The following is a 144,179-nucleotide window of genomic DNA, read 5'->3' on the forward strand; positions in this document are numbered from 1 at the left end:
CACTCATGGCTGCGCATGGCCTCTGCATCTCCGCCAGATTTTGCCTTACCTCTCTCTGCAGCTCCAGCATGCTCTGTGCTGTCAACACCAGAGGTTCGTCATCAGCCTGGGGCTCAGCCTGGGCCTGGCCACCCACAGTCCTCTGACTTTCAGAGGCCTCGGCTGACTCAGCCTCAGTCGGCTGCTTGGGCGTGTGTATGGTGCTCACACCAGCTTGTGACCCTGATTCCACAGTCGAGTGGAAACCCACCAAGGTGAAAGTATCTATGCTCGTGGAAGTTGCAGTAGAGTCATGGGACGGTGCATCCTCTGAGTACTCCTCCTCCTCAAAGATCCACATCTGGCCCCCTTCTGACACAGTCTCCTGTCGAGAGAATGCAAACATGTGTGGGTTAGGCTGTGCAGATCGTTTCATGCCAACCATTCATGTTGTAGGTCCAAGGAAGTGAACTGCATGTCAATGGATGCCAATCCTCACTCTTGCATGGAGCCTCCAATCTCAACATCTGATATGGTGCAGCACCTCTGGGTCCCTGCAAATTCTAACACTTCTTCCTCAGCTGTGGAGAGAGGCCAAAGATCTGGGATTCCTTTGCCAGTTTGGACTGCCTCCCTCCTGTTATGGGCCCTCTTGTCCTGCAAGTGGAAAGAATGAGATAGTCAATCCTCGCAGAGATATCGACATGACAGTTCTGCTAGTGTCAGCCCCTTGTCCCGTAGTGGAGTATCACATATATCTCATGCTGCCAACCGCTCTCATGGGAGTTAATGGGGCTGAGCTGTGAAAGAAGGTGACCTGTGGCTGAGATGCAGCCATGCATTTGTCAAGATGAGGTGATGCCTAACCCCCTCTACCAGCGCAGCTGCAGTGCCTCTCTCCCCAGGTCCCGCATCCCCCTGCATAGCGAATTGCAATCCCTAAAAAGGAGAGAGTTATGGAACAGTCACCTTGGCAGAATGAAGGAGGTCGTTGACCCTCTTGCAGCACTGGACCCAGCTGCTACCTCCTCAGCGATTTCCATCCAGGCTTGCTTTGTCAGGTGGGAGGACCCTTCTTGCCATCGCTAGGGAAGAGGATTTCCTGCCTTTCCCTTGAAGTCTGTAGGAGAATCTCTGGGATGCATCGCGGAGCCTTTGGGGCCACCCAGTGTCTTGCGCCTGACATGGACTCTCTTGGCTTCCGGAGGGCTCCTGGACTTCTGATACTTGGTCAGCACACAGCAGTTTAAGCTGGCAGCACTTTAAAGATGGCGCCAGCACCTGTGTTGTCTTCACTGACAATGTCATTGGCACCTTGCTTGCCCGCCCCAGCACATGATTGGCCGTGCCTCCTTTGTGATAATTGGCTGCCTGCCGCGTGATTACGGTGGGCCGGTGACACACGTGCTGAGATGACGGCGCCCACTCTTCCGGGTCCACTGCCAGAACATAAGAAATAGGAGCAGGAGTCGGCCATTCAGCCCCTCAAGCCTGCCCTGCCATTCAATAAGATCAAGGCTGATCTGCCCCAGACCTCAACTCCTCTTTTGTGCCAGCTCCTCATAGTCCTCAACTCCCTGATATTTCAATTACAGCCTTTTTAAATACTTTCAGTCATCTAGCCTCCACAACTCTCTGGGGTAGAGAATTCCAGACATTCACTACCCTCTAAGAGAAGAAATTCCTTCGCATCTCAGTTTTAAATGAATGTCTCCTTATTCTGTAACTATGTCCCCTAGTTCGAGATTCTCCCACTAGTGAAAACATCTTCTCAACATCTACCCTGTCAAACCCCCCTCAGAATCTTGTACGTTTCAATAAGATCACCCCCCATTCTTCTAAACTGTAATGAATAAAGGCCTAACCCGTTTAGCTGTTCTTGATAAGTCAACCCCTTCAACCCAGGAATCAGCTTAGTGAATCTCTTTTGAACTGCCTCCAATGCCAGTATATCCTTTCTTAGATACGGGGACCAAAACTGTGCTCAGTACTCCAGGTGCGGCCTCACCAACAGCCTGTACAGTTGTAACAAGACTTCCCAATTTTTAAACTCCAACCCCCTAGCAATAAAGGCCAATATTCCATTTGCCTTCTTAATTACTTGCTGCTCCTGCATGCTAACTTTTTGTGTTTCATGCACAAGAACACCCAGATCCCTCTGTGCTGCAGTTTTTTGGAGTCTCTCTCCATTTAAATAATAGTCTGCCTTTTGATTCTTCCTACCAAAGTGCATGACCTCATACTTTCCTACATTAAACTCCATCTGCCAAGTTTTTGCCCACTCACTCAACCTATCTATATCCCCTTGCATATTCCTTATGTCCTCATCATAACATGCCCTCACACCTATTTTTGTATCGTCAGCAAATTTAGATATATTACACTCTGCCCCCTCCTCCAAATCATTAATATAGATAGTAAATAACTGAGGCCCTAGGACTGATCCTTGTGGCACTCCACTAGTTACATCTTTCCAACCTGAAAAAGACCCATTAATCCTGGCTCTCTGTCTTCCGTGAGTTAGACAGGACCCACGACGGTTTAATTAAATTCTGTCTATTATGTGCACATGTTCGAACAAACAACCTCATTCATCACATTAATGATGCGTATTATTAAAGCATTTTTTAAGTTATGTGTTTTAAGTTATTTTGTACAATGCTTGGACATGAAAGGGGTTAAAATATCAAATCTGTATGCTGGTCGTGGTACACGGGCAGCTGGTAGGAGGTATGCAATAAGTAAAGTACTAGATGGTCCTGATCTCATTCGCTCAAAGGTCGCTGTAATCTGATGCAAAGTTAAAAATGTATCTTAAATGAACTCAGAGTCAGCAAGGAAAGAAATATGATTGCAACAGAGAAAATCTATAAAATGTGGTGCAATTTTAATAGAAAGGAAGAGGTTTACACGCCCTCTACTGCCATGGTCTAGTATTAACTTGTTGCTTGCTTGATATTGCCTTACAGCTATTTGTTTGTTGCCTGTCTGGTAGTGCCTTGTGGCACCCTGGAATTGTCCTGTTACTGCTCGCCTGGTATTGCTCTGATGAGTAATTGGTCCATGAGTGCACAGCTGGGTAGGCTGCACAGTGTGATGAAAGGAGTCAGGGACCAACCTCCAGAGACCTCAGGTCGCGATCAGACCAAAGTCAGGCTGAGATTTCACAATCTCGTCCCAGATATACTTGAGATTTCAAATCAGCAGAACTCAAAAATAATCTGAGTAAACCCAGAGACCCGGAAATGATTTAAAAGCTCAGGATCTCCGTATTGAATATAGTAAGTTTGTTTCTTTACTTCTGCCACACCCAGTTACTCCTTACTTGTGCTATGTATGTCACAGGTTCTATCTCCAGCACCTCTCCAGCCAAATCTGCTCAAGTGGACATACCTTTGCTGATGCTTACAAAAGATGAGGTGAGTGATGCTGGTTGCTCTGAAGTGCTGGGCTGGGTTTCATCTGAGGCTGGCATCTTATCCACAGAAATAGAAAAGGAACAGATCCCTTCTAACATAGTTAGCATGGCTATAGTGGAGCTGATAATGGGGTACCTCTAATGTAAAGGGCTGATCTCATGCTATAATGCAAGGTCAACCTATTTGTGTGAAATTATATTGGCACTCCCAATACACATGTGCAAGGTGCTCAGAGACCCCAGAATCAAGAAGCACATTATCCAATATCAGTAACTCTTAAAAAGGCTGCTGCTGACCCTGAAAGCAGAATTTCTCTTGAAAAAGGGAGAAATGGTTGTGACACACATATGTGGAAGAAAAACTCCATTTAATGAAACAGCTTTGAAGGTGCTGTCATAATTGAGTGGGGGGGGGGGGGGGTCCCATGGAAAATTGTAATTTTTGGGGGGAGTTGAGCTCTGCCTGCAGTGATGAGCAGAGTCAAAGCAACCTAGATAGAGGTGGCTGGAAGAGTGACTACTGGCTCACCTGTGCTCTGAAGTTGGGAGCAGGTGAGGTTGAAATCTGCCACTCTCACCACATAACTGAAGTCCCTCACCCTTGTTACCATTCTTGTAAATCTACTTTGCACCCTCTCCAAGCATTTGACATCCTTCCTAAAGCCAGAATTAGACACAATACACTAGCTAAGGCCTATCCGGTGATTTATAAAGAAGTACTGTAACTTCCTTGCTTTTGTACTCGATGCCTCTGTTTATAAAGCCAAGATTCCATATTCTTTTTTTAACTGCCATATTAACTTGTCCTGCCATCTTCAAAGATTTGTGTATGTGAAACTTCAGTCTCTCTGTTCCTTTGAAATTGTACCATTTAGTTTATATTTCCTCTCCTCATTTTTCCTTCCAAAATGTATCACTTTACGCATCTCTGCATTAAATTTCACCTGCCCATTTCACCAGTCTGTCTATGTCCTCCTGAAATCTGTTAGAATCCTCCTCACTGTTTACTAAATTTTTAAGCTTTGTGTTATCTGGAAAATTTGAAATTAAGCCCTTCTATACCCAAGTCCAAGTTATTAACATATATACCAAAAAGAGCAGTGATCCTAGTATCGACAGCTAGGAGACACCACTGGATACATCCCTCCATTCTGATAAACAACCATTCACTATTCCTCCCTGCTGACTGTCCCTTAGCCTATTTCATATTTGTGCTGCCACTGCCCTTTAATCCTTGTTTAACTGTAGGACTTTCTAATATACACATTTTATCCTAACCTGAATGATCATACAATCCTTCTGGGATTTCCCTCCTTTAAATTTACCTTGCTTTTCTGCTCTTCTTTCTGTGTTCTGTCCAAGATACACATTAATGCACAGGACTGAAAGAGATTCCCATGGCCCAATCACTCAGAACATATTACAAAATAAACCAACAATGCTGTTACGATCAGTTGAGGAGGGGTTAAAAGGCTCCCCTCTTGTCCCTCTCCTTGTTTGACCACAGCAGGGTTTATTTCTTTTAAAAAGTGGGTATGCTTACCAATTCAGTGTGTGTTTAACCCTTTATGTGCTATGATCATAAAAGAACCAATTGGACAAGTTTTCTTGCGTTTGAGGAAGAAGTTAGTTTCTTGTACTTAACACTAAAACCTGATTCCCGATCTAAGTAAAATAATAAGCTCGGCTCCAACTTTCACTCACGCACACATACACACACACACAAGAATCAAACACACACAAATAGGTTGCAGAGTGGAGAAGAATAGTTTGGTTAGATTAGAGACCGGAACAATAAAAAAATATATACAGTCAGTGGAGTCTGGTAACTCAGTGGTCCTGAAGTTTCTGGCTGGTGATGTGTCTGACTGGTTTAAGGTCTTCTTGGAGATGGTGATGCAGGTGGGTTTCTTCCTGGGCTCTCTGTCTGCTGCAATGGAAGGCTTAGATGTTTGCAGCCAGCAGGCAGGATAGCCTGGAGATAGAGCGAGATTGAGGGAGACCCCACTTGGGTCCTGTACTTGTCTCTCTGTAGAGGGAAAGAGCAGCAAGTTTCACACAGATGGAGAGCCTGTCACATGATGGCCCAGTGTATTCTGTTTTTTGCAACTTAACTAGATCAGGTCTCAGAATTTCAAACTCTCTCAGGTCCCATTGTTTCAGTTATTACCCTCTGAGTGGTCCGTTTCCACCAGTGTTAATGTTTCAAGATTGCTTTTAATGTCTTGTAAATGAAGGCAAGGCAAGCAGCCCATACAAAATTCTTGAGCCATTGTTCTGGGTGGAGATTTACCAGACCTATGTCTCCACCTCATTACTTTTGGAATGTCGGATATTTGGAAGCAAATTGCGGTGGCCATTTTAGCTGCTAGCAGTGGTCTTTTATCAGTATTTTTGTCTCCTGTTTCCTTTTAAAGATTAATTCAAGTTTCCAATCGATGGATTAAAAAAAATTATCATTTGACATAGCGCGTGTTCATGACAACGCAAAATTTAATCTGTGAGTAAAAGAAGACAGTATTAGTTTACAGGTTGTCTTTAGCAGAGCCTACAACCTGCATCTGTACATTTCTGCATGACCATCTGACTGCGCAGGAGAACTCCATGGAGAGCATGGCCAGGCCCTTTGCAGCAGAGTCCTCCTTGGCCAAGGCCTTAAGTTCAGGCATAGCTTCAACAACAACAGCTTGCAATAATATAGAGCCTTTAATGTTGTAAAATGTCCCACAGCACCTCATAGGTGTATTATCAAACAGAATTTGACACCAATTCACATACGAACATACGAATTAGGAGAAGGGGCAGGCCATATGGAGATAATAGGGCAAACGACTAAAAACTTAGTCAAAAAGGTAGGTTTTAAGAAGCCCTTCATAAAAGAGCAAGTGGAGTAGAGAGAGGGAGAGGTTCCAGGAGGGAATTCCAGCACTTAGGGCCTTGGCAGCTGAAGGCATGGCTGCCAATGGTGGAGCAATTAAAATTGGGGATGCTCAAGAGGCCAGAAACAAAGGAGCACAGATATCTCAGAGCGTTATAGGGCTGGAGCAGATTACAGAGGCGCGAGATCAAGGAGGGATTTGAAAACAACGATGAAAATTTTACAATCGAGGCATTACTTAACCAGGAACCAATAAAGGTTAGCAAGCACAGGGATAATTGGTGAACAAGACTTTGTCTGAGTCAAGACACTGGCAGCAGAGTTTTGGATGACCTCGAGTTTATTAAGGGTGGAACTTGGGAGGCCAGACAGAAATGTGTCGGAATATTCAAGTCTAGAGGTAACAAAGGTACAGATGACAATCTGTTTCAGCAGCAGATGAGCTGAAGCAAGGGCGGAGTTGGGCGAGATTACAGCAGTGGAAATAGGCAGTCTTATCAACGTCACGGATATGTGATTGGAAGCTCCTCTCAGGGTCAAATATGACAACAAGGTTCTGAATAGCCTGGTTCAGCCGCAGACAGTTGCCAGCAAGAGAGGTGGAGTTGGTGGCGAGGGATTGGAGTTTGTGGCGAGGACTGAAGTCAATGGTTTTGGACGTCCCAATATTTCGCTGGAGGAAATTTCTACTGACCCAATACTGGATGTTGGAAAAGATGTCTGCCAATTTAGAAACAATGGAAGTATTGAGAGAAGCGAAGATGAGATAGAGCTGGGTGTCGTCAGCGGATGTGTGGAAACTAATGCTGTGCTTTTGGGTGATGCAAGGGGCAGCATGTAGATGAGAAATAGAAGGGAGTCAAGGATGGATCTTTGACTCCAGAGGTAACAATGCAGGACGGGAAGAGAAGCCATTGTATTTGATTCTTTTGCTTTGATTCATTAGATAAGAAAGGAACCAAGAAAGGGCACTTCCACCTTGATGGAGGAGATGTGTTGTAATTGGATGGCATGGCCAACTGTGTCAAAAGCTGCAGATAGATTGAGAAGAAAGAGGAGGGATAGTTTATCACGGTCACAATCATAAATAATGTCTTAATTCCTTAATCAGTGCTGTGACTGGGACTCTAGAAACCATTGATTGCCACTCAACGAGTTACTTAGTTAGCAGCCTGGGATGCAAGATTGCATTCTGACAAAGGAACTAAATGGCGCAGATTTTCAATGCAGTTTTTCATTCTGAGTGGCATCAAAGTCTCTCCTTGTCTTTGCAAGCCTTATAAAAACCTTTCCCTTCAACTGATTCATTTGCCACTTTTCTCCCTTTGCACTCCCCCCCCCACCCCCGCCGCCTCACCTCCCACCTCAGCCCTGCCCCCTGTGAATTCATTCACTCCTCCTCCTCACCTCCGCTGTTTTTAAAGTAATATTATGTTACATGTTGGGTACTTTATTAGTTAAGTTTTTGCACAAACACAGCTGCTCACTTAAGGAGAGGGGAACTGCATCAGCTGTCAGATGCTTTGACCCTGAGTGTAGGAGGAAGAAATTTAACCTGCAATACATAATACCGTAACCATCTACACACACAGTGCTGTCCCAAAGATAGTATGATGATCTCTCTTGCCTAGCAACGAGGACTACTGTTGGCAAACTTCATGACGCACTAGTTTAGGTATCTGAAGGCCCAACGCCCGCTTTCAATTACCGTTTGCAAACTTCACAGGCTGAGGACATGACTCAGAGCTATGGGTTGCTGATTTACCATGTTACTTGAACTAACAACATTTATTTTAGCCAGACATGAAAGCCCAATTGTGCCTGTAGCAAGTGAAATAACTGAGAGTGAAAAATGCGCATGTTCTGTTTCGATATGGTGAATGTAAGTGTTTTTATTTATTTATTTTATTTTTCTTTATTTAGAGATACAGCACTGAAACAGGCCCTTCGGCCCACCGAGTCTGTGCCGACCAACAACCACCCATTTATACTAACCCTACAGTAATCCCATATTCCCTATCACCTCCCTACACTAGGGGCAATTTACAACAGCCAATTTACCTATCACCTGCAAGTCTTTGGATGTGGGAGGAAACCGGAGCACCCGGCGAAAACTCATGCAGACACAGGGAGAACTTGCAAACTCCGCACAGGCACTACCCAGAATCGAACCCGGGTCCCTGGAGCTGTGAGGTTGCGGTGCTAACCACTGCGCCGCTGTGCCGCCCATGGCCAGGAAAGGACATAGAAAAGCAAGAAACAAGAAAAGACGATTCAGCTTGCTTCGTCTGTTCCTTTCATGTACTGTTCTGTCACAGATTCAATCCAGCACATAAAGTTTCCTAAGAAAGTTTCTACAAAATTTTGACCCCTCACTTTCCTCACCCCGACAGCAACCAAAACTCAATTGCTTCCTAGAACAGAGAACCATAGCATCTAATAGCACTGAAGGAGACCATTCAGCCTATTGTGTCTGCGCCGTATCTTTGAAAGAGCTATCCAATTAGTCCTATCCCCTCACACTTTCCCCATAGGCCTGTAAATGTTTCCTTTTTAAGTTTATATTCAATCCCATTTTGAAAGTTACTATTGAATCTGCTTCCAGCACCCTTTCAGGCAGTGCATTCCAGACAAAAGCAACCAGTTGACCAGATATAAAAACAGAAAATGCTGGAAATACTCAGCAGGTCTGTCAGCACCTGTGGAGAGAGAAGCAGAGATAACGATTCAGATCTGTGATCTTCCATTAGTAGACCAGAGCCTTTCGTTATCAGTTCAAAGATCATTAAATGCCACAAACATTCAATTGTCACTATCTGCATTTATCACTATAACTGTAAACCCTATTCTTAACCAGATATTCAGAAAGCTCTTAAAATGATTAATTGCTTCAGCTGAAATTTGTTTTAGATAGCCATGCTTTTTTGCAGTAAAAACTCTCTTATTCTGAAGTGTTGCCTGAGGCATCTGAATTTTATGTTTGTGTCATGCTAGGCCCCCAGCTGCCAAGAATGAGGCACATTAATTTAGTCATGAACATTGATTTTAAGCTGTTACTGGAGTGAAGAAGACTTATTAAACAGATCATCCCTGGCTGGAAAAGACATTTGCATATTAGCAGACAGCGTTTGGAAGGGCAAAGCAACCATTCCCTGACATTCAACCCACTATGGACTTTTGATCACCATACATTGAAGGTGGGGGAGCTTGCATTCCAGACTGACTGCTAAGATGGCTGAATAGACAAACAGACATGGTCCAACCAGCTAGTCATATGACTAACCTGCTGGGCAACCTGAGTTTTTTGAATTTGTACAAACAGTTTGGGCAGAAAGCTGTTTCCTCCTGGAAGATCTCTCTCCTGTCTACTCCCATCTCTTTCTCACAAGCCTCTGAATCCACTGAAGACACATGAATCCCAAGAGAGAAAAGTCTCCTACAGCAAACAAGCTTTAAGAAGAATACAGGGCCCCAAAGAAAAGCAAGATCTACCTACAATCAAGGACTCTACAGTAAGCTCGAAGAACCGTAATAATAACTCTTCAGATATTGCCGCAAATCTTTCCACTTAATTTTTCTTCTGCTCTTTTCTGTCTCTATTTGCATGTGTGTATCGCGTATGCATGCTAACGTGGGGCGCAGCGTGTATCCGTAGGTGTTAACCGAATTAGAGTTTAAGTTTAAGTTAAATAAATTTCAACTTTTCTTCTTTAAACCTAAGAAAGCCTGTTTATGCGGTTTCTTTGCCTTATAATTGGAAAGCTGTGAACAAGGATTCACCAAGGGTGAACTAAAAACACAGTGTGTTTAAAATTAAACCCTATTGCAGTAAGACCAGAACCCTAGACCCCTTTCTCACCTGGTCGTATCAGTTTGTATAAACTGGTTCAGCAGGAAGCATGAATCGGCATTCCACATTCTCCATAACATGATGATAAGGACACCTTACTTCCTTCCCTGGTTCCCATTTAATTAGACTAGGGTTTACATCACCTTCAGTCATGAATCTAAACTGTTGTTACACTAAGTTACGAAGGAACTGTTCAGATTAATTCATCATGTAATTTGACTGAAGACAACTTGGAAAGGGATACACAAATAGGATGGAAATTTATTACTCTACTGTTTGACAACTGATCCTGTTCCTCTGGCTCTAAACTGAACCTGTAACTGTCTTCGCATTATGGCCAGGTGTAATGGCTCAGCGTGGGTTACCAGTAAATGGAACAACAGAGAAACAAGAGAAGGTATGATTCCCTCAATTATGGCTTAATTTCTTTTATTCCTATCAGTTATTCAGCTTTGAGATTCTTCAAAGATTTGTGACGTTATAAGATGAGTGTTGGAGGGTTGTTTCTGCGAGTGGGAGCCTGTGACCAGTGGTGTACTGCAGGGATTGGTGCTGGGACCCTTACTGTTTGTAGTGTACATTAATGATTTAGACGTGAATAGAGGAGGTATGATCAGTAAGTTCGTGGACGACACGAAAATTGGTGGTGTCATAAATAGTGTGGAGGAAAGCCTTAGACTAGAGATGATATAGATGGGCTGGTAAGATAGGCGGAGCAGTGGCAAATGGAGTTTAATCCTGAGACGTGTGAGGCGATGCACTTTGGGAGGTCTAACAAGGCAATGGAATATACAATGAATGGTAGGACCGTAGGGAGTACAGAGAGTCAGATGGACCCTGGGGTGGTTGTCCATAGATCAATGAAGGCAGCAGCACAGGTAGATGAGGTGGTTAGGAAGGCATATGGAATACTTGCCTTTATTAGCCAAGGCATAGCATATTAGAGCAGGGGGCTTATGATGGAGCTGTATAAAACGCTGGTTAGGCCACAGTTGGAGTACTGTGTACAGTTCTGGTCGCCACACTAGAGGGAGGATGTGATTGCAATGGAGAGGGTGCAGAGGAGATTCACCAGAATGTTGCCTGGGCTGGAGCAGTTCAGTTATGAAGAGAGACTAGATAGACTGGGGTTGTTTTCCTTGGAGCGGAGAAGGCTGAGGGGAGACCTGATTGAAGTATACAAAAGTTTAGTTACTAGTGGTGTACCGCAAGGTTCTGTTTTGGGGCCACTGCTGTTTGTCATTTTTATAAACGACCTGGATGAGGGTGTAGAAGGGTGGGTTAGTAAATTTGCGGATGACACGAAGGTCGGTGGAGTTGTGGATAGTGTCGAAGGGTGTTGTAGGGTACAGAGGGACATAGATAGGCTGCAGAGCTGGGCTGAGAGATGGCAAATGGAGTTTAATGTGGAGAAGTGTGAGGTGATTCACTTTGGAAGGAGTAACAGCAATGCAGAGTACTGGGCTAATGGGAAGATTCTTGGTAGTGTAGATGAGCAGAGAGATCTTGGTATCCAGGTACATAAATCCCTGAAAGTTGCTACCCAGGTTAATAGGGCTGTTAAGAAGGCATATGGTGTGTTAGCCTTTATTAGTAGGGGGATCGAGTTTCAGAGCCACGGGGTCATGATGCAGCTGTACAAAACTCTGGTGAGGCCGCACCTGGAGTATTGCGTGCAGTTCTGGTCACCGCATTATAGGAAGGATGTCGAAGCTTTGGAAAGGGTGCAGAGGAGATTTACTAGGATGTTGCCTGGTATGGAAGGAAGGTCTTACGAGGAAAGGCTGAGGGACTTGGGGTTGTTTTCGTTAGAGAGAAGGAGGAGGAGAGGTGACTTAATAGAGACATACAAGATAATCAGAGGGTTAGATAGGGTGGATAGTGAGAGTCTTTTTCCTCGGATGAGGATGGCAAACACGAGGGGACATAGCTTTAAGTTGAGGGGTGAAAGATATAGGACAGATGTCAGAGGTAGTTTCTTTACGCAGAGAGTAGTAGGGGCGTGGAACGCCCTGCCTGCAACAGTAGTAGACTCGCCAACTTTAAGGGCATTTAAGTGGTCATTGGATAGACATATGGATGTAAATGGAATAGTGTAGGTCAGATGATCGGCGCAACATCGAGGGCCAAAGGGCCTGTACTGCGCTGTAATATTCTCATTCTAATTCTAATTCTAATTCTAAAAAATTAGGAGGGGCATTGATAGGATAGATAGGAAGAAACTTTTCCCTTAGCGGAGAGGTCAATAACTAGGTGGCATAGATTTAAGGTAAGGGGCAGGAGGTTTAGAGGGGAGTTGAGGAGGAATTTTTTCACCCAGAGGGTGGTTGGAATCTGGAACACACTGCCTGAAGAGGTGGTAGAGGCAGGAATACTCATGACATTCAAGAAATATTTAGATAAACACTTGAAATGCCATAACATACAAGGCTACGGACCAAGTGCGGTGAAATGGGATTAGTTAGGACGAATGCTTGATGGTCGGTGCAGGCGTGTTGGGTCGAAGGGCCTGTTTCTGTGCTGTAAAACTATATGACTCTATGAGATGTGCATCCACCATGTTCTTCCCTCCATTGATGACCGTACCAGCTGCCATCTGAGTCCTAAGCGCTGGAATTCCCTCCGTCTGCTGCTCCAGCTTTCTCTACTCTGTAATAAGCTCCTTAAGACCTACCTCTTTGACCAAGCTTTTAGTCATCTGTCCTAAGATCCCATTCTTTGATTCAGTGTCACTTTTTGTCTGGTAATGCTTGTGTAAAGAGCCTTGGGATGTTTTACTATGTCAAAGGCACAATATAAATGTAAGTTGTTGATGTTGATAGTTTCCTCTTTGCAGCCATGCTATCTTGGACTTCATAGAATTTTAGCTTGGTGGTGCTTGTCAAGCTTTTCACTCCTGCCCATAGACTTATTCTAGGTGTGGCGACCAGCTTCCATGTGCTTTCACTGTTTGCCCTGGGTTTCCAGTCGTAGTAAATTTCTCCCTCCACTCGAATTAAAAAGTAAATGTGATATGGAAAAGGGAGGCTATTCTGAAGGCATTTTCGCGGGAAATGTGGTTGTAGGTACTGTTGCATTGTTTGGTTTGTATTAGCAGTGTTGTAAGACATTATAGAGAAAGTGTTAGACTCTGGTAAAGGTTTAACTTCTTCTTTGGTCTCCTTGTCTCGAGAGACAATGGGCAAGCGCATGGAGGAGGTAGGTGGTTTGTGAAGCAGCGGCTAGAGTGGCTATAAAGGCCAATTCTAGAGTGACAGACTCTTCCACAGGCGCTGCAGATAAAATTGGTTGTCAGGGGTGTTACACAGTTGGCTCTCCCCTTGCGCTTCTGTCTTTTTTCCTGCCAACAGCTAATTCTCCTTGACTCGCCACACTTTAACCCCGCCTTTATTGCTGCCCGCCAGCTCTGGCAATCGCTGGCAACTGACTCCCACGACTTGTGACCAATGTCACAGGACTTCATGTCACGTTTGCAGGCGTCTTTAAAGTGGAGACATGGACGGCCGGTAGGTCTGATACCAGTGACGGCCTTGCTGTACAATGTGTCCATGGGGATCCTGCCATCTTCCATGCAGCTCACATGGTCAAGCCAGCTCAAGCGCCGCTGGCTCAGTAGGGTGTATATGCTGGGGATGTTGGCCGCCTCGAGGACTTCTGTGTTGGAGATACGGTCCTGCCACCTGATGCCGAGGATTCTCCGGAGGCAGCGAAGATGGAATGAATTGAGACGTCGCTCTTGGCTGACATACGTTGTTCAGGCCTTGCTGCTATAGAGCAAGGTACTGAGGACACAGGATTGATACACTCGGACTTTTGTGTTCCGTGTCAGTGCGCCATTTTCCCACACTCTCTTGGCCAGTCTGGACATAGCAGTGGAAGCCTTTCCCATGCGCTTGTTGATTTCTGCATCGAGAGACAGGTTATTGGTGATAGTTGAGCCTAGGTAGGTGAACTCTTGAACCACTTCCAGAGCGTGGTCGCCAATATTGATGGATGGAGCATTTCTGACGTCCTGTCCCATGATGTTAGTTTTCTTGAGGCTGATGGTTAGGCCAAATTCATTGCAGGCAGCCGCAATCCTGTCGATGAGTCTTTGCAGACACTCTTCAGTGTGAGATGTTAATGCAGCATCGTCAGCAAAGAGGAGTTCCCTGTTGAGGACTTTCCGTACTTTGGTCTTCGCTCTTAGACGGGCAAGGTTGAACAACCTGCCACCAGATCTTGTGTGGAGGAAAATTCCTTCTTCTGAAGACTTGAACGCATGTGAGAGCAGCAGGGAGAAGAAGATCCCAAACAGCGTAGGTGCGAGAACACAGCCCTGTTTCACGCCACTCAGGATAGGAAAGGGGTCTGATGAGGCGCCGCTATGCAGAATTGTGTCTTTCATATTGTCATGGAATGAGGTGATGATACTTAGTAGCTTTGGTGGACATCCGATCGTTGCTGGTAGTCTGAAGAGACCACGTCTGCTGACGAGGTCAAAGGCTTTGGTGAGATCAATGAAAGCAACGTAGAGGGGCATCTGTTGTTCACGGCATTTCTCCTGTAGCTGGCGAAGGGAGAACAGCAGGTCAATGGTGGCTCTCTCTGCTCGAAAGCCACACTGTGCCTCAGGGTTAACAAACAACTCTTTATTATTTACAGTTACTATATACGTTCTCAGAAGCCACCTAAGCTAGCATCCTTTGTGCTGCTATAACTTTTTCTTCTCAAGCCTATCCCATATGACTGTTACATCTTTGCTTGTACAGTGGGAGGGGTTTCTTTCAATTTCTTTGCTATTAATCATTTACATCCTTATACCACAGATACCATATCAAGCAATTCGTCAGAAAGCAAATAACCATTAGAATAAGAGCAAGTTTCACTTATATAGCACCATCAACATGAAGAATGTCCCAAAGCACTTCACAGGTAGGTGCAAGGAGAATTGGTGTAAAGTCAGTAAGGGAGAGGTTAGGAGGGGTGACTGAAGGCTTAGCTCAAGAAATAGGTTTTGAGTAGGTTTTTACAGAAGGAAAGGGAGACAGAGAGGGAATTCCACAGAGTAAGAGCTAGGCACTGAAAGTTCTGTCACGAGTGATGCAACGTAGGGAGAGTGGAGGCAAAAAAGCCCAGAGGCAGAAGAATTGAAGGATCTGGTGGGAATATAGCGTGAGAGGAAATTGCAGAGATATGTGGAGTGAGGGATAGGAGTGGAAGCCATGGATGGATAGATCAATGAGTATGAGAATGTTAAGTTTATTACATTGGGGATAGGGAGCAAATGTTGGTCAACTAAGATAAGGGACAAGAGTACCCCGGCAAGCACGAACCTTGAGATTCTAGGGTACTCGCATCTTGGATTGATGACACCCCACACAACATCTAGTTGGCTCTCCTGGTGGGGAACTGTGAGTCAGGCTAACAACCTGTCCACGTAAACAGGGGCTTCATTACAGAAACAACCCAGAGCACAATCTGTTAGATGGAAAGCAGTGTACGAAATGGGTTGCATTATGTGCTGCCAGACACAGAAGAGCAAATGTAGACTGCATGGGTGGTGGGAAAGAACTATAGGGTACAGACAGTTGAGGTTTGTATTTGTTGGAGTTCATGGAAGGTGGAAGAATGGAGGCTGGCAAAGAGATTACTAGGGTAACTGAATTTTGAGATGATGAAGCGATGTATGAGGGTTTCAGTGGTGATGGGGCTGGAGTAGAGGCGGAGGTAGGAAATGTTGCAATGGTGAAAGTAAACAGTCTTTGTGGTGCAGAGGATTTTGGGGTTTGAATCTAAGCTGTAAGGTTGAATATGATATGAAGGTTTCCAGTGGTCTGTTTGAAGCAGTGGCCGAGGAGGAAGAAATCATTGGCAAGTGAATGGAGTTTGAGACAGGAGCCGAAGACAATAGCTTTGACCTTCCTGACATTGAATTGATAATTATGTCATCATAAAGTTGCTTCACAGATACAGGAATATTTATTTGAATCAAATTAATTTCATTGCTTACTTTAACAGCTAGGTTTTATGAAGCGTTAACTAGCTTCTGCATTTCTAGACAATAGACAAGTTCATAAATAATTCTGACCATCCTATTGTATCCAAGAATTTCATAGTCAGCATTAAGTCAGATAATAGTCTGCTGAAAGACAGGAGCTACATCATGTAATAGGCAGTGAATGATTTTGTTGCTATGATGTCAGAGACTTGAACATAAAATTTAGGCTAACGCTCCAGTAACCTTACTGAGGGAGTGCTGCACTGTCTGAGGTGCCGTTTTCCAGATGAGACATTAAACTGAAGCCCTGTCCGTCTTCGTAGGTGAATTTAAAAAAAATTGACGGCCACTATTTCAAAAAGCAGGGGACTTTTCCCTGTGTACTGACCAATATTTATTTCTCAACTAACACCTAAAACAGATGACCTGGTCATTACCTAGTTTCTGTTTGTGGGATCTTGCTGTGCACAAATGGATGATCATGTTTCCTATATTCCAACTGGTGTCTACATTTCGAAAGTAATGCATTGGCTGTAAAGTGCTTTGGAACCGTCTGAGGTCCCAGAAGGTGCTATCTAAATGCAAGTTCTTCAGTTTTGTTAAGGTTGAGTGCAGATAATGGGTCTTTGCGAAATCAATTACAATGCTGTTGCTGCCGGCAGAGGGAGCGAACAGAAAGGAAATTCACTTCAATCACAATCATTATTAAAACGCAAGCAACAAGAAACCAAATGCTATGTTATTGTCATAAATTGGTGTTCGTATGAAGAGAAACTCAGAAATCTTCATACAAGAGTGACATTTTGAAGTGTGTGTAGTGTGTAGTGTGTGTCACTGTTGGCTTTTGTGGGCTGATGCTGTGAGATGTATTTTTAGCCCCAATAAAAGGCTCAGTTTCAGTTTTGTATTGAGTAGGCTCGAAGCTGCTGCCGCGGGTGGAAGTGTCACTGATTCTTACCATTTGATTTGGGTCAAAAGAGAGGAAAAGTAGAGATCATCAGCTTGTCTGGGTCTCACCTTCTCCGGGATCCCAGGTGAGTGTAGGGATGGAGCCTTTGGTGGGAATGGTTATTTTATTATTGATTTGGGAAAGGGTCTTGTTTCATTTTTGGTGAGTTTGAAAGGATGTGATAGATAAAATGGCTGCTTTGGTTTAAAAAGAGGAAGTTTGTTTATCGGCATCGTGGACATTTTATGATATTTTTCTAATGGTCCAGGTCTCTTCATCTAGTTTTAGTGCAGTATCTAGTTTGGTTTCATGGTCAATGTTGGTACCAACATTTCCTACTTTCAGCAACCAGCTCAGTAGCATTGATGCATTCATTATTTTCTCAGACATTTGAAGAACTCTTTAGTTCCATAATTGAATCTTGCTAAATGTGCAACAATGCTTTAAATTGTCGTGTTTTAGCTAGGAATATCTGGAGAGTTTGAACCATAGGTTACTTACACCTGTTAAAGTAGATTACTAGAGGTAGTTGTAGTGGAAACCTCGGAATTGTTTTGCAACCAGCATTTGTTTATATATTTTGAATGGTTGCAGTCTAGTTTTGAAGTAGATTTCTCTTTTAGGGTGCCACTTGGAGTATACCCAACAGCTGTTTGCACCTACCCTCAGAATCTAGCACATGCGGTTGTGGGGTGGGGTGGTGCTGGCGGACGGATGGTGGCAGTTGGACAGTTGATTTGGCTGGGGAGCTGTTCTGCATATGTAGTTATATTTCAACTGCCATTTTATCGTATTCAGAAAAAATAATCAAAATGTATGCAACAAGCTCAATTTAGTGCAATAAAACTCCATGTAGGCCTAATAATAAGTGTATTAATGATCTATAACTTTAAACACAACAAAGTACCAACTATGGATGCGTACAACTATGGTGTGCAGTTATACAAATAATTGGTTTATTTGGTATATGTACAATTGTTCATATCAGGTGGATTTGTGCCACCACTTTTGCAATGATGCAAAGAAATTTTGGGTGCACAGTGGTACATAGCTTAGAAAACATCTGAGCATGCTGGTGCCTTGTGTGAGACTCCTGCAGGTGACCATATTTAGCTAGTTTAATTTCCCAGTTTGTTTGTGATGGAAATCCAGCCATAGAGATTGTAGAATTTAAAAACAATTCCTTGCTACACTTTGAGTAGGGTCCAATAAATAAGTTGAACGGATGATAAAGGCCCCTGGCCCAAAAATACCAGATGAATGCTCAAGCCTCCCTCAACCTCTCATTAGATAATTGTATCCTTGAGAATATGAGATTGGCATGACACTTGTCCCAAATATTGGCCAAATTAGTTCCTCCAATCAACTGTTTAAGCTTTCCAAGGAAATGCTTGAAGCTCTGTGGATTTATTACTCTGCGTTTGTCTTAGTAGACTTTATGGGTCAATGGCCTGAAGTTGCATACAGTCCTTTGACTGTAGTTTGAATGTTGCTTCATTGGATGGTCAAAACTTATTAGATCTGTGACTCCTGATCAGCCACTCATGGGAAGAAATTGTTGCAAGAATCTGATTGAATGTTTGAACTGCTAAGCTCATTATGGATTGGCAACTCAACATCCCCAGGTTGAATTAAGGTTCTTGGGTCAATACTCAAGATTTGCCCAGCCAAATTCTAAAGGCTTCCTTGACTGCTGGCTCAAGACATCCTCCCAATCATCACTCAAATTACTCCAAGCAACTGTGTGAGCCTTCCAGCATAACATTTAATGTTATCACATCATTACATATTATTCCTATTTGCAGCATAAATTTGTGAGGTTGCTCATGATTTCAATTCACAGGCCAATAAACTGCTTCTAAGGCTACTGCTCTTTTATAAGCCAGTCTGATTAAACAGTAGGAAAAGGAGTAGGCCATTCAGCCATTTAATTAGAGCATGGCTAATCTGTAGCTTAAATCCATTTACCCACCTTTGATCCATATTCCTTGACATCCTCACCAAATAAATATCTGTCAATCTCAGTCTTGAAAATTTCAATTGACCCAGCATCCACAGCCTTCTGGGGGGAGAGAATTCCACATTTCCACTATCCTTTGTGTGAAAAAGTCCTTCCTGATTGCACACCAAATGGCGAAGCTCTAGTTTCTGATTGTACCCCCTTATTCTGCACTTGCCCACCAGAAACAATAACTTCTCTGTATTCTATCAAATTCTTTTATAATTTTACACAACTGAATTAGATCACTGCTCAACCTTTGAAACTCAAAGGACTACAAGCAAGTTCAAATCTTTAAACCCTGGTATAATTTTAGTTAATTTGCACTATACCCCTTCCAAGACCAATGCTACATATCCTTCCTAGGTGTGGTGCCCAGATGAAGCCTAACCAAGGTTCTGTACAGTTGAAGCATAACTTCCTCTCCTTTGCATTCCAGCTCTCTTGAGGTAAAGGCCAACTCATCATCAGCCTTTTTGAATATTTTTTGTACCTGTACATCGGCTTATAATTTTTTTTTTACCTGAACACCCAAATCCCTTTCTGCTCCTCAATTTCTAGTCTCTTGCTGTTTAGAAAATACTCTGCATTGCCTTCTTAGATCCAAAGTAGATAACCTCACACTTTCCTACATTGAACTCCATCTCTCACAGTTTTGTCCAATGCCTTAATCTGTCGTAAGCCCTTTTGCAACTTGCTTTTTCCATTTAAACAGCATACTGTTCTTCCTAACTTAGTGTCATCTGCAAACATGGATGCAGAACTCTCTATTCCTTCATCCACGTCATTGATATAGAGAGTGAAAAACTGAGACCCTGATACAGATCCCTGAGGAATACCACTTGTTACGTTCTGCCAAACCAGCGGAATATGTATCGTTTTATTTCTGACTCTGGTTCTGCATTCAATTCTACAGCTTAATCCCACTCTATTTCAGTGGGTGTCATTATTTTGAGACAGTTATTTATGTAAAATAAACAGCAAAACTGAATTTGATAAAGAAATATTTTCAGTTGGTTTTCTCAGTCTGCTTCTCTGATTTCTCTTAAATATTCAAGAAGGTTAATGACCATAGAGAAACAATATTGGCTAAATTTATGTTGGGTTCTTATTCAAGTCCTAGATTATTCAGCCAGACTTTTGCTGTTCTTTTACCATTGTTAACATTTTAGAATTAGATCACAGTAAGGGTATAAGTTAGTTGTATGTTACACTGAGTTAAGCAGATCTTTTCCTTAACCTGCCGACACAGTGGCGCAGTGGTTAGCACCGTAGCCTCACAGCTCCAGCGACCCGGGTTCAATTCTGGGTACTGCCTGTGTGGAGTTTGCAAGTTCTCCCTGTGTCTGCGTGGGTTTCCTCCGGGTGCTCCGGTTTCCTCCCACATGCCAAAGACTTGCAGGTTGATAGGTAAATTGGCCATTATAAATTGCCCCTAGTATAGGTAGGTGGTAGGGAAATATAGGGACAGGTGGGGATGTGGTAGGAATATGGAATTAGTGTAGGATTAGTATAAATGGGTGGTTGATGGTCAGCACAGACTCGGTGGGCCGAAGGGCCTGTTTCAGTGCTGTATCTCTAAACTAAACTAAACCTCTGTGAAGTCCTCTGGGATGCTTTTTCCTGTATTAAAGGCACTATATAAATGCAAGGTGTTTGTTTACATCCATCGCCAATGTGTAGAATGGACCTTTGGGTACAACAGTGGAGGTGAAATCATGTGAAGTGGAGGCTGTGAGCTGTTTCTGGATGGATGGGTTAGACTGGGCAGAATGACCTTCCTCATCTGTATCTACACAGGCATTTTAAAAAGCAGACATTTATAAAGTTATAGCTTTTGAATCAAAAGATTCTAAGTTATCTTTAAGCGATGAAACCATTTTGGTTTTAGTGTTTTGATGGCAAATCTACATATTCTATGCACCATTTTACATTTTTGCTGGTGATATTTCACAATATAATTTTAAACATTGTTATGTGGTAAAAAATGTAGGCATTAATTTATTCATAAAATTCAAATTCAATGTACATTCAGAAGAGTATCTTTCTGAATATACTGAATTTTTTGGTTTGTGATTGTGCTTTTTTCTGACCAGTCTCTGACACAAGCCTGGGAATGGATCAGTCTGGGGGTGAAGGAGAGCAGAGCAATCACAGACCTAGTAGGGTTGCCAACTCTGTTTGGATGTATTTCTGGAGGTTTCATTGCACTTGCCCCACCCAGTCAAGCATCCTTTTTCCCCATCGCCAATAATTTTTTAACTCATAAACAAAGGTGATCAAAGAAAATGAAAAAAAGACAACTTAAAAAAAAACTGCCAATGATGTTTCTCCTGCGTGTTGCTCACAGCAGTATCCTGGAGATTAATCTTAACTTCCTGGGAACTCCAGAATAATCCTGGAGGGTTGGCAACCCAAAGTCCCAGTCTTCTCAGCCCCTCTGCTTTCAATATAGGGTCTTCGGTAGAGCCTTTCCACTTGCAGATAATTTAAAAAGATTTAATTCTAATTGACTGTTAATGAGGCAATCATTGATGACCGTACCACCAGTGAAGGCAGGCACCCTTTATTTGCATTAAAATCCCACAGCTGTGTGGTTAGGTACAAGATGGTTGTAAGAACTCTTAAGCTGCATTGACACGACAACTACAAAACCTGTGGCGTGATCTGGAATCAGGGCAGTCTCTGAATCCGGAATTACACTGTAACAAGTGTAAGTGCAGCTCAAATACAGTGTACATGTAGCGTTACAGGATGTTCAACTTCTGTTAGTCTGCAGTTCATAGGGATCTATAGTCATTTCAAAAGCAGCTGTTGCTTCAGTTGTTGCTTTAAAAGTTTGAATTTGAATCACACTTGGGAATTTTTAAAAGCAGTACAACTGTGTTGATAGGTTTAGATTTCAAGACAGAGATTTGATGAATTTAGCCTTCCTTTACCAAACACAGAAAAAAATGCCAAAGTGTTTATTCTGACTTGTTTACGAGTACACACAGCTAATTTCTTTACATTCTCAAAGTCAGGAGAAAACATTTTTTTTTAAGGATGTTTATTCTCGACTAAACATCTTTTCTCCCTGATATATTACAGCTTTGGCAAAGCAGAACACACTGGCCTTGGTCTGATGTGTGGCTAAGAGATATGACGGGCAGCATTATTTCACGGATGATACTAACAGCGCACTTCACCCTTCCTTGGAATATTGCTGGTTTATGGTGCCTGGTCTGATAGTTTTCCAATATCTGGTCAAAGTCAGCTTCTCAGGAAGTAACAGAATAAATTAATGACCAGTGTCTTATTATGGTAAATGTTTGGGGCCTGCGTACATCTGGTCATATATGTGGGTGTTCCGTACATTCCTGGAGGGCGGAAGGACTAAGATTACACCATGTAATCTTGCTAAGATGAGTAATTTTTTAAATGCACTCGGAAAGAGAATAGGAAGAGAGTAATTACAATAATCACATTGTGGGGTTCACATACAACCACAAGAGCCAAAGCTTGAGCAGTTTATCATCTAAATCCCAAGTTTCTGCTGAACTTTTAAGTGTGTTGAGGTGCCAGCATCAGCAACTAGACTGAACAGGGATTCAAGTCAACCCAAGAAAACTTCTTCAGCCAAGAAACTCAATGAGCTGAATTTTACCAGCCCTCCAATGGCGGGGATCGTGGCAGGGGGGCCAGGAGAATTCATCCAGGAGAGGCCCACCTCGATCCCTGATGCTGAGAAGGCCCCGCCGCATTTTAACAGCGGCGGTGAGGCCTTGGTGCGGCCCCACCCCACCACATGGTGGCGGAGCCTTCGCTTGCGTAATAAAATTAATGCAAATAAATGTTAAAGACTTAGCTGGAGCAGGGAGACGTCCCACACTGATATTCCAGCCTTGATGTCTCGCATCTTCGGTACCCTGTTTGGGGATCTGAGGTGAGACATTGGTGTGGAGGGAGAGAAGAGTGAAATTTTCAGGGTGGGGTGGGGGGTTGGAGTGGGGAAAACACTTTGTATTGGCCGAGGGGATGGTGGGAAGAACTTGAAGGGCAAAAGTAACAAGGTTGGGGGGGAAGGTTCGGGTTGGGAATAGAGTTTATTTTGGTTCGATAGGCCCAAAAACAAACATTGGTGGGGGGGTGGTGGTGGGGGGGGCGCGGTTGGGAAAGGGCCTCCAGCTTTTATTTCGTTTTTCTAAAGACCATGTGAAATACTGATCCTTTAAAAATTCAAATTTCTTCTAAGGGCTTGAAGCCCTTTAAAAATGGCACCGGCGCAGTGGCACCAGACGCCATTGCCGGGGACCGAGCAGCCGCCCCCAGTGACGTCAGTGGGGGGGGGGGGCCGTTCTGCTCCCTCCATTTCAACGAGCCCCTGCGTGAAATATCGCGGGGGCTCAGAGGCGGCCACTCCGCGCTGGTGGACCGTTGACTTCAAAGCGCCATTTGTGGCGCGCTACTAACATTCAGGCCAAAGAGACAGTTAGCAAAATAGTGGCTACATCAAGGCCTGCATGTAAAGATGAACGAAAAGATAAGCAGATTCTTGGCTGTTAACCAAGGTCCACTTCCCCCTGACCTCACAAAAGTAATGAAACTACTTACTGTAAATTTACAGTACACAAACATCCTGCCCCTGCAACATTTTGACGGGGTTGAGACGTTAGAGTGATAGTTGCATAGCGCTGATTGCTCATTTTGTATATGCTTGTGAACTATATGTAGGACACCAAAAAAGGAGCAGCCTCTCTATAAATGACTGATACCATTTTATATTACTGTCTATTCTGTGTCTGGAACTTGAGAATCATTGGTATCTCGGAGCGTGTTTAACTGTAATCTAAACTGGTTATTTCACAGAATCACACATTAGCTGTCCCAGTTTAACTGTTTAAGGACTGGCTCAGGCATTTCTACCAGATTAGAGTAGATTCTGTGTTTATTCTTAAAAGAAAAAGATGTAAAAACTATTGCATGGTCATTGCATCATGAATGTACTCAAAAAGAATGCATGGGGAATTGCAGGATAAACTGGTTTAGGCACTGGCCTTTCAACTCATAGCCATGTGTTGCAATCCAGCCCAGATTGATGTGGTGAAAGAGAGGTATCTATGTGAAATCAATTTGAGGAAGGTTCAAACCAGATCCTATTAGGCATGAAGCTACAACACAAAATTGGCCCTAAATCTGCAAGAATTGACAATATTACTTAGACAGTTTGTGTGGAGAAATATCATATTGATGGAAAGGTGTGCCTGAAGCAGATTGGTGTAAGGTAGAGGGAGCTTCATTCTCCATTTAGTTGTTCTCTGCCTGAACTGACCATGCTTTATGCATACTCTGGACACCTCAATGTGTCCCACCTCACTAACATCTCTCACCCTGATATGTATAGAAAGTAGCATGCTGCTGATTTTGCGACACATAGTGACCAAAACAGTCCTGCAATATGCTTTTATATCCTTCTGTAATACTATTTTATAATCAGAATTAGTTTTGTGCATTTGACAATGCCACATCTGAGGGATGGGAGAAGATCTTGAGGGATGGGAGAAGATCTATAGGGAGGGGAGGGACAAGTCAGTATGGTAATTGGGGTAAGACTGGGCAGAGTAATGATGGAGAAAGAAGTGGAAAGTATTAAAATATGGTGGGATGAGAGAGAGACTGGACCAAGCTAAAGTGAGTGGGAAATCAAAAGAGAAAATACACAGTTATAAAAGTGAAAGATAAGACTAACTTTTCTAATCAGTTTCAGATTTTGAGATGAGTTGCATTTTCCATCTTTGTTTCAGATTTATGGCACGTGCAGGTTTTTAAAAAAAATAATTTTATTTTTACAATGGATTGTATTGGAAAGGAGAATAGGGAGGAAAAGGAGACCAAAGAAACAGGAAAAGTAGATAAGGATTGGATTAGGACAAATAGCCCTCAGCATCAGTGGATTAGACTATTTTTTATGCTGAGTGAGGACATTTAAAAGTAGTTTTAAAGTGGCTTGTGACATAGATTTAAATTATTTTACTTGCAATGATTATGATATTCCAGTTACTGTACTAAACTTGGGGACCTCACACACATTGCTCATGGGCGGCACAGTGGCACAGTGGTTAGCACCGCAGCCTCACAGCTCCAGCGACCCGGGTTCAATTCTGGGTACTGCCTGTGTGGAGTTTGCAAGTTCTCCCTGTGTCTGCGTGGGTTTTCTCCGGGTGCTCCGGTTTCCTCCCACAAGCCAAAAGACTTGCAGGTTGGTAGGTAAATTGGCCATTATAAATTGCCCCTAGTATAAGTAGGTGATAGGGACAGGTGGGGATGTGGTAGGAATATGGGATTAGTGTAGGATTAGTATTAATGGGTGGTTGATGGTCGGCACAGACTCGGTGGGCCGAAGGGCCTGTTTCAGTGCTGTATCTCTAAACTAAAAAAAAAGGTTGAGGAGGAGATTGCACGGTGTGGCTGGGTTTGTCAAGTGTTTGAGAAGCCAGGATATAGTGATTGGTAGTAGCGTCAAGGCTTTAGGAGAGGGCGGCTGTCAGTTAATATTTGGTATGCACCAATGGCAGGGCTGGGCACGCAGGGCAGATTGATTTATAAAAGAAAGAAAATGAAGTAAGTTGAGCCTGGGAATTGAACACAGTTGGGAGTGGAGTGGAATGTAGGTTCTTTAAACTGAGGCCGCAGGTTACAGAAGCCCAGGAGCATCTTCATCACCGTGGTGTTACAAGTTTGTACAAAAGCTTTCTCTGCACTTTTACTTCTGAGAATATATCGTATTCATTGCTTGTCTCACAGTGTGAGTCAGGTTGTATGGGAGGGGAGCAGGGTGATGGGGGCAGTAATGCCAATGGGGGTGGGGGAGAAAAAATTGTTTGGAGGGAAAATTGAAATCAATAGAAATGTTTTGCATGATTGCTACAACAGAGGATGTGACCAGTTGGAAGCAGAACATGAACAAACAGGCTCAATAGTAGCGACTTAAACAAGAGAGTTTCTTATAAAATGAAGAAGTTTTATTACATCTAAAGATTTGAAGTTTAACTTGTTGCTTAATCAATGCAAATTAACCTACCTTTCAACAACGGCCATCCCACACCAATATCTCGGCCGGCTGCCAGAAGGCCCGCGGAACACTGTTGGGGAGGGGGGGAAGGAGTGAAGGGCGGAGGGGCTAGCAGGGAAAAGTGTTACGATTGGCTGAAGGGATGTTGGGAAGAGATTGAAGGGCAAAATAAAGTTTGGGGGTGAAAGGTCGGGAGCAGCAAAAAGGTTTTTTTTGGGGGGGGAGGGAAATATCTTGATTGGTCATTGGGGTGTGGTGAAAGAGGGGCTTCGATCTTTAATTCCAAGTGCAGTACTCTTTAAAAAATTTAAATTAGCTGTCAGGACTTGAAGCCCTTTAGAAATGGCAGTGGCGCCGGATGCCTTTGCCTCTATGTCATTGGTGGCGGGCGCTCTGACCCCTCTATGTTAATGAGCCACTGTGCGAAATATCATGGATGTGCTGCCTTCTGTTCAAGATTATTATTGCAATTTAATCTGCAGTGGATTAGTGGGAAACCACACTGCTTTGATAATTAACAGTCTTTAACAGCCAAATCACTATGTTAGTAATTTAATTTCAGCAAATGGAATACTGTCCCTTAAAGGGCATACCACCTCTTTAAAGAACACTGCCCTTTGTAAAAATACTGTCCCTTCAAATGCAATTATAAAATAACAGGGTACATTGTGCTTTTTGAAAACTCTATTCTTTCCAGTAATCTGATGTCTCCACATCAGAATATCAAGATTATATTCCTGTAAATTTGTCCCTGCATTGATGCTCATCCTATGCAGTTCTTTAACTCTGTGACATCACACGCCCACTGCTATGTGTTATGAGTTGCTTCCTAAGCTGTGTAGTCAGCTCATACTAATGTGATAATGGTCACCTTACACAAAAGGGCAAAAAAAGCTTCTTACAAAAAAAAGGGAAAATTAATTTACTCTACATAATCCCACATAGTCCAGCAACGCACCACGGATGTGTGTAGTTAGAGGAGGTGGAGAAACAGAGGGTCAACCCAGGGCTTGGTATATGTCACACTTGTGGCTCTAACAATATTGCCTTTACAGTACAGGCCATAGTGTTTGACTGCACATGTCTGGGTTTTCCTTGGCTGCTCATTTTTTTTCACACATATTTGATTTCACCTCTTAAAAACATCCCACGTTTGCAATAATTTTTTCAAAAATAACTTTTCTTTTCCATGCCTTACCTTAATTGCGACTGTTGAAAATGAAGCCATTTTCTGTGGTCAGACACATCCCTCTTACATTACTGTAAACCTAATCCTCCCTCTAATAAGGTGCAATCAGTTTGGAGACGACTCTTATTTTTGTCCTCGTACATGGTTATACACTCAAAAAGCTTTGGTCCTGTTTTATTCTTTGACTGAACTGCTCTGCAGTAAGTTGGTTTAAATACAAAGCACCTAGCTATCCCTAAATCTGTATCAACCTGTTACAAAAGCAAAATATTGCAGATGCTAGAAATCTGAAACACAAATTGAAATTGCTGGAAATACTCAGCAGGTCAAACAGCATCTGCGGACAGAAAAAAACAGAGCTCATGGCCAGAATTTTATGCCACCCCAGCGAGCCGGACGGGGGCAGGGAGGATGGCGTAAAATGAAGCGGGCAGCTCCAGGAGGCCTTCCCGACCCGCTCCCACTTCCGCCCCACTTTAAGTTGCCAATTCATGGCTACTTCAGGGCCTTCACCTGCCTATGTGAAGATTTTACCCATGACAAGAGGGTGTCCTGGAGCCGGGAAAGGCCGCCCAGTGAATGCTGGCGGCCTCTCAGCGTCCTGGGGGTGGGCCCTGACAAACGGGTACAGGATGCCTGATTGAGGGCCACCCTGCTTCCCAACCACTCCCAGGACCTAAGATGCCCCCCTTCTCCCCCCCTCCCCCCCACCCCAAATGACCACCCTTGCCTTGCTGGGCCCGACCGATTAACCCTGGCGAGGCAAACCAAACTTACCTACACTCCTAGCTCCATGTTCTCGGCTGGGCTGCAATCCCAGCAGTGGCCACCGCTCCCGTTGGCACTGCTAGGACTAAGAGCTGCTGGTCCAATGATTGGCCGGCAGCTCAATTAGGCGGGACTTCCTCCCTCCAGTGGGTGGAAGTCCCGCCTCGGATCACTTAAAGCCTGGGGATCCGTAAAATGGGGGACAGATCCCTCGGCTAGGCGGAAGCGGGTTCGCCACCAACTTTTACGTTGGTGGCCAGCTCCTGTCTACCCAACGTAAAATCCAACCTGACGGTTTAAATCTGTGACCTTTCATCAACCTGTTACGTTGCTTTTCATGTAAGTTCTTAATGCCTCCTTGCAAAGTCTTCCATTGACTCATCACAGAAAACAAAATGATAGAAAGACGCCTTTCACGACCTCAGGACATTCCACTGTGCTTTAATTAAGTACATTTGAAGTGCAGTAACTGTTGTAATGCAGAGAAAATGAGAGCCAATTTGGGTGCAGCAAGGTCCCACAAACAGTATGTGATAAATAACCAGAAAATTTGTTTTACTGATGTTGGCTGAGGGATAAATATTTACCATCCACTTTTACATCCACTTGAAAGGGCAGATGGGGCCTCGTTTAAGCTTTCATCTGAAAGATGGCACCGCTGAAAACAGATAAAAGCCCAGGTCAAATTGGAGAAAGAAATCTCAAATAGAAATGCCACTTCAAAAGATATCAGAAAGTGGGCCTTCCCGACTAGCTCAGTGGATGAGTGCACTTGCAGCGAGGGAGCACAATTTTCCAACTAGGCAAAAATAACCTACAGCTGGTCTGAAGACAGATGTGACCCTTCTGTTAAGTCTAATGTGTTAATTTTATGGGGTCAGGAAAAGCAGGAGTGCTCCTCCTGGCCTCAGAAGGAAAGTCACAGCCTTGTCTGTCCCCGACTCCCACACAACACCCTCTCTTCCCTGAAATCCTCCCAAAAACCACCTCTCTGCCATTTACCTAGAGTTGCATGAGCTTCACCTGCGAGCATCTGCTCTGTACCCCACTCCGACCAGTTCTGGGCAAGTGGACCGGTGGCACTTAAATAAAGCCCAGCCGTTAAAATTGGCGTGGCCTCCTGCTGACACTGCTGGTTGGGACATCATCTCACCGGAGCAGTTCCCCATCGTAAACTCACTCCATGTTAAAATCTGCCCCAAAGTGAATTTACCCTGAAGGGCATCAGTGATGCTGTCTGTGTAGATAAGGGTATCTAGTGATGAAGGTGTACAGCTGCCGGCAGTGACGTGCACAGAATGACGATAACCAAATAAGAAGTGCATGACATACATGACAAAGTTAATATTGTGTCAGTGGCAAATTTGCGGGTAACCCCATTTATTTTGTGTGCCAATAACCACCACTGAAAATCATATCTAACATTATTTCAGGAGTGACAATTCCCCAGTACCTCTGAAAAAAAAGCAGAATGACTGGCAGTGATTGCATTGCCTACTCACAACACAGCATTTCTGCTTTGATTATTTATGTAACCAGGTTCCTGTCCCAGTTTAGGGGCCCTTGTGGAACAGGAGGGAGCTGCAACTTTGAGGACTGTTTCTTGCAAGTCAAGCACCTGTCAAAAGCATGCAGGAGATTAGGACCAGTTCTGCCACCATGTGACAGTGACCATGCAAAGTGCAGTCACCTCAGGGCACACCAGCTAAGTGCTTTATAGCACCCATTTACTGTGCTTTTTATTTATTACTTTATTCTTTTATTATGTTTAGATAGATTAACCCTCCAGGAAGGTTTATAGCTCAGGGGGACAGTGAACAAAGCAGTGACAAACAATGGTTTGTTTATTTTATACATAGCACTCAACTTGAAAGAATTTTTCTCTAGTGATAATGAGAGAGATATACTCAGTAATGTTGTAGCTGCCAAATACATGAGAGCTGTGGTCATTGCTTTTCCTATTAGTAACTTTATTTTAAAGCAGAAATTTTAAATATCTTTCAATTAACCAAATAATGTTTGACAGTTTCATTTCTGTATCTTTACATTTAAGCTTTGTCTCTTGTCTAACTTTACAATTATCGAACCTGTGCATTTCCCCTCAGCCCCCCATATTGTTAGCCCTGGTGTCAGTTGTGGCTCACAGGTAGTTTACTTGCCTCTAAGTCAGAAGGTTGTTCACAAAATCTAGACTGATGCTGTCAGGGAAGCTGCCTTTTGGATAAGAGGTTAAACGGAGGTACTGGCTGTCCTTTCAGGTGGATTATTATTTTTGAAGAAGAGCAGGGGTGTTATCTCTGGTGATCTGGCCAGTGTTTATCCCTCAATCAAAGGCATAAAAAACAGATTACTGGTCATTATCACATTGCTGCTTGTGGGAGCTTGCTGTGCACAAATTGTCTTCCACGTTTCCTGCATTACAACAGTGATTATACATCATACATTCAACACACCATTAACATATTGTTTGCCTTTGCTCCGTGACCTTTTGGTCAGCTATGTGGCCTGGTCCAATCTGCACCTTCTCCTTTGTTATCTCTTGCCCAACCCCCACCTCACTTGTTTATAATCTGTGACTTTTCTAATATTTGTCAGTTCCGAAGTAGGGTCACTGACCCGAAACGTTAACTCTGCTTCTCTTTCCACAGATGCTGCCAGACCTGCTGAGTGAATCCAGCATTTCTTGTTTTTGTTTCAGATTTCCAGCATCCGCAGTATTTTGCTTTTATCATAAAGTACCTCATTGGCTATAAACTGTTTTGGACGTTCTGAGGTCATGAAAGGCACTATATAAATGCAAGTCTTTCTGTTGTGGCGTACGCTTAACCTCTGTGTTCATCATTTCCAGGATATGTTTGGAACCCTTCCAGGTTTGTTGGAGCAAACCCAACTTCCTTGATGTCTTAGATGCATACCTGCATTTCAGGTTAAGGTTGCTTAGAGTGATACTCGCCCATGTGTTTCATTTCCAGGCCAGGTCATTAACCTGTACACCCCTAGGATGGATGAGAATGCTTCTCCTCCTTGCAGTGTTGACTGGCTCAGTTACCAGAAAGAAAGAACTGGCATTTACTTAGTGCCATTTTTGACCTCCGGCTGTCCCAAAGAGCCATCTTAAAAGCGACAAGGTTTTTCATGAAGCTTTGTGCTGATGAAGAAGGGAAATGTTCACTGATGTTTCAGTATAATTGCATTGTATTTTATCAAATATATTACAGAAGGTCCTCTCATCTCTCAGCCTGACTTCCCTTCCTGTATGTTTGCTACAATGGGAAACCAGTGCAATTTGCATTGTTTTCAACACAGAGTCATCAATGCTAAGCTCTCCTACCAGTTAAACTGTATTGTGATACAGTCGAAATCTACACATACTGCAATGAGGCAGAAGCACTTCATGTTACAGAAATGATAGGCCCAACACCATCAACAAGACTGCTGAAGAGACTAAAATGGTAAGGATAGTAAGACCAAGCATAAAGGTAATGTATGCCAATAAAACAAGAGACAATTTCTCCGTCTCTGATGCATCTGCTCTGATGATACAACCTTCCACGACAGTGCTTCTGACATGTCTTCCTTTTTCCTCAACCGAGGATTCCCCTCCACTGTGGTTAACAGGACCCTCAACCATGTCCAGCCCATTTCCTGAACCTCTACCCTCACCTGTTCCCCTCCCTCCCAGAACTGAGACAGGGTTCCCCTTGTCCTCACTTTCCACCCCACCAGCCTCCACATGCAAAGGAAAATGGGATTAGAATAGTCCGGTGCTTGATGGCTGGCAAGCCAAAGGGCCTGTTTCTGTGCTGTAGAACTCTATAACTGTATGACTCTATGATCATCCTCCACCATTTTCGCCACGTCCGGTGTGATGCCACTACCAAACGCATCTTCCCCTCCCCTCCCCTGTCAGCATTCCAAAGGGATTGTTCCCTCCGCAACACCCTGGTTCACTCCTCCATTACCCCCGACACCTTGTTCCCTTCCCACAGCACCTTCCCCTGCAATCGCAGGAGGTGTAATACCTGCTGTTTTACCTCCTCTCTCCTCACTATCCAAGGCCCCAAACACTCCTTTCAGGTGAAGCAGCGATTTACTTGTACTTCTTTCAATTTAGTATACTGTTTTCGCTGCTCACAATGTGGTCTCCTCTACATTGGGGAAACCAAACGCAGATTGGGTGACTGCTTTGCAGAACACCTCCGCTCAGTCCGAAAGCATGTACCCGAGCTTCTGGTTGCTTGCCATTTCAACACCGCCCTCATGCTCTCATGCCCACATCTCTGTCCTGGGTTTGCTGCAGTGTTCCAGTGAACATCAACGCCAGCTCATTTACCAATTAGACACACTACAGCCTGCTGGACTGAACATTGAATTCAATAATTTCAGAACATGATGGGGTCCCCCTTTTTATTTTTAGTTCTTTTTTCCTTTTTCTTTGTTTTAGTTTGTTTCATCATTCTTTTTTTTTAACCACTTTTTTCATGTTTGTGTTTTGGGCCAGGGCTGTTCATTTTTCGGTTAATTAACACCCTCTCTGCACTAACGCTTTGTCTTTCAGCACACCATTAACATACCGTTTGCCTTTGCTCCATGACCTTCTGGTCAGTTATTGTCTGTGACCCTGTCCTATTAAAACCTTCCCTTTTGTGATCTCTTGCCTCAACCCCGCTTTATTCCTTAAAACCTATTACATTTCTAACCTTTGCCAGTTCTGATGAAAGGTCGCTGACCTGAATCGTTAACTCTGCTTCTCTATCCACTAATGCTGCCAGACCTGCTGAGTATTTCCAGCATTTCCTGTTTTTATTTCAGATTTCCAGCATCTGCAGTATTTAGCTTTTATTATATTATACAAGAGACAATTGTGAAGGTACTTGCTCAGGGTGAAAACATTAATTTCAGGACTGTACATTGAGTTTCTAGCTAGTTGGGTGGGGCAGGCAAATGCCATATGTTTTGCAGATTGAAAGTGAGCTTTGACTGTATTGGTTTACTAATGGAGATATAAACTGTATTTTGAATTGTAAACTTTTTATCAGTGGTGTGATTCTCCTTCAGTGCTGATGTGCCCCCTCTCTATAGAAGTTTCCAAAACATGCTGGAAATACTCAGTAGGTTTGGCAGCATCAGTGGAGAGAGAAACAGAGTTAACGTTTCAGGTTGATGACGTTTCATCAGAACATGTAGATGTTAGAGATGTAACAATTTATAGCAAGTAGATAGCAGGGAAAAGAGGTGGTCATGGAACAAGCAGAGAAACTAAAGATGGATCCAGACGCAGTGTAAAATCTGTAAATGGTTACAACTGATTAGCAGAGGGGGATAGAAGTTAACAGCTGCTTATTGTAACCACTGCTCTTGTAGTTGGTTCATGCCAACTCAGCACCCTTTAATAGTAGACTCCGAAAGTACCAGGAAGCAAAGTGCATATTGACTGTAAGAGCAGCTGTCACAGCAACTAGCTGGTAACTTCCTTTGATGCTGTGCAGTTGGGGGAGAAAGAGAGAGAGGGGCACAGAGAGAGGCAGGGTGTTGGAACTGATTCAAAGTGCCGGCGAGCAGATGATCCCTGTAACCACTCGCAATTTTTGCCATAGAAACAGAAATGCTGGAAATACTCAGCAGGTCTGGCAGCATCTGTGGAGAGAGACGTTTCAGCTCAGTGACCTTTCATCAGATTCTTTCATCAGTTCTGATGAAAGGTCACTGACCTGAAATGTTAACTCTGCTTCTCTCTCCACAGATGCTGCCTGACCTGCTGAGTATTTCCAGCACTTTCTGTTTTTATTTCAGATTTCCAGCATCCACAGTATTTTGCTTTTTATTTTGCAATTTTTGCCAGTTCCCTAGCAAGTGCCACTTAATTTTCACTGTGCTAAATCACTTGACCTCGTCATGCCTCCCTCCATTTTGTTTCCAGGTCAGGCCAATGTGCTGCATGGGAAATGTAACCATACTCCCAGTGGATGGGGAGCTATAATGGCAGCTTGCCCAGGCTGTTCACCTACAAACTAGTATCCTCAATTTTACAGTGGTATAAGTAATTCCATAACGTGGCTGGGGAAAGAGGCTTCTTGCGGCTGACGTCCCCTTTACCTGTGGCCCTCAGCATGCTGCAGTGTCAGTTGCTTTTAGCTTCTATCCTGCCCTTTGGGCGGGGTGGGGGGGGTGGTTGCGTAAAATGGAGTGGGAGGCTCAGGAGAACCTTCCTGACCCACTCCCGCCGCCATTATGCACGGGGCGGCAGTGGCGAGAAACAGCCTGCCCGCCCCAGGCCAATCAAGGCCCTTAAGTGGCCAGTTAACGCCCGCTGCCACGGGGATTTTACCCTCGGCCAGTCGGATGGTTCAGGCCTGAGAAAAGCCGCCCTCAATGCCCCAACCATCCCCAACGCACAGCACGCCCCCTGTCCCACCAGTTGATCCCCCACCTTGCCTCACCGGGGCCTGACCGATTGCCCCCGGCGAGGCCCCAAAAACCCACCTTCGAATCGGGGCCATCCTTCCTCTTCTTGTGGAAGCTGGGTTGCAGTCCCAGTAGAGGCCACCGATCCCATTGGCACTGCTGGGACTAAGAGCTGCCAGTTTGCTGATTGGCTGGCAGCTCCATTAGGCGGGACATCCTGCCTCACTGAGGCAGGAAGTCCTGCCTAAGCCCAATTAAGGGCCTGTGGACTGTAAAATCTGGACTGGATCCCAAGGCCCAGCAGGAGCAGGATCACCACCGACTTTTCAGTCAGCGGACGGCTCCCGTCCACCAAGGGAAAAATTCCAGTCATGGTTGCAATGGATTCCAGAAATAAAGAAAGAACAAAAACACATGCATTTGAAGCACATCTTTTGTACCTCCGGCATCCCCAAGTTCTTCATAGCCAATGAATTACTTTTGAAGTATAGCCACTGTTATAATGTAGTAAGTAAAGGAAACTCAGACAAGTAGCCTGTGTCTCAGTTAATAAAAAGAGAAAATGCTGGAAATACTCAGCAGGTCTGGCAGCATCTGTGGAGAGAGAAACAGGGACTGGCATTTTAACCAGGCAACGGAGGTCTCCACTTCCGTCAAAAGCGCGGCCAAGAACCCCGCGTTGCCTCTTCTGTGGAAGGCCCGCTGAAACAAGTGCCAATTAGGCACTTAATTGGACAGTGGCGGGCCTTCCATGGGACACCGGTGATGAAAGTCCCACCCTCTGAGAGCTGCCAGCCAATCAGAGGCGGGCAGCTGTTTAACTGTGCAGGCAGTGGCTGCTGCCAGTGGAACACCCAAAGCCTAGGAGCAGCGATGGACCCAGGCCACAGGTAGGTCAGAGTGGGAGGGGTCCTGTGGGGGAGGGGGGTGTAGTGGGGTTGGCAGCAAGGGCAGGAGTTGGCTCTCAGCGGGCCCCCCACTCTTCCCAATGCCAGGTCCCTCATTCAGGCACTAAGTGCCTTTTTACAAGCGACCCCTCCCTGCTCCCCCCCCCCCCCCCTCACCCCCCACCAGAGGTTGCAAGCAGCCCGCACAGTTTTTCTTGCCGGCTTCCTGTGCAGTGACAGGCCCGCCTACCGCTAGGCTAATTCTGTCGGCGGTAGCATGAGGCCCTTAATTGGGCACTAATTTCCCACTTAAGAGCCTCAATTGGCGGCAGGATGGGAAAGCCGTTTCCAGGCCTTCCCGCCCTGGATATAATTTTGGCGGCGGTGGGAAGGTGACGCGGTTCCTCCCACCACCATCCCAACCAATTTCGTGCTCTCCCCACCTCCAAACCCACCGCGGGGGTGAGCCTAAAATTCTCCCTGGGGTTAGTGTTCAGTAGCGTTGGCCAGTAAAGGCAGGACAATCTGAGATTCTTATATATGTGATATAAAGGCTGTGCATTATTGTCTGAACAGGATGGAGTTCAGGAAAAGGAGCTAAAAATCTGGTAACTGTGTTATTGCACAAGATATGGTTAGATAAAAGGACAGATTTGCTTCCCTTCCTATGGGGCACTGGGCAGGCTCAGCATGGTGGAGCATCCCATTTAACATGGCTCACCTAGGCCTGCCCTATGGGAAGGCCATGTATCGAAAAATGAGTCAAGCGGACAGATACAGGCCTGGCCACTGGCTTCTGCGCCTTTATACTGGTGTTGGAGAATATCAACCAGAAAGCTTTCAGGCTCCAAAGTTCACCCAATTCTGCAAAACAAGAAAATTGTCCACCTACCTTCTGGACTTGTTGCCTGTACTAGGCTGCTCTTTCTGGGCCTCTGAGCATCCATTAACTTCAATGGAAGTAAAAATCAGGAGAGATGTAAAACAACTGCGGGCCTATTATTACCTATTTTACACCATTGCACAAAGTCAGGATCTACTCCAGGGTTGTCTCTATATAATGTGCCAACATTTATTGCCCATCCTTAATTACCCTTGATAAGCTGGTGGTGACTGTACCACCTTAGTGACGATTGAATTGCTTACAAGGCCGTTTCAGAGGGCAGTTAAGAGTCAACTACATTGCTTTGAATCTGGAATCACAAGTAGGTCAGACCATGTAAGGACGGCAGATTTCCTTTACAAGAGGACATTAGTGAACCAGTTGGGTTCTTATGACAATCCAGAAGTTACATAGTCACCATTACTGAAGCTAGCTATTAATTCCAGATTTATTTAATTAACTCAATTTAAAATTCCCAGCTGATGTAGTGGGATATGAACTCACGTTTCTAATGTTTGTTTAGTGTGCGTAAAAGGATAGATGCTGATTCTGCCATCTGGAGTTGGAAAATAAAATTAGTGTCAAGCCCAAAACAGTAATGCTCTGTCTGCTCAGATGTAGTGTTGAATTTCTCTTTTTGCACTTTCTGAAGGGGTGCCTGTCGGGGAGAGTAAAGTACACAGGGGTGGAAATCATACTACAGTTATATAACACACTGGTTAGACCTTACTGGAGTACTGCATTCAGTCTGGGCACTGCACCTCGGGAAGGATATATTGACCTTGGAAGGAGTGCAGCACACATTCACCAGAATTATACCAGGGCAAAATAGGGTTAACTTATGAGGACAGCTACATAAACTAGGCTGATATTCCCTTGACTACAGAAGATTAAGGGCGATCGAACTGAGGTGTTTAAGATGATTATAGTAGTTGATTGGGTAGATGGAGAAAATTTATTTCCTCTGGTGGGCGAGTCTAGAATAAGGGACTATAACATTAAAATTACAGCGTTGGAGGGGGGGGTGGGTGGGGGGGGGGGTGGGTGGTGATGTCAGAAAGCACTTCTTCATGCAAATGAAATCTGGAACACTCTGTTTAAAAAAAAAACTGTTGAGGCTGGGTCCATTGAAAATTTCAAAACGAAGATTGATTGATTTTATTTCGATAAAGGATATGGAACTGAGGTGGGTAAACAGAGCAGCCATGATGTAATTGAATGAGGGAACAAGCTCGTGGGGCTGAATGGCCTCGTCCTGTTCCTATGTCTTGCTGACAGCCATCACTCCAACATGTCTTCCACATTAGAGGCTGGCTACCCGACCCGAACCCCACCTAAACTGACTACATATGTCGGGTTTGGGTCGGGTCTGTATTCTGCGTCGGGCTGGACTGTACTGTTTTGTTTCGTATTGTTTTCGTTTTAATCTTACGATAATTTTCTGTTTCAATAATATGTTTGTAATGGTCGGGTCGGGCATTTAAAAAAATTAAAGGACTCTGGTTCAGGTTGGCTGTTGTCGGGTAGGGCCTGGGTCGGGTTTTAATTTTATACCCGAGCCAGGCTTTATTCCACATTGCTGCTTTCTGAATGTACGTTTATACAATGTTAAGGAGGAACTGTATGATGAAAAATTCTACTGCAGACCCAGGGGAGCTCTGTGCTTTGGTATCTCGCAGTGGTAAATACCATATCAAAGTTGCTGTTCTTTTAACGAAAACAAACAGTTTTGGTTTCACTCTATATGGAATGGGTATAGGCTATCAACAAAAGTCACCCATGTGGAAATCTGGGTTCATGGTATAAAGGAAGACACTCCAGTGCAGCATTGAGGGAGTGCTGCACAGTTCGGCATGCCGTCTTACCGATGAGACGATAAATCGAGGCCCTGTCTGCCTTCTTAGCTGGATGTAAAAAATTCCCAAGGCGCTATTTTGAAGAAGAGCAGGGGAGTTCTGCCAGTGTCCTGGCCAATTTTAACCATCAGATTATCTGGTCATTGTCACATTTGCTATCTGTATATAAATTGTCAGCCACGTTTTCTGTACAGTGCAATGGGAACTACACTTCAAAAATACTTAAGTGGCTTTGGGATGCTCCGAGGTTGTGAAAAGTGCTGCATCAATGCAAGTCCACCACTTTCCTTTTTTCAGGGCAGAAGTTCAGTTTTAATTACGTCAGACATGGGTGATGATAACAAGCCTACCATAGCCCCTTGTAGTTTAGTCTCTTATTGGTGAAAAATTGCCTTTTATAATATGTCAGAATTGGACTGCCATTAAATCTGCTTTGGTTGAAATGTGTTCATAATGGTTGCCTGTCAGAGCCATCAAAGTCTTTCTCAAACCTCCAGTTTTTATTTTTGCTGCCAAAGAGGAAACTATATTTTCAGCAATTAGTAGACTAGACTAGCAAACATTCCTGGTGAGTTCTGTTTAAATAAACCCGATTTTCAGACAGTTACATATAAACATATTGTGCAGCATCCAGGTTTCGAATGGCTCTGATTTCCTGTCTCTGAGTGCCTAGGATTGCTTCCCCAACTTTGGCCTCTTAAGAATCATCTGTATTCTATCACCAGCAGCAGGACATGGATTGTACACTCCCATTGCTACACACATCAGGCTCAGGAGGCCTTGTAGCACTTTGCATGATGCAATCTCAGTCTGAAATAACTGCATTTAATTCAGCTACTGCTGTGTTGACTTTACCATGACCCTGTTTATTCAAGGTTGTGTAACAGATAACAGGCACTGTGTGCAGTATAATCACAGTGTATTTTAGCTAAAAAATTATAAAAATTAAACATTAACTATATTCTTTATGACATGAAACTTCTCACCCCCGCCCTGTGTGATTGCAATCCCATTGATAGATCAAACCTTCAAAATCTATGACTTGTTTGATTCAATTCTTATCCGTATTGCTGGTCAAATACAAATGAGATCATTTACTCCCAAACTGCACACATGAACAAACATATATGACCACCGCCCACCATCCGTCACACTGACCCCCTTCCCCACCTGCTCAAAGTGTCTCCTCCCCCACCCATTCACATTGACCCTCCTCCCATCTGCTCACACTGACGCTGCCCCCACCCACACATAAAGCCCCAGTTCAGAGACAGAAAAACATTAGGGGGAATTTTATGCTGTCCCCCGCGTCAGGTTCAGTGGCAGGGAAAGCATGTAGTCGGGCAGGATGGTGATGGGGAGGGATCTGCCACCTTCCTGCCCCCACCCAAATTAAGCCTGGGGTGGGAAGGCCAGTGAACACATAATGCCCAAATAAGGGCTTCATCCCGCTGCCACTGGAATTAACCCAGCAGCGGGCGGGAGTGTCGTCACATTGGGAGCACGCCGAGCAAACCTGTGTGGGTTGCTTGCCGGTTGCCGGCTCCAACGGTCGGGGAGGGGGGGGTGGGGTGGGGGGCGGGGTCCCTCATTAAAAGGCACTTTGTGCCTGAGCATGGGGTCCAGCATCGGGAAGGGGGGCCGGTTAGAGTGACCCCCCCCCCCACCCTGCACCCCTGCTCTTGCTGCCAACCCCCCCTACACCCTGTCCTGTAAAAGATCCCATGACACTATTTGATGAAGAGCAATGGAGTTCTCCGTGTCCTGGCCAATATTGATTCTTCAACCAACAAAACCAAAAACAGATTGTGTTAATTTATCTCATTGCTATTTGTGTTGTCGTGCTATGTACAAAATTGGTCGCCATGTTTCACTATAGCACAACAGTGACTACACTTCCACAGTACTTTGTTGCCTGTGGTTCTATGTTTCCTGATATGAGTAGATGTTGTTTGAGCTGCGTTCTGTACTGAGCTCTGTGTGTTTTGTGCGTTTTGGTTTCTGCTATGCTGCAGGCCACCACAGACAAGCTACTGTAGAAACTAGATATTACATTGCACGTGTGTACACAGCCTAATCCTGATGATTCAAAGCTGTTGTATGCCTCCCCAAAAATTGCATTAAAATGATACTTCTTAAAAAAAATTTCCAAAATATACTTTATTCATAAAAATTTGTAAAAAATACATGACAAAACAGTTCCAAACAGCACCAAGTCAAAAAATACAAAGAGTGCAAAGGAGATCAGTTTCCTTCAATACAGGAGTGAGTTGCCTCACAACCCTTCCATTTCATTTTACATGCCCTGTACATTTTATAGCAAACCAAATATTTTCTGGATACAGTTGAGGGGTTTCCCATGGATCCAGCCCCTCAGTTCACCTTGGTGGGGGGACCTTACACTGTGGTCTTTCCCCATTGAGCCTTTGCCGCGGCTGCCCCAAGCTTTAGTGAGTCCCTCAGCACGTAGTCGTGGACCTTGGAATGTGCCAGTCTGCAACATTTGGTCGTGAACAACTCTTTGCGCTGGAAGACCAGCAAGTTTCGGGCAGACCAAAGGGCGTCTTTCACCGAGTTGATAGTCCTCCAGCAGCAGTTGATGTTTATCTTGGTGTGCGTCCCTGGGAACAGCCCGTAGAGCACAGACTGCTGTGTTACAGAGCTGCTTGGGATGAACCTTGACCAAAACCACTGCATCTCTTTCCACACCTGCTTTGCAAAGACACGTTCCAGAAGGAGGTGGGCAACTGTCTCTTCCCCACCACAGCCACTTCGAGGGCATTGTGCAGAGGGTGTGAGATTCCGGGCGTGCAGGAAGGATCTGACAGGGAGGGCTCTTCTCACGACCAGCCAAGCTACATCTTGGTGCTTGTTTGAAAATTCTGGTGATGAGGCATTCCGCCAAATGACTTTGGCAGTCTGCTCAGGGAACCATCTGACCGGATCCACCATCTCTTTTTCCCGCAGGGCCTTGAGGACATTCCGTGCAGACCACTGCCTGATGGATTAGTGGTCAAAGGTGTTTTTCCGTAGAAACTTTTCCACGAAAGATAGGTGGTACGGCACGGACCAACTGCCAACTGGATGGCGCATTCTGCGGCAATGTGACCAGACCCATCCTTCGCAACACTGGGGACAGATAGAACCTCAGCACATAGACACTTGGAGTTTGCGTACTGGAGGTCTACACACAGCTTGATGCAGCCGCACACGAAGGTGGTCATCAGGATGAGGGCGACGTTGGGTACATTTTTCCCACCCTTATCAAGGGGTTTGAACATCGTGTCCCTCCGGACCCGGTCCATTTTAGATCCCCATCTGAAGCGGAAAATGGCTCTGGTGACCGCAACGGCGCAGGAGTGGGGTATGGGCCAGACCTGCGCCGCGTACAGCAGCAACGTGCGCGCCTCGCACCTGATGACCAGGTTCTTACCCACAATGGAAAGAGATCGCTGCTCCCACATGCTCGGCTTATGGTGTATCCTGGCTACTCACTCCTTCCATGTTTTGGTGCATGCCCCGGCCCCTCCAAACCATATCCCCAACACCTTCAGGTAATCTGACCTGACAGTGAAGGGGACAAAGGACTGGTCAGCCCAGTTCCCAAAGAACATGGCCTCGCTCTTGCCGTGGTTAACTTTGGCTCCCGAGACCAGTTCGAACAGGTCACAGATGCTCATCAGTCTGCGAACGGACCGCGGATCCGAGCAGAAGACGGCGACGTCATCCATGTACAGGGAGGTTTTAACCTGAGTGCCTTCACTGCCTGGGATTGTCACCCCTCTTATGCTCGCATCCTTCCTAATAGATTCAGCAAAGGGTTCAATACAGCAAACAAACAGACAGGGGAGAGAGGACAACCCTGTCTGACTCCAGATCGGATCGGGTTTGCCCTTTTAAGTGCAATACAAGTTAATCAGTAATTCAAATGAAACAGCTTTAGCAGGAATAAACTGTAACTTGCTGCTGTACAGTTACTGTTACCTTGCTGGGGGAAAGAAACACAACTCATTCACTTACAATTAGTCAGATCTGACAGTTGCAAAGTGTGATTTCTTTGCTGGTTTTAACGTGAAACAAACTTTATGCTGTTCACACATGAGAGGTTGACCATCGAAATTTCCATATTAGCATTTGAAAGTCAAAGGCATTATGCAAACTCATGTTGATTGAAGGTGCATAGTTTGATTGTACTTAAAATTTGCCTGAGGAAGACTGCTTCAAACTATTCTGTAGATATGAGGTATATCTTATCAGTTAGCACACTGAGCATGGTGCCTCGCTCAGTGAAAGGGAAGATTAGATAATCAAACACAGAGGTCAGTGTAACTGATTGGGTGAATTGAAGTTAATAGAGGGCGGAAAAGATGGAAGGCTAGCCAAGAACAGTCGAGTCTAAAGATAACCAGGTCTTAGGTGAGCTTTCATCAGCCAATGGGCAGAGGTAGGGGTGGAGATGCACTGTATTATGGAAGTAGATGGTCTTGGGATTAGAGTATTAGAGTAAAGGAGCAATGGTAAATTTGTACAACACATTGGTTAGGCTGCAATTAGAGTATTGTGTGCAGTTTTGGCATCGCATTACAAGGGATATCAAAGCCATTGAGAGCGTACAAGCAATTTGGTGAGGCAGCGAGAATCATTTTGGATTGGTCCAAGAGGTAGCACAGACATGATGGATTGAATACTCTCCTTCTGTGTTATGAACCTCTATATTGCTATGGTGCAGTTTTTAATTTAATGGTACCACAGAGTGCAGTGGGAACACCAGTTATCCAAAATTTTTGCTGACTGCACTTCTGAGTGTAGATAATTTCATCAATCTGTGCATCAATTTCTGTGTTTAATGTTTTATACAGTGTCGTGTAACAACCATTGCACTCTGAAGGTAATTCATTGTGTGAAGTATTTTTAGATGTTTCCAACAATGTGATTAGATGCATATATAACCGCAAGTCTTTTTTAAAAATACAGTTGCCTAGAAATTGGGCCGCTTCTGACTGGAGGCGCGCTGCCTTCCATATTGGGTAAGGACGAGCAAGAAGCATCCTTTACCCACACTGAGGGAGGTGTTGGGCCCTTCACATGCGCAAATAAGGGCCTAGCCACTGCTTGAGGTCTCCGCTCCAACACAGATTTGGCCTAAGGCAGCTAGCACCATCACGGGCTGCACTCTGGGAAATCAACCCAGGGAGTGCCTGTAACAATGAAGGTAAATAAATTACCTGAAGTGGAACCGGGAGGAGCAGGAAGCTCCACCCAACCCCACATCCGAGGAACCAATTATCAACCCCCCCTCACCTTTCATTATCATATCTCCCAGCCCCTGACTCTCCCCTATCTGCCCCGATCTTTGATTGGGAACTCCAGGCTCTGACCTGCAAACCAACTTATCCGAGGGCTGTTGCGACTCTAATCATGAGCTGATTTCTCTTTGGATTTCCTCCAGTCTTTTCATGTGGGCTGTTGCACCACACCACCCAAATGATAATGAGGTTCAAAGGTCAATATCGCGGCAACTCTTACCCTTTGCCCCCAGATGTGGGTTTTCACATAGTTGCTCTGCTGGGTACCTTGAGTTCATCCTCCCCTTCAGTTGCTTCCTTTCTCAATTGGGACATTCGATCTGGAGGGGTCTGAACTGGAGGCAGAGGAAACATAAAATGGTGATGGGTTAAAATTGAGAGCTCATCAGCCTGATATCAGAAAGAAAAATACTGCAGTAAGTGGGATGCACAACAGGATAGTCAGCGCCTAAAAGATTAAGAACAACATTTTGGCTTGTGTGCAGGCCCCTCAAAACTTTTAACCTGTCTACCTGTTCAGGTGTTGGGTGTCTTACTGTACATTTTGGCCTTAGGTTTTGGTTTCTTCTAATTATTGTTACTGTTTTGGTTTCTTCTAATTATTGTTATTGTAGTAATCTGTTTTCATCAAAGTCTTTATGACAAGTTTTTCACTCCTTAGCATTGTGCTTAGCTGAAAACAATGCACTAGTAAATCAGCCTGGGAATGTACCCACACCGGTGGCTGTTACGTGTGTGTTTCCAAACCGGATCTGCCACACAAACTGGGACATGCTCATACCAGCCAGGCCTGTTTTCAGTTAAGAAAGCTTCCTTGAATGAGGTAGTACTATTCCTGTAAATCAGGAACAACAGCAGCCAATGGCTGACAGAGGTTTTGACGATGAGGTCATTCAGTTTCTGTGTTATTGGTTTAGCTTTTGGCTGCTTTCCAGCAAGAGAGAGAGGGAGGAGAGAGAGAGAGAAATTGAGAAGTGAGCTGCTTTGAAGCTGTTTTTTTTCTTAGAAACTGCAGAAGTCATTTCTCAACATCAGGAGGAGAGACTAATGTAATTCTGTCCCTGCTGTTCCAGCCTTTGGGTATGTATGCTACAGGTTTACATAGTTTTTTTGTTAAAAACTGCAGCTGAGGGCGTATTTTAATGGGTAAAGGAGAAGCAGACTATGCAGAGCTAGAAACCAAACCAGGAAATTGCTCTGAATGTTTTTCACAAGGGCTAAACCATCTAAGCAGTCACTGAAATAATGTGAAAGTCAATTGTATCATTATTTCCAGATCATTAACACATGTTTCTTCCTTTCCCTCTGGGAAAAAAAACTGAAAATTGTTTGAAGGTGATTTGGTTGTCAGATGTTTACAAGCTGTTTGAACTTCATGGGCTCTACCTCACAGTAGATACAATTTGGTATTGTTACATATGCCAGGCTGAAATGCTCTGCGTGCTTTCCGTCTTTGTGGGCGTTTTGGTGAAGTGTTATGTTGGTTAACAGTGAGCTTGCTTTGGATAAACACTCAAACCTTGTAACCTTCTTCATTCTGCTTTCCTTAAAAAGCTAGGTGTTGTTTTAGAATACACTTATTATGGTTTAGAAATAGAGGGGCGCACAATGACGGAATTACTGCTGACAGTTTCATTGTGTCGTCTGCTCCCAATTTTTTCCATTTTTAATTTTGATTGACACTTTTTCAGTAAAAATTGTACCATGGTAGATTTGCTGGAGTGCCACTTTGCACTAATGGTCAGTAATCCAATGTGACTGTTGGCTGTGGTGACTGTTTCAGCACTTGCGGCTGGCTGTCTTAAAGTTCTCCAGTATGTCCTTTTAAGAGCTTGGGTTGCATCCAGTGAAAACAGTCTTAAGTTCAGAGGATGCAGGCAGACTGCTGTAGAAATTATTTATTTCTAGGACCTGGTTTGTACCCAGCCCAGACATGATATAAAAGGCTCCTCTCTCTGCCACTCAAAGGCTCCTAAGTGGAATGTGTGCAGGTAGTCTCAGCCCATTTCCGAGTTGGCACAACCCCACAGCATGCAACTGCCAGAAACTTGAAGCAAATTGGTACTAAGATGCCAGTTTCACTAAGAGAAACCACAGAGCTGGCTTAAGGTGAGGGAAATGAAATAATTCACACTGTCCAAATAGGCTGCTCTTGTAGGGTTTTGGTTACAGCCTTTTTTTTTGGATAAATGGCTTCACTCAACATCTGGTCTATGGTCCACTAATCCTGGGAGTGACTGATGCCAACATTGGGTCTCAAAATATTCCATTTCCAGCGTGGACATTGCTTATGTTTACCAAAATAAAAATTGAAATTTAAACAAATTACAATTTTTCTGAGCAAATACATCTTGTAGGGAGCGAATGGTTTACTGATAAATTGAGACCTCTTTGGTGTGAAAGTAACAAATTAGGTTGTGGAAACAATGTTCAGTATGCTCAGCCTATTGGATGAGATGTGGAGCAGAAATGCTGGTATGAACCTGTTTGGACGAATGGCCGGTTGCTGTGCCATATAGACCCATTCATTTGTTGATTTTCTTTCCAATTTTCTACCTACCCCTCATCTGAAGGAAGTAGTGTCTCGCTAGAATTTAATTGCACAGTTCCAAGATTTTCAGCTGTGCATCACCCCCACAGTATGTTGCCCAAATGGCCATTATTCATGTGAGCCAGGACAGTGAGTGGCACCAAGCTATTTGACTACCACAGAGTGCATCACAACTAAGTCCAAACCCACCCCATTTTCCCCCTAAAATCTAGGTTGGATAGCAATCAGGTACAGGAACCATAGCTAATGTGTTCTCCTCTCCCTAACCAAGACTGCTGAAGCTAACTGTAGTGTCTCTACAGGTGCCCTGGCTGAGAACAGCAGACTCAGTATAGGCTGAGATTCTAGCCTGAGGCTTCCAAGTTCCTGGTCTGTATGGCTCAGCTAAACTCATTGAGTTATTGCTAAAACCATGTTACCCAGTGGAAATGAATCTTGGAGAAAACCTAATTCCTGCTGTGCCAAATTCGCCTGCCTGAACGACTGGCGGATTTGGCAGCACCAGAAGAACCGCACGTGCACAGGATTCGTGCATACACGATTCCTCAAAGGCCTGTAGGCAAAAGATTCATACTTTCAAACAATGTCAAAATTTCACTGCTGGACTGTATTGATGCACTGAGACTCCATGCCACTTGGGGCTAAAGTAAAATGGCAGAGCCAAAGGCAAGCATCAGCAAAACTATCTCCAGTGGTGGGTTGGCATCTCGACTCTACTGTCTCATTCATGTTGTAGACCTGCCTCCGAATGCTAACTTGTGGTCTACGTTTATCTGTCAGCCAACAACAAAACAGATGATCTGGTCTTTATTTAATTGCTGTTTGTAGGAGCTTGCTGTGCACAAATTGGCTGCCAGGTTTTCTACATTACAACAGTGACTTCATTGGTTGTAAAGTGCTTTGGGACATCCTGAGATTGTGAAAGACATGGTATAAATTCAAGTCTTTCTTCAGTGCCTAGAATAAGAAACAAATGGATGATCTATATTGTGAGGCAGCTTGTGTGTCCAACAGGTTGCCGTAGGTTGGCACTCTATGTACTGTTATCATTAGGGTGCTTCATTAGGAATGAATTTGCCTCAGCTTAACTTGTGACCATGTCACAAAACTCGCGTTCATATTTGAAGCCAACTCCAGATCTACTAATTTAAGGACTAGGCCTTGCAATGCTGGTTAAAATGGTTTAGCAGCAAGAGATTGAAAAGCAGCAAGTCTGCATCCCTCCGTGGACAGTGGAAACTGCTTCAAATATTATAAATGGGTTGATGAAACTCACCAAGTGTAGAGGGCGGGCCCAGTGTTTAGGCCCAGTCCCACTCTTAACCCCAGTTGTTGTATCCCTAACTGTAGAGATGTCTGAAAGTAGTTATAGCCTAGAAATTTCTTCTTCAAAGAATTCACAGCACAGTATTAGGCCCAACCGGTTTATATTGATGTTTATGCTCCATACAACCCTCCTTCCACTTATTTACTTCATCTCATCCAATCGACATATCTTCTATTCCTTTCTCCGTCGTTGCACTTATCTGGCATCTCCTTAAATGCAGCAATGTGGTGCCATACACTATTGGTAATACCGGTGGATGAGATCTTTGCACTGTCAAAATTCTGTTTGTAACTTTAAAGAAGGTGTTAAACTCCCACTCTAAAGACTTGAGCACAGCATCTAGACTGACATTCCAGTGCAGTGCTAAGGGAGCTCTATACTGTTGGAGGTGTTGTCTTTCAGATGAAACATTAAACTGAGTCTCAGTCTGCCCTCTCAAGTGGATGTAAAGAATCCAGTGGCACTACGTAGAAGAGCATGGGCATCCATGAAGTTGAGAGTTTTGTGGATAACACATTTCTGGATGTGGTCACCCCACACCTTACATTTATGCAGGCAGATAGGGAATGGGTGACCGCCAGGGAGTCAACGAGGACCAGGCAGGTAGTGCAGGTGTCCCGAGTGCATCTTGCTCTCCGACCGATACCCAGTTCTGAATACGAGAGTGATGATACCTCTGGGGAATGCAGCCAGAGCCAGGTCCATGGCATCAATGCCGACTTAGCTTTATGGGGGGTGGGTGGTAGCGGAGGCAGGAGGAGTGGAAATGCCTGCTGCTAGGGCCTCGCTTTGAAGTAGATGCCATGATGCCAACTGTTGCAATTAAATCAGATATGCAGAGAGCTCTCACATACTCCTCACAATATCTGCTCACAGTTTTGTATAATTATCTTACAATGCAGACTTCAGTTATCTGGAGAAGCTGGGATTGTTCTCCTTAGAGCAGAGAGGCTGAGGAGAGATTTAACAGAGGTGTTCAAAATTATGAGGGATTTAGATTAAATAAGGAGAAACACTTTCCATTGGCAGGAGGGTCGGTAATTAGAAGGAGCAGATTTATAGTAATTGGCAGAAGGTGAGATGCAAATTTTTTTTATGCAGAGACTTATTATGGTCTGGAATGCACAGCCTGAAAGGTTGGTGGAAGTGAATTCAAACGTAATCTTCAACAGACAGTTCAATGTGTGTTTGAAGGAGAAAAGTTTTCAGGGCCCTGGGACAAGAGCAGGGGAGTGGAATTGATTGGATAGCTCTTTCAAAGAGCTGGCACATGCATGATGGGCCAAATGGCCGCCTTCTGTGATGTATGATTCTATGTCTTGAGGCCACAAGCTGTTAACTGGCCGGTCAATCTGATTAGTTGCCAAGCCAAGAGGTCAGAGTGAACTTCACCTTGATTTATTTTTCCTTTCTGAAGTCCATTGTGTTGCCTGCATTCCAGCTCAGATAGAGGAAATGGCAGTCAAACGCTCATCCCGACACACAGCTGAATCAGACATCAGGGACCAACAAGAACTCCCAATCAGCCAGATGGAGAGCAAGCGGTCCGAAATCAGTGAACACAAGCGCTGTACAAAAATGTGCCTCCCGGAGAAAGTTTTAACCGAGGGAACGGCAAAGCAAGAAACGGATGAAAATGAAAGCAAATATTCATACATTGCACAGGCAACAGGTAAGCAAATGTATTAGTGTTGTATTGGGCTTAAATTACATCAGTCACTGAGCAGAGAGTTAGTGGAACTCTACTGAAGTCACTGATGGGGCAGATCAGCATTTTTCATGATGCTGCAATGATGCTCATGGGTGCCACACTCTAAAAACTGTTAAAATATGACTTTTTTTCTTCCCAAAAGATTAAAGACTATTTAACTGTAGCGGGTCTTCTGAAACAGAAATGGAAACTAATCCAAAGCTCTCATTAACATTGTGTCATTATGACAATAGCAGCAATTGATGAGTGGGCTGTTGATGTTAAAGGGCATCACCCACTGCTTCCCTTTATGACAGAAGCACTATAGTATAGAGGAAGCATTGGAATTCATTCCGTTTTGTGTGTTTGAATGGTTTGAATGCAAATCCAAAGTCATTTTGGAAAAATCCTGGACAATGAGAAAAAAAATCGACAGGGGAACTGGAAATACAGACCCATCAATTCATCAGGCAGTGAGAAATCACAGACTCCCCACCCCCTGGACCAACAGGTATTTGGTCACTGAGGACTTATCGTCCCCTAGATTGCCTTTCATACATCATTGGCTTAGTAATTGCTACCCCTTTTTCATCTAAAGAAATGAAAATGAAGTTGATGCCTGCACAGCATGATTGACATAACTTAGTTTGGGTAGCTTCTTCGGTTTGGACGAGTATGGCACTCCATAGCAGTACTAGCTGTGGGCTGCCTTTGTGCAGTGTTTAACAGGTTATTTGTCTTTTTGTAGGTGTGGGGAACCAGAAGCTCATTCCCAGTTGTGAGAAGCCGCAGTTTATAGCAACACCTAACAGTTACAGGTAAGGAGCTTTCAAACATTCTGCTACTAATCCAGGAACAGCTGTCTTGATGATGCACTTAAGGAAGGAGAAGGGCTGGCCAGGAACGGGACAAAAGCCATGTGCCATGGGATGGCTCAGTAATGTACGATTACTGAGGGATTCGCCTGGTGACGGTGAAAGAGTCAGAAAGTAACATGGGTTCGGAGACCAGCCTGGTGTTCAAGGGTAGAAGGCCATGCCAGTAGCACAAGTTGAAAAAAAGAACCTCGTAGCGGAAGCTGAGGAAGAACATGGGAACAAGAGTAGGCTTTTCAGTCTGTCGAGCTTGTACCGCAATTCAGTCAGATCATGTTAGATCAGTAACTCACATGCATTCACCTGCTTTTGATCTGTTGCCGAGAAAAAATATTTCAGTCTTAGTCATGGAAGCTCCAGTTGACCCCAGCATGCACAGCCTTTTGGGAGAGAGTGTTATCAAATTATTTTATCATTTCAAATACATCAATTAGATCACCCCTTAACCTTTTAATCTGAAGAGGATACAAGCCAAATCTATGAAACATGTACATTAAAAAAATTATGTTTAAAAACTTGTATGAAAACGTCAGCAGAATTAAATTGAAGAAGTTGTACCTTTTAAGTTTGTAGAGCAAATTAAAAATGAATTCTGTGAGAAAACCACAATCGTAATCACACCAATTGTTATTTCTTTGACCAGATCTTCTTGTTTTCTCAGTAACCGTGCAGAAAGGTTGAACTTAGAAAGTGTTCCAAACAATGTGGCAAAGGTGGCCGAAGGGCAACTGCCTCGGTTGCAACAGGACCGTGAACTCAATAAACATCCCAGAAGGAAGTGTGGGAAAAGGAAATCTAAACATAAGGTCAAAAGAAAGACCAAAGCTTCACAAAAGCGATCAAAGACTCCTGAGCAGGAGAGCTGCCCCCCAATACCTGTGCAAGTATGTGGCACCCTTTCTCTAATCCTCACTTTGCGTTCTAGTTTTCAACAGTTTCTCGATATCCTTCAGCAATGGTCTTTAGCTGTGATTACATATTTTTAAAATGAACCTGGATCCCAATTTGCCGTTTAACCAACACTGGAGTAATTCAGTAGCAAGCAAAATGCAGCCTTCTTACATTTATTACTAACTTCACATTTGTACTATGTTCAAAAAAACCTTCCTCCCTTATTCCAATCTCTTCCAATTGCCCTCTTCCTAAAGGTGGTGACATGTGTTTGTGACCCGTCCCCTGGCATTTCCGTCTTCCCCTGGTATTGCGCCAAACAAGCATATTTTGTGCATGTATCAGTGGCATTTTCAGTTCTAAGGGTCTTCGTAGTGGATCCTGGTTCCATAACACCCAGCAATCCTAGCAGGAGTCACTGGAGTGAGCATGTCTTTACTTCATCCTTAGCCTCAGGACACCAAGGCCAGTTTTAGTGCTCCCACCATTCCTCCTGCTGAAGCTGGTTTACCGGGCTCAGATGATGGATCAAACCTGTCAAATTCCTAGTAATTAACTACCCTTCACACTGGAACCCAATGTGCCAGGCTATTTCTGATAAAAACTGGAGAGCTAATTTTAGCTTTGGCCAGTAGTGTAAAACGGGCAATAATTGGCCCGCTACACATCTCTGCCTGATTTTCAAAATTAAATTACCCCCTTTCTGTTACAAAGCTTCGCTGATTTTTGGAATGTTTGCTCATCGACTTCATATGCTGGGGAAGTCCTGGGCTCACTGCCTGTAGTTAATGTCGAGACAATCCGGTATTTGTAATTCTTGGTGTACCAAGAAACCCTCTGCAGGGTCGCCAAGTGCACTTGATCATTTTCCTGGTGATTTAATCACGACCTCCAACCAATCCTCCTCCCACACTCCTGCCATTGTTTGCTCAATATGTCTATCCAAGCAACAACATCCCTTTCCGCTCCAGGAAAGCAGACAGTCTCTCTTACCCAATTAAATGATCCTTGACCATTAAATAAAATAGCCTATTTTCCACCCCATCTCCAATATTTTTATAATAAAAGCAAAATACTGCGGATGCTGGAAATCTGAAATAAAGACAAGAAATGCTGGAATCACTCAGCAGGTCTGGCAACATCTGTGGAAAGAGAAGCAGAGTTAACGTTTCGGATCAGTGACCCTTCTTCGGAACTCCAATATTTTTATAACTAATTAGCCAAAGTGTTGAAAGAATATGGGAAAAAAGTAAATGTCCCTATGAATTCTCTTCAGGATTGCTTGTTGCAGTATCTGGGAGATTAATTTTTAATTTCTGGAGACTCCAGGACAACCCTTGAGGGTTGGCAACTCTAACCCCCTGTCAGTATATATGACAGGCCTGTGCCAATACCACTCTCGGGTCTGTAACGCTACTGCAGATTTATAATGGGTCTCGATCCCTCCGTTAATGAAGTTGAATATTTTCATTTGCAGGAAGATGATGCTGAAAACAGCACCTCCGATTTTTGCAGCAGCAGTGGCAGCAGCCATTGTGAACTCGAACAGGCTCACCTCAATGCAGCTGAGAGAGATTCTCATGGGTTCTGTGGATTGGGCCTGCAGAACCGATTCTGGGAAGATGAAAAGATTGAGAGTATCTACTTCAATATTGAACACTTCAATAACAGAGTGAAGAAGTCTAATGTCAGACCCATACCCTCGTCGTCCATGAAAAATGGAGGTCTTGTGCATAATATGGCCTATCCAAAAATTGCAAAGAATTTAGCGTGGAAGTTAAATGTGGGCACAGTGTCACAGCCTGAACTGAACCAGGTTGACCCAGATGAGACATTCACCTGCCTCAAAAAACAGGATCTTTTTTTGAAAAATAATGCAGCCATGCTCTACATCAATGATGAGGGAGGGGACACTGGAATACGTATTCCCGATTCGATAAGTGCAGAAGAGACCTCCCCACCACAGTTCTCTGCCTTCCATGTTGATGCTAGGAAGGGCTATGTTATCTCTGAAGGTTTAAAGTTCTTGACAATTCATTCACTACAGTGGGCAAAATACTCAGAGGGATGGAAACAAAAGGAAAAGCTTCCAGAAACCAATGAGGGCGTCCTTCAACATGAGGTATGGAATACAATACATACAAAGTGCTGAATTACACTACATCTTGCTATAATACTGGTACTCCTGTCTGACTTGTTGCTGCCATTTAAGATGTTAGAGTATAGGGAATGCCAAATCTTCTCCCATTCTGCACAGGTTCCGCCCCTGATTCTTAACTACCTCCAGCTAAACAGGTATCAAGCTCTTAATTGGGGTGAGGAAAGGGAGATGGGAGCAATTTGATGGATCAAAAGACTCCCTTTGAAAGTTCCTGCGTTCTCTCAACCAAGCCATTTGAGGAAGCAGCCAAATAAACTTGTCAACCTGAGCATCTACTTGCCTCCTAATCATTGGTTACTAAATGGCTTTAGCTGTGATGCAGAAGCAAGCTATTTACTCGTCCTCTTGGGTTCTGACTAAACCATGATGGACTTGTATACCGAACCTTTCACATCCCCAGGATGCCCCAAACTACTGTACAGCCAACGTCTTTTGAAATGTAGTTAAATGTAATCGTCAATTTTCACACTGGTCTTGACAACCAGATATCAAATGAATGACCATTTAATTTATTTTGGGAGCATTGGTTGAGAGATGAATATTGGCTAGGACACCCAGTGAACTCTCTATTCCTGTTCAGTGAAGTCCCATGGGATTTTTTTTATATTTAACGGAACAGATGGGGCTTCAGTTAAATGTCTCATCCTAAAGATGGCACCCCTGACGATTCCTCAGCACTGCGCCAAAATGTTAGGCTAGGTTATGTGCTTAAATTCCAGAGTCGAGATTCAGTAAACAAACTTCTGACTCAAAGACATAAACTGACCAACTCAACCAAGCTGGCATTTGACTCAGCTGGTAAGCTCTTGCTTCTGAGAAGAAAGTAGCTTGCAGAAATTGAGAGGGGCAATGATCGCTAGCAGTAAACATAGTCAACATTCTAGGCATATAGTCTTGAAACATGGAGGCTTTCTGTGGCTAATATTGTATTTTCATAAATCAGACCTGCACTGAAATGGACTTCTCTTTTACTATCTAGAAACTTAAGCCTGTGGATCATGAGTACAAAGAGAACTTGCAATGGTCACTCATCCCCACTCGTCTGGGTGTTGGAACCTTTGGAGAAGTGTATATGGCAAAGGATCACTCAACTGATTTCACCTGTGCTGCTAAAAGGGTAGGTTTGTACAACTGGAAGCATTATATTTGGGACAGTATCTAGGCAGTAGTTGAGTCAATAGCACTAGCTGTAATATCTGTTTTTCCTATGCTGTTTGATTAGAGTTCAATGTGGAAAGAAAACATTTGTTCAATTCTTATTATAGCTCATTCAGTTTACACAGTGTGCAGTTTAGTCATGTAGACCAAGCGGGCTGCAGATCTGGTCCCAGTCTGTGCTATGTGAAACTTAGCCAGGGTGCCTCTGCTAAATGCCCATAGGCTAAGGAAGAGATCATTTGCCTGGGTTCCTGCTGCTCATCATGATGCAGCAACACCTTGTAGAAATGTGCAAGTTGGGTGAAGACAGGATTGAGTTCACTTGTGATACCTTTCACAATTAAATAGCCTACCAGTACTCACTGTCAAGGCTTACAAATGAAAAATGGCTAATTGGACGAGGTACTAGGAGCCCAGCAAGGTGTCACTCAATTTACAGTGGAAGGAAGGAAATGTCTACTGTCCAGTTGGCAATACAGTATCTGCAGGAGCCTTGGACAAGGTTGTGTGGCTGAATCCTTTGACCTTAAAAGATTTTGTGGCAGAGTGGAGGAACTTTGAGAAAATTTAAAACGCATGGAATTTAGAAAAATAACTGATATCTAGCAAACCTAGACTGGTCTTGTGTGCAGTAATGGCAGTGTAATTCTCCACCAACTCTTCCAATTTACAGTATTTCATCTATCTGTAACCCTAGTCTACATGAGTAGAGTTGCTTGTTTGATTCATCATAAAGCTAGCAACCAAACACTGTTAATCCCTCATCAGCTCTTACCTTGCGGAACAGTACTCATAGCACTAATTGCACTGAATTCTGGCTTAGATTTCAGGCTAATGATTCAGCCTTGATATAAACCTCACATATATGCAGATAATCATTCTGAGAATGCATTGTCCATTTAGTCCAGAGCATCTTTTAAGACTGGTCTTTTTTACTTTTTCAGATTCATGTGAGTAATTTCCAACCACAGGAGTTGTTGACCTGGAGCAAGTTGAACTCCCCGCGGATTGTTCCACTATATGGGGGAATACGGGAGGGGGAAATGATCACTCTCTTTATGCAACTGATTCAAGGTGAGATAACAAACCCTGGTATAAATACACCTCATCTCACATTATGAAAATACAGGTTCATCCAGTGTCCAATTTTAGCAAGCTCATTATTGGATTCAAATAGTCATAAAATATTGTTCTATCCTGAGTGACATGGGAGAATATTTTGAGATATGATGTGACATGAGAAGGTATTTACTAACTGGCATAATTTCAATATTACAACAACCATTATTTTAAAATTAGCTTTGTTTTATTGTGAAACCCTCCACCTCTCTCTCCTTCCTTAAGCAGCTCCACAAAACCTATCTCTTTGACCAAGCTTTTGGCCGTGTCCTAATGTCTCCTTCTTTGTCTCAGTATCAATTTTTTTTGTCTGAATACACTTCTATGAAGCTCCTTAGGACAGTTTAGTATGTTAAAGGTGCTATATAAATGCAGGTTGTTGTAGAAAGACCATAGTACAGGATGCCACCAAGGTCAAAAAGAGTGGAAGAGAAACTAAGATAAATCAGCATTTGGTTAGATTGTGTCACGCTTAAATTTTAAAAACCTGTAGATTATTATTCTGACTGCCTGGATTCATTATGTAATCAATCATATCCACAGTCCAGTACGTGTTTGTATAGCTACAACTGGTCTGGCTCTTGGGCTGTGTTCACATTTGAGCACAGTTTAGTCCAAAGTGGACTTAAGATGATGGGGAAAATCTCAGCAGGCTGGTAGAGTCCAACACCTGGATAAAACAGCAGCTGATAACATTAACTCATTCGATGTGTAAGACTCATTGCATCAGCACTGTGTAGCAAATTAATTTATAGGTATTTTCTTCATATCCTGGAATGGCATTTGTGAGATTTCTTGCTTGTTTTAGGTGGATCAGTCGCACAGTTAATAGTGAATAATGGGCCTCTTCCCGAAGCTCTGACTCTGCATTACACAGGACATGTACTGGAGGCACTGGAACATCTACACTCCCATGGAATTGTGCACGGAGATGTTAAAGGTAAGGTCACACGTGGTCTGTACTTCATATTCAGTTTCCCTTCACGATTATTAGTTCAGGTTTCCGTCAGGAGGCGTATTTTTGATGTGTCATTGGCCAGTGTGCGAATTCAAAATCCCTCCTCATTATAAAATTATCTTTACTCTAATCTCTTTGATGTAGTTGTACATTTTAATAGCTGAAACTGGGCTTTCTTTCTGAACTCGCCAATGCAAGCAATTTGCTGACCTTGAAAGGTTCTACCCTACGTTGACCATCTCTGTGTTATACTTTCCTCAGCGGACAATGTGCTGATATCACAGAGAGGCCTGGAGGTTTACCTCTGTGACTTTGGACATTCAACACAATTAACATCGGCAGGAAAGAGCGCATCACATGGTAAGAGTCAATTACACTGACATACTGAGTACACTGGGTTGGATCTTTACAAAAGATGAGCTTGGAGAGGACGTGAGGGGAGATAGGGAAGAAACTGGAGAAGAACAGGGTCAGGGCTGGGGTTAAACAAAGTCACTAACCTTTTACCATGGGCCACAATCCTGATAATCATGTGCCTATTTGTTAACTGGTTCCAGCAATCAGCTGGTGGGCTGCAGATGGGGAGGCCCTGAGAAGCGCAGAGCAGAATATCTTCAGAGAGGCAGGCATGAGGGGGAAGCAGTTCTGCAATGGGTCCATGTTTTGGATTATGAGTAACATGGCTGTATTATGTACAGGAGTTATTGCAAGATAGGCGCTCCTTCCGAACCTCATACCGCACCTCTCAGTAGGTCCAGTTGAGTGGAGGCTCCTTCCGAGGCTTAGCTGACAGTTGCCATAGACTCCATTAGCAAAGAGCTTGATTAAATCAGCAGGAATTTGTATTTATTTTATCCCAAGCTGACGTAGGCAGCCAATAAATCCTTCTGTACTGACTTGGACACTGCCCATTTGTATGTATTTTCAGAATGATTCAAATGGAATTGTGAGCAAATAAAATGTCTTTCTCCCTACCCCCTCTTATAGGTAGTCAGTGCCTGGGTACGGTGACACACATGGCCCCAGAAGTAGTTGCAGGCCGTGAATTTGGTGTTACTGCGGATAGCTGGAGTGTTGCTTGTATGATGCTGCACATGTTAACTGGCCACCATCCCTGGAAAAATATATCCACGAATCAACTGCTCCTTAAGGTGAGTTTAAGTCGAAAATCATGCAGTAGCCAAGTTATACCTTTGCAGTAACTGAGTACAAAGGAAAAAGTTCTCATGTTGAGGGTGTACTGTGCCACATTATTTGGAGCATCTATACATGACCCTTTCGAAGGCTAGATCTTCTGACTGGGTTGAGATCCGGGTGCAGAAATGCGATGTAAAGGCCAAACGTTTCAACACAATGGAGACAAGGTTCAAGTCAAGCTGAGACATCGTTCTTTGTGCTGCAGCAGCCAGCTGAAGGAATAGCATAGCACCACTGAACTCCCAAAGCTCTTCCCTTCTCTTTCCCCCTCTCCAACACAAAAACTGGATTCATTCCATGTAGCCATGGAAAGCAGGGAACCATGCCTTTGGGTTATTCCCGTCACATCAAAGAATAGTCACAATAAACCTTGAGAACTTCACTCAGCCCTCTGAGGGGCCTAACTTTTGTTACTGCATGTTTTCTCAATTCATCTTTGTTCTTTGTGATTAAACAATTGCTTTTGAAGTCATTGCCCCACAGATAAAAGTGTGATTACACATTGCAACTGACTTCCTGGTCTCCCAACAGATCGTGACACAAGATCCTCCAGTGGATGAAATCCCGCTCACATGCAGTGCACACACAGCTAATGTGATAAAGGCTGGTTTGGTGAAAGACCCAAAATACAGAGCTACTGTATCGGAACTTCGTGCAGAGGTGAACAGAGCATTAGCAGTACTGCGACAACGTAAGTAGAGGTTGAGACTTAATGAAATGCCTCTCACTTATTGAAGCTGAATACATTGATGTCCAAATAGTGCTTTGTTAAGGCAGAAGAAACTGTAAAATCCTCAATTGTTGCCAAGAATGCACAGCACTTTCTCCCAGCGGCTGTCTGTCTTCCAACTGCCTGGGCTTGAGCTCTGTCCTGACTAACGGGATGAAAATCTCCTCTTCATGCTGTCAGTATAGTGCCTAAGTGAGTGAGTTTGAGAACTCTCAACCTAGCTTCACTAAATTGGCACTCTCACTTGGAGAAACCGTGAGAAACATAGGTGTGAATGTTGCATGAATGTAGAAGGAAATGTCAATCTGAGGCTGGGATAAGCCACATTGTTGGTTAAGTGTAGAGGGAGTTTTACCCCTGCCTTGTACCCAATCACTAATATCTGTCACCTTGAGACTCAAAATACTGCAGACATTTCATTGTTCTTGATAAACCTTTTCTCCTTTAAAGTGAGGGCACTGCAAGACTCTTACCCTGTCTTGATAGTGCAATAATTCATGTCCATTCTGCAGGCTGCAGCAGATACAATACTTAAGCAGCTAGCTTTAATTTCTTTAGGCGTCTTGCGTCCAGTAACTTTCTGCCACCAGGTAACATAAGCATGAAAACAGCATCACTGGGGATCGGTCTCCTGGTGGCTATTGACCAGATGAAGTTCATCAACCAGATAACCTGAAGGAGTTTTTTTTTTGCTGTACAAACATGCAGCTCACCGCGATCGTATTTCCGGTTGAATGAGTTTTTAAATGAGGGAGTTTCTGTAAACCCGTCTGCTCAATACTTCCGCTCAAAGCTTCTTGCCATGTTGTAAAATGAAAATATGTGGCATTTTTTTAAATATTCATTCGTGGGATGTGGGCGTCACTGGCTAGGCCAGCATTTATTGCCCATCCCTAATTGCCCCTGAGAAGGTGGTGGTGAGCTGCTTTCGTGAGCTCATGAACCATGTGAGGTAGGTACACCTACAGTGCTGTTAGGAAGGGAGTTCCAGGATTTTGACCCAGCGACAGTGAAGGAACGGCGATATAGTTCCAAGTCAGGATGGTGTGTGGCTTGGAGGGGAATTTGCAGGTGGTGGTGTTCCCATGCATTTGCTGCCCTTGTCCTTCTAGTTGGTAGAGGTTGGGGTTTGGAAGGTGCTGTCTAAGGAGCCTTGGTGCGTTGCTGCAGTGCATGTTGTAGATGGTACACACTGCTGTCATGGTAGGCATAAAGGCCAGTGTATTCATAGATATTAAATAGCCACAGTGTAATGGCATTATGTGCCCAGACTTTGAGCTTTTGCTCTCTAATCTGGACCCAAACCATTGAGGATAGTTACTCTGTGAAGGTTAAACACATTTCCCTAGCAAGAGAGGGAAATCTAAGGGTGATTCAGCATCTCCTGGTCATAAAGTAACATGGACAGAGGGGACAGAGGTCCTCCTCATTGTGATGCCCAGAAAATGGTGTGCCAAACAGGATTAATCTAAAGGTGGTTGGAAGTTGTTGTGTCCCACTTAAGACAGGGCAGCATAATATTTGTTTGTTTTGCAAACTTTGATATTCAGTTTTCCTTTCGCTTGGTTTGCAGGAGCTGTGGGTGGTTCTCAGAGTAATCATGTTCAGAAAGTGACTTGTGCTGCTAATTCAGATGATGGCAACTGTAATGCTCCAGTGACGCCTCTGTCAGTGGATCAGAACACTGGATCCTGTGCCCCAAAAGGCCGGCCTCCTTCTGGATCAGACGCAGTGCCAGCTGCCGTGGAATCAAACAAGCACAGATTCTGCTTCCTAAAGGGAAGTCAACTCAACACGGGCAGAATGGGTTCAGTGGAAGCTCTGACCAAGAAAAGTTCATCACAAATCTACCAAAGAAGGCCACGACCAAAAAACTTATTTAGACTGGCTTGTAACTTTAGCCAGCTGCTTCTGCAAGATGAAGAGATTCAGTTCCCTGAAGAAGTGGCTGAGGCTTTCAGTGACGAGGAGGATCCATCCATTCCTTCACCGCTATTGTCATTGTCTTCACTCCAGAACAGTGAAGCAGAGAAGAGACTCTTGGAAGAATATGGGAAGCTGCAGAAAGGTAATACATACTGCTTCCTGCCTTCTGAAATAATGACGAGTAGATGTTTCTTTTCTCAAGATCACAAGTATTGAAATGTTTTTGGAATAACTAAAATGATAAATTCTTTGACTTTTTATGCTGTATGGTATAGGTTCTGTCATTTTAAGAGTACAGTACTATAATAATGAAGCCACCTTTGGAATATTTCTGCCAAATTTCACTACAAGAAAGTTTATTCCTAGTGGACAGTACCCAGAGTAAGATTGCTCACCTTGGTGAGCAGCTCATTGGCATTTCACTGGTAAAGCCTGTGAAGTGGGACACATAGGCTCCAGTCATGAATCCTCACAAGTTGAGTTCCTTGCCTCTGTCATCAGAGAAGATGCTGAACAAAGCCTAGAAAATTTGAGTGGGTGAATCGGAGAACTTACAGTGCACTTTCTGGTGCCAAGTTACAGAGTGACACAGGCAGAAGCCTGTGGGTTGATCACCTGCCAGCCTGGAGGAAAGGGTCTGAGAACAACAGTGACTTATATGCTTAGAGGCGCAGGGCAAGGCTATTATACTTAATGAGTACTTTGTATCAGTGTTCACTAAGGAAATGGAAGCTGACAAAATAACAGTAGAAACAGAGAGAGTAGAGGCAATGGATAGGATAAAAATTGAGAAGGGGAGGTTCTAAAAAGGCTGGCTATGTTTCGGGTAGATAAGTCACCTGGTCCGGATGACTTGCATCCCGGGTTGCTAAACGAAGTGGGGATGGAGATAACGGAAGGGCTTGCCATAATATTCCAATCTTCCCTGGATATGGGGGAGGTGCCAGAGGATTGGAGAGTGGCAAATGTGACACCTTTATTCAAGAAAGGGTGTAAGGACAGTCCTAGTAACTACAGGTCAGTTAGTTTAACATCAGTAGTGGGTAAGGTTTTAGAAACAATAATCAGGGAAAATATCATCGCACGTTTAGAGGTTCAAGTTAATCAGGGATTGCCAGCATGGATTTGTAAAAGGCAGATCATGCTTGACTAAATAAATTGAATTTTTTTGATGAAGTAACAGAGAAGGTTGATGAAGGGAATGCAGTGGATGTCATTTATATGGATTTTAAGAAAGCATTTGATAAGTTACCACGTAAAAGGCTGGTGAAGAAAATTGAGGTTCATGGAATAGGAGAGTCAGTGGGCAATTGGATAACAAGTTAGCTTAAGGACAGAAAACATTGAGTCGTAGTAATTAGTTGCTTTTCTGACTGGAGGATGGTATACAGTGGTGTTCCCCAAGGGACAGTGCTGGGACCACTTTTTTTTTTGTTGCCATCTATAAATGACTTGGATCTTGGAATACAGAGTAGAATCTCAAAATTTGCTGATGACACCGAACTTGGAAGACAGTGAGGATGATATGAACTGCCTGCCACAGGACATAGCAGAATGGGCAGAGAGGTGGCAGATGGAATTTAATACTGACAAGTGTGAGGTGATGCATTTTGGCAGAAGGAATAGGGAGAGATAATATATACTTAATGACACAGTTCTAAGTGTGTGGGATTAGAGAGACCTGGGCTACATGTGCACAGATCTTTGAAGGTAGTAGGACATATTGAGAGAATGGTTAGTGAAGTGTATGGGATCTTGGGCTTCATAAATAGTGGTATAGAATACAAAAGCAGGAAAGTTATGCTGAACCTTTATAAAGCTCTGGTTAGGTCCCAACTGGAGTATTGCATCCAGGTCTGGTCACCACACTTCAGGAAGGATGTGAGGGTTCTTGAGAGGGTGCAGAGGAGATTTACTAGAATGGTTCCAGGGATGTGAGATTTTAGATGCAAGGTTAGAGTGGAAAATCTGGGATTGTTCTCCTTGGAACAAAGGAAATTGAGGGGAGATTTAATAGAAGTGTACAAGATTCTGACAGGCATAGATGAGTTAGACAAGGTAAAACTGTTCCTACTAACAAGTAGTACGAAGACGAGGGGACACAGATTGAAAGTTTTGGGCAAATGATCGTGGGGGAATATGAGGAAGCACTTTTTTACACAGTGGCTAGTAATGACCTGAAACTCGCTGCCCACAAGAGTGGTGGAAGCAGAGATGATCAATGACTTCAAGAGGAAGTTGGATGGCCACCTGAGAGAAATAGACTCACAGGGCTATGGGGATTGAGCTGGGGAGTGTGACTGACTGCATAGCTCTGTGGAGAGCCAGCATGGATTTGATGGGTTGAATGCCCTCTTCCTGTGCTGTATATGACTCTATGGCTATCCTGCTTTGGATGTCCTGGTTTGGTGAAACACACTGTATAAATGCAAGTCTTTTTTTTTTTGAACAGGGAATAGAATATAGGAGATGGTTGAATTGAGATACCTGTTGCTACTTAATTGAGGACACATTATTTTCCGTCAGTATTTCTTATTTAGCAGCAAGTATTATCCAGATTTCTACCATGGTGATGTAATTGACCACTTGCAAACAAATGCTGTGATCTGTTTAGCCTGAATGACTCTGCGGCTCACAGTTGAAACTCTGGTTTGCTGTCTTGACCATTTTTTCCTCATGTTAATCTTTTGAATTGCTGTTTCAGAATTTCTACTTTCCAACCTATCTCAAGTGTTCCCAGAAAAGTTGGAGGACCACATATTGGATGTGTTAAGCAGCGACGCATACAGTATAATGGATGATTATGACAAGGTAAAACCAGCCTATTGCCACGCTGCACAGATCTATCACGTTATCACTCAGTAGATTTTTGATAAGGGCAACAAGCAGAGTAGTGGCAAAAATATGTAAATCAATGTATTCTTTTAAAACTGTTAATCTCACATGGAATTGCACAGGGGAGTCAAGACTAGGGGAGAAATTTTGGCCCAATTTTCCCAGTGGGAAATTGATGGGATCAGATTGGCCACTCAGTGGAAAGTGAATTAGGTGGGATGTAAAATGGGGAAGTATCCAAACCCACCAGTTTCCCATTGGGCGGATTAGTATCTGTCCTTAGTTTTATATATTTTGATTTTATGTTCCTTATAGTAAAATGAACAGCAGCAGTTTGGAAAGCAGTCAAGTAGGAGTTGGTTGGAACACAGGAATCTCTCTGTAGTACAGGCTGAGGAGCTGAGAGACACCAAACTGAAAGGCAACAGTGCCAGTACTGGTGGGAGGGGATAATTACAACACAGCAGGTTTATATCGGCATTTTCCATGATAAATGTAAACATAGGAAGTTATAATTGGAAACAATTGGCACAAAGGTATGACTGCAAAAAGTAAGTGCGAACAGACGTAAGATTTTTAATACTTTTTTTATTCTTTCATGGCAAGTGGGCCTCACTGGCAAGACCAGCATTTGTTGCCCATCGCTAATTGCTCTTGAGAAGGTTGTGGTGAGCCGCCTTCTTGAAACCACTGCAGTCCATCTGGTGCGGGTACTTCCATAGAACTGTTAGGAAGGGAGTTCCAGGATTTTGATCCAGCGACAGTGAAGGAATGGTGATATAGTTCTAAATCAAGATGGTGTCTGGCTTGGAGGGGAGCTTGCAGGTGGTGGTGTTCCTATGCGTTTGGTGCCCTTGTCCTTCTAGGTGATAGAAGTCGCAGGTTTGGAAGGTGCTGTCAAAGGAGGCATGGTGAGTTGCTGCAGTGCATCTTGTATATGATACACACTGCAGCCACTGTGCATCAGTGGATGAGGGAGTGAATGTTTAAGTTGGTGGATGGGCTGCCGATCAAACGGGCTGTTTTATTCTGGATGGTGTTGAGCTTCTTGAGTGTTGTTGAAGCCGCACCTATCCAGGCAAATGACGAGTATTTCATCACACTCCTGACTTGTGCCTCATAAGTGGTGGACAGGCTTTGGGGAATTAGGAGGTGAGTTATTTGCTGCAGAATTCCCAGCCTCTGACCTGCTCTTGTAGCCACAGTATTTCTATGGCTTTTCCAGTTCAGTTATTGGTCAATGGTAACCCAGGATGTTGAAAGTGGGGAATTCTGCGATGGTAATGGCATTGAATGTCAAGGGAAGATGCTTAGATTCTCTCTCGTTGGAGATGGTCATTGCCTGGCACTTGTGTGGCATGAATCTAACTTGCCACATAACAGCTCAAGCCTGAATGTTGTCCGGGTCTCGTTTGAGATGGATATTTGCGTGAATCTGTCATGGATAAGAATGTAACATTGGAATGGAACGTGCTACCAACAAACTCCCATCAGTACACAGGACTCTACCTGGCACTTCATTCCTAAGCAACTTTTTGGCATTACAGTTATCAATCCCAGCCTTTGTTCCTTATTGAGATGCAGAAGCAGAATCTTTGAAGGGTTGATACTAAAGAATGTAATTTTATTTTAATAACTATAGGTCATGTCTGAGCTATAGAGGGCTGGGTAGCCCACAACAAAGAAGTTTTTGTTAACTACAAAAGATACAGTGGTGTTTCACACTAAGAAATTCCAGTGCTGCATCTGACATTTAACCTGGAATATATGGTCTTTTTCCAGGATTCCCAGAAAGGAATGCCCAGCCTGAGTGGTAACTACAGTTCTGGAATTCACTCAATGTCATGGAACAGTCAGACTGATGGACACAGTGCTAGCTTTAGCCTCAGTCAACGACTAGATCACCAGCAGGACATGCCAAGCCTCTTCAATGGTAAGCTAAACACTTGGCCTAGTAAGAACTCCCATTTGAAAACTGTATAGACAATAACTGGAGGCCCACCAGAGTATCATCAAGCTGTAACACGAATGAGTGTTTAGGTGATATTGTAAATCATGGATGTGGGGTGACCAACATTATCTGAATCTTGAGGGAAGTAAAGTTGAGGAGAGATGGTCCTCATCAAGATACATAGAGGGTGAAATTTAGCTTGGGCAAAGCACTATGAGCCGCCTGCCTTACACCCTGCCTGATTTTCTTTTCTATAGGCTGCCATTGAAATAATAATTGTGCAAAGTATAAAATGGGCAGCCAGTTTGCTATCTCACAGTTTACGCTGCCGCCCAAGACTGATTTCACCTTTGTAAAGTATTAAATGGTGTAACTAGGTGAATCTAAGATATCACTTCAAGATACCTCAGGTCAATAGGATTAAAAAAAAGCAGAGGTTTAAATGAGTGAAAAGTATTTAAAACCTTTCTTCGGAAAATGTCTTTACTTAAAAAGTGATAAATATTTGGAATAATCTGGCAGGTACCATGATAGCGTTGAGTATCAAAAATATTTATGCTTCCTTATATTGGATATTAATATACAGAAATATTTAACATTCCCTGATATCAATCAATAAAGTAAACTCTGATGTGATTACTTACATGATTTGATTCTGGAAAGCTTGCTGAAATGATCCTTGTAATGATATCAAAATAGTAAAACATTAAATTTCTCTCGATTATGTACAATCACAAATTCTGAGTGATGTCCAAAGGCAGTGGCAGATTCTGGGTTCACGATCTTAATAAATTGTGTGATTTATGACATCAGGTTTAATAAAAAGTAAATTTAAAACAGGAACATTTCTTCATTCAATGGTTGATGAACATTTGGACTAATTCTGAGATATCATATATCGCAGACTGTGTGATGTGTCTCTTAACATGTCTGCAGGATGTTAAGATTAATACAATGCGTGATGTTCGTGCTAAAAAAATTAAAACTCAAATCATGTATTGGCCATAATTCTCCTTGAGTCCTTATGTTGTTTAATTGTACTGGCAGAAGGGGATTACATGAATTGTGATATTAACAAGTAATATCATGCCTATTTGCATGGCCTAGTCACATTCCCAAAGCAGACCTGCACTGGGAAGGAATGGAGACTCAGCTGTGGGACTGGCCCCTGGTCTCTGGGCATTGCAGCTTCTATGAGAAAACAGGGTCCACAAGCCTGAAGATTCATAGGGAGGCTGCAAAACAAAGTTAGGGCTTACCTTTTCAGGCCTCCCTTGCCTTCCGGCCTGGCCTCCGCAGAGCTTAGGGAGTCCCAGGGCACAGTTTATAGCTGACTTCTCAGGATGAGTGCCCCCATTCCATTGCTCCGAAAGGAAATTGAAGTGTTGGAGGGTCGGAAACCCCTCCTCCCTTGCTCTGCACCTGTCGTAAGCTCAGACTACAAGATTTGCAGGAGCCACTAGTGCAAAAGTGTTAAAATCTAACCCACTAACTGCACAAGGTTATTGATACGGCAGTGCAGCATTTAAATCTTTTTTGGAGTCTTGATTACAATTTATTGAGACAGCTGAAACTGAGTTCCAGTGTTCCTTGTGACTAAATGCAGTGATTTTCTATTTTAGGGGTTGAGGCTAGAATTCACACATTCAGTGGAGAGTGTCTGATTGTACATGATATGCGAAGGGCTACAGTTGGTCAGGTGGCCACAGGAATCAGTAATCTGGTAAGTGTTTTATTTTTGAAGGAGAGCTCATGCAGCTTACAACACATAACTGACACATTAGTGTTCCATGAAAATTAGATGCTTAAGCGGTGATTAGATCAAAGTTTTCAAGCTACTGGGGTAACTGATGGAATAGATAGAGAGAAACTATTTCTGCTGGTTTGGCAGTCTAGGATTAGGGGACGTAGTCTAAAAATTAAAACCAGATCTTTCAGGAGTGAATTTAAGAAACCTTAATATATGCAAAGGGTGGTAGAAGTTTCAAACTCTCTTCTGCAAATGAGAGTTGATGCTAGATCAATTGTTAATTTTAAATCTGCGGGTGTTAGATTTTTGTTAACTAGAGTTATTAAAGGATAAGGATAAAAGGCAGATATATGGAGTTTGGTCACAATCAGCCATGATCTCATTGAATGGTGGAACAGGCTTGAGGAACTAAATGGCCTCCTGCTTATCCTATGTCCCTAAAACTTACAATGACAGTTTAATAAAATCATTTCAATGTATATAGAGGAAAATATAACCCAGATCTGCAGAAGGAAGTTTAATTTATAAGATTTAAAAGTCTGTGGATTGTAGATTGCAAGCACTAATGTCTGACTTATTCCTCATTGGCAGATCCAGGTTCCTAGTTTTTCTCTGGTGAAGCAAAATGGACATCCTATTTCTCCTGACTTTGAAATCCCAGAGTCTGGAATTGACCTGAGATGCACTCCAGCTTCCAACTACAGCAATTCCTGGACCTGGAGGATTAAGGATGGAAACCTTAATTTCAAATCTTAAGTTTTTTCTGTAATCGATTCTGCGATTATAACTCAGATTTCTCATTTCAATCATTGAGACTCAGATTTCCTCAACCCATTTGGACACCAAAACCACATAGATAGTCCAACCACAAGTAGAGTCCACTGTTCTTAGTTCAAAGTTGCTTAAGTTAAATTATCTGGTTATTTTTCAGTGCGGAATTCCTAATTTGTTGTATCCTTTACATTGCCTACTTTGAAATTTTTAGTCCAAGAAAATAACTTCTAATTATCAGGAAACAGTAGAATTATCAAGAGACTCAGACCATCTATTTGTTTCCAAGCACAGTACCTCCCTGCTTATAACTGCAATATGCCAGCACTGGCAAATATTATGCAGCTAAATAACTCCAGTGAAATGAATGGAATCTCTCCCAAATTATTAGGGAAATAAAATGGCTGAGAGCCTACCATTGTTGGACAAACAAGCAAATAGTATTTCTGTGGGGAGTTCTCCTGTTATGACAGGTTTTGATAGGGTGCATAAGGAGGGCTGATAATTGGCAAAGGAACAAGAGGTGAGGAGATTTTTTTTTATGCAGCAAGTTGTTATAATCTGGAATGCACTGCCTGAAAGGGTGCTGGAAGCTGATTCAATAGTAACTTTTGAAGTGGAATTGGATAAATACTTGAAGGCGAAATTTTTTTTGCAGAGTTATGGGGAAAGAGCAGGGGAGTGGGACTAATTTCTAAGCTCTTTTAAAGAGTTGGCACAGGCATGATGGGCCAAATGGCCTCCTTCTGTGCCATATGATTCTATATTCATCTGCTGTAGCAACAGAAGATCTGCAGAAATATTGGAAAAGCTTCAGTAACATTTCACACCATTTCTCCAGAATTTCAGCATATCTTCTATAGTTTCTGGAGAATTCCCTTGGAAATCCAAGCCAGATGTATGTAATTAACAGTAAGTGGGAAATAAATTAAGCGGGTCTGTAACCGAGCATGACAAGCGCTCAAACATTAAGCAACAAGGAGCAGGGCAGTTACAATGGTGAAATCCTTTAATAAGCAACTGTAGAACGAACCTTCTGAAATGAGACTATGCAGTTGTGCCTGTGTGATGCTTGACATCAGTTACCTTTGTTTTGGATTTCACTTGTCAGTTACTTAAAGACCAACCATTGTGCTTGTGCACCCAAGCACAAGCTCTTCCGGAACAAATATCACCTCTAAAACAGGTTGTGCAAATGGGTTTTCAGAGGAGGTTTGAGCCGATGCTTTTTCTTGTAGCTGCTTCAATGATATACTTTTAATAACTTCCAGCTGTGTTTTAACATTATTTGCTTTGAATGTAATATTTGAACAATGCTTCTTTCTTTAGAGTGTCCTTTGGTGTCACAGAGAAACAAAATCACTTTCAATTGATTCAAAATTATAAGCAGACAGAAGGAAATATTACACCAAGGCTTTGAGATAAGCTGAGTATATTGGCTGCTAGCCACTTCAAGCTCTTCTTTTATTTGCCACTGATACCACCATTGACCTTGACATGTAATGAATCAGTTGCCAGTTGACCTTTTTCTCCCCCCACCCCGCCACATTAAGCTGCTCACGCGCAGTGTTCGGTGGGGATGTACCAGATAGTGCAGGCCGTGGAGGCTGAAGAGCAAAACTATTGTCCGCCACGTGGAGTCTGCCATCCCGTTGAATGTGGCAAGGTGAGATATTCCACCCCGTGTGGGGTCATGGTGATGCAATCTTTCCCTATCAGAAACGTTACTTTGTGTCAGCTGTGGTACGAGGTGATGGCGATGCCATAGGAAGCTGCATCCTGATCACCTGCCCTTCCAAGAGGCAGAACTTTGGGAAACATAAAGCTGCCATGGAAGAGGGAAGGATAAAGTAAAAGGTCTTTCCTTTTAGGGGAACAAACCAATAGGCAGCCATATTTTGTTTATTTGTGTTCTGTGAAAGAACTAATGGTTCGAGATTCTTATAACCTGTATAATGCTGACTGAATTCTAATGACAGTGGATCACAGAGGATTACTACTAAGGTGGATCTTTGGTAGATTGGGGGAGGGTTGTAAGGATCCTTCCCTTTTTCTCCAATCTGCTCTTGGTTACTGGCCAGTTCCAAAGTGATTTTGGTTGCTGGTCAGTTGTGAAGTGATTTGCCCAAATCCATTTTACTCTGAAAAGGTATCCTCAGATCTATCTAGATATACTTAATAAGAAATAATTTGCTCTGATGTACTTCCGCATGTTAATATTGAGTAAGATTTCTGTGTGTAGCAATATGAAACATTGCTATGAGTTCACAGTGACCTGTTTGAAGACTGTGCACGGTGTTTGCTATTTCCTGGGATTTATGTCAATCCTGAGATTTGTATGTAATTTTTCTTTCATTTGCTTCATTTTACAAAGTGGAATTGTTAAACCACACCAGGGCCGGGCACTGGGACTTGAAAGAAAATCTCCAGTTTTATCAGTCTGCTACCCATCTTCATTCTGACTGCTGAATGTTCTTATGTGCTTAAGTTTGCCATACCTGAGAGAGGGAAGCCTGAGTGTTGGGGTTACCTCACAGGTCTGGTCTAAGTCTCTGCGTTGTACTGAAATTGAAGTGTTGCTACTTAGTGTTTAAAGCTGGAACATTTAGTTTGTGGAGCTGTCTGACAGAATGGCTTCAGCGGATTAAAATCAGTGATGGCGGCTGGTGTGTATGGCTGAAACAAACTGTGCTGACACACAATTAAAGGGCGGGTAAACACTAGTCATCAGTACAACCTGCCATATATTCCATTAGCAGTGAAAAACAGTGCTGGTACCCTCAATTGAGTTTAAGCTGCCAATCGGATATATGGGATATTTTTTTATATAATTATATATATATATATATATATATATTTGAAGTTGTATTTCTTGAATAGAAAATACCACTGTAATGTTATAATAATATAGCTTTTAATCTGAAGCAGCGCCTTTGCTGTACGGAAGAAATTTAAGGAAACTTACACTAAATGATAATCTGGGCAAGAATGTATCTGTATTAACGGCGTCTGCTAATGTTGATGTTGAAGACAGTTTCCAACACACATCATCCTCACAAGTCAGTAAACCTTCTCTAGTCGAAGCTGTGACTGGTGATCAGGTGCCCCCACTTTCCAGCTCCTGAGAAGGTGATACACAGCTGATTATCATTCACTACTCCTCAATGTAATAAAACAGACCACAGACTTCTCCAGGTGCCAGTTTGATAGCCCAGTTTGTAAGGTTTTGATAAACTGGATATGCTGGTTGCTGAGACTCCACATCCCACGGTTTCTATTGCCTTGGGTTTGATTTGAATTTTTCCATATCGCCCAAGCTCTATTTCATCCAAGAACACCAAAAAACATTTTTATTTTGATTATCAAATGCATAAAGAATAATGTTTGAGCAAAAAAGGTGTTAAAATCTTTTATTTCTTATATTTCTTTTGCTCTCATAACAAAGTATATAGGAGTATAATCAATCCTGATCTAATCCTAAAGGTGGGTTTACTAGTCCGAACAGGCCGTGGAGGCTGGGATTAAGGCCTTTGACTGCTGCAGTGTGAGGCTTGCAATTTGTTCTGACAGGAATTCAGAAGAGAAACAGATAGTGGGATGTCACAAAATCTAAACACTTACTAACATTATATAATTCATTTCTGCATTCCCGGGATAATAAATTACAGAAGATTATCTGATTTTAGTCAATGCAGACTGTGATATTCACACACTTAAAGTAAAATCCTTAGTTTAAACAGGGGGTATCATTTATGTAGAAACATAGTTATATTAATTTCTTGAAGCCTTGTAAGCATTAAGGGAGATACATTTTCTGAATAATCAAACGTCCCATTACAAGTAAGTGTTGGAGAAAATTGTTTTTTATTATACAATGATCGATCTTGTTGATACATGATCAGATTAATCAAGCAGAAACTCCCCTTTCCAGTAAAACACAACCCCTTTTATCAAGCCAACCCCCATAAATTAACAGTACAGTAAACCAACAGGATAAAGGTTCAGAGCATTAGAAGCTTATTGAGTCGGTATTTGGATAATGAAGGTATAGTTAAGGATGGAATGATCGCTTTTTAAATGGTTTAGATGGGTCATAAAATAGTGTTGTGACATTCCTGATTATCAACAAGATCGATCATTGTATAATAAAAAACAATTTTCTCCAACATTTACTTGTAAGGGACGTTTGATTATTCAGAAAATGTATCTCCCTTAATGCTTACAAGGCTTCAAGAAATTAATCATTCCTGATTAACCTTGATAGGGTTAGTAGGGTCAAAGATTCTTGTGATTTTAAAAAATTGTTTATGACATTCTCACTCTCAGTCGAGTTTATAATTGAGTAACAACTGTTTATCCAGTCTTTTCTCTTTTATCTTTCAGTCACCTATTAATGCAGTAAAACAATATAATGCATTCCACATGTATGGTTTTGAAACATTAGCTGGATTTTAAGAGCCCGCCGCCAATCTCGGTGGTGAGCTCAAAAAATGACGGCCCGCATGTGCGGCAGACACGCCAAAGAGCTGCCGCAATCTTGAGCGGGCAACTCATTCAAATAGCCTGGGTGGCCCCCCTCTCCCCCCACCCCCCCCCCCCGGCCCATATCTGTTGGAGGGGGCGGGCTGTTCGTCCCTGGCAATGGCGTCAGCTGCCTGTGCGCGGGTACCGGCGCCATTTTTAAAGGGCAGCCAGCCCAGCCGCCTAATTTAAACTTTTAAGCACATACCCCCCAAAACTAAATAAATAAATTTCTTCTGCCCCTTTCCCACCCCTCAATAATGATTACATTAACCATTTGCCCCCCCCCCCACAAAACACTTACCTTTTACATCTGACCTTCCCCCACCCCCCCCCCCCCAACAAACTGCACAAAGTTTGAAGTTCATTCAACCCTTCCCACCATCCCTCCCATACATCCATTACATGCATTTGACCCTATCCACCCCTCAAGATTGGAGGCAAGTCTATGTGAATTTATTAATTTTATTCATTTGACTCTATTATTTGAGGTCTGGGCCCTCCCAGTGTCTACATCTGTGGCGGCCCTCATCCGGACCCATCTTCAGGCCTCCCCCCCACCCCCCCTCCCCCCCCCTAGCCACCCAACCCTGCCACAGATCTTGTTAAAATCCAGCTCAATATTAGTGCTGGTTTAGCAAAAAGCAGCCACTTCTGAGATTCTGTAAAGCTTTTTATCCCATACGGAGTTCATTCTGACTCCTGGGGTATGTATGCTGGGTAAATTTCAGAGAGCCATTTCGGGGCAGGCACGTGCTTGCAGGCGGCTGTTAAATCTGAGGTATTTTCTTGACTGCTGTATCGCTTGAGGTTGATGGTTACAAATACTAATTAACAAAAAGGTAGCAGCATTAAGCCTGCCTAATTCTCAGCTGATTGTTATGTTCACAGTCTATATTTCTTTCTTTTGCGAGTGTTAGGGAGTTGCTTCCAAACAGTTATTGTCACTGTTTGACTGGCACTTGATACTGTGTCACATCATCAGTAACTAAGAACTATTTTTCTGCAAGGCTTTCTCACCAAATTCACTTCAGAACAACTGTTGTAAATTCTAAATAGCACAGACCTTTAAATAAAATCCTTAAAAGATTGTATGATTCGAAGGCTGCTGCACTGTAATTTAGGGGTGTGAGAATATTGGTAGTGTAGGCTTGCAGGCGCGTATCCATTGTCTCTCGAGATAAGGAGGCCCAAAAGAAAGAAAGAAAGAAAGAGGATAGCTCGGTATGTGGCGAAGAATAGCTGAGTAGATCTGAGTAGCAGTTACCGTTCAAACAGAAATTGTCTGTTGTGTCTTGTTAGGATGGAAAAAGTAAGGTTAAGATAAGCTTAAGGGGAATTCAAACTTTTTGACTTGATGATAAAACTTTGCTGATTTTACTAACAATTAATGTACAAGTTAAAGAGTATGGGATACTATGTTACCAGTCATTTTCAGCATTTTAATTTATTTTTTTACGCAGCGCATTTCATGATCTGGAACACAATGCCAGAAAGGGTGGTGGAAGCAGATTTAATAACTTCCAAAAAAGAATTGAGTAAATACTTAAGGGATGAAAATTTACAGGGTTATGGGGAAAGAGCAGGGATGTGGATTAATTAGAAAGCTCTTTCAAAGAGCCAACACAGGCACGATGGGCCAAATGGCCTCCTTCAGTGAGTGGTGACATTTTATGATTCCATAATATGCGACAGAAAAAGATTGTATTTAACTAAGATACTTTACTGTGTGATGTTCTGAGTTCATCTCTTGATATTGCTTCCACCACTGTTTTTAGTCACCAGTATTTTTGCCTGTTGGCATACAGCTCAAAAGACTTACTTTTGAAACATGTATTTGGAAGGACAGTTTGTACTGTTAGGTCTTTTTCATTTTTAAAGTAGTTTTATCGTATCAGAGACTCCCACTCCCATGATTAGCCTTTCCTAAAGTGCCAGTGACCATGCTACTATGACTCTAGACTTTATAATCTGGCTGCACATACTGGTGCTGGTGCCACATTTCAAGTCCTGTGCCCTTCACTATGCTTTATTGAATGTCTTAAAATTAATATGCTACTGACTGGTGAATGTAACCTTTGTTTTAATGATTGTGGCCACAATAGCTAAGCGGCTTGTACTTTTATCCAAAATGTGAAATGCTTATTTCATTTACCTGAACAAATTATGTTTTGAAGTAAGTTTATTTTGAAATTTCATGCTTTTTTTCCTGAAATATTTCCTTGTATACAAGATAAAATAATAAAGCATTTCTGAAGCTGTACTTCTGTTTGTTTTTGGGCTTATTTCTCAACGACTGTTAATGAGAGAGGTTGAAACTTAAGCCATCCACCACTGAACAGCACTATGGACAGCTCTGTGTGCAATCACTTATAGTTGTAAGACTGTCTCCTTTAACTTCCAGTTCTATTGACTAAGAAATAACACAAGAAAATATAGAACAAGAGGAAAACAAGTGATTCAGTAAACCCATTCCTTCAAGAGCCTGTATTGCCCCTCTGTGTGATCCTGTGGAATGGTTCACTCTTGCCCATCCCCCCCACACCCAAATGAATATCTAACCACATATATTATTCATACTTGACCAGTCTCCTCTTCTTTGACAAGAAATCTTTATGGTCTAAGTGGCTTTGGAAGTATCCTGATCCATAATAACATTCAATCATCTTTGTATACAACTATCCTTGTTATCATTCATCATATCCCTAACTACATATTCAGCCAAAGTTTTAAGGTGTTATTGGGCACATTACCTGCTGTGCAACTCCAAATGGTTCTCATTTTCATTGCCTCTTGGGTCTTTTCAGTTGCCAGTGCTGGGAACGAGACTACAGAATCCTTTATTGCTCTGACACTCGCCTTGAAAAATCCTCATTTTCAAATCCCTCCATGGCCTCATTCGACCCTATCTCCACACTTTCCTCCTATCCCAGAAAGCACTTTCCACTCTTACAAGTCTGACTTAAGTCTGGTCCCTCTCATTATTGTCAGTCATTATGACCCATCACACTACAATTTTCTTGCTGACCTTCTCTCTACTCACCTTCAGTAGCCTCCCCAAACCTTACCTCTGGCCACTTCTTTGAGCACATATCCAAATTTTCTTCCCTACTTGTTTCTTGGTGCCCACCGCTCACCTTGTAAGGTGTATTGAACATTTCAATATATGAAAAAACCTTTATGATTTTAAGTTGTCTGCAGATTCCTTTAGATCTTACACAGATGCCAACATGTTACATTTCAGCTTCCTTTATATTGTTCAGATTTATATATTGATAAGTAGATCTGGAGAATTGGGAGAAGGTTTCTTTCCCAATTATCTTTCTGCTCTGAATTATACTGATCAAAATGGCCAAACATCCTTTATGGGGACCCACTATTTTAGCTGTTTGAGTGCTACAGTCACGTTCCTTTGCCCAGGCACTGTACTGTAGGTAGACTGTTCTTCTTGTGATAGTGAAAATGTTGCAAATGTTTTCCGACATACGCCATTTTAATCAGCTAGAAAATAACTTTTTGAAATGAAAACAGAAAATGCTGGAAATACTCAGCAGGGCAGGCAACATCTGTGGAAAGAGAAACAGAGTTAACATTTGAGGTTGATTACCTTTCATCAGAACTGATGATGAAAGGTCACTGACCTGAAATGTTAATTCTGTTTTTCTCTCTACAGATGCTGCCTGATCTGCTGAGTATTTCTGGCATTTTCTGTTTTTATTTCAGATTTCCAGCATCAGCTGTATTTTGCTTTTGGAAGGACTCTTTGGAGATTTTTTTAACTAATCACTTTGGAAATGTAGTCCCACCTCCAAAGTGCTTGGTGAATAGCTTCATTGTATGATGATATTCTTTTCACCTTCACAGTGTATGACATGAACACAAACAACAACACGCGGAGAAAAACAATTGGCCCAAGGAGACAGGTCTAGGGGTTCATAAAATCCTTTGATACTGAGATAACAGTCCTACATTTCTTCACCTCTTGGGTTCAGCATCACCTCCAGTCTGAAGAGTGCCTGACTGCCTAATATCTAGTAACCTCTTCCAGCCACACAACCTCTGAGATCTCTGTGCACCTCCAATTCTGGCCTCTTGTGCATGTCCAATTTTAATTGCTCCATGCTTTCAGCTGCCTAGGCCCTAATCTCAGGAACTCCTTCTCTGAAGCTCTCCACTTCTCTACTTCACTTTCCTCTTTAAGACACTCCTCAAAACCTACCAAGCTTTTGGCCATCTGTTCTAAGACCTATTTATGTGGTTTGGTGTCAAATTAAATTTGCTAATGCTCCTATGACATGCACTGGGGCATTTTATTATGTTAAAGGTGCTATATAAATGCAATTTATTGCTGTAAACAATAGCATGACCTAGGGATCAGCATAGGCCTTTGTGTGTACCAGACAGTTGTCAAGCTTCATATGATATTTGACCCCAAGATGAGCTTTTGATCACATTCAGACCGCCTATTTTCACCTCCATAATATTACCTGACCTTGCCCTATCTCATATCATCTGCTGCTGAAACCCTCATTCATGCCTTTGTTACCTCTAGACTTGACTATTCCAATGCACTCCTGGCTGATCTCCCAAATTCTGCTCTCCATAAACTTGAAGTCATCCAAAACTCTGCTGCCCATGTCCTAACTCTCACAAAGTTCTGTTCGCCTATCATCCCTGTGCTCACTGACCTACATTGCCTCCCAGTCAAGCAACATCTTGAATTAAAAATTCAGATCCTTGGCCATTCATCCATCCATGGCCTCATCCCTATTTCTGTAATCTCCTGATTACCACTGATTTTAATCGCTCACCATTGGTGGCCGTGCCTGTTAATTGTATATTAGTTGTGTTTAATTACATGCAGATGGAGGGCATCAATTGAGGTTTTACTGAGCCCTAATAAAGAGACACTTAATGAAACAGTGTGGGTTGAGTTAGGAGATATATACTTGTAATGTTTCACTCTGTAAATAAATATAAGACTGAGTACAGATTGGCTCCAGTATCATCCTTCATCAACTGGCTTTCTGGACCAAAATAATACCTTCAGTTGCCTGGGCCCTAAGCTCTGGAATTCCCTCCCTACACCTCTCTACCTCACTTTCCTCCATTAAGACATTCCTTAAAACCTATCTCTTTGACCAAGCTTTTGGTCATCTGACCTACTATTTCTTATGCCACTTGCTGTCATATTTTGTTTTATAATGCTCCTTTGAAGCACCTTGGGATGCTTTATTATGTTAAAGGCGCTATATAAATATAACTAAAAATTGTTGGATTCCACAATGCTGCCTGTGCCATCATGTGTGTTTTCAGAAGGTGGACTAGTGAACAACCTCTTAAGTCAAGTCTGATTGTTAATCAACAAACTGGTTTATTTTACAAAGAATATATGAATGAACAGAATACAGTTTTCCAATATGGTACATTTATTTACTACTGTTGGTTAATATAACAAACCATGCAGCTGTACACACATTAAAGATTAATTTGTGTAGTGTAATGGTCAAGATACTAAGCTAGACAAACCCAAGGTTGTAAGTTCAAGTCCAACCATAGCAAATTATCAAACTAAGCTCAATAGATCTGGTAACATGCATGCCAGCATCAGCAACATACAGCTGCTGGATTATTATTGTTAGGATCCGGTGAGAAAGAGGTCTCGGGTTCCCTTTCAGCCTTCACCTGGTCTTACTGTAACGGGGTTTAATTCTTAAACACACCGTGTTTGCTTCTCTCCCTTGGTGAATCCTTGTTCACCGCTTTCCAATTATATGGCAAAGAAACCAGCACAAACAGGCTTTCTTAGGTTTAAAGAAGAAAAGTTGAAGTTTATTTAAACTTAAACTAAAGTTGGTTGACGCCTACGGATACACGACGTGCCCATGCTAGCATGCACACGCGATACACACATGCAGATAAAGACAGAAAGAAAACAGAAGGTTAAAGTGGAAAGGTTTGTGGCAATATCTGAAGAGTTGTTGTTGCGGTTCTTCGAGCTCACTGTAGAGTCCTTGATTGTAGGTAGATCTTGCTTTTCGTTGGGGCCCAGTATTTTTCTTAAACCTTGTTTGCTGTAGGAGACTTTTCTGTCTTGGGGTTCATGTGTCTTCAGTGGATTCAGAGGCTTGACAGAAAGAGATGGGAGCAGACAGGAGAGAGATCTTCTCAGTCCCGGAGGAAACAGACTTTCTGCCCAAACTGTTTGTACAACTTCAAAAAACTCAGGTTGCCCAGCGGGTTAGTCATGTGACTAGCTGGTTTGACCATGTCTGTTTGTGTATTCAGCCATCTTAGCAGTCAACCTGGAATGTGAGCTCCCCCACCTTCAACATCTGGTGATCAAAAGTCCGTTGTGGGTTGAATGTGTCAGGGAATGGTTGCTTTGACCTTCCAAGCACTGTCTGTTAATATGCAAATATTTTTTCCAGCCACGACTGATCTGTTTAACAAGTCCTTTCTTCACTCTAGTAACAGTTTAAAATCAATGTTCATGACAAAATTAATGTGCCTCATTCATGGCAGGTGGGGGCCTAGCATGACATTATAAAAACCCAATTTATTCACTAATATCCTTCACGGAAGGAACCTGCCACCTCCACCTGTTCTGGCCAGCATATGACTTCATCCCCACAATGTGTGGTTGACTCTTAAAGTGGCCCTTACCACCATCTCAGGGTAACTAAAGATGACAATAAATGAGACCTTTTTCATTGTAGTTCACAAGAAGAATTTACTAAACTAGCTGATACTTAGTTTAGGTTGCAAGCACTGTGGGTTCGTTCTGCCATACCTAAGCCTGGGTGTGTTTCTTACTCACCCATAATCACCACCTAGAGAATGAGAGATCCAGACAAGGAGCTATCATCTGATCCTGTTCTCAACTCTGGCTGACTTGGATTGGTCTGCTGAGCTATCAAAATTGCATCCTTGAATGAAAACCCTTTGCTTGGTGTAAAAGCTCATGATCATGTAATGTCAGTTATGCTAAGGCCCTGCCAAGACATAATAAATGGAAATCATTTTATCATAAAGGTGCAAACTGCTGTAAGATGTGCCCAGTGACTTCCCGTTGTCTCAAACCTGACGTAACAGGCAGAGGAATGCAACTTGATAGCAGTTCCGTCTGGGATGCCACCTAATGATCCCTTTGTAAGCTAAACATGACCATATATAAATAACGTAACATATCTGATTACATGACATCTTCCTTGAACTGAGGCCCAGCAGTTCCCATCCACCAACACCCTTCTGTGCCTGGCTGACCTTATTCTCACATTGAACAACTTCTCCTTTGACTCTACTCAATTCCTCTAAATAAAAAATGTTATTAGGGGAGCCTGTATAGATCTTAGCATGGGACATATGGAACATTCTTTGTTCCAGTCCTACACAGGCCCCCTCCCTCACCTCTTTCCCCGTGCATTGATGACAGTATCGGCACCATTTCCTGCTCTTGCACTGAACTGGAAAATTTTATCAATTTTACTTTCAATTTTCATCCTTTCCTTGCCTTCAAATGGTCGATCTCCAACTCTTCCTTTTCTCGACTTCTCTGCCTCCTTTTCTAGGTATAGGCTATTGACCGATATCCATAAGTCCACTGGCTCCCACAGCTATCTTGACTACACTGCCTCCCACCTCGCTTCTTGTAAGGACTTTAATCGTTCTCCACTGCATTTGTTCTGACAATGCAAACTTCCCTACCAGTGCTTCCAATACGTCTTGCTTTTTCTTCAACTGAGGATTCACCTCCACTGTGGCGAACAGGACCCTTGACCATGTCTTTTCCATTTCCCGCACTCTGCTCTCACCCCTTCCCCCACAGTACCTTTCAGCAGAAGCACAGGAAATGCAACATCTGCCTTTATATTTCTTCCCTTCCCACCATCCAAGGCCCCAAACAGTCCTTCAGTTGAAACAGCAATTTACTTATACCTCTTTCAATTTAGTATGCTGTATGTAGTCTTCTCCACACTGAGGAAACTAAACATAGATTTGGTGACCACTTTGTGGAACACCTCCATTCAGTCCGCAACCTAGTTCGAAAGTTTCAGATCATAACACCTGCTGTTGGGGATGATTCTGCTATTCCTATTTACATTATGCCTGCCTTCTACCCTTTTACAGACCTTCCCTTTTATTCCTCCATGCTCGCCCTCCTCCGCCATTTCCCTGCCTCTGTACTTGCTTAAAACCTGCTACATCTCTAATTTTTTCCAATTTTGATGAAAGGACATTGACCCAAAATGCTAACTCTGTTTCTCACTCCATAAATTCTTCCTGACTTGCTGAGTGTTTCTAGCATTTTTTGAACTTACTAAATTCAGTAGGAATACATACTTGTGTAGTGCGAAATCTGGGATAGTAATAAAAATGCTTTGTCCGCCATAAATATAAGATTATGAGTGCCAGGTGACAATTTAGTCAATTATAGCTGCTGCATATTTTTTAAAGTTGTCAACATGATCACATCTTTTTGCCCTACAGGAAGCCCTATCTGCTGCTGCAAGCTGGTTTCCTCAAAAATAGATAGGATGCATTCCAGCACACAATACATTCTGGATAGCACAGTCATCATTAAGTTCCAGAATCATAGAATGGATCCTCTTAAAATCAGAGTTTGTGTTTGTAGCAGGGAATCAATAAATAGAATTCATTATTAACGTGAGGTCCCTGGCTGCACAAGTGAAAGTTCATTTCTCCAAGATTGCCAGGTCCAAGAGGCCAATTTTCCAACCCAGGTAACTCCAGGTCAATTCAGGAGGATTGGCAATCCCATGGGCCTGTTTCAATGGCTAAAAATTGACTCCACCCAATATCCGATCAGATGTCTTTCATATATACTTGGAATGCAACACATTGGTTCTTGAAATTGGTGCTCATTGCACCCATTTTATGCTGGCGGATGTCCAATTTCTATCTTATAGCGTATATAATGCGATGAGTGAGATAAATGTGGCATTGCCATTATTCCAGCTGCATTGGTAAAACATTGTGTGATAATCTGCAATTATGTTTCTTTCCTCCAATTTTCTATCCTATTTATCCCCTTATCTTTCTTCTCCTGAAGCTGGCCCTTCATCCTGGAGTATGGAACTATGGGTGCTGGTGACCCTCCGTCCTTCAGCAAAGGCAACAATTTCCACTTAGCGCATTAAACAGAACAACATCCGAAGGAACTTCACAGAGTTGTGAGGAAAAAGGGTGTTGAACAGTGAAGGTCATACAGTCATAGAGTTTTACAGCATAGAAACAGGCCCTTCGGCCCAACGTGCCTGCGCCGACCATCAAGCACCCGTCCTAAGCAATCCCATTTCCCCACACTTGGCCCGTAGCCTTGTATGTTATGCATTTCAAGTGCTCATCTAAATACTTCTTAAATGTTGTGAGGGTTCCTGCCTCTACCACCCCTCCAGGCAGTGTGTTCCAGATTCCAACCACCCTCTGGGTGAAAAAATCCTCAACTCCCTCTAAACCTCCTGCCCCTTACCTTAAATCTATGCCCCCTAGTTATTGACCTCTCCACTAAGGGAAAAAATTTCTTCCTATCTATCCTGTCAATGCCCCTCATAATTTTGTATACCTCAATCAGGTCCCCCCTCAGTCTTCTCCGCTCCAAGGTAAACAACCGCAGCCTATCCAGTCTCTCTTCTTAATTGAAATGCTCCAGCCCAGGCAACATCCTGGTGAATCTCCTCTGCACCCTCTTCAGTGCAATCACATCCTTCCTATAGTGTGGTGACTAGAACGGTACACAGTACTCCAGCTGTGGCCTAACCAGCGTTTTATACAGCTCCATCATAACCTCCCTGCTCTTATATTCTATGCCTCAACTAATAAAGGCAAGAATCCCATATGCCTTCCTAACCACCTTATCTACCTGTGCTGCTGCCTTCAGGGATCTATGGGCAAGTACACCAAGGTCCCTCTGACCCTCTGTACATCCTAGGGTCCTACCATCCATTGTGTATTCCATTGCCTTGTTAGACCTCCCAAAGTGCATCACCTCACACTTCTCAGGATTAAACTCCATTTGCCACTGTGTAATATTAGGATGCATGACCAAATCCTCGTCAGGGAGAAAGATTATAAGGAGAAGAGTAAGGTTGTGAAATAGAGAGATTCAGGAAGGGAAATTCATGGTGCCAGATCTATGGGGCTGAAAGTGGATGAAGACAGATGAGGTTCCACAAGAGATCAAAGTTGATGGAATGGAGAATTCAAGGATGTGAGGGGATTGTAAGGCTGGAAACGTTTACAGACAAAGGAAGGGATGAACCCACAGAACAATTTATAGCCCAAACCAGCAACAAAAAAATAAGTTTGAGACGTTGGGGGACTGGATGACATATAGGTCAGCAAGGACGATGAGGGCTGTGTATGTGGGCTTGATGCAGGACAGGTTTCAAAATCAGAGTTTTGGACAAGTTGGACTTTATGGAGGTCGGAGGAATGGACTGTATAAGGGTTTCATGAGCCGAGATAAGGATGGAGGTTGGCAATGCTATGGAGATGAAAGTAGACAGTCTTTGTGATGGAGTCAGAAACTTAGTTTTGGATCAAACAGGACACTTAGATTACAAGCCATCTGGCTCATCCTGAGAGAGTGGCTGAGAGAGGATGAAGTCATTGGCAAGGAGTCTGTCGCGGGGCAAAGGTCACAGCTTCATTCTTCCCAAAGTTTAGCTGGAAGAAGTTAAGGCTCATCAGATAAACAGTCGAATAGCCAAGAGTTGGTAAAGTGTTGAGGGAGGTGGTGCACAGGTAGAGCTGGGTGCCATTGGACTCTGGAGGTGGGTGATGGTGGGAGACAAGACATTGCTGGAGATTGTACTGGCTATGATTGGATAGATACGCATAGAAACAAGTGAGGGCAGTCTCATAGAGCTGAACAATTGATGAAAGGCATTGGACACATGGATAGTGTGGACAATCATTTTGATCGCTTCAGAGAGGTGAGGAGGATGAGGAAGGGTAATGCACCATGGTCATAGTCACAGCAAATGTTGTTCATGCCTTTGTTTAGGATAATTTTTGTGTTGTTCGAGGGGCTGAAGCCAGATTGAAGGAACTCAAACTTGCAGAAGAGGTGGACACAGGTGTAAGGTTGCCAACCCTCCCAAATTATCTAGACCTTGACGGGGAAAGGGATAATTTACTGTAGCTAGCGAGATGGTGGCAAAGGTGATGCTTTTGAAAGGCAGTGGGAATAGCAGGAGAGGGAACTTAGTGATTGTAGGTGAGCCTGGGCAATAAATAATGCCAGGTTATTTAACAGGGGTGGGGGCTGGGGAGGGCACCATTGCTGAGCCAAATCATATACTCACCCAGTACATACACATGACTTCCAATCAGGGTCATGGGATTGTAATCAAGAGTGAGAGCCATCAACAAAGAGTCTCCTGCCTGCTCCAAAGATACTGAAGGAATTTTTAAAGCCCCTAATACTACATGGTTAAGATTGGCTAAGTCAATGCAGACGATGGATCAAACTTGGGAGCTGCCTGGACTGAATGGCTTAGTACCTACACTCAGCATTTTTAAATGAAGCTTGAAGTGATTTATGACTTTAACCCCTTATCGGGGCTAAACCAAATCAGGAGTACATCCCTATGAAACTCCTTTAAGCAAGTTCAAACCAGATGAATTCTCATAGACACTTATTTAGGTCCAAAGAATTGCACTAGCTTTCCCTCAAAAAAAGAAAACCAACAAAGAATATTACCATCTTTCGGATAGCCTATTTTTCATAATTACGCCTAAGTCATAAATATCCCAGATATTATAAGGTTCTGAGAACTCTCTTCAATACGTATCTCACCACTTAAAGAGAGACAGAGACAGGTTTTTTGTAGTTGTATACAGAATGCTACATGAGACTATTTATTAACTTTTATAGATTTATTAAAGAATTTAACATGCCATACACTTCTAAGTGGATAAGTATATCACAATATCAAATATTACTAAACGATGTAACACATAATCTTCTTTCTAACATAGATTCCAAAAGTTTAACCTTGCTAATGTTAAAGCAAAAATATCTTAGAATATCCAGAATATCCATCAAAATTTAAAGTAAACTTTTTACCTTAAATTCCCCATAGTTGAGAAGCATTGTTGAGGATTCAACACTTCTAATCTTTGCTTCAAAACCTCTCATGTTTATACTGTTTCTGAAGTGTCATCTGACTTTTAGCATATAGGTGATACCTTCCCATGTGTGTTTATCCTGCTTTTAAAATCCATATCTTTAACTACCATCACCACTTAATGTTTTACTGGAATTCTCTTGCTCTTGAAGTTGTGAGCATTTATCTGGTCAAAATGTTTATAATTGTGTTTACTTGAACTCTTGTTCCTATAAGTCCATTCCATTTATTGTTTTATTATCTATAATTGCCCTTTCCATGGCAAGCCAAAGCAACCTCCGGAGCTGACCTGTCTGCATCAACAACCCCACAAGCCAATTAAGTTTGTTGCTACCTCTTACTGATGTCACACAGGATATTTCAATGTGTACGTTTATCTTCCAGGCCCCTGACAACAGAGGCACAACAAATGGATTACCCAACCTGTTTCTGATTCATAAAAGGGACCTTGAAATTTTTTAACTCTGCATTCTTATAGGGGAATGTCAGTGAATATTGAAAACCTGACCATTTATTCAATCTTTAATTCTAAAAGGTATAATATTTTAACTATCTTTAAATTCTACCTAATTAAGCCTAATATACCTATATTCCATCGCAAGCTTTCAGCACAGAAATCAAAAACTGATTTTTCTCACCAGTTTTCCCTATCAATTTCTCCCTTCTCCTCTCCTTCTCTCCCCCTCTATCCCTCTTCCCCACCCACCTGCCTCCACCTCATCCCTCCTCTACCTTTTCCTCCTCTTTTCTGAAGGTATTGATTCTTTGCTGGTGTACACTTAGAGTATTCGCAGTTACACCTCAGTATCTCATTAAAGAACCATTATTCATGTGTGAGCCTTGACGTAATTGACAGGCTATTTGACTGCAGGATGTATCGGAGCTAGGTCCAAACCAACCCTCACCTGACGTTCATTTATGTAAATAACCTGGATAGCGATGTGTAGTGGGAAACTTGGCTCAATCTCCCCTCCATGATGCAGTAAACTTAATTGGTTTGTGTGTTTGTTGATGCAGACAGGTCAGCTCCAGAGGTTGCTTTGTGGTGCCATGAAAAAGGTTTGCCCTTTCCTACTGCCCTGGCTGAGGTTAGCTCACTCAGCAAAGAATGGAGTGCGAGCATGGGATCTTCTTTGCATGGGTTGGTACCAAGACTCAGCACAGACGTCAAGAAACTGAGCTTTTCTTTTCAATGCTGAGGTTTTGTTGGTCTCTGTGGCAGTAATGTTAAGGGTCGGTTTTTACCAACAGTGTTTAAAAAAGTTAAATCAGAACTGTTTGAGAAGAGCAGACTGAAATGGATCACCATAATGTGAGTTTCAATGCACATAAATGAGTCTCAATAGGTTGGCTGCAGCAGATGCTACAACCCAGATAAGACTAAACCTGCTTGTACTTGTCATTGAATTATTAAATATCTTCATATAATACCTAATCTAAGTCAGTTGTTACTATTTAATAAATTATTTGGAAATGAGACAGTTGATTTTGAGGCAAGTGATTTCCATGAATTTAAGTGAAGTGTTTCCAAGTAAAGGTTGCAGTATTATTTCCAGATTGTTTGATAGCACGCACAGTGGGTGTGTCGAGCTTGTGAAATTGCCTCACACAGACAGGAAAGGCAGAGTGGGTATGGTGGTTTTATTTTCACTCACTTACTGATATACTGAATATCTTGCACAGACTTAGGTAAACCCACGTGGATTGTTCCATCCTGAATGCATTTATACTGTAATTTAAGTGATTAAATTGCTGGCTGACTTTAGGTGGACAAAGATATTGGTACTTGGCCATTTATAGTGGGGTGAGATGCAACCTAAGACAGGCTGTTGGAAGAAGGTATTGAATAGAGGTGAGGAAAGAAAGACTTGCAATTTAGACAGTGCCTTTCACAACCTCAGAATGTCCCAAAGCACTTCACAGCCAATAAAGTACTTTTGAAACGTAGTCACTACAGCGATGTAGGAAACGTAACAATTTTCCCACAATAAGGTTCTACAAACAGCAATGTAATAATGACCAGATAATCTGCTGTTGGTTGAGAGATAAGTATTGGTGGGGAGAATGCCCCAGCTCTTCTTCAAAATAGTACCATGGGATCTTTTCTGTCCCTCGAGAGGGAACACACAGGGCCATGGTTTAACGCCTTACCTGATACACGACATCTCCAGATATGAAAGCCCCATCATCCAATAAATCAAGAGACAAACTCTTTAACATAATGAGATTTTATAAAAATCATGAGTTACCAATTTTTCTAATGTAAACCAATATAGATTGGCAGTTGGTTTATAAACCTCATTAGTAGCCTATTTAATCTCTAACAGGTCAGAGCTCTTTACAAAACTATCTTACTGCATTTGAAAATGCTTTACAAAAACTTTTTTAAAATCCTACCTGTTACACGAGTATGATCCTGCCTGAGGGAGAGGCGAGCAATCTCACATTCTCTTCTCAGAGGCCAATGAACCTGCAGCAAAAGGCAGTGGATGCAGAACTCAGGCCTCACAGCTGCTCGATGCCGGGCAGCGAGAAGAGAGGGTTCACCATCATTTAGGCTGTCATGATAACAAGCCAATGGTGGAGCCATAGAAGCCAAAGAGGTCAATTGTGAGGGTCAGGGGGGTGGTGGATGGAGTTTTACTGTAATGACCCCAAGGCCTGTTTCTAGAAAGTTCCTGATGTTTGATGTGATGAGGTGCTCTATAGAAAGGCCAGGATATCATTAATAATACATTCTCGAATTGTATTGAATGGCAGGCTCCGAGCCCCGGAGTAACCAGGGCCTCAGAATGCAGGAGTTTAACATGCTCTACTGCCTCCATGTCACAGCCAAAGTCCACTGCATTTATCTGACCCTCTCGGCTACACACACATAAATGGCTCAGCATTCCAGCTGATCCCGCTCTCCCCCCTCCTTCACACCTATCTCCCCTCCTTTCCACCTGTCTAAATATAAAAACACATTTAGTTGTAAATGGAGATCTGATGACACCATCAAGATTCAAGACAACCGAGGTGTCCAATGTAATTGAGACTCCAAACTATGGGTCACTTATATGAAAAAACTCCATCGCCATCAATGGAAACCATCCTAGTAACAGAATGCCATATAAGCAGATTGAAATAATATTGATATGACCATCCTTGTTTGCACTGGACTGCTGACTTGGGTTGCATTAGAGTGCTAAAGTGGAAGTTTTGTGACTGAGGGTAATTAAGGGTTAATTTTATCTGAAGTCTAGTCTGTCTTTTATTTAGCAGATTAACTTAACAGTTGCTGTTTGGGTTGGAGAAGGTGAGTTTTAGACCAGCTTTAAACAGGGTTCACTCAGGCTCTGCTTACAGCTGCACCTTGTTAATTAGAGAATTGGATTAAACCAGTTTTCAGAGGCTAGATTCAGTCAGTATAAAAGTGGGCCATCTTACAGTGCTGATTTGGGTTGCATTAGAGTGCTAAAGTGGAAGTTTTGTGACTGAGGATGTTTGGTGAGGAGGGAGTGAGGAGCTCCTTTCATTTCCTACCTGTCCTCAGAGTGAGGGGAGCCAAGATTTTCCACAGAGCACAGCTGACTGGTGAGTAAGTTCTGGTGGGTATTTTTCAAACTGGATTGAATTGTAAGTCATTGTTTTAGCAAGACTTTGTTGTTTTTAAAAAAATTATAATAGTCTTCTAAAGTTTTTAATTTAAAGGGTTTAGTCATGGCAGGTGAGCTTAAAGCTGTGGTTTGCTCCTCTTGCTGCATGTGGGAATCCGGGAACATTTCCAGTCCCCGGGACCAGCATGTGTGCAGGAAGTGTGTCCAGCTGCAGCTCCTGGAAGCTTGGGTTTCAGAGCTGGAATGGTGGCTGGAAACACAGTGGAGCATCCGTGAGTCTGAGAGCATTGTGGATAGCACGTATAGAGAGGTGGTCACACTGCAGCTGAAGGAACTTGAGGAAGGAAGGGAATGGGTGACCACCAGGCAGTCCAAGAGAAACAGGCAGGTAGTTCAGGAGTGCCCTGGGGTCCCGCTTGCAAATTGGTACTCCATTTTGGAGGCTGATGAGGCTGGTTCCTCCAGGGAGTGTGGACAGAGCCAAGCTTCTGGCACCACATGCAGCCTGTCTGTACAGGAAGGGGGAAAGAGAGGAAGAGCAATATTAATAGGGGATTCTATAGTCAGGGGAACAGATAGGTGCTACTGTGGCCATCAACGTGACTCCAGAATGGTGTGTTGCCTCCCTGGTGCCAGGGTCTGGGATGTCACTGAACGGCTGCAGGGCATCCTGAATGGGGAGGGTGATGAGGCAGAGGTCATGGTACATGTTGGTACCAATGACATAGGTAGAAAGAGGGATGAGGTCTTGCATCAAGAATTCAGGGAGTTAGGCAGTAGACTAAAAAGCAGGACCTCTCGGGTTGTAATTTCTGGATTACTCCCTGTGCCACGTGCTAGCGAGTATAGAAATAGGAGAATAGCACAGATGAACATGTGGCTTAAGAGTTGCTGCAGGAAGGAAGGTTTTAGATTCCTGGACCACTGGGACCATTTCTGGGGAAGGTGGGACCTGTACAAGCTGGACGGTTTACATCTGAACCAGAGGGGGACTAACATCCTTGCTGGCAGGTTTGCTAGTGCTGTTGGGAAGAGTTTAAACTAATTTGGCAGGGGGAGGGGATGCAGACTCCTCACAGAATAGGGACACAGCTAAACACAGGAAAGCGAACAAGTCAGAGGGAATACAGCGGAAGTAAGTTTCAAGGGAGTAAGACCAGGATGGAAGGCCTCTACTTTAATGGCAGGAGTATTGCAGGTAAAACGGATGAGTTAAGGGCAAGGATTGACACGTGGAATTGTGATATAGTAGCCATCACGGAGACATGGTTGAGGGAGGGGCAGAAGTGGCAGCTCAATATCCTGGGATATAGAATCTTCAGGCAAGACAGAGGAGGGGGTAAAAGAGGAGGGGGCATTGCAGTATTAGTTAAGGAGTCAGTTACTGCAGTAAGGAGAGATGATATCTTGGAGGGGGCATCAAATGAAGCTTTATGGGTAGAGTTTAGGAATAAAAAAGGGACAGCCACATTGCTAGGTGTTTATTATAGACCCCCGGATAGTCAGCGGGAAATTGAGGAGCAAATATGTGCACAATTTGCAGAGGTGTGTAAAAATAATAGGGTAATATTAGGTGATTTCAACTTTCCCAACATTAATTGGGATAGTCATGGTGTTAAGGGCTTAGATGGAGTGGAGTTCTTAAAATGTATACAGGAGAACTTTTTAGCTCAATATGTAGAGGATCCAACAAGGGAGGGTGCAGTGCTGGACCTAATTCTGGGGAATGAAGCCAGACAGGTGGTTGATGTGTTGATGGGGGAGCATTTTGGTGATAGCGACCACAACATGGTACAATTTAAGCTTGTTATGGAGAAAGAAATAAACAAGTTGCAAAAAAAGGTTTTGGATTGGGGGAGAGCGAATTTTAGTAAAATAAGGCAGGATCTGGCCAAGGTAGACTGGAAAGAGTTACTTGTCGGGAAATCTACAGAAGAGCAGTGGGGGGCATTCAAAAAGGAAATAGGGAGGGTACAGGCCCAACATGTTCCCTCTAGGGTAATAGGTAGGAGCAACAAGCCCAGAGAACCATGGATGACCAGAAATATTCAGGGTACGATGAGAAGGAAAAGAGAGGCTTTTAGCAAATACAAGGAGAGCAAATCAACGGAAACATTAGTGGAGTACAGAAAGTGTAGGATGGAGCTTAAGAAAGCAATCAGGAGAGCAAAGAGGGGATATGAGAAAGCTCTGGCTGGTAAAAGTAGGGAAAATCCCAAGATATTCTATAAGTATATCAATGGGAAGAGGATAACCAGGGAAAGAGTAGGACCCATTAGGGACCAAGGGGAAAATTTGTGGGTGGAGCCAGAGGACATTGGTAGGGTGTTGAACGAATACTTCACATCTCGTCACCCAAGAGAATGAGGAAGTAGATATGGAACTTAGAGAGAGAGAGACTGTGAGGTTCTTGAGCAAATTGTCATAGGGAGTGACAAGGCATTGGAGGTTTTGGAAGGCTTAAAAGTGGACAAATCTCCAGGTCCGGACGATTTGTGTCCCAGCATGCTGTGGGAGGTGAGGGTGGAGATTGCAGGGGCTCTGACCCTAATTTTTAGTTCCCCTCTGGCCACGGGGGAGGTGCCAGAGGACTGGAGAACAGCTAATGTGGTCCCACTATTTAAGAGGTTGTAGATATGCCAGGGAACTACAGACCAGTGAGTCTCACATCAGTGGTAGGGAAACTATTGGAGAAAATTCTGAAGGAGAGAATCTATCTCCACTTGGAGAGGCAAAATTTGATTAGGAATAGTCAGCATAGCTTTGTCAGAGGGATGTCATGCCTAACAAATTTGATTGAATTTTTTAAGCATGTGACCAGGTGTGTAGATGAGGGTAGTGCAGTTGATGTAGTTTACATGGATTTCAGCAAAGCCTTTGACAAGGTCCCACATGGGAGACTTATCAAGAAAGCAAATGCACATGGGATACAAGGTAACTTGATAAGGTGGATTCAAAATTGGCATAGCTGTAGGAGACAGACGGCTGTTTTAGTGACTGGAAGCCAGTGGCGTACCACAGGGATCTGTGCTGGGTCCCCTATTGTTTGTCATTTATATAAACGACATAGATGACTATGTGAAGGGTAGGATCAGTAAGTTTGCGGATGACACAAAGATTGGCCGAGTGGTTAACAGTGAGGTTGAGTGTCTTAGGTTACAGGAAGATATAGACGGGATGGTCAAATAGGCAGAAAAGTGGCAGATGGAATTTAATGCTGAAAAGTGTGAGGTGATACACTTTGGAAGGAGTAATGTGACACGGAAGTATTCAATGAATGGCCTGACACTGGGAAGTTCTGAGGAACAAAGGGACCTTGGTGTGTTTGTCCATAGATCTCTGAAGGCAGAAGGGCAGGTTAATAGGGTGGTGAAAAAGGCATATGGGACACTTGCCTTTATCAATCGAGGCATAGATTACAAAAACAGGGATATCATGTTGGAGTTGTACAGAACTTTGGTAAGGCCACAGCTGGAGTACTGTGTGCAATTCTGGTCGCCACATTATAGGAAGGATGTGATTGCATTGGAGGGGGTGCAGAGGCGATTCACCAGGATGTTGCCTGGGATGGAACATTTAAGCTATGAAGAGAGGTTGGCTAGGCTTGGGTTGTTTTCGCTGGAGCAGAGAAGACTGAGGGGTGACCTGATCAAGGTGCACAAGATTATGAGGGGCATGGACAGGGTGGATAGCGAGCAGCTGTTCCCCTTAGTTGAAGGATCAGTTACGAGGAGTCACAAGTTTAAGGTGAGGGGCAGGAGGTTTAAGGGGGATTTGAGGGAGATCTTTTTTACCCAGAGGGTGGTGACGGTCTGGAATGCCCTGCCTGGGAAGGTGGTAGAGGCGGGTTGCCTCGCATCCTTTAAAAAGTACCTGGATGAGCACTTGGCATGTCATAACATTCAAGGCTATGGGCCAGGTGCTGGCAAATGGGATTAGGTAGACAGATCAGATGTCTTAATGCATTGGTACAGACTCGATGGGCCGAAGGGCCTCTTCTGCACTGTATTATTCTGTGATTCTGTGATTCTATGCTTCTGCATTTAATCATCTGGACACTAAAATAATTAATTTCCTTGTGTTTAGATGAATATTTTGCTATTTTACCATTTTACCATTCTAAATTATAGAAGTGAAGTCAAATTAAATGAACTTCACCATACAAAATGATTATAAATCGATCTATACCATAAAACCTGTTCCATAATAAATGCTTTTACTTAATGTGAATGTAACATGCGCTGTCATATTATGCATATTTCATGCAAAAGTTAGGTGGAGGAAAATTTATTGTCATGCTAGGCCCCCACGTGCCAAGAAAGGCACATTAATTTTGTCATGAACATTGATTTTAAACTTTTGCTGGAGCGAGAAAATGACTGGTTAAACAGATCAGCCGTGGCTAGAAAAGACATTTGCATATTAACAGACGGTGATTGGAAGGACAAAGGACCATTCCCTGACACATTCAACCCACAATGGACCTTGATCACCAGGTATTGTAAGAGGAGCATTCCAGAGACTGCTGAGGTGATACGATCCAGGACTGGTTAGGCCAGCTGGTCACATGACTGACTGCTGTTCCAGGGTATTGAACTAGCTGCAGAGAGTTTAAACTCAAAGACTGTTTGCTCCTGGACTAAGTAGATATCTCCTTTCTGCTCCCACCTCTTTCTCACGGAACTCCAAATCCACTGAAGACACATGAACCCCAAGAGAGAAAAGTCTCCTACAGCTAACAAGGCTTAAGAAGAATACTGGGCCCACAATCAAGGACTGTACAGTGAGCTCGAAGAACAATAACAAAAACTCTTCAGATATTGCCTCAAACCTTTCCACTTTATTTTTCCTTCTGCTCTTTTCTGTCTCTACTTGCATGTGTGTATCGCGTATGCATGCTAGCATAGTGTATCCGTAGGCATCAACCGAATTAGAGTTTAAGTTCAAGTTTAATAAATGTCAACTTTTCTTCTTTAAACCTAAAAGAACCTGTTTGTGCTGGTTTCTTTGCCTTATAATTGGAAAGCGGTGAACAAGAATTCACCAAGGGAGAGCTAAAAACTCAATGTGTTAAAAAATAAATCCCTGTTACAGTAAGACCAGGTGAAGGCTGAGAGGGACCCCTAGACACCTTTCTCACCTGGTCGTAACATTATAAATTATTCAGTAATTGTAATGCTGCAATTGTTTATATGATTAGTGTGTGCTGTGCCTTTTACAATAGTGGGATACTATCTCTTAAAAAGTAATGACCGTTATTTTGTAGGAAACGGTTGGGAGCGGAGCACAATATTAAAACAAATGCCAACAGCAGCATTGGAGCCTTACAAAGTTGCTGTTAAGCAAAGAGTCAGGAACCTGGTCAGATCCAGCTCCTCAAATAAATGTCAGTAAGCAGAAAAATCCAGAAATTTCAGTACCCTGTCACAAGATCGCGATTGAATTGAATTTGACTGAGAAATCACATCTCTTGCAACAAATTCACACAAGTTAGCATATATGCACCCGACCATGCAGCACACACTTAGGAGTGTCAGCCTAGATTTTATGCTCATAACCTTATGACTCAGGTGAGAATGCTACCCACTGAGCTACGGCTAACCTAATTAGGAAGAAGAGAGGTAAGACCAGTTAGGGCCACAGCCACACAACTCTTCATAACTGGCTCAAAAGTGGCATTGGCAGAAGCTCACTTGTCTGCTTCCAAATCTTAGCTGAGAACTGACCTGTGCCAGAGGGGAAATGCCAATCTCAAAATTAAAATCAAACATCCAACACATCAAACTAATTCGCTTAATGGAGAAGGATAAATAAGTGTTCAATTTAATGCCATGATAGAAAGAAAGACTTGCATTTATCTAGCACCCCTCATAACCACTGGACATCTCAATTGGCTTTACAGCCAATGAATTACTTTTTTGTATGACTGTTATAATGTAGGAAATGCAGCAGCCAGTATGCACACAGCAAACTCCCACAAACAGTAATGTGATAATGACCAGATAATCTGTTTTTGTGACGTTAATTGAGGGATAAATCTTGGCCAGGACACCAGGGAGAACTCCCCTCCTCTCCTTCAATATAGTTCCATGGGATCTTTCACATCCATCAAGCAAGCAGATGGGGCCTCGGTTTAACACCTCATCCGAAAGACGACACCTCCAACAGCGCAGTGCTCCCTCAGTACTGCACTGGAGTGTCAGCCTAGATTGGCAACATTAACTAGGGAATTGACTACATAATTCCACAAACTGAACCATTGCTGTACCTATTTTTTAAAGCTGAATCGACTACAAACTCATTTAATTTCAATGTGTGTAATTTTATCGCAATTTACTCATTTGGTTTCAGTTTTCTCCACAGATAAAACTGTATTTAAGGTTTCTGTTTTATTCACAACTAGAAGCTGGTATGGCTCAGGCTCTTGATATTGAGGGGTTAACTTACCTGTAATCAAACACAAAGAAATGCTCAACTGCTTGTGAATAAAACAGAAACATTGAAAGCAGTCTTATCAGTGGAGGATGCTGAAACCAAATGAGTCAGTTGGTATAAAATTGCACACAATTGAAATTAAATGAATTTGTTGTAGTTTAGTTCCATGAAAGCTTTACTATTTGTGAAAGAGTCTCAGAGACTATTAGTGGCAGCTACTCTGATCTTTTACCTATTTATAACCTTGTTAATCATCCTTTTATCTAAACTTCTTCTCACAGTGGTGTAATGATTGAGTTGGGGTGAAATGAAGTGCAATGCGAGACTATTCTTCAGGTGCATTCACACTCCACAAGCTTAAACATTGGTGCAAAGTTGAGATCACTGCAAACTGACATTAAATTTACAGTGTACGTGTGCTGTGAAGGCCCATACTGACCCCAACACGACTCCTCCAGAGTCTCTCTACATAAGAACATAAGAAACAGGAGCAGGAGTAGGCCATTCGGCCCCTCAAGCCTGCCCTGCCATTCGATAAGGTCATGGCTGATCTGCCCCAGACCTCAACTCCTCTTTCGTGTTAGCTCCTCATAGCCCTCAACTCCCCAGTATTTCAAAATTCTATCTACCTCCACTTTAATTTCAGTGATCTAGCCTCAGGGTGTCAGGGTGCTGACGTCATATTCAGGCCACTTATACTTTCACTGCAATGTCAGCATGAAGCAAAACATCTTTCACTGATGTTGTGGTTTTCATATAAAAATGCCCTAATTTTTTCCCTGTTGTTTTGCGATCCATGACTCTTCAGCCTTCCTGATCTTTCTGCTGACCTCACTCAGCTAGGAAGCTGGAAGAGTATGACATACAAAAATGATCCCAATGAAGTTCCATAAAAAAAGGCCAGGACACACCGGCTAGGAAGTTGTATGGCACTGCACTTGTTTCTGAGGTGTAAAATGGGTGCCTGAGAATCCAATATGGTGAAGGCAGAAAAAAAGGCATCCAGGATTACAAACTGCAATGAAGTAAATGAGTAGATAACCTGTTTTCGTGCTGTTGATTGAGGGATCAATATTGGCCAAGATACTGGGGATTATGCCCCTGCTCTTCTTCCAATAGTACCATGAGATCTTTTACATCCACCTGAGAGGGCAGACGGGGCCTTGGTTTGATGTCTCATCTGTATGACAGCACCTCTGACAGTGCATCACTCATTGCACTGGAGTTTCAGCCTAGTCTCAGGAGAGGGAATCAACCAGAGATGATTCCTTTATCCTTTCTGTTGCCCATTAAACATTTAATTCAAAACCATATACTCACTTGTGACAGTAAATGGAGCCTGAACGCAACTTGTTTCAAATTGGGTCACATTAACATATTGACAAACTTTTGACCTGATTTTGACTGATTCGGAGCAAAGTCTTGCAATTATTATTCCTTGTGTGTGCAGACGACTGCTGCACTTTTTATATGTTCCCACATGCAAGGCTTTATTATCCTTGCTTCTCCTCACAGTCATTTTTTTCCCCTCTTACTAATCCTCCTTGGACTGAGATCAGAGGGAGAGGTAGACAATCTGTTCCCAAGTTATTGTCAAAACAACTTTTGGCCAGTCATCAGAACGTAGACACTGAAACATCCTCACTTGATTCCCTTGCTGTAGCAAAGAGACTCTTGGCTTCCATCCTGAAGTTTGGCTGAGATCCTTAATTCAGTAGGTCAAGAAATTGAACCTGTATCTCACTAGTCGGTGCTTAACAGGTGTCATTTTGTATGTCGAATCCAAAGTGCCCCAGCAAGATTTGCAAAGGCTGGAAGGTTGAAACTTCAATTGGATTTTTTTGTGCTTACTATTTGCAACTTATAATATTTGAGTATTGGCTCACTGATGTTCCAATAAAACATATTTCATCTCAGGGACATTGGAAGGTGGGGCCATGGATTGGGAGCCTGGGAATTATGAGGGCCAGGGTTCATAGGACTGGGTATCGTGGAGGTTGAAGGAGTGAGATAGGAGGTCAGGAGCAGAGGAGATTGGGACTAGGAGATCAGGTTTTGGGAGCAGGTGTGGTGGTGTAGGTGGGGGTGGAGTGGGAACACTCCTGCATCTCCTGGCACTACATATACATAAATTACTTACCTCCTTGATTGGGCCTAGCAGGTAATCCCTAGGATTGGTTTTCTGACGCTGGCACCAGCTAACTCAGGGCAATCTGGGACAGAGGGCCTCAAGCAAGCATTATGCCCATTATTTCCATATTCAAAAGTATAAGACATCTGTTTCTTAAAGGACACAATATTTTTTGTCCCCACCCAATAGGGCGGGCGGAGAACTTGCATTCAGAAATGTGCGCATGCTCCCTACCCACCATACTGGGGACTTAATAGTGCAAGTACAGTCCAAAAACTGGACCAATTTCTAGACCTCTATTATTCTTTTTCTTTTTCTTGCTTTTTTGCTCTGTTGGAAACCTGACCAAGGGGTGATGACACCTTGCCACTTAACAAAGCCTCCCTGACTGGCTACATCTTCCACCACTTGCCCCACCAAGTTCATCATGGTGGCGGTGTGGCAGTTATTACCAGATCATATCTTGGTCTGACATACTCCTCTGGCACTTTCTCCTCCTCTGAGCATCTCACCTCGTTCCACCCCTCTCACTTGTCATTCAAAATCATTGTTCTCTTCTGTGCTCCCAAGAATGATAAAAAAATTTGAATCACCGAGATATCTTCACTGCTTTCCTCCTTCATCCTCTGCACTGGATGACTTCTTATCCTCAATAAATTCAACCTCCATCTCAACTCATCATCTTTTCTCTCCTGAGTTCACTGCCCTCTTATCCTCCCTAAATCTCTCCCTCCATGTAAACTGCTCAATCCATATTCATGGGTACCCCCTTGACCTTGCCATTACATGGCCTTGCTAGCCCCATCATATCACTTACAGATAAGGTCATCTCTAATTACTTCTTTGTATCACTCATTACCCACATCCCCCTAACCCTACCTCCTTCTGTATCTGTCCCCGGAAACAAGTATCCTTCAATTCACTTACAACTGCACTTTGAAAATCCCAACTCTCTAGCCTTTGGCCCCTGTTTGCCACAATATTTCTGTAGCTACTGATTTGCTCCACTGATTTGCTCCACCTCCATCTTTGATGCCCTGGTCCACAGTAAAATCTGTCTCTCACCCTGGCGGTTTACCCTGGTATGGCCCTCATCTCTGCTCCCTGAATAGACATGCACAGCAGTGGTTCAAGAAGGCAGCTCACCACCACCTTCTCAGGGCAATTAGGGATGGGCAATAAATGCTGGCATAGCCAGTGATGCCCACATCCCATGAATGAATGAATAAAAAAAAAAAGTTCAAGGGACACAGACTTGAAAGGATATGGCGGACAACTAGTTTAATCATCCACCGCTAACTCAGGGTGAACCATTTAAAACACTATCGGGTCCTGCTGTCATCTGCTAAAACTGTTAACTATTTCAGGATCATCCTGGAATGCAAAGATAACCCCCGGTTTCCTATCTCCACTGCAAACAGTCTTTAGAAACCATTTTCCTCTGTCTTCTCCTCCCTCACCTTCAACAATAAGTGCGAAGAGCTCATGGACTTTTTTGTCACCAAGATCAAGACCATCCGATCAGCTGTCTTTGTCATATTCCTTCCTTCCACTAGCCCACCTGGCCCAACTTTCTAAAATGCTCTCCTCTGCCATAGCCCTGAACTCGTATCTTTATCTAGTTTCTCTCCTATCTCCCATCGTGCTCTGTCCGAGCTCATTTTGTCCATGAGCCCTACCTCCTACTCCCTTGATCCTATTCCCACTAAAATGCTGACCACCCAACTTCCACTCCTGGTTCCCATATCAGCCGATATTGTAAACACTTCTCTCTCTTTGGGTGTTGTCCCTCTCACCTTTAAATCTGCCTTCATCACCGCTCTCCTCAAAAAAACAACCCTTGACTCCTTCGCCCTTGCAAATGACCTCCCTTTCCTCTCCAAGGTCCTTGAAGGTGTTGTCATCTTCCAAATCTAATTCCATTTTGCCCAGAATTCCATGTTTGAATCCCTCCTATCAGGTAACTGCCCCTGCCACATTATCAAAATAGCTCTTATCAAAGTTACAAATGATATTGTATGTGATTGTGACAAAGGTAAATTTTACCTGCTTGTCCTTCTTGACCTGTCTGAAGCCTTTGACACAGTTGACCACACCATCCTTGTCCAATACTTCTCTACTGTCATCTAGCTGGGTGGGACTGCTCTCATCTGGTTTCCATTTTTCTCTATCTAATCATAGCCAGAGAATCACTTGCACTGGCTTCCTTTCCTGGTCCCACAATATTACCCGTGGTGTCCCTGAAGGATCTATTCTTGGCCTCTCCAATTCTCATCGACATGTTGCCCCTCGGCGACATCATCCAAAAGCACAGCGTTGATTTTCACATATATGCTGGCAATGCCCAGCTCTACCTCACCACCACTTCTCTTCACTTCTCCACTGTTTTTAAATGATTAGACTGCTTATCTGACATCCAGTATTGGATGAGCAGAAATATCATCCAATTAAATATTGGGAAGAGTTAAGTCATTGTTTTCAGTTCCCACTCCAAACTCCATTCCCTAGCTACTGACTCCATCCCTCTTCCTGGCAATGCTCTAAGATTAAGCAACCTGTTCACAACCTTTGGTGTCACATTTAAACCAGAGATGAGCTTCTGACTTCAAATTCATGCCATCACTAAGACTGCCGATTTCTACTTCCGTAACATCGCCCAACTTTGCCTTTGTCTCAGCTCATCTGCTGCTGAAACCTTCATGGCTTTGTTGCCTCTAGACTATTCCAAAACACTCCTACGCACGCTGATAAACTTGAGGTCATCCAAAACTCTGCTGCCCATCTCATAACTCACACCATGTCCTGTTCCCTTATCACCCCATGCTCGCTGACCTGTATTGGCTCCCAATCAAATTTTCATCCTTGTTTTCAAATTCCTCCATGGCCTCACCCCTCCCTTTCTCTGTAATCTCCTCCAGCCTCATAACCCTCCAAGATATCTGCGCTCATCTGTTTTGGCCTCTAGAATATCCCTATTTTAATCGCTCCACCATTGGTAACAATGCCTTCAGTTGCCTCATCCCTAAGTTCTGGAATTGCCTCCCCTCACCTCTCTGCCTCTCTACCCCTCTTCCCTCTATGAAGACACTCCTTAAAACCTACCTCTTTGACCAAGCTTTTGGGCATTTGACCTGATAGCGCCTTTTGTAGCTCGTTGTCTTGTTTTGTAATGTTCCTGTGAAGTACTTTGGGATTTTCTTTACATTGAATGTGCTATATAACTAGGTTGATTACTCTTCCCCTTTCTCTGCATTTTCCTCCACCTTCTATTATTTTCCTAGGTTTCTAATTCCTGTTTTTATGAATTTATGGAAGTATGGATAATCCTGGAAGATCAAGGTTCTTAGCACACTGTAAACATTAAAGCCTAGTGATAGTATGTAATTCTGAAGTACAGAATTGCAGAAATGTAAATCACATTAACGCAGCAGGGAAGCTCCTTTGTGGCTGGATTGAGCTCCCTTTGCACTCAGTCTGACTGATCCTGACTCAACATTTCAATGGATGTAAAACTGAATCCTTCTCAAATAAGGCCAGAGTGTCGAACATATGAACATACAAATTAGGAGCAGGAGTAGGCCACTCGGCCCTTTGAGCCTGCTCCACCATTCAATAAGTTCATAGCTGAACTGATTTCTCCACATTTCCACCTACCCTCAATAACCTTCCACCCCCTTGCTTATCAAGAATCTATCTACCTCTGCATTAAAAATATTCCAAGACTGCTTCCACCACCTTTTGAGGAAGAGAATTCCAAAGACTCATGACCCTCTGAGAAAGAATTTCTCCTCATCTCTGTCTTAAATGGGCGATCCCTTATTTTTAAACAGTGACCCTTAGTTCTAGATTCTCTTACAAGGGGAAACATCCTTTCCACATCCACCCTGTCAAGCCCCCTCAGCGTCTTATATGTTTCAATCAAGTCGCCTCTTACTCTTCTAAATTTCAGCGGATACAAGCCTAGCCTGTCCAATCTTTCCTCATAAGATAGCCCGCTCATTCCAGGTATTAGTCTAGTAAACCTTCTCTGTACTGCCTCCAACGCATTTACATCCTTCCATAAATAAGGAGACCAGTACTCCAGATGTGGTCTCACCAATGCCCTGGATAGCTGAAGCATAACCTCCCTACTTTTTTATTCAATTCCCCTCGTGATGAACGATAACATTCTATTAGCTTTCCTAATTACGTGTTGTACCTGCATACTAACCTATTGCGATTCATGCACTAGGACAACCAGATCCCTCTGCATCTCAGAGCTCTGCAATCTCTCACCATTTAGATAATATGCTTCGTTTTTATTCTTCTTGCCAAAGTGGACAATTTCCCATTTTCCCACATTATACTCCACTTGCCAGGTCTTTGTCCACCCACTTAACCTATCTATATCCCTTTGTAGTCCCCTTATGTCCTCTTCACAAGTTACTTTCCTACCTATCTTTGTCATCAGCAAATTTAGCAACCATACCTTCGGTCCCTTCATCTAAGTCATTTATATAAATTGTAAAATGTTGAGGCCCCAGCACTGATACCTGTCGTACACCACTCGTTACATCTTGCCAACCAGAAAATGACCCATTCATGCCTACTCCGTTTCCTATTAGCTAACCAATCTTCTATCCATGCCAATATGTTACCCCTTACACCATGAGCTTTTATTTTCTGCAATAACCTTTGATGTGGCACCTTATCAAATGCCTTCTGGAAATCTAAGTACAATATATCCACTGGTTCCCCTTTATCCACAGCACATGCAACTCCCTCAAAGAACCCCAATAAATTGGTTAAATAAAACCATGTTGACTCTGCCTGATTACCTTGCATTTTTCTAAATGCCCTGCTATAACGTCTTTAATAGCTTCTAACATTTTCCCTAAGACAGATGTTAAGCTAACTGGCCTATAATTTCCTACTTTTTGTTTCCCTCCCTTTTTGAATAAAGGAGTCACATTCGCTATGCTCCAATCTAACGGAACCTTCCCCGAATCTAGGGAATTTTGGAAAATTAAATCTACCGCATCAACAATCTCACTAACCACTGCTTTTAAGACCCTAGGATGAAGTCCATCAGGACCCGGGGACTTGTCAGCCCGCAGCTCCAACAATTTGTTCGTACCACTTCCCTGGTGATTGTAATTTTCTTGTGTTCCTCCCTCCCTTCCATTTCCTGACTTACAGCTAATTCTGGGATGTTATTTGTATCCTCAATAGTGAAGATCGATGCAAAATATCTGTTGAATTCACCTACCATCTCCTTATTATCCATTATTAATTCCCCAGACTCACTTTCTATCAGACCAACACTCACTTTGTTAACTCTTTTCTTTTTCAAATATCTATAGAGACTCTTGCTATATGTTTTTATATTTCTAGCTAGCTTTCTCTTGCACTCTAATTTTAACTTCCTTATCAATCTTTTAGTCAATTTTTGCTTTTTTCTATATTCTGTCCAATCTTCTGACCTTCCTCCCATCTTTGCGCAATTATAGGCTTTTTCTTTAAATTTGATACTATCTTTAACTGTTTTGGTTAACCACGGATGGCGGGTCCCACCTTTGAATTTTTCTTTCTCGTTGAAATGTATCTATTCTGTGTACTCTGAAATATCTCCTTCAATGTCTGCCACTGCATCGCTATTGACCTATCCCTTAACCTGATTTGCCAGTTCACTTTAGCTAGCTCTGCTTCCATGTCCTCATAATTGCCCTTATTTAAGTTTAAAATACTAGTCTTGGACCCACTCTTCTCTCCCTCAAACTGAATGTAACATTTAATCATATTATGATCGCTGGTACCTAGGGGTGCCCTAACTATGAAGTCATTAATTAATTCTATCTCATTGCACAGTACCAGGTCTAGTATAGCCTGCTCTCTGGTTGGCTCCAGAATGTATTGTTCCAAGAAATTATCCAGAAAACATTCTACGTACTCCTCATCTAGGCTACCTCTGCCCATCTGATTTTTCCAGTCTATATGTAGGTTAAAATCCCCCATAATTATCACTATCTTTCTGACAAACTGCCATTATTTCTTCCTTTATACCCTGTTCTACAGTGTGGTTAATGTCATTGCAATTAAAGTGAAAAAGCCTGCCCTTAATCTTTATATCAAGCGACATCACAGAAAAATAAACTCTTCTTTTGCAAATATCGTCAATCAGACTGCACCTGGCACTGTGCTGAGTGTTGGAACATGAAATAACTTTCTTCAGGCAATGCTACAGGTTGGGTTTCTCATCCTTCATTGTCTTTTCTTTCTTGTGGTATGTATCAATCCTCCACAAGAGAGTATTCAGGTGACTGAGCCACAGGCTTCTGCTAGCAGCATTCTGCTTCCAGCTAGCAGGAGGTGCTCAAGAGCACTATCTACAGTTTGTTCTTTACTCATATTCTTTCTTTCTTTTGGGCCTCCTTATCTCGAGAGACAATGGATACGTGCCTGGAGGTGGTCAGTGGTTTGTGAAGCAGCGCCTGGAGTGGCTATAAAGGCCAATTCTGGAGTGACAGGCTCTTCCACAGGTGCTGCAGAGAAATTTGTTTGTTGGGGCTGTTGCACAGTTGGCTCTCCCCTTGCGCCTCTGTCTTTTTTCCTGCCAACTACTAAGTCTCTTCGACTCGCCACAATTTACTCATATGCTGCTCAAGGAAGAGCATGTGTGTTCTGGCCAGAACCCTTCCCTGAGAGCATGGATAAGATTCAGAATTCAATGCAAAGTACAATCATGTGCTCCATCCAACTGCTTATTGACACAACCCTTTCACAACCCATTATGCTGTCTCATCATTTAATGTATATTATAGTTACTACAGTTGACATTTTATCTGCACCAAACCAAGCAAAATCCCCGCAGCCCCAATCCATTTCCCTTTCTCACAACATTCTTCATTTCTTCAGAACAATCCTAATCTGGAACAAAAGGAAGAGTGAGTGAATTTGAACATTTATGAAGTGTTCATAATGTTAGAGAGCTGGGAAATATGCATCAAAAGACCAAGGTAGCAAATATCTAACAAACCAGAACAGAAACAATTGAGGGCAACAACTGCTTTGGTGTGACACATGGGTTTCTGTTCAGAGTGTGAAGTGATCTTAATGACTATCCCTCTGAAGTCTCTTCCTTCTCTTCGGTCTGCTGATACTTTCCATTAGTAGTTACAGTAGAGGAAGAGGTCAGCATGCCAGACATCCTTTGGAAACTTATTGAACCAGACACAGGGACTTAACAAAATTAACATAAGTGAGGTAATAGTAATGGAGAAATTAATGGCACTAAAGAACGACAAATTCCCAGGACCAGATGGTTTCCATCCCAGGGATTTAAAAATGGGTGAGTACATTGTAGATAGCCTAACTATAATCTTCCAAAGTTCTCTCGACTCGGGAACCTTTCCTTTAGATTGGAAAATTGCACATGTTGCTGCACTATTTAAGAAAGGTGTTATTGGGAAACCAAGGAATTATAGACTAGTTCGCCTCACATCTGTCATTGGGAATTTGCTGGAGTCCACAATTAAGAATAGGGTGACTTCAAAATTTTGAGCTTATCAAAGAGCACCAGTATGATTTTGTAAAGGATAGGTCATGCCTGACAAATTTGATTGAATCTTTTGAAGAAGTGAGTAGAGTAGTGGACAGGGAAATGTCAATGGATGTTATTTATATGGCATTTGATAAAGTCTCTCAAAAAAGACTGTTTGTTAAAGTTGAAGCTCATGGAATTGAAGGCAAATTATTGACCTGGTTAGGAGTTTGGCTGAGTGGAAGGAGTCAGAGAGGAGGAATAATGGGCAGGTACTCTAATTGGCAAGATGTGAATAGTGATGTCCCACAAGAATCTGTATTGGGGCCAAAACATTCACTGTATTCAGTAATGACTTAGATGATGGGATAGAAAGCCATATATCCACATTTGCTGATAACACTAAGATGGATAGCATTGTAAGCAGTGTAGAAGGAAATGTAAAATTAACAAGAGATATTGATAGATTAAGTGAATGGGCAAAACTGTGGCAAATTGAATTCCATGTAGGCAAATGTGAGGTCATCCACTTTGGAGCAAAAAAGATAGAACAGAGTAATTTCAGAATGGTAAAAAGCTAGAAATAGTGGAGGTCCAAAGAGACTTGGGGGTCCAGATACACAGGTCATTAAAATGTCATGAACATGTATAGAAAATAATCAGAAAGGCTAATGGAATGTTGGCCTTTCTATCTAGAGGACTAGAATACAAGGGGGTAGAAGTCATGTTTGAGCTCAGCAATATCTTCGTTCGACTACACCTGGAGTACTGTGAGCAGTTCTGGGTACTACACCTTAGGAAGGATATATTGGCCTTGGAGGGAGTGCAGTGTAGATTTACTGGAATGACTCCAAGTGTTAAGCTACGAGGAGAGATTAAACAAACTAGGGCTATATTCTCTGGAATTTAGAAGGTTAAGTGTTCATTTGATTGAAGTTTAATATTTTAAGGAAAGAAAATTGGGAAAAACTATTTCTGCTTGCTGGGGATTCTAGGGAGCATAGTCTGAAAATTAGAGCCAAACTTTTCAGGAATGAAATTAGGAAACACTTTTTCACGAAAAGGGTGTTGAAGGTTGTAATTGTCTTCATCGAATGGCAATTGATGCTGGATCGATTGTTAATTTTCAAACAGAGATTGATAGATTTTTGTTAGCCAAAGATATTAAGGTATATGGGCAAAGATGGGGTGGAGTTAGATCGCAGATCAGCCATGGCCTCATTGAATGGTGGAACAGGCTGAAGGGGCAAAATGGTCCACTTCTGTTCCCCTCTTAATGATTTCCTCAGGACCACAGAAGCTGAGTTCAATGGCACAGCCACTGGGAAGTGAGGCTGCAAACATAGAATCCCACCACTCCTTGAAGTTACAGTGACACTCAAACACCACCCCACCCCAACCCCAAGAACCTGGTGTGTTCACTAATGCAAGCCTTGATTCTTGAATGCAAGTGAAGGTGTAATCTTATTAACTAAAGGTACAAATTCACATATTTACAGTTTGCCTCAGGTAGGAAGCAGCTCCAGTATCATGATAAGAATATAGGAACACCGCAGGCTGTTGATTAAATGTACTTTAACACTTCACAGCATTCATGGGCACTGACTGATATCAGGAGGAAGGCAACAATAAGTGTGCTCCTCACTTTTGGATATACTCCTTGTTGGGCACATCAACCGTGGCACATACCTAAGCTGGGAACAGCCACATCTTGTTGGAAATGCCATTTCAGGAATCATAGAAACTTACAGATCAAGACGAGGCCATTCGACTCATCATACCTGCGGCAGCTCTTTGAAAGAGCTATCCAATTATTTACAACCCCCTGCCTTTTGCCCATAGCCCTGCAATTTTCTCCCCTTGTAGTATTTATTGAATTCCCTTTTGAAAGTTACTATTGAATGTGCTTCCAGCACCCTATTAGACAGTGCATTCCAGATCAACAACTCTCTGCATTAAAACAATTCTCCTCCCCTCCCTTCTGGCTCTTTTGCAAATTACCTTAAAATTGTACTCAAGCATAGCCATTTTGCACACTCTTTGCCAAGCTGGATGCCACACCTAACACATTAGCTGCAGCTGCACTGAATTATATTTCACTGATGCAAACTGAGGCAAATGACAACTCAATGATTACATCCTCCAATTATTCACAAGAGAGGATGTGAACAAGTGCCTTCCCCGAACAGGGACAACGTGAACCAAAATCTGACATAAATAAGATGAGGTCCTAGACGAGATAAAAAGACTTAATACAAATAACGAGTGAACAGGGAAGAGCAAATCAAGCCTGATTTTATTCATCTATTGGAAAGGGGGTTCTCAGTTGGTTCAACAGTCTTGAATGCAGAGATTAGCCCTGGGTTCGAGCCATCCAACTAGTGTTTCTTCTCCTTCCAAATGGTGCATCATGGCGTGGATGCTGGCCAGTTACATGCACAATAATGATCATATGGTCAGAGCATTATGGACATTAACTATTTTTCAGGTAGATCTGGGATTTGAGGAACCTTATGCCTATACGAATGTCATTGGTGATACCCTTCACCCAACAGAACCTGCCACCCAGTGAAAGTTCTGCACCAGCTGATGCCTCCATTCCATAGAATGAATGATGAATATGTTTCTCTTTCCCAACACAGCATTTAGCACTTGCTTGATATATGTATGCTCTGCAGACTGCCTGAGGTGGTAAGTATTGGTGGGATGCTTTGAAGGCTCCAGTAGCATGATCATCTTATGCTATGGTAACCTTTGTTTCTAGAAGAAGACCTATTCCTGTTCCAGATGATGAGGGGAAAATCTGTTCATGTAGCGATGCCTGCATGGCATTCCTCATTGGCATCAATGAAGAAAAGTGCAGGTTGCTGCCCGCGACGCTTTCTGCCCCTGGGAAATCTACATAGTCTGCATAGCGCTGCTTTGAAGTGGTGCTACGTGCACAAATTTATATCCCCCTGGTTTCTGCAGGCCATCCTGCAGTAGATAGCACAATTCGGTGGCTGCCTGCTTTGTGTAGCAGAAAGAGCAAAGATAGGTCACTGACATATCCAGGTTCCTGTGGATTGTTCTATAAATGTTGATCTCAAGGTAGTGACATACAAACAAATGAAAATGGCAGGCATGAGAAAGCCAACAGTCCAACAAGCCTGCCTCACACTCACGATGCTGCGACCATCATGATGAGACACATCCACCTGCATCCCCCTCATCCCCACTGCAGCCAGAGAGAAGCAAAAAATCAGGGAAAAAAACAGGGCCAATAAGGGGGAAAATCTCCAAAATTCCTCTGCAACCCCCGCCAAGTGATCCAACCAAATCCAGGAGATCACATGCTCACATTAACTGTTAACCCACTTACCTTTTATCTGATGCAATCTCTGCCCCAGCCAAGAACCAGTTCCATTCCCTCTTGAAGGCATGCAGAGAGTTAGCACACAGCACGCAAGTCAGAAGTGCATTCCAGAGACTTTCAACTTTCTGGCAAAAGAAGAACCACCGAACATCTAACCTATGAATCTGAGTTTACATGCATTTCCTCTGGTCCTTCCCAATCTGCCAAACTGGAATAATCAAGCAAAAGGCCATGCAATCCTGTCCTTTCATTTTGTCACATGCCTCTTTCCAGGTCACCTTTAAGTGTACATTGTTCTAAAGGAAATAGTCTCAGCTTTTTCAGCACATCTGAGCTACAGTTGTGAACAAAACACATCAGGTGTTATTTGTTGGCCACTCTTGAACTCTGCTTCTTCCTCCAAATCATGTTGCATATTCAGAAGCCATTCTGACTTCATATGATGTGATTTTAATGCCACAGGATGTCAGCCCAGTGTGAGAGAGGGAGCAGTACTATCCGATTGCAGGCATCAAGGATGATGAAGGAAAGTATTGGTTGGAAAACCACCCAATAATTCAAAAAATTGAGAACTGCTCAGAAAAAATAATGGAGCAACTATCATAAAATTAGCTAAAAATGTGAAAAACAACATTGTTGGCAATAACTGAAACTCTTAACTCCCTTTAAAAAGTCTACTTTAGCAGACCTGGCCCTAAGGCACCAGAGTATCTGGGAGATGATCTAACAGATGTATATAAGGGAGATGATCTAACAGATGTAATTCGGGCGGCACAGTGGTGCAGTGGTTAGCACCACAGCCTCACAGCTCCAGCGACCCGGGTTTGATTCTGGGTACTGCCTGTGTGGAGTTTGCAAGTTCTCCCTGTGACCGAGTGGGTTTTCATCGGGTGCTCCGGTTTCCTCCCACAGCCAAAGACTTGCAGGTTGATAGGTAAATTGGCCATTATAAATTGCCCCTAGTGTAGGTAGGTGGTAGGAGAATTGAGGGAAGGTGGGGGTGTGGTAGGAATATGGGATTAATGTAGGATTAGTATAAATGGGTGGTTGATGGTCGGTACAGACCCGAAGGGCCTGTTTCAGTGCTGTATCTCTAAATAAAAATAAATAAATAAAATAAGATAGTAAATGCTGTGGATAAAGTTAATCTGGAATGGTATTTTAAATGAAGTGATTATGGTAAAGGAACATCGATTCAAATGTTAGGACTGACATCAGGAAGTTCATTTTCACGTAGAGAGTGTCCTACACTTGGAATGGACTCTGGGAAGAGTGATAGAGGCAAAAATCTTGGAATCATTTAAGAAACAACAAAATGCACCAATGGTTTAAAGAGGAAGTGTTATGTTGTTCTGATTTGGCTAAATTGGGATGGGCCAAATAGCCTTCCTCATCCATAATTTCTGTATGGTCTTATGTGGTTATTTTTTATAGGCAAGGTACTTGTGGCTGGAGCCTTGCAGAATGTCTTGAGAATCAGCTTGGGACCGGACTTTAATAATTATAATATTTAAATGAGGTTCATGTATGTCCAGAGTGCATCACCCTGTGAATCAGGCACTTCAGGCCTCCTCCCATTTAATCAAACAGCTCTAGAGACATCCCAGCTCCATCACCAATAGATGCATTGCATTCTTCAGAATCCTGCATTTCATATGCGAGCCAACCGCATAATATGTAATTATGTAATTTCAACTGAAAATAGCAATAAGAACTGGTGCAAACTTACTGTCTGTCTAGTCATTTGATTGATGTCCACATCTGCTTCACAGAGGTCATCCAAAGGAAATGCAATCAGTAGAAATATGTTTGGTCCATCCCTTTTCCCTCCTGGTGGCATTGGGCCCACATCATTTTGAATCCACCCTGCAGCAAGAGTCAGAACTGTTGCATGTCCAGCCATCACTGAGATACCAATCAGTGTAACTATTTGCTCCGCAGCAATGGAACTAAAAGACAGAAGCAATACACATGTTTTCAGATGACACACTAGATGATCAGACTGACAGGCAAAACCTTGGGCATAAGAGAAGCAGTTACTGCACATATTGCCATAGGAGCAATGAAGGAAGATTCAGTATAAAGGTTTTGTCGAGGCATGAACAACAATCAGGAACTTGAAGCCCATCAATAAGATTGCACTTAATATGCTACAGCATTGAATGGGTTCTATTATCTCATGTTAATCCATCTGCCTTGGCTCTGAGGCTGTGGAGACCGTTCTATTTATACTCTGGAGTGGGTTCCACAACATGGATAGCAACACAGAAATAACTGCATGTCCTACCATCAAGTGCCTTCAACCTATTGGTCTTCTGACTCTTTGCAAATCTTGGTTGGGATTGCCCTCAGGCAAGGTGGTGAACAATTTATCGCTGGTGACATAAACAGAAAATATAAATTTATATAGTGCTGTTTTACACAGACAGACACACCAACCCCCTGAGTAAGGCAGCGTGTGGGCAATGTGACAAAATGGCAGTCAAAAATCTTTGTAATTCTTGAAGAAAGTGAGCATGATCTCCTGAATTGGGCATATCCATGAATTCTTTGACTTTATCAATTTTTCAACAGAGTATTTTGTGAAAATAACACTCTCCATGGAGATGGGAAGCTTATAAATTGAGAAAAGTAAATTAGAACAAAAGCTGTACTTGTTGCTGTCATGTCCATCCCATGGCAGCATCCAGAATGCACTCCAAATTTTCTGCCATCTCTTCCTCTCATCTTTACCCACCCCAGTAAACTCCGAATTTTGCCAGGATACAATCCCATGGGCATGACTAAGCCCCAGGCCAACACATTGGTGGTCAATGTACATGTGCGGGCCTGGACAGTAACACTTCATTGTGATGGACAGCTGAACAGAGCTCAATCATGTCTTTGCCTGACAATATCGTGCGGAGTTGTACGGTGCACCCTCAGTGAAAATAACTTGCTTTGTCTTTGAAGCAATCCTTCTCTTTCCCAACACAAAGCCACATATAAATGAGGCGAGTGCTATGAACAGAGAAATGCTCTGAATAAACAGCCATCAGAAAATAAGGAATGAAGCCATCAAGTGGTCCTGCTCCCTCTCTCCACTAGTTCCCTGTTGCTCTGCTCTTCCATTCCAGCTGGGATCTGCCCAGGGATCTACAATACATACAGAGGGAGAAAGCTGAGCTGCTGAGAGTATGACTTCCATGTCAGTCCACTCTGTTACTGGAGTGACTGATGCTGGTGCTGTTTTATTCCCATCTGCTGGTGGGTTTTCCAGAGTGTTAATAACTTCTATTAGTTATGCTCACCTCACTCAGCTGTGCCATGACTTTGAAGCAGGAAGGAAAGATACCTTCAGGGTTTGTCTGGCCTGTCTTCTGGAACAATAAAATAACCCCAAAAAAGTCACTTGGCCCAACTGACTAACCCTTAAAAGGACTTGTAGTGGGGAGATGAGCTGAAACCCACCAGCACTCTCATTCCAGCAGCTGACTCCTTCCTCCCCATTAGAAGACTACCAAGCAGGAAACCATCAGAATCCTTCCTCTCCTCAGAAAATGGCAGCATTTTCAGCCCCAGATGTAGCGGCCACCAACGCAATTACTTCTTAATCGCATGCTGGTACAAGTCTCTGATTCCTAGGTAGGGACTTTTCCCAGGCCATTGGAGGCAGGGTCAGAGGCAGGAGGACCAGGAAATCAGCATGGAAAATTGTCGGGCTAGTCTGCCGATGTGTTCATGCCTCTGGATGCTTTTCTTGGGAGAGGCACACGTATGCGGATGGCAATCTGCCCTTCAGCAGTGGGAAGTAAATTCATGTAAAATGGAGGCAACTAGCGGGCATTTTTGGAAGGCTATGGAATTTTGCCAGTGGTGCATGGGACCCCCGCATGGGCCCTGTAGCTTGTCTACTCACAGGAGGTGAGAGCGAAGTGGGAAATTGGAGCGCCAGGAGATTCATATTCAAGGACAAAATTGGCAATTTTCAGGATATCCGCAGGCAAATGCTTGCAATTGTTTGCTTGCCACCTGCAGACAGATCCATCAGATAGCACTAGGCATGAGGAATTGGCTGCTGGCTCCATCAGCTGTCTGGCGCTTCCAGCTTGTGCTTCCCTCTCCTTCTCCATTCACCTCAGCAGCACACAGCATTCACAGTGGGGCTGCCAGCCACGCTTCACTTCGGGCGTTCTGATTGATCTCCTATGTTGTCAGACCTCCTGGCATCCCTAAGGAAGCTAAAGAGATGGCTTCTTAATTGGCCTCCTCCGAGAAGATCGTGCCTGATGTCCCGCCATGCACACGGTCTGGATTTGTGACCCAGAAATCAGCCCGACGCGGGCTTGCGACTTGAACAGGAAAATTCAACTCCTAATGTCTCCTTTTCCCAGTCTAAGGTTACAATGACAAACAGAAGAGAGAGGTAGAGCCCAATCTATGTAAATCTTTGAGCAAATCTTTGGGGCGGCACAGTGGCGCAGTGGTTAGCACCGCAGCCTCACAGCTCCAGCAACCCGGGTTCAATTCTGGGTACTGCCTGTGTGGAGTTTGCAAGTTCTCCCTGTGTCTGCGTGGGTTTCCGCCGGGTGCTCCGGTTTCCTCCCACATGCCAAAGACTTGCGGGTTGATAGGTAAATTGGCCATTATAAATTTCCCCTAGTATAGGTAGGTGATAGGGATAGGTGGGGATGTGGTAGGAATATGGAATTAGTGTAGGATTAGTATATAAATGGGTGGTTGATGGTCGGCACAGACTCGGTGGGCCGAAGGGCCTGTTTCAGTGCTGTATCTCTAAACTAAACTAAACTAAACAATATCTTAGGGCATCAACTAACAGATCGATGTGATAGTATGTGGTGTTAGCTCTAGTGAGGGTGGGTACCTCCCTGCAGCTGGCACTAGCTTTGATAGATTTGAATAAAAGCAGTTCACACACTTCAAGGATGATCAAATATGGAATTTGAAAGGGCATTAATCAAAGGCAGTAAGTAGGACTGGATGTTTTCTACCAATAACCATGTGTTACAATATTATTAGCAGAAGTCTCTTTGCATTGGAGACAGCAGAGCTCTAGACCAAGAGTCTGTTTATTTATTTTGCCTGTTTGTAGATGAGCTCATTAATCTGCAGGGAGAACGGGTATAGATCAGATATTTCCACCTACATCTCACTTAATTGCTTTTTGTTTTTGTCTAGCTCGATTTCTTCAAGATTTTGTAACAAAGGTAAATATTAAATTAGTATAATTGTAGGTTCTTTCCTTTGTTTGTCATTTCATCCTAAAGGTTTCAGTGCAATAGGATGTGGGTTCCTCATTACACCTCTCTGCAAAGTAAGCTTCCGGACTTATCTGGACTGTGAAAGAGGCAGAACACAAAAGTCAGGCTGAAGAGTTTCTCAAAAAGGAAGAAGTGTAGGATAGAGGTACAATGGGCAGAAAATGGCATGCAAATCGACTCTTGCACTACTACAAGCTGCTGTCATGGTGTAACTTTGGCTGGGCACAGGTTGCTTGTCTGACCATATACCTGTAGATTGATGGGGTAATGGGGAGACAGCTTAAAGATGGGTGGATTATTTATAAATGGTGATGGCAGGATAAATGCATCGAAAAATATATATATGTCAGTTTATATGTGTGTGTTTCTGTCTCTTTGCAGTTGTGTCTTCTTAGGACTATGAAGTGAATCATTTTAACAATTTTATATTCTTAGAGGTTGGGGGAAGTTGAAGGAATGCTATTTGAATAAACTAAAGTCATCAAACATGAGGTCCCACAAATTACTGTGGCAGGTCAATGAGCAGTTAGTTAGATTTTCCCTTGTCTGTTTAGTGTTAATGATATTTTAAGCTGCAAGTTGCTGAAAGTGGGTGTTAGAAATTACATGACAAACTCTCCAGGACATCTGGGACCTGAGTCAACAGGGAAAGCAACTGTGTAACTCCTTAACCAATCAGATTGAAGGATTGTGAAATTAACAGAGTAAAGACGGAAAAGGAAGTTTAATTTAGAATGGTCAATTCAATGCCAAATCAGGTGCAGAAAGAGAAATAATGTCAGCAAAAGAAATAGTGGATTAAGAGAGAGAAAAGAAGACAAAGTAATTTCAAATTTTATTTGAAAAGAAAATCTCCACTAACAATTAAAACCTGAAGAAATGACACTCCACACTGTAATAATGCTTAGTGCTCGATAGGTTGACAGGCAGGAATTAAGACTTATCACATTGTTAAAGGGTTAGACTTCACTTATTTTCCTATGGCGAGTTTACTTTGTATCTACTCTGCGAATACTGCAACTTCATGGCATTTGGTGCATGCCAATGGTGAGGCAGACAGGAAGATGCTGTTTTTGCAAAGCAAAAGGTGCAAGCAAAAAGGTGGAGTGGTGCATCTCTGACAACAACCTTTCGATTTTTGGGTTCAGTCATGCATCTGCTCTAACCTGAAGTTGCTGTGGCATTTGCATGTAAATAATGGCAAGCGTCATTAGCCTTGCCTTCATTTTTGGGCCAACAAAAAGACAGCAAGCGTCATTTGACAAGTATCGATGTGGTTTTTTGTTGCGGACTCACATCTTATTCAGAAACTTCAGACAAAGTGTTGACAGTTTCTCCAAACTTGAATTAGCCATTAGAAAGGGAACTCTCAACCAATATATTTGGGCCAGGTTTGAATCCAAATCTCTGAGATGAAAATAGTGTGTAGCGTGGTCTGTTTTCAGAATTTTTTACAGATTCAATTGCAATGATCTCATCAAATAGTTGTACTATTGTGATCTGAGAGTGAATAATGCAGTGTGTGTAAGTCACTTATTTATTGCTTCACCAAATACCTCATTACAAAACTAGCTTAACAGTGATTGATCTACCCTTACTAAAGGAAACATTTCCCACCTTGGACCAAAAAAATGTAGATGGTAATTCCAGCAGCAATCTCTACTACCAGGATCATTGTCAAAATAGTCGTTAACTAAAGAGAGCATGAAGAGTTAGGAACATATATAGTATTGTAAGCTGCAGCAACACCATTTTTGAAAGCAGTTTCTAAACTAAGCATATTCTGGAAATAATAGGTTTCAGCTTCTTTTTAAAATATTACACAGTTCATGATTGTTGAAGGTGATGGGATAGAGGATTAGTTAATTCCCATGTGTGAGTTCCTTGTCTTGGTTTGGTCACTGGAGGAGCTGTCAATCAATGCAGCTCAGAAGTTGACCCTCAAGTAAAGCACACAATTGGTTACTGCTCTCCTAAAAGTAACTATACAGCAGGAGCCTGGAAGGTGAGGTGCCAATCCAGTTTTTTAGCGGGGACATGGTGAACAATATGGAAGATATGTAACAGGGATGAGCTTGTGTTTGTTTTTTCTCCATACCTGTCTCTCAGTTTCTTAACAGTGGCTAAAACTACAGCCTCCAGTTGTCAACAGCTTGTAGATGAAGCTCTTTTCTCACGGAAGGAAAATATTCAGAGCATGTTTTTGGACATTGAATTGTTTCAATGAACTACATTAAACTCATCTTTGCACTGTTTCTAACTGATCCCACGGAAAGATAAATTCTTTTAGGATCACATTGTCTTTGGGTGTCAGCCATGGCTCAGTTGGTAGTTCTCTTGGCTCTGAGTTGGAGTGCAGAATCCTCCCGGCCCCTTGGAAGTGGGTTTGGAGGTGGGAGCGGGAGCAAATTGCAAACATTGCACGTTGGGCCTGCTTCCCGAGCCATTCCCGCATCCGAGTGGTCTTTCTGAATGTGGGCTCTCAGCAGCAGTGGCTACACACCTGGCAGTGGCGGGCAGCCAATTAGAGTCAATTAAGGACCCACTTAGGGCCCAGGTGTAGATGCTGTCGAGATTCTCCTGGTGTTGGACCAGCACCCCCACCACACCCCTGCTGAGTCAGCAGGCCAGCAGCAATGGGGAGGTGGCCTCACAGCGGCAGACTGGACGGCCAGCGGCCCCTGATCTCACTGGCACCCCCAATTAAGTTGCTTGATTGCAAAGGACGAAGCCTGGGCCGTGGCCATTCCCACGGAGGGATTTCCAGTCCACACTGATGTCCGTAAGAGCTGTGGGCCCTCCGTATTTTCAAATCTTCAGCAAGCTTCTGAGGGCACCTCAATTTTGCAGTTCTCTCATGGACCCCTACTTACCTCAGCAGCGCCCACCTCCCCCGCTGGCGCTGCCATCAGTCCAGTGCTGTGGGCTCTCTGATTGGGCCTCCTGCTTCAGGAACCTGCCTGCCACCCTTAATTGGACAGTGAATGTGGCAAAGATTCTGCCCAGAAAGTTGTGGGTTCTTGTCACATGCCAAAGACTTCAGCACATAATCTAGGCTTACACTCCAGTGCAGTACTGAGGGAGTGCTGCACTGTTGAGAGTGCAGTGTTTCATATAAGCTCTTAGACCGAGGCCCCGTTGTTGTCTTGGGTCAAAGATCCCAGGGCACTATTTCGAAGAACAGCACTGGAATTCTCCCCTGTGACCTGACCAATATTTATCCTGCACCCAACAGCATTAAAAACAGGGTAAAAAAGAAAAATACTGCAGATGCTGTAAATCTGAAATAAAAACAGAAAGTACTGGAAATACTCAGCAGGTCTGGCAGCCTTTGAGAGAGAACCAGAGTTAATGTTTCAGGTCGATGACCTTTCATCAGAACCAGCAAAAGTTAGAAATGTAATAGGTTTTGAGCAAATGAAAGTGGCGGGGGAGAGGGGGGTGTGGGGTAAGAAGAAGGGAAGGTCCATGATAGGGTGGAGGGCAGGAGAGATTAAATGACAAAGATGTAATGGAACAAAAGTGAAAGGGAGTGGTAATAACTGTAGTAAAAGACAAAGCATTTGACCAGAGAGAGTGTTAATGGCAGAATAATGAACAGTTCTGTCTGAAAGCAAAAACATGAAAAAAAGTTTAAAACAGGCACTTGGGCCGGAACTTTACGCTGCCCGAGCGGGCCGGATGGTAGCGTGGGGGCGGCGTAAAATTGAGCGGCAGGCTCCAGGAGGCCTACCTGCCCCGATTCCGCCTCCGGACAAGTTTACAGAGTTCAGGTGGGGGGGACGGGGTGGGGGGCGAGGGGTGGGAAACGGCTTGCCTGCCTGAGGCCAATCAAGACCATCAAGTGGCCACTTAACGGCCACTTAAGGGCCCTTGCCCGCCTCCACGGGCATTTTACCCATGGCAAGCGGGTGTGCTGGGGACATGAAAGGCCGCCCAGCGATAGCTGCTGGTCTTTCCACATCCTGGGGGGGGTGGAAGCATGGCAGTTGGGCACAGGGTGCCCGATTGAGGGCCGCCCCCACGTCCCAACCCACCCCCAGGACCCAAGACAACCCTTCCCCCCCCAAAGGACCACTCCACCCTCACCAGGGAAGGACCGATACCCCTGGTGAGGAATGCCCATACTTACCTTCCCTCCTCGATCCATGGCGTCGGCTGGGCTTCAGTCCCAGCAGTGGCCACCGCTCCTGGTGGCGCTGCTGGGACTAAGAGCTGCCGGCCGGCTGATTAGCCGGCAGCTCACTGACGCTGGACCTCCGCCCTCAAGTGGGTGGAAGTCCCGCCTCAGGACAATTAAAGCCTGGGGATCCGTAAAATATGGGACGGATCCCCAGGCTAGGCGGAAGCGGGTTCACCACCGACTTTCACCTCGGAGTCTGGCTCCCATCCATCCACCGTAAAATTCCGGCCCTGGTCTGAAATTGTTGAACTTAATGTTGAGTCCAGAAGGCTGTAAAGAACCTAATTGGAAGATGAGGTGCTCTTCCTCGAGCTTGCGTTGAGCTTCTCTGGAAGACTGCAGTAAGCTGAGGACAGAAATGTGCGTGTGAGATCAAGGTGGTGAATTAAAATGGCAAACAACTGGAAGCTCGCGGTCATGCTTGCGGACTGAGCAGAGGTGTTCCGCAAAGCGGTCTCCCAATCTGTGTTTGGTCTCCCCCAGTGTAGAGGAGACTGCCTTGTAAGCAGTGAAAACAGTATACTAAATTGGAAGAAGTACAAGTAAATCACTGGTGAAGAATGAAGAGGTAAAAGGGCTGGTGGTTCACCCCCTGCAATTGCATGGGAAGGTGTGGTGGGAAGGGAACGACTATTACCACTCTCTTTGCCTTTTAGTCCATGACATCTTTGTCATGTAACCTCTCCTGCCCTCTGCCCTATCACAGACCTTCCCTTTTGTTCTTCTCCCCCATTCCCCTTTCAGTTGCTCAAAACCTATTATATTTCGAACCTTTGCCATTTCTGATGAAAGGTCACAGACCTGAAATGTTAACTTTGTTTCTCTTCACAGATGCTGCCAGACTTGCTGAGTATTTCCAGCATTTCTATTTTTATTTTGAAAGCAGGTTACCTGGTCATTATCACATTGCTGTTTCTGAGAGCTTGCTGTGGACAAATTGGTTGCGGTGTTTCCGACATTACAATAGTGACGATGTTTCAAAAAGTACTTGGCTGGACAGCACTTTGGGATTTGCTGAGGGTGAGAAAGTACAATAAATCTGCATTGAAATGAAACAATGCTGTGTTATTTCATGAACTGATACACGAAAGGTTATATATGAATTCCTTGGCTTCTATACCAAGAGGACAGGAATCCAACTGGTGGCTTCGTTAAAACAGCAGACAATGCAATTTGATGGAAACTTGTTAAAGTGTCCTAATTTCACTACACAATTTCATAATACTAGAGAATTTACTACAGCATCTAGCAGATAATTCTGAGTTGGACATTTCAGGCAAATGGTAATGATTTTCTTTCACATTTATGTACTGGAAGTGAAACTCAATTTGCTCATAAGAGGAACAAGCTGCCAAAGTGATTGCATTCCCTGTGAAATGGAGCTAAAGTTCATGCAGCCTAGTTCCTCCCAGGCAGAAATGGTTGTTTTCAGATCTTTCCTGGGTACAGCAGCCAGCATTAATTACATCTCAACAACAGAAACAGAACCCGGTCCCCCGACTTTGTTTTTTAAAGTTGGAGATGATTGAGGAAATAGTTTTTGATCTAAATCAAGCAAATGGCAGAACAGTGTAGTGAAGTATCTCACAGCTGCAGCTGAACAACATGAATAACCATTGTGATATTTCCTCTCACCCACACACTGCTCTTGTGGCTTCTCAGAGAAATGTTGTTGAATCACTGCTCTGAACTGCTGGTCCCATGGGACATATGTGTTTTGGGCCACTTTATTTCTCTAGGTTTTTAGTCATGTTTTGCTGTATATCATCCATTTGATTCATATGCCAGTGAATGGCATATGTTTTTCTTTACCTCTTTGGCAACGTTTCATTCTTCAAGTGAGAATTTAAAAAAAATTCTTTCATGGGATGTGGGCGTCACTGGCAAGGCCAACATTTATTGCTCATCCCTAATTGCCATTGAGAAGGTGGTGGTGAACTGCCTTCTTGGACTGCTGGAATCCATCTGGTATAGGTACACCCATAGTGCTGTTAGAAAGGGAGTTCCAGGTTTTTGATCCAACAGCAGTGAAGGAATAGCAATATACTTCCAAGTCAGGATGATGTACGACTTGGAGGGGAACTTGCAGGTGGTGGTGTTTCCAGGCATCTTCTGCCATAGTCCTTGTAGGTGATAGAGGTCACGAGTTTGGAAAGTGCTGTCAAAGGAGGCTTGGCAAGTTGCTGCAGTGCATCTTGTAGATGGTACACACTGCTGCCATCGTGCGCCGGTGGCGGAGGAAGTGAATGTTTCAGGTGGTAATGGGGTGCTCATCAAGTGGTCTGCTTTGTCCTGGATGATGGTGTTGAGCTTCTTGAATGTTGTTGGAGCTGCACCCATCCAGGAAAGTGGAGAGTATGCCATCACACTCCTGACTTGCCCCTCGTAGATGGTGGACAGGCTTTGAGAAGTCAGAAGGTGTGTCACTCACCACAGAATTCCCAGTTTTTGACCTGCTCTTGAAGCCACTGTATCCATATGGCTGGTCCAGTTAAGTTTCTGGTCAATGGTAACCCCCAGAATGTTGATGGTGGAGGATTCAGAGATGGTAATGCCATTGAATGCCAAGAAGAGATGGCTATATTTCTCTTGTTGGAAATGGTCATTTCCTGGCACTCGTGTGGCATGAATGTTACTTGCCACTTATCAGCCCGAGCCTGAATGTTGTCCAGGCATTGCTGATGTGGGCACTGACTGCTTCAGTATCTGAGGAGTGGCAAATGGTACTGAACACTGTGCAATCATCAGCGAACATCCCTACTTCTGACCTTAAGATGGAGGGAAGGTCATTAATGAAGCAGCTGAAAATGATTGGGCCTAGGACACGATCCTGAGGAACACCTGTAGCAATGTCCTGGGGCTGAGATAATTGGCCTCCAACAACCACAAGCACCTTCCTTTGAGTTAGATATGACTCCAACCAGTGGAGAATTTTCCCTTGATTCCCATTGACTTCAATTTTGCTAGGGCTTCTTGATGCCACACTTGGTCAACTGCTGCTTTGATGTCAAGGGCAGTCACTTTCACTTCACCTTTTGAATTCAGCTCTTTTGTCCATTTTTGGACCACAGCTGTAATTAGGTCTAAAGCTGAGTGGCCCTGGCAGAACCCAAACTGTGCATCTGTGAGCAGGTTATTGATGTGTAAGTGCTGCTTGATAGCACTGTCAACAACACCTTCCATCACCTTGCTGATGATCGAGAGTAGACTGATGTGGCGGTAATTGTCCGGATTGGATTTGTCCTGCCTTTTGTGGGCAGGACATACCTGGGCAATTTTACACCTTCTCGGGTAGATGCCAGTCTTGTAGCTGTACTGGAGCAGCTTGGCTCGGGGCATGGATAGTTCTGGAGCACAAGTTTTCAGTACTACAGCCAGGATGTTGTCAGGGCCTATAGCCTTGTGCTGGAACTTGGAACACTTTCCCATTCCAGGACCTTGTGTCAGCATCAAGTGCTCCCAACTCAAGTATAGTACCCATTTATCTCCCTCTACATTGCCCTAACAATGTGCCTATGCCCCAAACTTAGGGAAACATTCTTTATTGCACTACTGTGAGTTTTTGCCATTGTACAAACTACTAATTTGGGACACCCAGGATAGTACCAGGTCTCTAGTAAAGCTACCAGTTTGTGAATAAGCAAAAAGAAAGATTTGATTTAAATAGTGCCTTTCACAACCTCATGACATCCCAAAGTGTTTTCGAGCCAATGGAGCACTTTTGAAATGGAGTCACTGTTGTAATGTAGGAAACATGGCAGCCAACTTGTGTGCAGCAAGTTCCCACAAAGAGCAATGTAATAATGACCAGATAATTTTTTAAAAATAATGTTGGTTAAGGATATACACTAGCCAGGACTCCCTTGATCTTCTGCTCAACTGAAAGGGCAGAGGGGGGGTCTCAGTTTCACATCCAACAGTGTAGCACCCCCGAGTACTGCATTGGATTATGTGCTCAAGCCTTGTGGGAGATTGGAGGTGAGTTACTCACCGCAGAATTCCCAGCCTCTGACCTGCTCTTATCGCCACAGTATTTATATGGCTGGTCCAGTTCAGTTTCTGGTCAATGGTGACGCCAGGATGTTGATAGTGGGGGATTCAGAGATGGTAATGCCATTAAATGTCAAGGGAATATGGTTGAATTCTTTTTTGTTGAAGATGGCCATTGCCTGACACTTGTGTGGTGCTAATGTAACTTGCCACTTATTATCCCAAGCCTGAATGTTGTCCAGGTCTTGCTGCATATGGACATGGACTGCTTCAGTATCTGAGGAATTGACATAGTTGATCCAGGAAAAGTGCGCAGGATGGTGAGGGTTCAAATACTGTCAGTGACAGGTAAACTTAGGAAATTATGAATAAGAAAGGAAGTGATATAGAGTAAGTTTCCTTCTGTGTGTGTAATTGTTGACCAATCTGCTACTGCCTATTATCTGATACCATTGAAAGTTAAAATCAGCCTTATTGTGTTTGTGTAATATTCCCCCATCCGCTATTTTAGTGGAGGAGTTGATCCATTTAAAATAAACACGTTCACATTTGATTTGAGATTAGCAGACAGGAAAATAAACTCGTTAAACATTTGTCCATAAATGTCACCAACATTAATGTCGAGGTTTGTTTTGGGAGGATAAAGAGATTGAGAATAAAATGAGAAGGCGTGTGGGTAGGATTGAGATCAGTCAAAAGGGATGAGCTTATTGCACAATTATTCTGGAGTCTCCAGGAATTAAAGATTAATCTTCTGGAGACTGTTATAAGCCATCCAGGAGCAAGAGAAATGAACAAAATGCTGTTATATTCGTTGAACACCTTTGTTTATTAATTGTAAAAATAATGAAGATGGATAAAATGGGACTATTTAAAGCAGAAGATCATGTAATTAAACCTCCATGAATACATCAACCAGATTCGGCAAATAGATCTGAAGAAGGGTCACTGGCCTGAAACATTAACTCTGCTTCTCTGTCCACAGATACTGCCAGACCTGCTGAGTATTTCCTGCATTTCTTGTTTTTATTATCGGCAAATAGTTTATTGGTTTAAGTAGTCCTCCTAATTCCTCAAATAATTTGTAGCCTGGTGTACTGTGAAGGAGCCAGTGTTGGCCTGAAACAGTACAGAATGCATTAGTTCCAAGTTTCCAATATAAATAAAACATTTAAAAAACAAACACTCAAAAGGAAGAAAGGAAAACTTTTTATAATGCCTTTCAAATCCTTAAAGCATTGCAAAATATTTTACGACTAATGGATTATATTTAAAATTTGTTATGTTGGGGAATGTGACAACCAATTTCTGTCAAAATAAGGTCCACAAGCAACAAAGAATGAGTAACAGGAGTTTGGTTTTGGCGCTGCTGTTTGAGTGAGCAATGCTGGATGAACTGTCTGCTCTGCTTTATATTGTGACATGGGATATCCAGCCAAGCAGGCAGACAGGGCCTGGCCTGAAATGCAGCACTTCTGACAATCCATTACTCCTGTAGTGCTGCACTGAAATGTCAGCCTATGACAGATTATGGGCTCAAGTTTGTAATGAGCCTTCAATTTATGACCTTCTGATTTAAAGGTGAGAGTGCTGCCAAGTGAGTCAAGCTGACCAAAGCATAAATTTTGTGACAATACGACTGGGTTTTAACTTCATTGGGAGAGACATTTTATTGAACAACTAAATGATGGAAGGTACAGTCCCACCTGCTCATCACAGGCATATTAGAAACATAGAAACATAGAAACACAGAAAATTTATGGCACAGTAGGAGGCCATTCGGCCCTCATGTCAGTGCTGGCCAAAGAAAGCTAACAGCCTAATCCCACTTTCCAGCTTTTGGTTCGGAGAGCCCTGTAGGTTACGACACTTCATTTGCATATACAAATATTTTTTAAATACGATGAGGGTTTCTGCCTCGACCACCAGGCAGTGAGTGCCAGATACCCACTGCCCTCTAAGTGAAAAGTTTTCTTCGCAACTCCCTCCTAATCCTTCTGCTGATTACTTTAAATCTCTGGCCCTCTGGTTATTGACCTCTCTGCTAAGGGAAATAGGTCCTTCCTATCCACTCTATCTAGGTTCCTCCTAAATTGATATACCTCAATTAAATCTCCTGTCAGCTTGCTCTGTTCCAAAGAAAACAACCCAGACAATCCAATCTTTCCTCACAGCTAAAATTCTCCATTCCTGGCAACATCCTCATAAATCTCCTCTGTACCCTCTCTAGTGTGATTACATCCTTCCAATATTGCAGTGACCAGAACTGTCTGCAGCAGTCTAGCTGTGGCCTAACTAGTGTTTTATATAGTTCAAGCATAACCTCCCTGCTCTTCTTTTTATACCTTGGCTAATAAAGGTAGGTATTCAGTATGCCTTCTTAACCACCTTATCCACCTGTGCTGCTACTTTCAGGGATCTGTACTCCAAGGTCTCTCTGTTCCTCGACACTTCTCAGTATCATGCCATTTATTGTGTATTCCCTTGCCTTGTTTGCCCTCTCCAAATGATAGCAGGGGCTCTGACGCAAATTTTCAAATCCTCTTTGGTCACAGGAGAAGTACCAGAGGACTGGAGGACAGCGAATGTGGTACCATTATTCAAGAAGGGAAGCAGGGGAAAACCAGGTAATTGCAGACCAGTGAGTCTAACATCAGAGGTAGGGAAACTATTGGAAAAAATTCTGAGGTACAGGATTAATATCCACTTGGAGAGACAGGGATTAATCAGGGATAGTCAGTATGGCTTTGTTAGGGGCACATCGTGTCTAACAAACTTGATAGAATTTTTCGAGGAGGTGACTAGATGTGTAAATGAGGGTAAAGCAGTTGATGTAGTCTACATGGACTTCAGTAAGGCTTTTGATAAGGTCCCGCATGGGAGATTGGTCAAGAAGGTAACAGCCCATGGGATCCAGGGCAATTTGGCAAATTGGATCACAAATTGGCTTAGTGGCAGGAGGCAGAGAGTGATGGTCAAGGGTTGTTTATGCAAGTGGAAGCCTGTGACCAGTGGCGTACTGCAGGGTTCAGTGCTGGGACCCTTGTTGTTTGTAGTGACGTGAATATCGGAGGTATGATCAGTAAGTTCGCAGATGACACGAAAATTGGTGGTGTCGTAAACAGTGAGGAGGAAAGCCTTAGATTACAGGACGATATAGATGGGTTGGTAAGATGGGCGGAGCAGTGGCAAATAGAATTTAATCCTGAGAAGTGTGAGGTGATGCATTTTGGGAGGACGAACAAGGCAAGGGAATATACAATGGATGATAGAACCCTAAGAAATACAGAGGGTCCCAGGGACCTTGGTGTACTTGTCCATAGATCACTGAAGGCAGGTAGATAAGGTAGTTAGGAAGGCATATGGGATACTTGCCTTTATTAGCCGAGGCACAGAATGTAAGAGCAGGGAGGTTATGATGGAACTGTATAAGATCATAAGATCATAAGAACTAGGAGCAGGAGTAGGCCGTCCGGCCCCTCGAGCCTGCTCCGCCATTCAATAAGATCATGGCTGATCTTTTCGTGGACTCAGATCCACTTACCCGCGCTCCCACCGTATCCCTTAATTCCTTTATTGTTCAAAAAGATATCTACCTTAGCTTTAAAAACGTTTACTGAAGAAGCGTCTACTACTTCACTGGGCAAGGAATTCCATAGATTAACAACCCTCTGGGTGAAGAAGTTCCTTCTTAATTCTGTCGTAAATCTGCTCCCTCTAATCTTGAGGCTATGCCCTTTTGTCCTAGCTTCACCTGCCAGTGGAAACATCCTCTCTACTTGTATCTTATCTATTCCCTTCATGATTTTATATGTTTCTATAAGATCCCCCCTCATTCTTCTGAACTCCAATGAATATAATCCCAATCTACTCAGTCTCTCCTCATAAGCCAACCCCCTCAACTCCGGAATCAACCTAGTGAACCTCCTCTGCACCCTCTCCAGTGCCAGTATATCCTTTCTCAAGTAAGGAGACCAAAACTGCACACAGTACTCCAGGTGCGGCCTCACCAGTACATTATACAGCTGCAACATAACCTCTCTGCTTTTAAACTCAATCCCTTTAGCAATGAAGGACAAAATTCCATTTGCCTTCCTAAATACTTGCTGTACCTGCAGACCAACCTTCTGCGATTCATGCACAAGGACACCCAGGTCCCTCTGCATAGCAGCATGCTGCAACTTTTTACCATTCAAGTAATAATCCTTTTTACTGTTACTCCTACCGAAATGAATGACTTCACATTTATTAACATTGTATTCCATCTGCCAGACCTTTGCCCACTCACTCAATTTATCTATGTTCCTCTGCAAAGTTTCACAGTCATCTGCACACTTTGCTCTGCCACTCATCTTAGTGTCATCTGCAAACTTTGACACCCTACATGTGGTCCCCAACTCCAAATCATCTATATAAATTGTAAATAATTACGGTCCCAACACCGATCCCTGAGGCACACCACTAGTGACTGATTGCCAACCAGAAAAGCACTCATTTATCCCCACTCTCTGCTTCCTGTTCGTCAACCAATCCTCTATCCATGCTAATACTTTACCCCTAACGCCACGCATCCTTATCTTATGCAGCAGCCTCTTATGCGGCACCTTGTCGAAGACCTTTTGGAAATCTAGGTACACCACATCCACTGGGTCCCCATTGTCCACCTTGCTCGTAATGTCATCATAGAATTCCAAAAGATTTGTCAAGCATGACCTGCCCTTCATGAGCCCATGCTGCGTCTGCCCAACGGGACAATTTCTATCGAGATGCCCTGCTATTTCTACCTTGATAATAGACTCAAGCATCTTCCCCACTACAGAGGTTAAGCTAACCGGTCTATAATTCCCCATCTTTTGTCTACCTCCCTTTTTAAACAGTGGCGTCACATCTGCTGTTTTCCAATCAGCTGGGACTACCCCAGAGTCCAGCGAATTTTGGAAAATTACCGCCAGTGCACCTGCTATTTCTCCTGCCATCTCTTTTAGTACTCTGGGATGCATTCCATCAGGGCCAGGAGACTTATCAATCCTTAGCTCCATTAGCTTGCCCAACACTACCTCTTCCATAATAATGATTGTTTCCAGGTCCTCACCTACATTCGTCTCTTTGTCAATTACTGGCATGTTATTAATGTCCTCCACTGTGAAGACCGATACAAAATACCTGTTCAATGCCTTGGCCATTTCAACATATCCCATAACTAAATTCCCCTTCTCATCCTCTAAAGGACCAACGTTTACTTTCGCCACTCTTTTTCGTTTTATATATTTATAGAAACTTTTGCTATCTGTCTTTATATTCTGTGCTAGTTTTTTCTCATGTTCTATCTTACTTTTCTTTATAGCTCTTTTTGTGGCTTTCTGTTGACCTTTAAAGTTTTCCCAATCTTCTAGTTTCATGCTGTTTTTGGCCACTTTATATGCCTTCTCTTTCAATTTGATAGCCTCCCTTATTTCCTTAGACACCCATGCTTGCAGTCCTCCTGTCCTCTGGCACCACATCTGTAGCCATACAGGATTGGAAAATGATGGTCAGAGCCTCCATTATTTCCTCCCTTGTTTCTCTTAGCAACCAGGGATATATTTCATCTGGGCCTGGTTATCTACTTTAAAAGATGCTAAAGCTGTTAATATTTCCTCTCTCACTATGTTTATCCCATCCAATATTTCACACTCTTCCTCCTTAACTATAATGCCTGCATCATCCCCCTCTTTAGTGACAACGGACTCATAGCATTCATTAAGAACCACATCCTCTGCCTCAACACACAGGTTCCTTTTGAGGTTTTTTGTGCTCTTTCTTTTGTTGTCCTCTTGCTCTTAATAATTTATAAAAACATCTTTAGGTTTTCCTTGATTTCACTTGTCAATATTTTCTCATGTCTTCGCTTTGCTTTCCTAATTTCCTTTTTAATTTCACCCTGCACTTTCTATACTCCTCCAGGCTTTCTGCAGTATTGAGCTCTTGGCATCTGATATAAGCATAAGGAATCCCAGCCTAATTCTGTTCAGCACAGAGACTAACTTAGAAGCCTACAATGGCAACCAATGAAAATGCCAAATTTGCTGAGATTAAGAGGTCGGGAACCATCAAGGTGCCTGTAGGAGGGGGAGTTAAAAGGGTTGGATGTGCACTCTCTCATCTTAAAATGGGACCAAAATGTGTCACCTTAGTTTTTTATTATATTTAAGTTGGATCAGACTTAACCCCAATGAGAGAAAATCTCTTTTGATAGTTTTAAACAGTCAGAATATGTCCAGCTCAGTAAGCTGGCAAAAAGGGCTTCCAGCATTGGCTGGAGTTCTAGAGGTCATGGTGGATTGGTTTTGGGGGGGAAGGGGGTGCTGGTGTGGATTAAGACTTTAATGACAGATCACCATGAGGTGCAAACGGTTGTCTGAACTGTCCAGAACAGCCAGCCCACTTAATATGGTTCAGTGGCACCTGTGTAATTGGGGCGTAATGTAATTGGAAATGGTCAGTGGCATTTGCCCAATGTGGACAGCTACCTGGGATAAAATCTAGGTGTAAGTGGTGGAGACTGTGTTAGTCTCGGGGAATCTGTGCAGTGATGATGGGGTAAAGGAGCATCGTTGATCACAAGTGAATGCACAGACAATCAAAATAAACTGCCACAAGTGTTCAGAACATCAAGGTGAACACCAAGGCTCTGAAATTAGTTCATCTAGTGCCAGGCAGAATTCCCCTGAGCCACAGTCAAAGGGGATTGGTGGACTCCAGAGGACTGTTTAGGTACCCAGCAAAGCGAAGAAGCCACAACAACAAAGCAAACCCCACCACAAGTACTCTCATTAGCAGCGATGAGTCAAATGTTACTGCACTTCAACAGGGCTGGACCTATCAATGACTCAGCTCAGATTGGTTTAATGTGCTTTGAATGAAACAGCTTTGTCCGCTATTTAATGGAAGCGTTAACTCTTTTAAAACAACTCCATTAAAATCGCACTTGAAGGAACTTGCTTCAATCCTATTGAGTGCTCCCTATCCTCATGCTCACGGGCCAGAGATTCTAGACCTGAATGGATTTCAATCTGAGCTTGTCAAGCCTCCATTAAATAGCGGACAAAGCTGTTTCATTCAAAGCACGTTAAGCCAATCTGAACTGAGTCATTGATAGGTCCTGCCCTGTTGAAGTGCAGTAACATTTGACTCATCGCTGCTAATGAGAGTACTTGTGGTGGGGTTTGCTTTGTTGTTGTGGCTTCTTCGCTTTGCTGGGTACCTAAACAGTCCTCTGGAGTCCACCAATCGCCTTTGACTGTGGCTCAGGGGAATTCTGCCTGGCACTAGCTTTTATTCAGGGGATTTTCAGCTTGCTGTGGGTCACCGTTGGTTGCTTTTGTGTTTTTAACAATAAGTTCTTTCTCGTTTCTTCTCAAAATTTACCACTTACAAATTTTGTATTTTTCATGCAGCATGTTTTTAATTTTAATATTTTAATATTATCGCACTATTTTATTTATGTTGCTCATTCTTCATTTTGACCTCTGCTGTTTTCTGTGATCATTTACAAATGTCAGCGTATTATTTTCAGTTCAATTCCATTTGAACTTACTTTACAAAATTGAGGATGAAGTTTTCAGCATCTTTTCATATTTTTTGAAAGATTTGTTCCTATTTTAAATGCAAAGCAACAGATTATGGGAGACTGGGGTAGCTCCATAAACTTGAGCTCTTCCAAAACTCTGCTGTCTGTATCCTTACTCATGCCAAGTCCCATTCACCTTTCACCCCTGTGCTCACTGACCAAAACTGTCTCTCTGCCCATCAACATCACAATTTAGAAATCTCGTCCTTTATACAAATCCCTTCTTGGCCTCAGCCTTCCAGATCTCTGTTAACTCCTCCAGCCCTACTACCCTCCAAGAACTCTGCATTCCTCCAATTCTGGCCTCTTATATATCCCCGACTTCCTTCAACCCTTCATTGGCAGCTGTGCCTTCAGCTGCTTAGGCCTTAAGCTCCCTAAACCTCTCCACCTCTCTCTTCTCCTTTATAACACTCCTTAAAACCTACCTCTTTGACCAAGCTTTTAGTCATGTGTCCTGTTCTCTTCTTTGGCTCAGTGTAAATTTTTTTCTGACACCACTCCTGTGAAGTGCCTTAGGTCGCTTTACTACATTAAAGGTGCTATAGAAATGCCAGTTGTGGTTGTTATTGTTGATTGTGATCTCAGGCGAAAAGGTCAGGGAATGTTATCAGCTCATTGATTCATTCACATTAGTAACCAGGCTGCGTTTGCTGACAACGCCACCACTAGTGGCACATGCGCAAATGCAGCCTGTGTCACTAAAACGTCACAGTCTGCGACATCAGGCAGCTGCCTGGATTAAAGATGGTGCTGCTCAAATAATCACACTATGGCAACCTAAACACGTTGCAGCACACAATGGCCGAAGGGGAGGGAGCGAGCGGGCTGGGGAGGGGAGGGAGCAAGTGAGCGGGCCGGAGACGGGAGCGAGCATGCGGGCCGGGGTTGGGAGGGAGCAAGCGGGCTGGGGACGGGAGGGAGCGAGCAGTTGGGGGGTGGGGGAGCGGGCAGCGAGCGGTCGGGGGGTCAGTGAGTGGTCGGGGGGGGCAGCATGCAGGCGGGGGTCGGGAGGGGGTGGCGGGGGGAAGGAGGAGAGCGCACCCGCCACCAGCAAGGTCTTTGGCCTCACTTTCCCCGCACCCACTCTCTACCCGCTCCCCAGACCCCCTCTCCCCCCACCCCTGCACTCTGTCCCCGCTCCCCAGACCCCCTCTCTCCCCACCCCTGCTCTCTCTGGCTGGGATCCCCCCACCATCTGCCAGCATTGCCATGATGTCATCTGCGTATGCGCCAACCAGTCCTGGCACTGCACAGAGGGTAGGAACCAATCTGCGCATGTGTGCAGATTGGCGTAGTCAGATGACATAAGCTGCCGGCTGCATTGTCAGTAATCACTTTGCAGTAACTATTACTTTGAAACAGGTTTTAGGCCTGAGTTTTCCTGATCCTGCCTGCACAGGACCGGGCTCGACTTACACTGCCATCCAGATCATGACCAAATCTCAGTTTTCTGGGTCAAAGTTCATTATCTGATCTTTACAGCTTGCCAGTGGGATTCCCATTAGCAAGAGGGAGTTCACCAGTGACTCCAAGGTGCATAAGAACATAAGAAATAGAAGCAGGAATAGTCCATTCAGCCCCTCAAGCCTGCCCCGCCATTCAATAAGATCATGGCTGATCTAACCCAGCCTCAACTCCTTTTTTGGGCCTGCTCTGCCTAACCGTCAACTACCCGAGATTTCAAAAATCTATCTACCTCCTCCTTAAATACATTTAGTGACCTAGCCTCCACAACTCTCTGAGGTAGAGAATTCCAGAGATTCAGCATCTTCTGAGAGAAGAAATTCCTTTGCATCTCAGTTTTAAATGTGTGCCCCCTTATTCTGTAACTCTGTCTTCTAGTTTGAGATTCCCCCACCAGTGGAAACATATTCTCAACATCTACCCTGTCAAACCACCTTAGAATCTTATATGTTTCAATAAGATCACCTCTCATTCTTCTAAACCCAATGAATAAAGGACTAACCTGTTTAGCCATTCTTGATTAGACAACCCCTTCATCCCAGGAATCAGCCCAGTGAACCTTTTCTGAACTGCCTCCAATGCTAGTATATCCTTCCTTAAATACGGGGACCAAAACTGTACGCAGTACTCCAGGTGTGGCCTCACCAACACCCTGTACAGTTGTAACAAGACTTCTCTATTTTTAAACACTAACGCTCTAGCAATATTGAATTTTTCAAAGAGATGACTAGAGGTGTAGATGAAGGTGAGGCAGTTGATGTAGTCTATATGGACTTCAGTAAGGCTTTTGATAAGGACCTGCTTGGGAGATTGGTTCAGAAGGTAAGAGCCTATGGGATCCAGGGCAATTTGGCAAATTGGCTTAGTGGCAGGAGGCAGAGGGTGATGGTAGAGGGTTGTTTTTGCGAGTGGGAGCCTGTGACTAGTGGTGTACCGCAGGGATCAATGCTGGGACCCTTGCAGTTTGTAGTGTACATTAATGATTTAGATGTGAATATAGGAGGTATGATCAGTAAGTTTGCAGATGACACAAAAATTGGTGGTGTCGTAAATAGTGAGGAGAAAAGCCTTAGATTACAGGACGATTTAGATGGGCTGGTAAGATGGGCAGAGCAATGGCAAATGGAATTTAATACTGAGAAGTGTGAGGTGATGCATTTTGGGAGAACTAACAGGCAAGGGAATAGGACCCTAGGATGTACAGAGGGTCAGAGGGACCTTGGTGTATGTCCATAGATCACTGAAGGCAGCAGCACAGGTAGATAAGGTGGTTAGGAAGGCATATGGAATACTTGCCTTTATTAGCTGAGGCATAGAATATAAGAGCAGGGAGGTTATGACGGAGCTGTATAAAACACTAGTTTGGCCACAGCTGGAGTACTGTGTACAGTTCTGGTCAGCACACTAGGGAGGATGTGATTGCACAGGAGAGGGTGCAGAGGAGATTCATCAGGATGTTGACCTGGGCTGGAGCATTTCAGTTAAGAAGAGAGACTGGATAGGCTAGGGTTGTTTTCCTCAGAGCAGAGAAGGCTGAGGGGGGACCTGATTGAGGTATACAAGATTATGAGGGGCATTGATAGGATAGATAGGAAGAAACGTTTTCCCTTAGCGGAGGGATCAATAACCAGGGGGCATAAATTTAAGGTAAGGGGCAGAAGGTTTAGAAGGGATTTGAGGAAAAATGTTTTCACCCAGAGGGTGGTTGGAATCTGGTACACACTACCTGAAGAGTGGTAGAGGCAGGAATCCTCACAACATTTAAGAAGTATTTAGAGGAGGACTTGAAACACCATAGTATACAAGGCTACGGGCCAAGTGCTGGAAATGTGATTAGAATAGATAGGTGCTTGATGGCCAGCACAGACACGATGGGGCGAAGGGCCTGTTTTTGTGCTGTATGACTCTCTGACTCTGAAGGCAAAAATTCCATTTGCCTTCCTAATTACTTGCTGCACCTGCATGCTAACTCTTTGTGTTTCATGTACAAGAACATCCAGATCCCTCTGTACTGCAGTATTTTGTAGTCTTTCTCCATCTAAATAACAATCTGCCTTTTTATTCTTCCTACCAAAGTGGATGACCTCACACTTTCCCACATTGAACTCCATCTGCCAAATTTTTGCTCACTCACTTAACCTATCTATATCCCCTTGCAGATTTTTTCTGTCCTCGTCCCAACATGCCTTCCCACCTATTTTTGTATCATCAGCAAATTTGGATACACTACACTCTGTCCCTTCCTCCAAGTCATTAATATAGATGATCAATAATTGAGGCCCGAGGACCGATCCTTGTGGCACCCCACTAGTTATGGCTTTCCAACCTGAAAAAGATCCATTAATCCTGACTCTCTGTCTTCTCTGTGTTAGCCAATCTTCAATCCATGCCAACACATTACCCCCAATACCCTGAGCTCTTATTTTTGCAATAACCTTTTATGTGGCACCTTATCGAACATCTTCTGAAAATCCAAATACACTACATCTACTGGTTCCCCTTTCTCCACTCTGCTTGTTATATCCTCAAAGAACTCTAACAAATTTGTCAAACATGATTTCCTTTTCATAAAACCATGTTGACTCTGTTTGATTGCATTATGTTTTTCTTCATGTCCTGCTATTTCTTCCTTAATAATGGACTCTGGCATTTTGCCAATGACAGATGTTAATCTAACAGGCCTATAGTTTCCTGCTTTCTGTCTCCCTCCTTTCTTGAATAGGGGTGTCACATTAGTGGTTTTCCAATCCGCTGGTACCCTACCGGAATCCAGTGAGTTTTGGTATGTTACGACCAATGCCTCCACTATCTCTGCAGCCACTTCTTTTAAAACCCTTGGATGCAGGCCATCAGGTCCTGGCGACTTGTCTGCCTTTAGTCCTATCAGCTTGTCCAGCACCTTTTCTCTCGTGATGGAGATTGTTACAAGTTCCTCCCTCTCATTTATACCTTGCTCATCTATTATTGTTGGGATGTTTATAGTGTCCTATTGGTTTAAATTATTTGCCATCTCCTTGTTCCCTGTTATTAATTCCCCAGTCTCATCCTCTAAGGGTCCCACACTTACTTTAGCTACTCTCTTCCTATATATATACCCGTAGAAGCTCTTACTGTTTGTTTTTATATTTCTTGCCAATTTACTCTCATAATTAATTTTCTCCCTCTTTATTAGTTTTTTAGTCAGCCGCTGCTGGTTTCTAAAAAATTCCCAATCGTCTGGCCTACCACTAGCTTTCGCCGCATTGTACGCCTTTGTTTTTGATTTGATACTCTCCTTAACTTCTTTTGTTATTCATGGGTGGTTCATCGTTCTCATCGAGTCCTTCCTTCTGACCGGAATAAATATTTGTTGAGTGTTATGAAATATCTGCTTTAAAGTCTGCCACTGCTCATCTACTGACTTCCCCTTTCGTCTATTTTCCCAGACCGCTTTAGACAACTCTTTCCTCATACCTCTGTAATTGCCCTTGTTTAAGTTGAAGACATTGGTTTGAGACCTGAGTTTGCTCACCCTCAAACTGAATTTGAAATTCGACCATGGAATGATCGCTTCCCTCTAGAGGATCCTTAACTACGAGATCTCTTATTAATCCTACCTCATTACACATTACCAAATCTAAAATAGCCTGTTCCCTGGTAGGTTCTGCAATGTATTGTTCGAAGAAACAATCCCTGATGCACTCTACAAATTCGTCTTCCGAGTTACCCTTGCCAATTTGATATGTCCAGTCTATATGCAGATTAAAATCACCCATGATAATTGTAGTCCCCTTCTTGCACGTCTCCACTATTTCCTGATTAATATTTTGTCCGAGAGAGAGGCAACTCCTCGGGAGTCTATAGACCACTCCCACCTGTGATTTCTTTCCCTTGCTATTCCTTATTTCCATCCAAACTGATTCTACATCACGATCTATTACACCTATATCATTACTCACAACTGCACTGATCCCTTCCTTTATTAACAAATCTACTCCACCTCCTTTTCCTTTCTGCTTATTCTTCCGGAACGTTGAATATCCTTGAACATTGAGTTTCCTGTCCTGGTCATCCTGCAACCAGGTCTCTGTGATAGCTATCAAATCATATTCATTTATTTCTATTTGTGCCGTCAGCTCATCTATCTTGTTACAAATGCTATGTACATTCAGATAAAGAGCCTTAAGCTTTGACTTTTTACCATTTCTACCTACTCTGGTTCTAACATCTGCTGTACTCTTATGCTTGTATTCTCTGTCCCTTCCTGTCACTCTCTGATTAATGTATGTTCCTTCACTATCCTGCACCTCTGCTCTCTCATTACCTTTCAATTTTTTAAACATTCCTTCAATTGAACCCTCCCCCCCACTATTTAGTTTAAAGCCTTATCAACAACCCTAGTTATACGATTCGCCAGGACACTGGTCCCAAGCATGGTTCAAGTGAAGCCCATCCCAACGGAACGGCTCGCTCTTTCCCCAGTACTGGTGCCAGTGCCCCATGAATCGGAACCCACTTCTCCCACACCAATCTTTGAGCCACGCATTTATCTCTCTAATCTTATTTACCCGATGCCAATTTGCACGTGGCTCAGGTAGTAATCCATAGATTATTGCCTTTGTGGTTCTGCTTTTTAATTTAGCCCCCAGCTGCTCATAGTCCCTGAGCAGAACCTCTTTTCTAGTCCTAACTATGTCGTTGGTACCTACGTGGACTACGACAACTGGATCCTTCCCCTCCCACTCTAAGTTCCTCTCCAGCCCAGAAGAGATCTCCTTAACCTTGGCACCAGGTAGGCAACACAGCCTTCTGGACTCTCTATCTTTGCTGCAGAGAACAGTATCTATTCCCCTAACTATGCTATCCCCTACTACAACTACATTTCTCTTTTCTCCCCCCACTGGAATGGCGATCTGAACCACAGTGCTGTGGTCAGTTCGCTCATACTCCCTGCAGTCTGTGCCCTTGTCCACACTGGGAGCAAAAACCTCGTACCTATTGGATAAGGGCACTGGCTGAGGCTCCTCCAAAGCTAAATTTTGTATCCCCACACCTGCCTCACTCACAGTCACACCCTCCTGTCCCTGACCACGGTCCAAATTTGATGTAATTAATCTAAGGGGTGTGACTGTCTCCTGAAACAGTGTCCAGGTAACTCTCCCCCTCCCTGATGTGTCACAGTATTCGCAGCTTGGACTCCAGCTCATCAACTCTGAGCCGAAGTTCCTCGAGCAGCCAACACTTGCTGCAGACGTGGTTATCGTGGATCGCACCGGTGTCCACCAGCTCCCACATACTATAGCTGCAACACATCGCCTGCCCAGCCATCTCTATTCTAATTAATTAATTATTTAATTTGGATCTCAGTATTTAAAAAATGAATTATTTAAGTGTAGTCTTAACCTGTAATGGTGTCTCCTGATTTACATCACTTGGCCAAAACAAAAAAAGAGACATGGAAGAAATACCCACCAATCACTTACCAGCTCTCCTGTGACATCACACTTTGATTTTGTTGGTCAAGCAGGTCCACTCTTCCCGGTCTCGCTACCACCGCTTTTGTTTTCTCTCTCTCTTGTCTCGGACTCTGCTCCTTTTGGCGTGCTTTTAAAGCTCTGCTCCCGCTGTGTTTTCTTTCTCTCTCTGTCTGGCCTCGGACTCTGTTTCTTTTGGCGTGCTTTTTAAAGCTCTGCTCCGGCTGTGTTTTCTCTCTCTCTCTGGCCTCGGACTCTGCTCCTTTTGGCGCGATTTTTAAAGCTCTGCTCCGGCTGTGTTTTCTCTCTCTCTGGTCTCCCAGAGATGTAGAACTGCACCAGAAGAAGGCTGAAGAAGACTTATAGTGGCCACAGGGCTCAAAGACTGGACAAAGCTACCCACTGAAAGTCTCAGCTGAGGCCTTCCATAGGTAAGGTGCCAAAGCAAGTTGGAGGGATGGGAGAAAATGCTGGAAATACACAGAAGGTCCGGCAGTATCTGTGGAGACAGAAACAGAGTTAACATTTCAGATCGATGACTTTTCATCAGAACTGGAAAACGTCAGCGACATAACAGGCTTTAAGGAAGTAGAGAAGCAGAGAAAGGGAGGAGGGAAAGAGACAGAAGGCAAGGTGTGTGAAAGGATGAAAGGAAGGAAGAGTAAAATGGTCCTGCTGCAATTGTGCCTTTGGTGAGGTGATATCTGGAATACTAAGTACAATTTTGGTCACTGTACCCAAGGAAACATAAAATTTCCTTAGTTGGAGCAGGGGAATGATTCTCGACATTGATTCCTGGGATGAGAGGGCTGTCCTCTGAGGTGAGATTGAGTAGAATGGGCCTATACTCTCTGGAGTTTAGAAGAATGAGAGGTGATCTCACTGAAACATCTAAGGATGTTAGATGGCTTGACAAGGTAGAGGTGGAGAGGATGTTTCCCCTGGTTGGAGAGTCTAGAAATAGGAGGTATCTTCTCAGGATAAGAGGCCAGCCAATTAGGACTGAGATGAGGAGAAATTTCTTCACTTAGAGGACTGTGAATCTTTGGAATTCTCTACCTCAGAGAGCTGTGCATGCTCAGTTTGATGAGTATATTCAAGGCTGAGATCAATAGATTTTTGGAATCTGAGAATCAAGGGATATGGGGATGGGGCAGAAAAGTGGAGTTGAAGTCGACCATCAGCCATGACCTTAATAAATGGCAGAATAGACTCACCCACCCCAGGCCAATCAAAGCCCTTAAGTGGTCACTTAATGGCCACTTAAGGGCTTTCACCTGCCTCCACCCGGATTTTACGCATGGCAAGTGGGCGGCTGAGGGCCCAGAAAAACTGCCTGGAAATATTAGGCAGCTGCCGATCGCTCCGGGGGTGGGCCCTGTTCAACGGGCGCAGGGTGCCCGATGGAGGGCTACTCCCGCTATCCAACTGCCCCAACACCTAACACGCCCCCCTTCCGACCACCCTTGCCTCGCTGCGGCCCGACCGATTACCCCCAGCAAGGCAATCAAAACTTACCTGGACTCCGAGCTCCATGTCTTCGGCTGGGCTGCAGTCCCAGCAGTGGCCACAGCTCCTGGTGGCGCTGCTGGGATTAACAGCTGCTGGCCCGCTGATTGGCCGGCAGCTCAATGAGGCGGGACTTCCTCCCCTAAGTGAGTGGAAGTCCCAGCTTGAAACAATTAAAGCCTGGGGACCCGTAAAACGCGGGTCGGATCCCCAGGCGAGGCAGAAGCGGGTTTGCCACCAACCTTTCAGCTGGCTCCCGTCCGCCCAACATGAAATCCCGGCCATAATATGAACCAATGGTTATTAGCTTGACATTTATTGTTGGGAAAATGCTAGAAGGGATCATAAGAGATGTCCTTTTTGATCATTGGGGAAGAGAAGAAGCCATTAGAAATTTACAACATTGCTTCCAAATGTTAGGCCCTGCCTAACAAATTTGATAGAGTTTATTGAAGAAGTCACTCAGGTACTGAATTAGGGAATTCTGGTTGACATTGTCTACCTGGACTTGCAGAAAATCTTTGATAAGGTACCTCATGCTAACTTACTTGAAAAGATGGAATCTTGTATCAGTAGAAATTTGAAACCCTAGATTAGGAATTGGCTCTAATCTCATTGCCAAAAAGTTGTAGCTTATTGAAGTGAATCAGCTTGGAGACATGTTACCCCAGGTGTCCCCCAGGGATCGGTCCTTGGCACATTACTCTTCACAGTCTTAATCAGTAACCTGAATAGTGGTGTTTGGAGTATTGTAAGTAAGTTTGCAGATGACAGCAAAATCTATGCAGGGTTATGATGGTAGAGGAGTGCAATCAAATTCAAAAAGGATTTAGGTGCGCTAGGGAAATGGACCAGACATTGGCAACTTACATTTAATTTCAATTAATGTAGTGTCAAGTATTTTGGTTGGACCAACACAGAATACAAGTACCATTTGCGGGGAACAAGTCTGAAAGAGGTCGAGAGAGAAAATGTTCTTGGTGTAGTTGTGTACAGATCACTGAAGGTTCATGATCAATTTATAGAAACTGTAGCTAAAGCAAACAAGGTGTTAGGTTGTATTGATAGAACTGTTCTATATAAACTGAAGGACAAAGACTTGCGGGTTGATAGGTAAATTAGCCATTGTAAATTGCCCCTAGTGTAGGTAGGTGGTAGGAGAATTGAGGGAAGGTAGGGATGTGAGAGGGAAATGGGATTAATGTCGGATTAGTATAAATGGGTGGTTGATGGTTGGCACAGACTCTGGGGCCGAAGGGCCTGTTTCAGTGCTGTATCACTCTATGACTCTTTGGCATCATTTTGACAATGTCCAGGTCACTGGCAGATCTAGAGTACTGCTCCCAATTTTGATCCCTCCACATAGTGGATTATATAGTGACCTTGGAAAAGGACCGAAGAGAGCTACAAGAATGACTCCCAGTTTAAGGAACATCAGCTACTCAGATAGGCTCAAGGAGCTTGGCCTATTTACTTCAGAGTCCAGTAGCCTTAGTGGTGCCCTGATAGTCTATATATTAATTAAAGAGGTGAATAGAACCTCTATTGACAGATTATTACAGTTTAACAGATTGGGGAAGATCAGGGGACATGAGTTTGAACGATATATATAGGCCACATGGGGTGAGTGTCAGAGCCTCGGCAACATTTAAAGGGCAGCAACTAGGTGGCAGCTGCAACGGCCTGCTGCACTCGGCAGACGTTCACTGACGCCTTTTGATTTATTAGCACAGAAGGAGAAGGGCAAACATTTGTGTTGGCTTCAGTCCTGCTCAAGCAGTTGTCCTCCTGGCAAGGAAATCATTGGACAGGGCCTAATAGCGGGGGAAGGACTGGGTGGCCTTTCTGCAACAACGCGAAAGGTCACCCCCTGAAAGCGGCATTGCCCAGGTGGCATGGGGATCTGCATACAGGCATCAGATGCTGGCAGCCCTTTAAACATGCCGCCAGCACCTTCTTCTGGGTCATGGGACGACACGGCCAGTGCCTTATCTCCAGCCCCTGAATGTGGATTCATCGGTGACCCCATCTGTTAATTGGCCGCCCGATGCGCGATCGCTACGGGAGCGGAGGTCGGAGCGGGAGAGCCTTTGCCACCTGCCACTAATGGTTAAATTCCGGCCTACATGTCTGCGGAGGTGGGTGTGAGATGCGGGTGGGAGAGGTCGGTGGAAGGAAAGAAGTGTTTCGCCATGATGGTGTAACCATTGTAGTGTGTGCCAATCTTGATAGATCAGCTGATCTTTTTCTGCCTGTCATTTCCATATTTTCCTGCTATGGGATATGTGTTGTGGGCTAGCAGGTCATTGGAGCTGAGTTGAGAACATTCAAGTTCAGTGTTTGGGGATCATTAACAATCATAATAAAAGGCGAAATTATTCCATTTTCTGGTCAGGATTTGAAATGAAGGTGTTGTATCTTTCCCCTTTCTCTGCCTTCTTTTAACCTCTTTGGATCCTTGTCTGCTCTCTGTATATCTGTGTGTGTTATAGTTCACCAAAGACTGTGACTGAAGTTGAGTGAACATATTTATTGCACATTTTCACATGACCAAACCCATGACCTCTACCTCCTAGCAGGACAAGGGCAGCAAATGCATGGGAACACCACCACCTACAAGTTCCCCTCTAAGCCACACACCATCTGGCGTCAGCTATAATAGTGTATCTCAAACTTTATCATCCACTGATCACTTAGGCAGGGCAAAAGACCCCGCGGACAACATATTGGTTCTACTCCACCTGCTTTTGCTTGCCAGGCCAAAAAATCTCATCAGAATTAATGGGAAGAATGGCGCTGCTTTTGATGAACCTCCAGTGAGGTGATATTTGGTTCCATTCTGGGACAGCTTCAGTCTCATATCAGGCTTCATGTTCAGCTGGTTCCTCTTTGCTTTCAGCCCCACAAGTATTGAAAATCCACTCTCACAATTGTATGTTATTGGCAATAGCAGCAGGTGCTTCAGAGATGTGTCAGTGACTCCAGGATACTCATACCTTACACGAAGCCAAATGCCCTTCAAATATTTCTAGCTGAATATCAATATCAGTGACTTGCATTTTGGACCAGCCCACTGACCATCTGGAGGAACCTCGCAGACCACCAGTGGTCCACGGACTACACTTTGAGAACCACTGAACCAAAGGCGATCTCGGCATCCAGCAACAGTGATGGCATCAAGCAGACGAACATCATGGGACAGGAGTCTGTCACTCTGGAATTGGCCTTGATAGCCACTCCAGGCGCTGCTCCACAAACCACTGACCACCTCCAGGCGCCTACCCATTGTCTCTCGAGACAAGGAGGCCAAAGAGAAAGAAGAAGTGACCTGGGATTTCCTAAAGGAAACTTGAATCACTCGCAGTTTATTATTTCTACAGAATACATGTTGATCATATTCATAGTCTATTGATAACTCCAGGTAGCACAGACCAACTCTGAACCAATGATTTGATAATAACTAGCTGCATTAAATAACAATTCATTTCTGCTTGGATTTTTTGAAGTGTTTTTCTCTGCTGTGTTTGTCCAACTCCAAAGACAAGATATGAATGCTATTGGTCAGATTTGGATTCTTGGGAATAGTTTTGGGCAGACATGAAGACACGAAGGATAGTTATGCCAGGATGGCACCCTATGGCAGTGTGACATTGATTTGAATTGTACTTTGGATTTTGCTCATTGGATTAATGATTCCAAAAACTGTCACACATCAAAGCTAATTGAAACTGCACTATCTTCCATTATCTTGCATTATCAAACCTTTGGATTAATAAATAACCTTTGTAATAAAAACACAGCTGTGTTTTTCACACTTAGCAATTTGAGAGGGGTTAAAGATTAACCAACAAATCTCTTCCAAATTGTGAGACATCTTGTCCGCTAATATACTCAATAAAACACTTCAGTCATATTATATTCAAAGTTTCCTTCTCTCAGTGTCATTTTCCATGGAAGAACTAATCGATGAATTGAACATTGTGGTAGAGAGGGGAACTGAACAGAATGTTGAATGGTAGCAGCAGTACATTGTATAGTGAGATACTTGCCATCGTATCTCATGGAGGACATTATTGTCCTTGAGAGGAAGCAAGGTCGGCAACAAGAGTAATTCCAAGTTTCTGGGCTGTAAAAAAAGTGAGAATATACATGTATATAGTGTTTTTCATGTCATCCCAAAATGCTTCAGAAGCAATCAATTACTAATGAAGTGTAGCCATTGTTATTTTGTAAGAAAATGTGGTAGCCATTCTAGTCAAGGTCGAATCCCCAAAACAGGGATCGGATAGATGTTGGTTGAGAGGCAGACATTGGACAGGGCAATTCCCCTGCTGTTCTTCAAAAGCTTGGGGACATAACTTAATTTGTAAGACTAAATAGGGAATTGAGGCATTGTCTCACAAATTTACATGAAGATGAATTATTGTATGGAATATTTACCAAGGCTGGCTATTGAAGCTAATATAATAAATGAGCCAAAGGAAATAATAGAACTGTTTCTGGAGAAACAGGGGACTGGGCGATATAGTAAATAGCAGGCTGGATTTTGTGAAGGAGGCAGAGCTCTGGGCGCCAGGCCGAAAAGTCGGGGAAAACCCCGCTTAAGCTGCCCCCTCCAACAGCTGCTGACCAATCACAGGGCCGGCAGCTCAGCGGTATTGGTAGTGCCATTGAGAATGTTGGCCACTGCCGGTACTGCAGAGGCCTTGGACCCAGGCCCAGTGCTGGAACCCAGGTGCATTGTTTCCTCGTCGGGGCCCTCCGTGGGCCATAGATTGTCCATGTAGGAGGGAAACCCTCCCCCTTCAAGCTTGCAGAGTGGGCACCTTTTTACAAGGCATCCTCCCCACGTGGTGGAGGCCCCCCACATGGTGGGGGAAAGAGGGCCTTAAGTGGGAGCTAATAGACCACTTAAGGGCCCCAATTGGCCTCTGTGAGGGAAGGCTGTCATCGGCCTATCCCACCCCCAGGAAAATGGCTTGATAACAGGCTGGCAATGGTCCCTCCGCGCCACCCCACCCACCCCTCAGGCCCCACCTCAGCAAAGCCTATAAAATCCAGCCAGCAGAGTAGTGAAAATCAACCAAATGTTGGGCTTGTTGGGTCAAATGTCCTGAACTCCAGAGGTGAGGTGAGAGTGACTGCCCTTGACATCAAGGCAGCATTTGACTGAGTATGGCATCACCGAGCTCTAGCAAAACTGGAATTAGTGGGAATCAGGAGGAAAACTCTCCACTGGTTGGAGTCATACCTAGCACAAAGGAAGATGATTTGTGGTTGTTGGAGGTCAATCATCTCAATCCCAGGACATCACTGCAGGGGTTCCTCAGAGTAGTGTCCTAGGCCAAACCATCTTCAGCTGCTTCATCAATAACCTTCCCTCCATCATAACGTCAGAAGTGGGGATAATGGCTGATGATTGCACAATGTTCAGCATCATTCGCTATTTCTCAGATACAGAAACAGTTTATGTCCATGTGCAACAAGACCTGGACAACATCCAGGCTTGGGCTGATAAGTGGTAAGTAACATTTGCGCCACACAAGTGCAGGCAATGACCATCTCCAACAAGAGAGAATTCAACCTCTCCCTTGACATTCAATGGCATTACCATTGTTGAATCCCCCACTATCAACATCCTGGGGGTTACTATTGACCAGAAACTGAACTGGACCAGCCACATAAATGCTTTAGCTTCAAGAGCAGGGAAGATGCTGAGAATCCTATGGCGAGTCACTCACCTCCTGACTCCCCAAAGCCTGTCCACCATCTACAAGGCACAAGTCAGGAGCGTGATGGAATACTCTCCACTTGTCTGGATGGGTGCAGCTCCAACAACACTCAAGAAGCTTGACACCATCGAGGACAAAGCAGCCCACTGGATCGGCACCCCATCCACAAACATTCACTCCCACTACCACCGACACACAGTGGCAGCAGTGTATACCATCTACAAGATGCACTGCAGCAACTCACCAAGGCTCCTTCGACAGCACCTTCCAAACCCGCGACCACTACCACTTAGAAGGACAAAGAACAAAAGAACAAAGAAAATTACAGCACAGGAACAGGCCCTTTGGCCCTCCAAGCCTGCGCCGATCCAGATCCTCTATCTAAACCTGTCGCCTATTTTCTAAGGGTCTGTATCTCTTTGCTTCCTGCCCATTCATGTATCTGTCTAGATACATCTTAAAAGACGCTATCGTGCCCGCGTCTACCACCTCCGCTGGCAACGCGTTCCAGGCACCCACCACCCTCTGCGTAAAGAACTTTCCACGCATATCCCCCCTAAACTTTTCCCCTCTCACTTTGAACTCGTGACCCCTAGTAATTGAATCCCCACTCTGGGAAAAAGCTTCTTGCTATCCACCTTGTCTATACCTCTCATGATTTTGTACACCTCAATCAGGTCCCCCCTCAGCCTCCGTCTTTCTAATGAAAATAATCCTAATCTACTCAACCTCTCTTCATAGCTAGCGCCCTCCATACCAGGCAACATCCTGGTGAACCTCCTCTGCACCCTCTCCAAAGCATCTACATCCTTTTGGTAATGTGGCAACCAGAACTGCACGCAGTATTCCAAATGTGGCCGAACCAAAGTCTTATACAACTGTAACATGACCTGCCAGCTCTTATACTCAATACCCCGTCCGATGAAGGAAAGCATGCCGTATGCCTTCTTGACCACTCTATTGACCTGCGTTGCCACCTTCAGGGAACAATGGACCTGAACACCCAAATCTCTCTGTACATCAATTTTCCCCAGGAAGCAGATGCATGGTATCACCACCACCTGCAAGTTCCCCTCCACACCATCCTGACTTGGAACTATATTGCCGTTCCTTCATTGTTGCTGGGTCAAAATCCTGGCACTCCCTTCCTAACAACACTGTAGGTGTACCTACCCAAATGGACTGCAGCGGTTAAGAAGGCAGCTCACCACCAACCTCTTAAGAGCAATTAAGGGATGGGCAATAAATACTGGCCTAGGTAGTGACGGCACATCTCACAAACGAATAAAAAAACCTTCTCCCTAAGGTTTCCTACACTCTCTATATTCTTGTGTATACTGAACAGTACATTATACTTGTGGTTCCATAGGCTGCACAGACCATTCACCATGTCAGCTTTGCTCACTGGTAGCACTCTCACCTCTGAGGCAAATGGTTGTGGTTTCAAATCCAAGTTCAGTGACTTGAGGATAATCTGGGCTGAAACTACAGTAGGTACTGAGGGAGTGCTGCACTGCCCCTCAAGATGATGTAAAAGATCCCCAGTGTCCTGCCCAATATAAGTTAAGGTGAAGCAGAATGTAATTCGATTGTGATTGTAGATTTCACTAACTGGAACAGCAATAAAGAGAATGAATGGAATGCTTCATTATATTGCCAGGTCAGTTGTGTAGCTGTTGAAATGTTGTGCTGAAATTGTACAGTGTCCTGGTCAGATATTGAATTCTATATTCAATTTTGGACTCCCAGACATAATGGAGCACCCAAGTCATGAAAGAGGTTCAGAGAAGAATTATGAGGCTGATCACTGATATCAAATGACTGAGTTATGCAAAAAGACTTGAGAAGCGGCAGAGACCAGAACATTGCAGGATTCAAAGTGGACCAGAAAGCAACAAAAAAAATCGCAAAGTGATGTCGTAGGACAGCAGGTAGGTGATTAGTTGGTGAGTATTGCAGCTTTGTTTTTGTT

General features: G+C 43.4%; 2 protein-coding genes across 5 annotated transcripts; one reads left to right on the top strand and one right to left on the bottom strand.

The window, feature by feature from the left end:
• The first annotated feature begins 17,029 nt into the window (after positions 1-17,029).
• Positions 17,030-73,369, top strand: map3k14a (mitogen-activated protein kinase kinase kinase 14a). Of its 3 annotated transcripts, none has more exons than XM_068013184.1 (16): positions 17,030-17,139; positions 48,694-48,948; positions 49,715-49,784; positions 50,485-50,725; positions 52,210-52,854; positions 53,873-54,010; positions 54,996-55,125; positions 55,979-56,110; positions 56,390-56,488; positions 57,116-57,279; positions 57,857-58,016; positions 59,629-60,123; positions 62,686-62,792; positions 64,599-64,749; positions 66,390-66,490; positions 67,109-73,369. In XM_068013184.1, the coding sequence occupies exons 2-16, from the start codon at positions 48,732-48,734 to the stop codon at positions 67,271-67,273; spliced, it is 3,015 nt and encodes a 1,004-aa protein (XP_067869285.1). In that variant the 5' UTR covers positions 17,030-17,139; positions 48,694-48,731; the 3' UTR covers positions 67,274-73,369. The 3 variants fall into 3 exon arrangements, with proteins under 3 accessions (XP_067869285.1, XP_067869284.1, XP_067869286.1); XM_068013183.1 differs by having other exon boundaries at positions 48,718-48,948; XM_068013185.1 differs by having other exon boundaries at positions 48,718-48,948; positions 50,503-50,725.
• Positions 40,297-44,170, bottom strand: LOC137347894 (uncharacterized). 2 transcript variants are annotated; one of them, XM_068012938.1, is made up of 3 exons: positions 43,911-44,170; positions 43,619-43,733; positions 40,297-41,893 (listed from the first exon to the last, which is right to left on the bottom strand). In XM_068012938.1, the coding sequence occupies exon 3, from the start codon at positions 41,554-41,556 to the stop codon at positions 40,948-40,950; it is 609 nt and encodes a 202-aa protein (XP_067869039.1). In that variant the 5' UTR covers positions 41,557-41,893; positions 43,619-43,733; positions 43,911-44,170; the 3' UTR covers positions 40,297-40,947. The 2 variants fall into 2 exon arrangements, with proteins under 2 accessions (XP_067869039.1, XP_067869041.1); XM_068012940.1 differs by lacking the exon at positions 43,911-44,170 and having other exon boundaries at positions 43,619-43,804.
• Positions 73,370-144,179: the final 70,810 nt, after the last annotated feature.

This window comes from Heterodontus francisci, chromosome 33 (genome assembly GCF_036365525.1).
Source record: "Heterodontus francisci isolate sHetFra1 chromosome 33, sHetFra1.hap1, whole genome shotgun sequence".
Classification (NCBI taxonomy): Eukaryota; Metazoa; Chordata; class Chondrichthyes; order Heterodontiformes; family Heterodontidae; genus Heterodontus; species Heterodontus francisci.

Bases quoted from the DNA above. Each gene is read 5' to 3' on its own strand.
- LOC137347894 (XM_068012938.1), bottom strand. From the start codon at position 41,556: ATGTGGGAGCAGCGATCTCTTTCCATTGTGGGTAAGAACCTGGTCATC.
- map3k14a (XM_068013184.1), top strand. From the start codon at position 48,732: ATGGCAGTCAAACGCTCATCCCGACACACAGCTGAATCAGACATCAGG. The intron at 52,855-53,872 runs GTATGGAATACA...TTTACTATCTAG, and splicing joins AGGGCGTCCTTCAACATGAG to AAACTTAAGCCTGTGGATCA. The intron at 56,489-57,115 runs GTAAGAGTCAAT...CCCCTCTTATAG, and splicing joins AGGAAAGAGCGCATCACATG to GTAGTCAGTGCCTGGGTACG.